This window comes from Colossoma macropomum, unplaced genomic scaffold (genome assembly GCF_904425465.1).
Source record: "Colossoma macropomum unplaced genomic scaffold, Colossoma_macropomum, whole genome shotgun sequence".
Taxonomy (NCBI): domain Eukaryota; kingdom Metazoa; phylum Chordata; class Actinopteri; order Characiformes; family Serrasalmidae; genus Colossoma; species Colossoma macropomum.
In genome coordinates this window covers 10,104,758-10,213,136 of record NW_023494799.1, presented here as the reverse complement: position 1 = coordinate 10,213,136, position 108,379 = coordinate 10,104,758, and the positions used below count along the sequence as shown (strand labels likewise).

Below are 108,379 nucleotides of genomic sequence, written 5' to 3'. Positions count from 1 at the left end.
TGACTTTTGAGTCAAAAGGTTCTGTTCTTATCTAAGTAAAGGGAAATGGGCTGAAATTATCACCCTTATGCAGCTGATGGTACAATACAGCTGCATCGGATAGAGATTAGGCTGAAACAGGCTGGAGTGTTACTTTAAGGAAAGGAAAGACAAACAAGGCTCTAGCAGTTACCGGTGCCTAACCTACAACTATTCAACCAAGCACATCTCTCTCTCTCTCACTTTCTCATTCTCTCTTCCTCTCTCAATTTGTCCTGGGTCTCTCTGCCCTCACTCCCCGCCCCCTGGTGCTGGTGCCATCTCTGCACTGTGTTTGAACCTGCCCTGAATGGCAACTGTAGATCAGGCGAAACGCTCAGGCACAGAGCTGCAGGCTGAACTGTTGACCTTCTTCACACACCCTGCGTCTGTTGTGGGCCCTGGGAGGTGCTGGATGGGTCACAGCAAGCTGTGATGGGGGAGGGAGGGCCGGGTGACACAGAGGGAGAGAGAGGACCATGAGGGGGCTATGAGATGGGATTCAGGGTGGGGTGTAAGGGGGGCAGTGTCCACTGTGCTGCCATCAGACAACACAGCTATGTCCTGTCCAGTCAGGCCAAATTACGGGAAATGACCTGTGATATGCCAAGCCTTCGCCATCCACTCTGTTTTTGCTGCAGGGTTTGGGTAGGTTTGCTGCAGGCAGATTTTTGGCTAAAAGCTGTGCATTACAGTGATTTTACTACAGTTAAAGGAATGGCTTACAGATAAAAATGAACTATGTCCCCTTAATCCAAAAGTGGTTGAGAGTGGGCGAAGTTTTGCTCTGGAGCTTCGCGTTTAATGTAACTCAGAAGCAATAAACGTCACGCAAAAAGTTACAACACTTATAATATTAGCTTCATTGCCCCCACAGCTGTTTGCAAAATTCTAAGTCCTACCTTCTATAGTTATTGTTGCTATGTCCAGTTCAGGCCACCTGATAGGTGGAAAAATCAGTCCATCCATGGCTCCCAAAAAATCAACGACCAGTTTATTTCCACTGGCCTCAGTCAAAGGCAGAAGTTGAGAAAACTTAATATTTGATGGAATATTCCTCGGACCACAGTGGCACGCTGCCTTAGCTGCTGGAAGTGGCAGATTTTTCTGTTGCTGCTCCTTCGAAAACAATGTAATATCCGGTTTGCTGGCAAATGCCTATTGCCAACATGTAAACGCAGCATAACATGTGCTGACAGACAAAAAAAGTTCAGTAGTACAAAGCAAACTTCAGATGGAGTACATTACAATTTTTTTTAATTCAAAAATAAACTGGCTTTACAAGATGTTGAGTGCAGACATACCTTTTTGAGAATTGACAAAATATGAATATTGGCCAATTTATGGTGTTTGTCAGACTAGAGTTTTCTCTAGTTTTCCTCTGCAAGATTGTGTATTTGGTCAAGTGTGAAAGCTGTTTTTGAGCCCAGGAATTGTCCAGAGAACCTCCTGAAATTGGCGGTCTGGGGTTCGCACTATCTTCTCCTGGCGCTGTGTGTGGGATTTTGTGATTGGCTCATTTTGTAACTTTACTGCTCCGACTTGTTGCATCACTTCCCTTTTCAAGTTTCGATTGTAGTGGGCACCAAAGGAGATGGAATACCTCACAGATGAATGGAGAGAAAAAGGCATTCAAGCACAAAAGGCTAAAACTCTCAATTGTTTTGGTGTTTAAACGATTAGCTTCAACTGAAAGGCTTCACTCAACACAAACAGTGGATCAGCTGTTTCAGTGTCAAGCTAAAGTAAAAAAAATCCATCAGCAGTATTTGAAAGTATGCGATTCATTGAGGAAGGCAGGACGTTTGTTAGTAGGACTAATTACCATACACTACATTCTCGACCTACAAGTGACTCAAAATGTCATCAAATCTCACAACCTGCTAGCTGCAATGACCCCAACTCGGGCAGCTTTACCCAACAAACCAGATGCACCCTCTGCACCTGTATTTTGCAGCTGAAGTGTTTGAATCCAAGAAAAATAACAAAAAGCAGCAAATGGATAAAGCTAGTGCCTACTATTGTGTACTGCGCACAGAAACATGATGTACAGAATTGCGCAATCAATCCATAATTCAGATGGATAATTCAGAAAGCAAACCAGCGATATGAGCCCCTCCCCCAACTCTAGCCCAGAATCGGTCCTGGGTGCGGATTCAAGTATTCAGGACAAGTGTGAAAACATCCTTAAAATGAATAAAAGAAAATGGAGCTGGAGCCTATCCCAGCGGTCATTGGTCAGAAGGCAGGATACACCCTGGACAGGTCGCCAGGTATTTTTTCTCCCTTATTTGAAAGATAACACAAAGAAAAAACTTTGGAAAACTTCAGAAGAAGGAAACGTGTCTCCAAAGGTTTGTGGTGAGCTTGAAAGGTCATTCTTTGCAGTGGAGGGCTATCACAATGATTCCTCACAAGATTTTACTAATGGTGAACCGGACAGGCCTGCTTTAGGTCATAGAACAATCTAAAGGTCAACTAAGGTCAACTATACAGCAGTCAATACCTTTTAAAAATGAAGATTCATCAATGGTTCTCGGATCAGATATACACTTGTAGGAAAGGCCTTTTATTAGCAAAGAACCTTAATTGTGGAGGTTCTTAATGCTTTAAAAATGTTTTTCACACTCATTGATATAAATGGCTCTTTAAAGCTTTCTTAGGGAGCCAAACGTGGTTCTTCTATGGCAGTGGTAACCACCCCTGGTCCTGGAGATCTATTTTCCAGTTGAATGTAGTTCCAATTACAATCTGCCACGCCTGCTTCAGCTAATTTTTTCAGAAGTCCTTGATTGGCTAGATCAGATGCATTAGTGTTAAGTAAGGAAGGGGCAGAATGTAAGGCCTAAATTTTTGGCATATCCAGGTTTCTTTGAATTGAATTGAATTTCACATCACCAGCGTAGCTACGTAGTTACTGATGCCGACATTGTTAACACAGCAACCTATGCAGATAGGTTGGTGATGTCTGAACACACAAATCTGATCTGATCACTTGCAAATAACAGTGTGAACAGTTGCCTCAAAAGATCTGATTTGAGAAACTAATCCGACTTGCTTTCAGTCTGAACACAGCCAACTCCAGACGAAGGAGGGCTGGTGACTACTGTTCTAAGCCTTCACTACAAAGAACCCATTTTTGTAAAGAATATATGTCATAATAAATAGTACCAGATACAAAATAAGGTCCCATATAGGACTCTTTGAAGAAATCCCATTGAAGAGCCACTTCGGGGTCAACTTTCAAGCGACAGTTCTTTTTAAAGAACAGCATTTTGTAAATGAGATGTGAGAGCGTGAAGAACCTTATTAAAGTTTAATTAACCGCTGCATCATGTAAACACTCTAAACCCATTAAAAGTTTTTCCTAGAACTGTATCTCGAAGCCAAGAAGCATTTGATTTTAAGAGTGTAGTGCACTCGAATCGTAATTGAGACACTCGCTGAATAAAACTCTACATCAAGCATGCACTAAGTGCAGTTATGTGTTTGTGGGAGACAGTGTAACAATATGAGAAACAGCTTTGTGTGCGAGTCAGAGAGGATGCATGAATAAATGCATGAACGCAGCGGGTCAAGGGCCACAAAAACAAGATGTGCATAGGATACCAGATTGGCGAATCCCGTGCAATTACTTTTCGCTCTGTCATCTTCATCTGCTTTGAAACTCTTCTTTTAAGGCAATCGCTCCCATATGGAGAATCTTAGATATAATCGCTTCCACTGAAGCTGCATCTGTGTGCGTGTGTGTGTGCTTTGCCATCTTCACTCCAGAACAAAAACAGAGCAATTTTGCTGCCATCAGTTGGACAGGAATGTTGGGCAGTTGTGAAAGGCAATTCTGTACGATAAGTGAGGTTGAATCAGACTGTAGAGGCGTCTTCTTGTGTATTATTGCTCAGTGTGTAGGCTATTAGTGGGCAGTAGCTGGACAGGAGGGGAATGGTGATGCATACTGATGTGCTCTAAGCTGAAGTTGATTTCCCCTTTTGAGTTTGCATTCACATTTACATTCACACAGCTAACACAGCTAGCAGCAACTTTGCAACATGCAGATTTAAAATAGCATAATAACTTTAACCCTTAGACGTTTTGCTATAGTATTCACAATTAATTATGCAGACACATATGCAGATAATCCCCTGGCATAATGATGGGGAAGTCAAAAGAAAATAAGTGGGGAAAAAACAAGAGTTTCCAAAACTGGAGTTCACCAATTATTAAAATATATAGGCACCATCAGACAAATAAATAGTATTTAACCCTTGTGTCGTGTTCAGGTCTGTGGGACCCATTTTCAATGTTTACCAAAAGAAAAAAATGATGTGATTTATTATTATTTCAACCTCAGATTCCTTGGCTTCTGTTCATTTTCAGTGAAGAACACATAAAATAACACATTTTCAGTGACTCCATGCTGTTCACCCCCCACACATTTATATTACACGTGGTGTTGGGTGAACCCACAGGGAATAAAAGTGTGGAATTGCTGTGTTCTTCACTCTGTTCTCCTCCTACATGGCCTGCTGTTAGTGTGTGTGTGTGTGTCTGTGTGTGTGTGTTTGTATATGTGTGTGCCTGTTTGAGGGTGGACAACATGGACAGGCTGCTGACTGGCTACAGCTGCTAAAGGAAAGTAAATTTCACTTTACAGCTTTCTAGTGTCCTCCTAAATATCTGAAACCTGTGACGTTGCACAGGACCAACATATTAGGATCATTTTATACACTTCTCTGCATCTAAATTCAATATTACTGAAGAAACTGATTTCAAAACATTCCGCAAAACAAGTACAACAACAACATTTCATCAAATTCAAATCATAATGAAATATATTCCGTTTACAAATGCAAACGAGGCTGACAGTTAAAGTTAAGGGTGAATTCTTGCTACTTTAAGGATTTCCAACCTGTTGGTTTCTCCATATTATAAGAAAATGTAGAAGATACAGAGGAGGAGGAGGTGATGAAGAGAGCAAGAGAGAGAAGGAAAGAATGACTCCGAGCTGAAACAGAGGAATCAAGGTCATTCAAGCTCTGTCCACTCTCCACACTGCCCACACCCTCATTTCTCATACTCTTTCTTTTTGTCCTCTGGCTGACCTGCGTTCGGCCCCTGAACCTCTATACTGCCCAAATTACTGTAGAGTCAGTGTTGCTCTGATCAACCTCTCTCACTCTCTCCCCCCCTCTCTCTTTCCCCCTCTCCCTCTCTCTCTCTCCTTTTCTTTCTTTCTTTGTCTTCCTGTATCACTTTCTCTCATTGTCTTTCTCTGTCTTTCATTTTCTCTTTCTTTCTTTGTTTCTTAAACATTTTTCCTAATAACTCTGTTATTAGATTAAGTAGGACACTGAGTGAGTTTACATGCACTCAATAATCTGATAACTGCAGAAAATCAGATTTTGTCAGTAATTAGTTCAATGCATTTACATGCACTTGGGTAATCAGATAATGGGGAAACTTAGTAATTGTAAAGAAGTAATTGTATTTCTGCTTTGCAACCAGCCAATAAACTCACAGAAGAAGACGTAACCGTAACATGAAACTCAAATGTCATGCCTCAGCTTTTTTTTAACATCAAGTCACTTTAGCGGAAAACATGAATATACATCATCTAAAAGATGAGGAATATTCAAGTTCTTAATTTCGTCAAGTATATGTTTGTTTCAGCATCACTTCAAAAGTGTTTTAATGCCATCTCATGGGTGCTGTGTTAAATACTGCTTTTCTGTTTTCACACATATGCAGACTGAAAAAACTGAAAGAAATCAGAGTAAGGGTTTACACGTGCTGATAAACCCAAATACTGAGGTAAAATCTACCTCTTTTATCAGATTTCTAGGCCTAAATCCAGTCTAAGAAATCAGAGTATTCTCATTATATGACCACTTGAATAATCAGATAACTGCAGAAATCTGATTATGATCGGATTAAGTGCATGTAAACACACTCGTTGTTCTGTGTGTGTGAAATGTGGTCACTCTGTGTCAAGCTGCTAGTGAGCAATGAGGACCAAAAAGGGAGGATGAGAACAGTTCACTGCTGTGAAAACTATTCACACCTCTCCACAAAGACATCAAATGAACAGCACAACTGTAGCTTCCTCCTTATCTTAAGATTGTTTACAACTGCCACAAGCAGAAATTGCATCTTATGGCTACTGCGAATAGGGGCTCATAATAATACAAATAATATGTGCATGTATATTGAGTATTTTAAAGCGGCTTTAAACCTGCCTCGAACAATCAGATTTCAGAGGCATAACTATTCATTTCATATTAGATGTTTTAAGTGAAAAAAGCTTTCCAGTTATTTTCCCTACTTATTTGAAACCTCAATTAAAACAGTAAAATTAAACATAACAAATATGACTTGTCCCCACACTTTCAATGGGTAATATACGAATTGCACTCTAATTTCACTCCAGTACATAAACAACACTACAACTTGTTGCTTTAGTGAAAGTACCACACATCTCATGGTATCCGAGCTCCTGTCAGACCAAACTAAGGCAAGGCTTTGTATGTTCAACTTGATTGAATGGGAATTGCATGGGTTCCCATGTTACGCTTCAGTTTAATGGCCAGTAAAGCTTCAGCACTTTCCAAATCCATCATTACAATCAGGGTCATCCAGTTGTCTCGGCCAAGCCGAGGCCGTGGTAATAATGTGCCATTGGATCTGCGGCTATCGCGGAAGTGTCGTTTTGTGATCTTTATCACCAGACACTGGACAGCATGACTGATCCTGAAGCAGCTTTCAGGGTCAGGAGGATTCCTCAGACAGAAAAGGAGGGTGCGCCTCTCTCTGAGGGTTTAACCCCTCTCACCCTTTGCCTTCTCTGCTCCTTTATTCAGCACCCTGATTTATGGGCACTCGCAGGGAGGAAAAACAACCGTGTCACTGCCGGCCCTTTGATAAACGACTCGAACCAGCAGCGTCTCACACTCGCCTCAGCTTCTCCAGACAGAATGCACTTGAGTTTGTGGGCTTTCAAGCTCAGTCTTGTATACATTTGCGCCTATTTGCATACGGTGTCGCATTTTGGAAAAAGAAGAAGGGAAGCAACAAGTTAATAATTCAGTACTTGTTCATTGGAGTGTGACTTTTTTTAAGACAGGGAGTTACATGATGCAGCCCAACCCAACCCAAATTTAAACTGTATTTCCCCTGCTAGACACACACTCAGCATTGCCTTTGCAAAAAAAACAGTTTAATAAAAACTGTGCAATTTCAGTATCTTCATTCTTTACCTTTATTTATTATTTAATTATTTACTTTTATTATTTATTTCAAGGTGGCTCATTAGTGATAAAATAAATACAGGCAAAAGCTTTTATCTTAAATGTAACACAATCATGACAATCAATATGCTACAAACTAATGCTAGCTAAGTAAGTTAACCCCTTCATATCTCAGAAATTTCAACAATATTCTTAGGTTATAGAAGTAAGTAATAACACTGTGGGCCTGCCAGTGAGCCCTGGCCCTGTAAGGGATTAAGGTCAGCATTTCTCAATGCCCACCTGCTCGGATATGTCCTCATCCTCCTTAAGTAGCTTTTCATTCTTGTTGTCTGAATGCCATCTTGTTTTTTTTTGCTGTTCTTACCGCTGTTGTCCACCTTCGTACGATTCATGTATGAAAACTGCTACAAAGGAAATGCAAAACAGGGCAATGAAGTCTTGTGTTAGCCAGCACCAAATTCACACCACTGCTCTTCATTTGATATGCTAATCTCTTGAGGCTGATGTTAGCTTCTCATTTGAATTTCCATTCCACCTTGAATAGTCAACAGTTACACGCTAGCACCTGCACAGGCGTCTGAATGTAACTGCTACTTAATTTAAGATTAAGGAACAGGAAATGAGAATAAGTAGCTAACTTCAGCTTCATCTAATCTCTATCCGATATATGAGACTCAGTTACAATCAGCAAACCAGGGCTGAACCACTTGAGGGGGGCTGCTGGTTTAACCCCTAAATTAGTACAGATATACATCTGGATGTAACATTTAGAGTTTGTCTGAACGTTCTTGTGCCTATATGCTTAGATTCTGTTGGTTTCTGGTGGTGCTGAATAGTCACTAATGGTGTTTTCAGATGGGTTGATTTCACAGTGTAAAGGATTCGTATGGCTTAACAGGTGTTCTTGGACTGATTCCAGATGCATTTGATGGTTTCTTAATGGGATCTAAAGGTATCACACAGGAAAATAGTGGTCTCTGATGGTAAACATTCAGCCAATTCCCATTAGAAAGCAAAATGATCAGGTTTTAATCAAATGGTTCTAATGGTCTTTTTTTAAGCAGGGCAGTAAGAGGCCCAAAATGCTACCAGCCCAACTAGAATTCATCTGACATTTGTCTGATTTCTCACTTCAGCATTGATTCCATGCAGTAAGTTAGAAGATAGCTAAAAAAAAGTCTAACTAAAACAGTTTTCCCCCTTACCCCAAATGTAGTCAAACGGCCAAGATGTTTGATGTCTGAAATTTGCTTTTTAGCTTAGCATCTACAGCTGTGAGGCTAATGTAGCTAACCGATATTGCAAATATAAAACCTGGTAAATACAAATGCCTCAAATTATGTACAACTAAGTTAACATCCATAAGACTTATGCTAACAGACTAAAAACCTCAGAAAAGGAGCACATAGCTGGCTTTACAAGATGTTTGGTGCAGACGTTCATATTGGAGATCAAACGTGTGAATGTAGGGCAATTTAAAAGGAACCAAAATGGATTCTGGAAGGCATGTTTCCATCAATCAAACCAGGGAAAACGTTTAGCCACTGGATGTTAAAACAGTAGGTTTTCATGTTAAATAAGATGGAGGTTTTTGTAATGGAAGCTCCCCCTTCAGATGAGCTAATGCTAAAGCTAACGCTGCCACTAGTCAGCACTTGCCACTTGTTTGTTAATAGCATTGCCACTAAGCTGTGAGCATACCTGTTTGCTTTAAGGTAAGCTAAACTCCATCTAGGTTGCTATATTTGCTAACAATTATTTTAATACCATATTTCTTGTGAAGAGGAATGAAAAATTCAGAGAGTAGAGGCTGAAGACCTCGGACCTACGTGTCTACAGTTGGTCCTAGGAATTTGTTGGAGCTAATTATTATGTTTTTTTTTTCACTGCATCATAATTCATTTGCGATCAGGTGAGAAAACTTCAACTCAATATCTTGTTCGTTGCCCTGCCACCATGTCATGCGTTGCTGGTCACTATTTGCTAAATCGCTGCTGCAAATTACCTACTTCCACCAGTGTTGCCAGGGCTAGGATGGACATAGTGGCGTGAACTTAGGGAGACGGGACTAGCTGGTCAGTTGGTACCTGTAAGCTTCCATTACATGTTAGCTACATTAGCCTTATAGCTCCAGTTCAAAACTTTCAAAACAAACTTCAGGCGCCAAACTTGTCTTGGTTCATTGATTGTATTTGGGGTAAGGAAGAAATTCAGTAAGTTTGACTTCTTGCCCAAATGTTCCTTTAATATTTCAGTAGCAACATGCCGAAACATGGGATGGTATTAGCTTCACACAGATGGCTAAAAATAAGTGAGATCAAAACACGTATGAACACAATGCGCCCAAAACCAAAATGGTGGTGCTCAACTAAGGGAAGCCTCACTTGTCTGTCTGCCCTGAGCTTTCTCCCTGGTGTTGTTGCCCCACCCCTGGCTCTACCCTAACCCGGGGCAAGCCTCTTCTCTCCCCTCTCCGAACGAACATTCTTTGGAAAGTCATTTTATATCACTCTTTGAACGTGCACTGAACTGTAAAACCACCCCATTGGAAACAAAATAAAGGGATTGTGGAGGAGAAGGGAGAAGAGCAAGGGGGGGGGTGTGAGTGTGTGTTGTTGGGGGTGGGGGGAGCTGAAGGAGGAGATTTATAATTCTTTGCGGGCCTTTGGTATTAACCCAAACACCATCGCTGTCAGCGGCTCGGCGAGGGAGGTGCGAGGGGCAAACATTCAGTGTTAATTGGCACTTTGTAAGCGCTGAGCCTTCTTTTTGTGAGAGGTGGAGGGGAGGAGAGACGCAGAGTGAGAGTGTGTGTGAGAGAGAGAGAAAGAAACAGAGAGAAAGAATGAGAGAGAGAGAGAGAGAGAGAGAGAGAGAGAGAGAGAGCTCTTGTTCTTGTTGGGCCTTGTTGAGGGTATTTACGGTTCACTTCTTATCCTTTGTTAATTGGTCTTTCACTCTTCTATGGAGGAGAGAGAGAGAGAAAAAAGAGAGAAAGAAGAATTCATTCAACCCCCACCCTGCCACCCATGCTCTCTGATCCTGAGAGACAGAGAGAAAGGGGTGCACCATAGACTCTTAAAAATAAAGCTGCCATTAGAGCGATGCCATAGACGAACCCTTAATAACCTTTCAATTGAGCCATTTCAAAAGAATCACCCATTGAAAGGTTCTTCAGGGAACCAACAGTGATTCTTCTATGGGCTTGCTCCAAAAAACCTTGTCTGGCAACTTGATTTTTAAAAATGGATGTGACTGTGCTTAAAAGGTCGCAAATACGTCTTAAATAAAATTCCCAAACACACTCAGGTCCATAATTTATACCTCATTATATCCTCAATATAGCAACATATTAACCAGACCAAGGCCAGAATAGGCCACAATACGACTGTCTGTCTTCCTGGTAACATTCTTTGTTTCCTACACAAACCTGGACTAAAAAGTATATAAATTCATAAATTAAAATATAAATTAAACAGACTATATTACATCAACACAATATGTCTTGTTTGTCAGTTTACTTACTTGGTTTACTGACCTTTAGATTTAGTTTATTTATTTTCACTCTTCTAACTAATGAATGTAGTTTGCTAGCTTAGTAGTTAGCTTGGCAACAAGGCAGCTAGCTAAGTTAGCTTCCCAGCTAAAAAAAAATAGCTTAGACCAATATGAGTTCCGTAATGCTCTAAGCTGGTTTATACTAGTTTACACTGGTTTAGTTGGTCACCCAGCATTGTCATGTTGGTTGACCACAATACTAGAATCTAGAACACAACATATCGCTGTTTGTTGGAAGAAAACCTCATATCTCCAAAATGGTAACTTTACAGGAGAAGGAAAAAAACAACTTTACTTTTAATGTAAGTCAATGGAACCAGACTTTTTTCCAAGTCATTTTGGGCCGTTTCTTTTCCATTCATCATGAAATTTACACACAATGTAAAGAGCAACAGGTGTTTTCACATTATGTCAATAACTGAAAAACGACAAAAAAGGAGATACAAGGTTTTCTTCCGACAGCAGAGATATGCTGATTTTGGTGGTGATCAGAATAACAGCTTCCCTTGCTGTCGACCAGCATCCAAAGCACAGCACTGGTCGTGCTGGTGACCAGATATGCTAGTTGATGCAAATTTTTAGCAGCGTTTTTTTTTACCTAGCAAATCTTTCTACGATGCCATTAATAACTTTGTTAAAGCATTTAGTGTCATGTTTTATCTAGCTAATGTTACTTATCATAAGTATGTGAACAGGTGACCCTAATTTGAAATGTTGCCAGCATTGCTGTCTATCAGCCATTGTGCTATGTGCCAAACTACACTCGCTAGCTTAGCTAATGGCTTCTTTAGACAATTTCTTTTAATGGTTGAGTCACCCATGACTACGCCGAGCTGTTAATGCGTGTTTTAAATACATTTTATCCACGTAAAAGTCAAGTTGAATTAAGTAAATTCAATGTGTTGCCATTTTCAGTGCAGTCATTTGAGGAAAGAAGCCTGAACTGAACCTAACGGTCATTCTCACCAACAGGGAAGCAGAGGGACAGCATCACACACACCCTTGGTATGAGTTTGGACACGGGCGAGGAGACTTAATTAGAGAGGGAGAGAGAGAGAAAAAGAGAGTGGGAGAGAGGGGGGGCATGGCTTTGGCCCGCTTCACAGCACCTCTGGCCTCTTCCTCCCCTGCACCGAGTGCATAAACAATAACAGTGGCTGCTCTGAAAGGACACAGGTGTCAACCATTGTGCGCTTTTGAATAGCGTCGAGGGGGGAGAAAGAGAGAGAGAGAGAAGGGGCGGGCGAGGCCACATGCACCCTACCTCACACCACCTCCATCTCATCACCCTTTCTGTCACTGCTGACACTAGCACTCTGTGAATGGTGTCAACGCTGGCCCAGATACAGGATTCAGGGGAGTGGTAGGACCAAATGTGGGCCACTGTTAAAGACCCTTTATGAAACATTGACCTTTAGGCATACCTCCATTTTCTTCTCTCCTTCATAGTTTTAAGTAAATGGCTGCTGGTCATCATGATGCAGTCATGGGTGGGTCAACTAGTTGTCTAAATAAGCATTACATTTGCTAGGCTAGTGTTGCTTGGCAGCTACTACAATGGCAAACAGTGATAGTAATGCTAGCAACATTGCCAATCTGGACTCACCTGTTAACACAGCAATGACAGATAATGTTAGCTAGCTGAAAATGTTTCATGACACACTAGGTGCATTCCAATCACCCTAGCAGTTCCCTGCAAAGTGGACTGCACAGGGTTTTTAGACATTTTAAAGGTTATTCCAAACTATAGGGAGTAGGGAGCTGACCCGTCAGTTACTGCAGGTCTCTTGAGGATGCATGTTGCTTCATGTTTGATTTTACCATAACATGGTAAAATCAACATAAAACTCTTTGAATCAAAACATACTGTTGGTATGGCTAAGAACATTTTAGTTTCTCTGTGTCTCCTTGGTTTCCGACTTAAAGTCAAATATATGTAAAAGTTTCTCGGCAGCTTGAGATGCGTTTGAGTTTTAACCTAAAACTGTACTCCTGCACTCCTGAAAGCAGTTTTAAACCTGAGCGCCTCCGCTCAGCTGACCATTAGATCTGCATAAATGTGCATGGTCACTAGTAAATGATTTAATATAAAGTTTATGTAGACATTATTTAAGCATATTTGTAGTTTGAATGAGGACACATGGAAGCCTAGCCATTAGCTATTGTTAGCAGAGTAGGCTAACTGAAGTAGAACTTGAGCAGCTCCATCTTTTTATATGCACTTTGAGGAAAAAAAATTACTGGACATAGTGTCCAGTGATTTACCAGTTTTGCAGAGTTATTACTGATTAAATGCTGCCCTGATGAAAAAGCAGCACAGACAAGCATGCCTTTCATGCCAGTCTATGTTGGTTTATGCTGATCTAGTGCTGGTTTAGCTGGTCACCCCAGCACAGTCATGCTGGTTGACCGGAATACCAGCATCCAAAACACAACATATGCTGGTTTTGCTGGTGACTAGCAATGCTAGTTTTTCTAGCAGGATGGTATTTATAAGCTAATGGAAACCCTGTCATGCAGCTAAGCTAAGGTTGCTAGTTACAATGATTATACTATATTACATTACAGTCATCTTGAAGAACAAAATGATTAGCATCATCTAATGAAAACAACCATATATATAGATATCCCCCCTCTGAGCACTGAGCAGGGTAAAAGGGGGCCAACAAAGTATGCAGAGAAGCACATGGCCTACAGTCTGTAATTGTAGCGCTACAAAGTGCACCGATGTGGTAAGTGGGGCAGGTAAAATGGACAATGAGTGTAGATACAAGGTAAGTATACCTAATAAAGTGCTCAGTGAATGTATGACATATAAGTGGTCTTGCATTATATTTCACATATATGCATTTATATATCACATATAAATTATCTTGCATTATGATTTCAGGCATACTCACAGCAGTTTTACACCTGTTTTATGCTGACGTCACTGGCATTTAACACTAGCCCAAAGACTGTGCTTATTTTTCTGTAATTTCAGTGATGTTGCTCCTTAAAGATGGTCAAGTTGAGATAACTGACTGACTCAGATTCGTCTAGATGTTGAAAAGTTCAGGGCAATCGTTTAGAGTTATTCTAGACAGACCGTCCCAGAAATATTCACTGCCTTCTATGCATATAAATCAGAATTCTCTGAAGCTGAATCTCACGGCTCAGAAAGCTGGCTGATGGCTTTGCTGCTGTCAGATTACAGTCTGCTCTGTCACATGGGAAAGAGCGCTAAAGCAGGCCTCACGGTGACGGCCGTTTACAGCACAGACAGTGATGTATGAGCCATAGCATTGCCCTGCCAGCAGCTCCTGTCTTCTTCTCTCTTGCAGGGGAGATTCATGGCGTTCAAGTCCACAAGTGTTTTACCAGCTTTTCCTTCAGACCGAGGAAGCCTGAGCTGGCTGACCTGAGGAGCAGCTCCAGAACAACTTCAGAAAAATAGAGCTAAATGGAGATACTTATAGTTAGAGAGAGCTGGATGAGTAGGAGTGTTGCCACTTTTAGTCTTCCGACCTTCCAATCAACCAACTAGTTATAGCGGTGTCCACCCAGCGAAAGGTTTCCAGAAGTTTCATTGATGTATTTCCCTTCAGAGAGGCACTGACATTGACACAAGCAGCTACCCAGACTCAGCTGCATTAAAGCTGCGCTGTGTAAGATTTTGTAGACTATGTAGCATTACTGAGCCAGGAGAAAAAAAAGCATGCTTAAATATGGTGTCCATGCGCTGCTGTGAGTCACCCTGTTGAGCCTGCAATAGCAATTTAAAAGCCCTGTAGAGGTGTCGGATTTCACAAATATTTTTCGGATTTTAAATATGGCTCGAGGTTTAGGTCTGAAATGCAAAAATCAGTATCACAATGATGACAGTAGTAAATAATTTATTAATTATATTAATTAACCATATTGAATTAATTTCCATTCATTTTTATTAATTATATTAATCTTTTAATTTATTACTAATTGATTATAAACATGCTCACAACCATCAGATTCATCTGCTCAGGGAAGGGTCTGAAGAACAACTAATGTTATAAAACAGTCTTTTGCCCGTTGTGTGCAATTACACATTTCCGCCAGAGAGGTCTCCAAATCACAAACACTTAGGCTACGTTTACACAGCAGGTAAAAGTGGCCCAAATCCGATCTTTCTCTTCAAATGTGACACAGATGTGTCATCTGTGTGGCAGTGTGAACAGCAAAAAACGCACTGAATCTGACATTTTCAATTCCGATTTGAGACGCTTTCATATGTGGTACTGAAATCCGATACGTATCCGATCTGCGGCAATGCGACTCAGTCTGAACAGCCAGATCGGAATTCATGCGACTTTTACGTCAGTCCAATTCAACATTCGTCATAGTTTCGCGCTGCTGAGACTCATAAACATTTAGTCTGATGTTTCTGTACCAAAACATTAGAAGAGACTCATCAAACCGCTCCGTGTTCGAAGAGGTTTCGGACGAAAAGGCCGAGCGCGGCCGGAGGAGCCCGAGGCTGAAGCGTCAGAGAGCAGTTTAAAGAATCCGAGGACTCGAACCAAAGAAGCGGCCGAATAACGTGCCCTTTTTACGGCGAACTCGAACACATTGTGGGTGATGAGCTCAGCTGTCAACCACTGGAACTTTATTCTCGCTCCTGTGATGCTGGGAAGACGAAACTAAAAGCTGCGGGAGCGACAGGCGTTCACTGGCCGTCATGACTGTTTACCTCTGGACGAGCTGCCATGTGAAGCACTGTTCTTTTGCGCATGCGGATCGGTTTAGGAGCTGATCTGTTTAGACTGATGTCGCGTACAGGTCACATTTAAAATATAATGTGAACAGCCAAACTCGGATTTGGTGAAAAAATCAGATTTGGGCCACTTTTACCTGCTGTGTAAACGTAGCCTTAGATAGTGTAGCTTTAAGGCTAAATGAGATATTTTTGACAAGACTAGATACAAGATAATCCACCTCCATCAGGGGGAAAGTCAAGGAATATAAATGAAAAAAAACAGCAGTTTTGACAACCAGAGTTCAAAAAATTATTAAAGAGACACAGAGAAATGGGACTCCTAACAACCGAGCAAGACCACCAAAACTGTCTCCCATCAGACAAATGCTTTTTAAAGCTTTTTATCTTTGGGAAAGGGGAGAAATCAAGCTCCACTGTGGCTTCAGATCTGAAAAAATCCACAGGTGTTTCTGTCCATCCTTCCACTGTGAGAAGACGACTCAGTGCTGTGGGTCTGAAAGGATGTGTAGCTGTTAAGAAGCTCTTACTGAGAAAAGGAAGTGAAGGTTTGGTATAAATCTGTAATGCTGTAATTTGTAACTGAACTTTGGAGGTGTGGACAAATATCCCTAAAGATTTCTTTGACAAACCGAAAGCGAGTCTCCTGAAAAGAAAAGGAGCTGTTATGAAAGTGAGGACACAGAAATAATTCCATCATATTTAGTTGTTATGGCTTCTATTGAACTTTCTGTTACATTATGTTTTTTCTGATGCTGAAAATGATTAATCTGTGCTTCATAGTTGATTTAACTGGAAATAAATGAAGGGTGAAGATAGATAGATAGATAGATAGATAGATAGATAGATAGATAGATAGATAGTTGTGCACACACACGTGTGTGATGGAGTATCATACTCACGGGGTGTGAGTGCCATACCCGTATTGATGCTGTTAGAGGGGGAGGGGATTTATTGCCCAGCATTAGAAGCACTAATCTGTTGCAGGTGTTACTGGCTGCTATCCGACACAGCCAAGCCCGCTCCCTTACCCCACGAGGCCCCACTCTGTGTGAGTGTGTGTCTGAGAGAGCAATTGAAAGTATGTGAAAGAAAGTGAGTTGAAAAAAAAAATAGTGTACATATGTGCCCATAAGTTTCACATGGGTCAGTTTTACCTTTTTTGGCAACATTAGCACCTCCTCACTTTCCCTTCTCAGCTAGCATCGCATCTATGAGTAACACATTATGATCTATGGCAAAGAACTGATCCAGATCACTTCGAATCCCACAGTTAGCCTCTGCGTCAGCTCTTACCATCATCGTTAGCCAGCTAAAGCTAGCTCCACTGATGGTAGGAGCTGAAGAAGTGGTTGTGTGGGTGATTCAGTTGGTGTAGTGGGATTCTGGGTGATGTAGGCTCGTAAGCTGGCTAATAACACAAAAAAGTCAGCAATAGCATAAAATAGCTAGAATCCTTTTGATCAAGAATGATTTTCTGTGCATAAATTGTTCTATATTCCCGTATTATTCAATCCACAGCTACCTCTATACTCTTGAAAATTATGGTTCTTCAAGGGTTCTTCACTAAAGAAAATAGTTCTGTATGGAACCACAAACACACAAAGAATCCTTTGCATGATTAAAGGGCTCTTTGCATCGAGAAATGGCTCTTCGGACTGATGCAGAATATGCTGTAAATGGTTGTATATAGAACCTTTTTGAAAAGGGTTCTATATAGCACCAAAAAGGGTTTCTCTATTATTACGATGTCAAGCCTGTAACAATAAAAGAACCCTTTTTGGTGCTATATAGAGCCATTTTCACAATGGTTCTATATAGAACCATTTAAAACACACTCTCCATCAATCTGAAGAACTCTTTCGCAATGCAAAGAACCCTTTAATCATGCAAAGGGTTCTTTGTGTGTTCATAGTTCTATACAGAACCATTTTCGTTACTAAAGAACCCTTGAAGAACCATCTTTTTAATTGTGTACTATGAACTAGATTATTAAACATGCTGCCAGTTTGGTGCTTAACAGTAGTACAATGAAGGACCACCAATACACAAATCCTTGACAGTGGAAAACAAAGAGGGAGTAAACCACATTCTGTGTTTTGGTCAAACTGTGGGCAGACATTCTTGACCAGAGTTCAATGCTACTAAATGTGCAGCAAGCATTATATTAAATCGACCACTGTCTCCTAGTGGACATATTGAGGTATTACAGCCAAAACAGTGTGATGGACACTGACCGTGTTTCACATTTAACTGTAGCTTATTTTGCTTTAGAAAATACTAAAATTACACTCATGATTGCAAGAATACAGCTATATATCCCACCTCTCAGCAACAGCCCACCCAGAGTATATTGAATATCAGGCAAATGTGAATTTAATCACCTAACTGACCTTTCAGTCATACTCATGTTTTTTTGGAGCATTGGGCATTTTCATATTAGACACTATAAGATTTGTGTTTTTGTGGGTAATACAGTCCCACTGTACACACTAAAATGAAATCTAATTTAGGTATGATTTTCTCACTAAAGCTTATAATATCCAAATAAATCATTCAAAGCAATGCTGAGCATCTAACATCAAGAATCAAGAAGCAATGTCGTCACCTGCTTTTCAGAGACTGCTGGTAGAGGCAGTACAGTTTATCCAGAAATCTTGTGAAATGGTTCACCTGTCTGCAACACTTTACAGCCCAGTGCCCTCCAGTCAGATTAGGAAACCTGCTCAAATTACTGCCTTCCTACATGACATCACAAACCAGTATAGCCAGTTTAACTGATGGAGCTGATTAGGATTAAAGTATTAAGTAAAGAGTAAGTAAAGTATTCATTTACACACACTATTATATAACGAACTTAAACATGTGCCTCAGAGTACATTTAGCAACAAAAGGCAAAAAAAAAAAACAACATGGAACAGGCCTACAGGCCTACTGTATGAACAAATGTCTGATTTAGTTTCTTCAGTCGTGAACTGTATCAGGCTCTGCAAACTGACTGACCAGTTTAAATAGAGGCAAATTATTAAATTGCATAATAAACAAACTTATTTAGGAAGTTGAAATATCATGGAACAGTAGGAATTTTTGAAAACGTACTTGTATGATTGTGAAAATTGACAGATTGAGTTTAACTCCTTGGTGTGTCTTCTAATATCTACTTTGGCTCAGATACCAATTTGAGCATCCCACGTTTCCAAGAGGGAATATATATATACGTTGTGGTATGAAGTTAAATATATACAAAATTATCATTTATAGGGTACTTTCTACTTTCTAGGGGGTTGTCCATGCCGAACCCTAACCCCTAAATTTACACTTCAGAAAATATTTTTTTTACTTCCTTCAAAGTTGAAAGATTTTGTTTTATCATGAGTTTAATTGTTAAATAAAAAGAAAAATATTCAAAACTTGCTGTCCCACGTTTTTATGTCACTACAGAAACAGAGTTTTAGTCCATAGGTGGAGCCTTATTTTAACCACGCCCCTGCATTTTAGAGCAGGAAGTGAGACTGCATCCCTGTCCCTCATGGCCACATGCTGAGCAGTTAGATCCCACTGTTTTGAAGTAAATGCAAGTAAGTAAAAATGTAAGTAAAAGTTGTAAACTTTTTGTGTTTTAATGAAAGATGTTATGATTTTATGTGTGTACAACAGTTCATGTTGTGGTAGTGTTATAATTGCTTTAGTAGTGACAAAATGGAACATTCTAGTTTGGTATAGACTCATTCAAAGCAAGATTTTATTCTGAAGTCCAAGTCAGTTTAAAACCCCAAATGTGTTTTGAACTGACTTTATTGTATTCAGTAGAATGGTACCACTGTTGTGCTTTTTGGACAGAGCGCTCAGCCTTTTGGGTCCAAGCCGGTGGCAGCACACCTGAAACCGTTTGTGACTTGCATTAGTCATTTGTCTCGAATATGGCAAAATTACTGCATTCAAATCGTAAATTCTCTACATAGATTATCAGTGCCTGACCTTATATGTAATTTGTGCATGTGTGATCATCAGTGTGAGTATGAGCAGTATAGCACAAGTCCAGGAAGCATCAAAAATACTGAAGCATTGAATCATATTAATATGGAACTGATAAAAATCCCTGTGCTAAAGAAGAGAGCACAAACCACCTAAACAGATCACACCTGAATTTCATTCAGAAACAGCCCTGTAAGCTTTATTCATTATTCTTTTATTGGAGGCGATGGTTTCTTAAAGTACAGAATCTGTCCAAAGAATAAAAACTGTTGAACAAATCCAGTCATGTGTGTTTTCCACTGCCTGCCTTATCTAATCACACAGGAGATACAGATAATTGTGAGGATAATCATGTGGTAAGTCATTTCAGCCCTTCTCAGTGACCTCAGACAAAGATGTTTTTGAAACGTGCTAACAATTAAGACATTTTAAACAACTCGGAATGAGACGAATGGCACAGTGATGTTATTACTGTGACAACTGAATTACTTTATTTTTGTTTTGTAGGAGGTTCACAAATTTTACAACAGGTCATTTGGAATCTGTTTTAGAAACAGCTTCAATGATAACCGACTCACATGTGTAACTTATTAACAAGTTTATGATGCCCTCCATGCCCTTCTTATGTGCATTAAGAGCTTTTCGGCCTGTGCAGTAGTGCTTGTGTCAAGGACAGTCCATTTCATTTTATTGCAAATATACCCAAAATCAATTCATCAGCATAACCATTTAAAAATAAGACAGTTATACTCACATATTTCCTATAACACCATTTTATATATAAAAGAAAACAATACCAAAGAATCAAATCTTTGAATATTCAGGATTTACCTAATGCTGTAATCTTAACACGCCCGGTGATATTTAAAATGCTATTAAGTGCAGTATTTCATGTTATATTTCAAAACAGAGCACCAAAATCAAAACCATAGCCCCCAAATCCCCTACATATAATTAAACGTGTGATCAAAGAGCTCTTCAAGTGCTTCGTTAAGGTCCCATATCATGGAAAAAACAAATTTTTAAAATGTACCTTTCAATTTCCAGTCCATACAGTCCATTTATGGAAACTAAGGTACAAAACAACCTTTATACATTATAGGAAAAAACTAAATACGATAAAAAGAATATGGATCCTTCACAGCTATCCTGGTGCCCTCTGACTATGTTTACTTTGAGTAAACACCAGAGGTAACAACCCATTTGCCCACAATATTCATTCTAAGAAGTCCTATTGTAGGAACCTCAATTCCAAAAAACTTGGGACAGTGTGTGATATGCTGTTTAAAACAGAAAGCAGTGATTAGTAAATTCAATTTAATCTGTATTAAATTAAAATTTTATTGTGAGCTAGTTCCAAATTGCTTGCTATATGTTTAAAAAAGGTTGGCTGAGGAGCATGTTTACCACTGTGTTACATCACTTTACCAACAATACCAAAAGACACCAACTGGTCCAGTTTTAAAGGTGAAATTTCTTGCCATTCTTTTATTATACAAGAACTTCACAACCATAATACACCAGACATTTTCAATGGGAGACCTGGGGTCTGGACTACACACATATCATGACAGACCCTGGCTTTTGAACTTTACGCTGGTAACAATGCTGGTACGCTGGATTGTCCTTTTTTTGCCCAGAGAACACAACGTCCATTATTTCCATAAACATTCTGAAAGGTGGACCACAATACAGGTTTCCACTGTGCATCAGTCCATCTCGAATAAGCTTGAGCCCTGAGAAGTCGGCGGCGTTTCTGGACATTGCTTACATATGGCTTCTACTCTGCATAGTACAGATTTAGCTTTCAGATGCTGCAATAACCACTGGATTGTAAAAGTATTTGTGAGCCTGTGTGGCAGAGGTGTCCAGTCTTATCCGCCAAGGACCAGTGTGGTTGCAGGTTCTCACCTGATCAGTTGTTTGAAGCCTGACCAACTGCTTGTTTTAAATAAAAACCCACAGCCATATCAGAATAGACCTTTCCAGGATGCCTCTTTATATCCCAGCCTGACTAATTTACTTGTTTAAGATGTTTTTTGAACAAAGTTTTTTTCACTTTGTTCATAGTCTTAAATTGTCCCTACATGTGCCCAATGTGCTACAGGCATCTTTTATTAGTTTAAATATAGGTCAAAGTGGATCAACTGCTTCCTGTTGTTATTTGCATTTTATGTACTGTCCCAACTTTTTTGGACTTGAGTTTTGTAGTATAGCTCCTTTGGTCACATTTCTGTTGTAATGTGTAAACTCTTATTTTCCCTGAGCACCAGTTGTATCTCACTCAAAAATAAAGTTCTGTAAATGGTTCTTTGCTAGGATGTTTGGTTCTAGGAAAAAAACGCTTTTCATATAGAAGCTTTACATTATGTGGAGACATCCATAACCAAAAGTGTTTTTTCTACAACGTCATTCCAAAGAACCCTTTTTAGCACCTTTATTTCTGAGTGTTTTCCAGTGTCTATAAGTGAAAAGTAATATACAGCTCTCTCTATAGCTTATGGCTGGTAGTTGTAGCAGCTACGTATCACCAGATCTCTGGCATGAGGGAACCAGTCTCTGAAGAGAACGCCATAGTAGGTGTACCAGGGGTAGAAGATTTCGCTTTGGCGCAGCGCTCCAGCTTTGATGATTTGCCACGCGGCCTCATGTGCAGGATAAGGAGTCATATCTATGTAGCCTCTGTGTTCACAAGCAGAAAACACAACCATTTATCATCAACCACAAGCCTCTACTTAGAAACCACAGAGATACTATTTCTTAGGTTGGGCAACTTTGTAGAAGTTCCAAGAGATAATCAGTTTGACAGGGAACAGCATGAGACTTTGCCCCATTACTTGTGAAACGATATGCTCTGCAGTACAGTGCTGCATGTGGACTTGCATACTTGAATTGGGAAAGGCCCCTTCAGATAGTTTACAATATTTTTCTCTTTATGCATTAGTAATGCTTCTTTTGAGATCAGATTTGGGCAAATTCTGCTCCAACTTAACTGCCTCATGACCACACTGTGAAATATCTACATCTGTCAGCATCCCTGCTAGGCTCACATCATTTAGAGCCAGTCATTGTTAAATAAGCAGAAGGATTATTATAGTTGCTGTGTAATTGACAATGTTCATAATTCACTCAAAAATAGAAGTTGTAGTTGAGGTTGAAAAAAGCTGTCGACAATGGCTACAGTTTGTGCCACAAAATCCAATGTCCTCAACAGCAGAAACGGGTTCATTATTAAAGGCAATAAAATCCATTATTTTTAGTTATACTTTGTATTTTGGCTGTCGTTTGTTTGGGTTCTCGATTTGGGTTATTTGTTTATTTTTTGCATGGCACTACTGCTACTGCTAAAACGTTTCTGTGCTTATGTCTTTATTTTTATATGAGGCAATCTGACTTCTACTGATGCTTCATAAGAGATTTGTAGAACACAGTAACTAGGTCTCTCTCTCTCTCTCTCTCTCTCTCGTTCTCTCTCTCTCTCTTGACATGAAGTGAGCCTTCAATTTGCACATATATTCATATATACACGTGCAAATATGTATGATAAATACTAGGCATATATGTCCAATATTTGATACTTACATATATGCACACAACATATATGTACATGTAATTAAAAAAAAAAAGCAGAACATTTATTGAGTAAAACATCTGAAGTCTAACATGGCTTACTTGATTTTCTCCATGGCAGAGTCTGTGTCAATGAGGCCCAAGATGCAGATACTGATGGACACGTTACTCTGCTTCATCACCAGTTCATGCTGTAGACTCCCAAAGAAACCATTCAGGGCAAACTTGGTAGCAATGTATGGCAGAGCAAATGGTGAACACATTTTTCCTGTGGAGCACAATTTACCAACATTCACATAACTTTATAAGTGAGAACCACATCAGTACATTTAGGTGGATAGAGTTCTTAAAGTTTTTACTCACCAAGCAGGGAGGAGACCACCACTATCGACCCTTTACTCTTCTCAAGGGCCGGTAAAGCCTTCACAGCCATTTGCACGTAACTATGGAAATTCACCTTTACACAATACAAGGGAAGGACAAGAGAAATTTCAGAACAATACAGTGCACTATAATGAATTTTAGGATTCAATACCCCTCAGTAGGGATGGCACAGTATGAAAATTTCCCATAATTTCCTCTAATTGACCAAACGTTTCACAGTTTTCTTTATGATCAAGATACATCAAGATAAATCATTTTACCACAAGTATTACATTATTATATTACATTATAATAGACTTTATATTTATCTTGTATTTCTTTGTAATAGTAAAAAATCTACTACAATTGAAAAAAAATAAAATGATCACCCGCACTACTACAGTTTACTGTTCAGAATATAACTACCTAAAAATGATTCAAGCACTTGCTTTGCAGAAGGTCTGGAGCGTTTTTTTTAGTAAATTAATTTAGTTAAAAAATTATTTAAAAACATTAAATAAATTAATTTAATTTAAAAAATTAAATTAATTTAATAAAAAAAAAAGCAAACTGTATATGGTTATTAGATATATTTAGGATTGGGGCCACTTACTGATTTATAGGTAAATCATTAACCTTCTGGGGTCTGAGGGCAATTTAGATTTTTGCATATCTTCTTAAATTCGCCTTTAAATGCACTTGCATATAACATGATACCCATATGTTTCATATCACAATGCTCCGTTATGTTCACTACTACTTTCCAAAACCTCTGCAGCAACTTCAGCGGCTATAAACTTTTTACCTGCCATTTCACATGTGTCTCCCATGTTGAATAAATGAAGAATGAAGGGTTTCTGACATGATGGTAAGTCCTTTATGATTTCCTGAGTGGCCATTGGTCAGGTTCACGCAAAATGAAGATGGACACTACCAATTACACATGGTGAGAGGCAGATGACGTGCTTCTCAGCCCCTTTTTTACAGCCTCATGACTCCGGATGTGAGTCACATACGATCTCGCAATAAGATGGAATGGAAAGGGCGATTCTACAGATTCAGGGAATGTTTGAACTGTATTTCTACACTGTACTGTTGCAAAGATAGAGAAACATATATAGAAACATTGAATTTGATGTATGGGCACATCCATGAAGGGTTAAACAAAACTCCAGTCCTAGTTTTATGTCATCTACACATACAGTACCATAGTGTGAGTGAATGTCTGGCACACAAACAAAACCCCACCAGAAACATTATTTTTCAAGCTTAATTATAGTTTGTGAGTCAATATTTTATGAATTGAATTATATACCACCTAGTCCAGTCCTGTAGTGTAGCATGGAAGCTCAGTGTTATGTAGTGACTCCAACACAATTTCACATTAGGTTAAATTGTTTTTTTATTCATGTTCTGAACAACTAGCCCAACGTACAAACAGTTTCTATGAACAAGGACACCCAGTGTCACTGATGTGAAGCACCACTCTTATAAAGCACCAAAAACTACCTGAGTGGTAATGGCGCCCCCTTGTGATGAGTCTTCAGCCTGCTAAACATGAGTGAGTAAGCGAGAGAGTTCATTTCACTCTCACTCTGTGTTGCTGTACCTGCATTAGCCATCGCACGTGATCCACATCGCTGTCCCACATCTGATATGGACTGGGCCCGATGTGGTTTAGCACTATGTAGTCCAGTCCCTTGAGCTGCTGTTCTGCAAACTCCACCACCCGGTCAGCATCAGCGGGAATGCCCATATCTGCTGAGATATAGAGGGCTTTCTGGGCGCCCAGATCCTGACACTTCTTCACCACCTGTAATCACACCACAGCGTAATTTTAAACACTTACAGTGAAGAGCACAGTTTCACAGCAAACTCCACCCAAATCAAGCTGGCAGTAAACACTGTTAGTCAAGTTAATCTTTCAGCCAAATCTAATTCTGATATCATCGTGCATTTCTAAATGAAGTATGATGAAAAGATATTGTTGTACATATAGTAGTCTATTATATTACAAAACAAAAAACATTCAGTTTTTGTATTTTTTAAATATTTTTTTAAATATAGTGCAACCTAGAGTACAGTATGGAAATAAAGTATTTATATTACTTATACATTTACTGCAATTGTTTATATAACCATGCAATTAAGCATGTAATTATATAATTACACGCAAATATACATATAAATCGTATGTAGAGTAAAATGACAATAACCCTAGATGTCTAAGGGTTCAGTGATGTATTGTTACACCAATAGTAGATATGTCATTAGAATGGCACAGTCAACCCGCTAACCTCTTTTAAGGCATTTTCTCTTCTTGCTGTGATGACGATTTGAGCACCCAAACGGGCATAATGGTAGGCCACCTGCTCCCCGATGCCAGTGCTTGCACCAGTCACCAACACCTTCACCCCTTTTAGAGACTCTGGATAAAACAGGCACAGAGATGTTCACATTAAACAACACTAACACTCACAGCAAAGTCTTTCACACCCTGTGCTATGTCTGAGAATTGATGAGGTGTTGTCACAAGGAGAGTAAAGTAAATGAGTGGACTGGTCCAGTGGCGAACGGTGCTTATTAGAGCTATGTCTTCAGTTCAGGACATAAATTTCAAAACTTGACGATAACGCTAATTTTTGTTAGCACCACTATGGAATTTCTAATAGTATAAAAACAGGTGCGCAACATTTTTATACACTCGAGTTTAAACACGTACATAGCTTGGTTAAACTACCACTCATATTCACAGTCAGTGACATACCTAGAACTTCCAGAAGGCCTCAACAGCTGATATTTTTCCTTATTAAATTGGTCCCACCTAGGGGTGGGCAGCAATATGGCAAATATATCTATCACAATCATTTCATGACAAGGCTGAACCTGTGGGGGACGTCACCATTACCAACTTCTACACTGCGGTGACTAACTCTCCAACACAAAACACCCACAGCTCAACACAAAATAACACAATAAACACATACCACACGCCTTTAACTGACGAACAACGACATAACGACACAAATAGTCCCTCTTCTGGAGGGAAGCACCTCCCATGATCCTCCTGATCCCATGACCATCAACACGACCATGTCTCACAAGCATCTAGAGGCCAGCGCCAGCCAGTTGCTACAGTATTGTGGCATAATGTATCACAATATTGAGAAAATATTTTCATACTGCCCAGCCCAAGCTCCACTTCTAGCCCCACCCCTATTAAAAAATCACAATGGGATTGGTTGATTCCGCTGTCACTTCTTGATTAGGCTCGCATCGAATGTGTAAGACTTTCAGTTCAACCCCTGAAGTCCTAACCAACGGGAAAGCTCGCCTGGCTGTATCTACCTAGATTGAAAACAACAACAACAACAAAAAAAACCTTGGGCCTTCACATCTAGATCTGTCCAAAAATGATATAGTAATATATATCAGCCACATTAAAATAATAACTTATGACTAATGCAATAATGAAGTATTTGTGGACAAAATGGCACAACCCTGCTTTAGGAAGTTGAGCTGAGGTTTCTGAGGGCAAACTAATTGACTGTAGGAGTAAAGAAGACAAACAGGGTCTTCTATAACTTCTGCTGCAGCCTTAAGCTATGAGTAAAAAAGGCATAACCACAAGAAGAAAACGTCCCTGCCTTTTAATACGTTTATTCACAACGAATGAAACGTTTCAAAAGCTAACATGTGACACTGCCAGGGGAACGGTATGTTATAATCCCTCAGATTACAGCCAAACAGGCCTCGGTTGATCATCGTGAAATCCAACTGGCGACTAACCACATTATTTTCCACACCATACAAATCACCCGTGGTATTAAATTAGAAATAACTAGAAGCTAATAGTTCAAACCTCAGTAGTGAAAGCCAGACAGTCACAGGTTGTGAACTGGTGAATTTACGACGACTTGAAAAAGAGGTAAAGTTACGATATATATATATATATATATATATATATATATATATATATATATATATATATAGTGCAACTGAAACGTTTATCTCGTGGCTGCGTTGAAGAGCCTCCATTGATTTAAACCCAGCTTTCAGGCTGCACGAAAAAACGTTAAAACCGTCTACAAGTGACTCCAAGAACAATACAGAGGAAGAGAACCTAATCCCACCTTCATTGAGAGACGGTCCACTCCACAGATACGCAATGAAAGCGGCGCTAAGTGTCCCAAAGAGAACGATCTTGACGGGAAGCTTCATTGAGGAAAGCTGAGGAAGGTTTCTGTAGAAGCTCTGACGGGCAGGCTGACTGATCTCAGATCAAGAGATCAAGTTCACGGTTCCTACAAGCGCTACAGGCTCCACACTCGGCACAGTCCGGTCAGTCGTACAGTCTGAGGTCTTAAAGTGAAACCAACAGACCAATGTGTGGCTTTCTGAAACAGGCGGAGTCTCTGAATGGAGCACTGAGGATTTGGACAGAGCACAAAAACAGGTTTAACTTGACGTTGCTTGAGTTCAGTTCTACAGGAACATCTGTGGGCAGTGGACTAGTTCGACTGTGCATGTATTTATTAACAAGACATTTATTTGAGCTCCTCAGTGCAGTGATGGAGTGAAGAAGTGGAGCTGACAGTTACCAAAGCTGCATATTGTCCTTCAAAACCTGTGTTAATGGCAGATTATCAGAGCTCAGCTGTAAACTGTAGTAATTAGTAACGTTAGTGGCAGATTCTTTACTGATGTTGTTCTGCTTAAAGGTGCTCAAAATCCTGTGTATGTGCACCATTATAGAAAAAATATATGTGGCAAGCTTTACATGTATATATATATATATATATACAAACACATTGCTGTCCATGCTGAAATACTAAAATGTATTTCAGAATATATCGCCACATTAACCAAATATATTTTAAAATACATACACGTAGCAATGTACCACAAAAATAAATGTATGTAAATGTATTTATCAAATACATTTGAAAATGTATGAAAACAGCCAAATACTGTCTAATTCACTTTACTGTTTGGAAGGCCTTCTAAAATGATTTTGTTTTCCAGTATGTTAATTTTAAGTATTAGCAAGTGAACCTTTAACATGGCGAAATCGAGTGTTGTAGGTAGTGATACTCTGTGAAAATGCAGTTATGATTTTGATCTTGTTTATTTGAAATACATTTTGTGTGAGATTCATGCAAAGTACAATGCAAAAAAAGTCAAAAGTATATTTTTGGCCTTTGTCAAACTTTGCAAAAATCTATTTGATAAATACATTTGGAATATATATATATATATATATATATATATATATATATATATATATATATATTCCATATGGGCAGGTATAAAATATTTCTACAATACCCTGCCAGAAAAACCAGCATAGACTAGCACACCTGGTCACCGAAAAAAACTGCTGGTCAACGGCAGGACCATTCTGGGTCGACCAGCTAAACCAGCACCAGACTAGCACTAGACCAGTATGCTGTTTTTTCAGCAGGGCATAGACGTCTGAAGCACTTAATGAAAGTTACTATATGAAAACATGAAATGGTTACAAATACGCTGCCTTATTATTCTATTATTATTATTATTATTATTATTATTATTATTATTATTATTATTATGTTACATATTTCTCTGCAATGCAATCGAACCACTCTGAATGATTTTGTTTACATCATAATGACTGAATTATACAGTAATGTTGAAAAATCAGTGAAATTCCCTTTTAATAAACAAAGAGTATACAGAGATATACACTACTGTTCAAAAATTTAAAATCACATGTCATATGAATCACTGATTCAGTAAAACACAGTTAGTAACTAGACTACAAATCCTTATTCACAATTAAAAGCATTGCAAATGTTATTACATTATTAACTGTAATTATTAATTTATAGCAATTTCTTGTTACTTGTGAGATGGTCACCACTTTTTAAATATTCTTAATATTAAATGTATTATAAATAATTTCATGATGCCACAGCTTTCCTACTGAGGAATCTGAGGAATCATCTACAGCTCTCTTCGTCATTGAACGCTGCTTTATTTTTACAGCTTCTTACAAAGTGTTTCTCAATCCTGCTCCGATCCACAGAACTGCACGTTTTCAGGCGCGATGTATCTTTAGTCTGACACCCACTTCAGCTAATTAAGCACTCTGATAACAAGCTGATGAGCTGAATCAGGTTTTTTAAATAAAGAAGAGAAGTAAATCCACTGCTATGGATTGTTGACGTCATATTAGAGTCATTTACGCATGTATTTGCACCAAAAACTTGTTTACATTATTTAAAACAGTGAATCCAAACTCTTAACGCTAATACCAAACTTTTCAACTGCAGTGTGTATCTACATAACCTATAATATTCCCAGGTTTGTGGGTGAATCAATGTTTCGTTCACAATATTTCGTCACGTTCGGCTCCGAATGAACGCGGCACCGTGATTCAAAATTCCGCACCAAACTTTATTCACACAGCCCGCAGGAAGCAGCCGCTGCCCTTGTGGATGCTGTTAGCTGTCAAACTAGCTAACAGCTAATGTGTGGAGAATAACAGCAGGATTGGGACTTTTTCCTCTATAATTGTTTTAACGCAAACCTCCGCGCGTTTGTATTCGAGCGAGCTAGTAATACTGCGTGTGTCTCAATGGCAGCGAAGATTTTGCCCGTAGTCAAGTAAGTCCGGTCTCTTCGCTGACGGTAGCTAATGATAACACACAGGAGCGAACAAGAACAGCGAGACTAAACTGTTATACACAGCTTTTAAAACAAGCAGGTGTAGTTTGGCAAAAGTAGTTTGTCAACGTTTGTTTGCTGCGGTGAAGTTGGATAAAACACCACAGTTTCGTATAGAACAGCAGCTCTGCGTTAGCTAAGCTAATGGCTAAGCTAAAGGCAGGGCTCAGTGTGTCTGATATGAAGTTATGAAGGACTTATTTAGCTGATTAGCCAGAGTTGAAGGACAGCATTGCACAGAAGTGACATCCCTTCGGCCAACTCTACAATCGTAATTTGACTTTTCCTACACTGTTGCCTTTAACACATGCACAGAGTATGTTTGGGTGTGTTTTGTGGGGGCCAGGTGTCCTCTGGGTGGTGTATTGGGTCATTAGGCTGGTCCCTACTAGTAAAAATGCCTTTCTAGGCCCAAACGCTTGAGCTTGTACACTCTTTAAAAAGAGGGGTTTCAAGGGTTCTTTAGTAAAGAAAAAAGTTTTATTTAAAACCATGAACACGTAAATAGCCCATTGCATGATTAAAGGGTTCTTTGCATCATGAAAGCGTTCTCCAGATTGATGGATAATGTGTTATAGCTGGTTCTATATAGAACCTTTTTGAGAAGGCTTCCATATAGCACCAGAAAGGATTCCACTATTGTTGCAAGCCAAAGAACCCTTTTTAGTACTATGCAGAACCCTTTTTTGCTGAGAGTGTATCAATCAAAACATGTTGGCTTCTTTAGTTTTGTGCTGGAGGTACAACAAGGTGCAAGCACACACTTAAAAAAGATGCGTCTTCAGGGGTTCTTTAGCAAAGGCAATGGTTCTGTTTACAACTATGAGTTCTATATAGAACTGTTTCAGACTTAAAAGGTTCTTTGTTCTAAAAAGTCAGTAAACTGGTTGCCCTGAAAAAATATTGAAGCTCCAGTAGTATGCTAACAATACTTAATGTTATCTGAATTATACATGTGACTTATTATACACTTGCCAAAAGTTATAACAACAACAAGTTATAATAACAAAATTATGCCTAATTTAGTTATTGAGAAACAAGTTCATTCAGGTTGTTTTGATGCAAAATGTTTAATTGTATAGAAACTTACTTAGATTTCTTTACGGTGGTGGTGATAGGAACCAGGGGTTGCAATATCTACAATGCAAATATAGTCTTAGGTCGCATATTTCATGTGAGGGAGCTTTTAGAGGCATTAAGCTCTTTGGACATTTGGTTCCCATCACCACTGCTGTGAACATTTCTAATTTGGTAAATAAACAGAGCATTTCATATCAAGCCTCTCTGAATGACTTTGTTTACCTCTTAATGTTTTAATTATGCAGAAATTTTGAAAAAACAGTGCCATACCCCTTTAAGCAGAACAAAAACACGTAAAAAATAACAGGTATTAATTGCTCTCTCTTACTTTTGTCTGGCAGGCTTGCCACCAAAGTGGGCATCGCTGGAGGAGCTGTCTATGTGGCCTATGACTCTGGACTTCTTGGGGGCAGTGACGAGGGCTCTGTAGCCCTGAGCAAGGCTAAAGCGGCTATTCCACCTGCTGTTGAAGAATGGACGAAGTACTTCGGCTTTGAAGTAAAACATCTTTAAATAATTGTCATTAACCTGTAGTGTCAGTCAGGCATTTGGAAGCCAGCCTATTCATTTCTGTCTTGAAACTGTCAGAGGGCTTTTGTCATGAAAGATATTTGCTCTTTTTCTGCTATGGCATGCAGAGCTGAGAGGGCATTGCATGAAAAGAATGTATGTTAGTTGAAATAAAAATGTTTGTAATTTAGAGTTTTAAAAGATTTTACTCTCTTTCATCTCTTTCAGCTTCCTGCGGCTCCTAAAATTGAGTTCTCCCCAGTGGATGCGTGGAACTCAGGTAATCCCCTGTCAGGGTTTGTTGTCAGTGAAACTTGATGTACACTCCTTCCATAAAGGTTACTAAGTGGTTCTTGGCTTGGATGTAGGATTCTAGGAGAAGCATGTTATTTGTACGAAATCCTAACATTATGGAGGTTTTTCACTTTAGGCTCTAAAAGGGATCTTCTAAGCAAATCAAATTTACACAATTTTCCACAGATGCACTTGTCACAATAGCTTTGTTGTCTGGCTGTCTGCAGAATGTTTTATCAAATTTTGTTTATTTATATAGCTCACAATAAGTTATACGGTGTACTAACCCACATCAGCAAGTCTGTGTAACCTTAATGAAGACCTAGATGATGTTTGAACAGGTTTTGGGCCTGTATTTACTAGACATGAGTCAGAACTTTTGAGCATTTCAATAGTCATGAAAGTTTAAATAGTACATTAGGACTATTTGTACATTGGAGCATTGTAGATTCTCATAAGAACCATGAGAACTCTATGCTCCACTAGAGGGCAGTGTAGACCCAGTGACTACATTTTGGTTAGAGTTTCTTGTCTGATTGTTCCAAAGAACGAAGTCTAGAAAGAAAAATACAGAGAGAAAAATACAGCTATTGCACACCGGACAAGAGGCTCTGCGCTGCCCCCGCAGAGGGTCTCAGGCAAGGGGTAGCAGATAGTACGAAGTACAGCTATAGCACATAGGAAGCATTGCAGAAAAGTACTGATAAACATCAAGCTCAAGCTCATTTTACACTCTACTCATATGTATTTAATGGAATAAACTTTTTACAGTGTAATTTGGTAACAACTAACTTACTCTTCACAAAATTGCTGTTGAGCTAAAAGGTATGAGTTGTCTAGGCTAATAACATCAGCAGAGATGAAACCGATTCACATTTGTCTTCTTATCTCAAGGACTTTAGATCTCTGTATTTTAAGCAACATGTCCTGCCTGCTAGGGATTTGGTGTCTGGGTTTAAAAGGGAACTCCACCAATTTTTCAAAATTTCTGCATAATTAAATGGTTAAGATGTAACCAAAGACATTCAGAGCAGTTTGATGTGAAACGCTCTGTTCTAGAGAAACTTACTAAGTCAGAATTGTTCACGGTGGTGATAGGAACCAGACGTCTGAAAAAAAGCTTAATGCTTCTAAAAGCTCCCTCACAGAAAGCTGTTACACATAATGGTTATGAATACGCTGCCTGATGCCCAAGACATTGTGTGACCATAGTTTTGTTTTACGAAAGTTTTGTTTTACTTTTGTTAACCCATGAATTTTAATCCATTCATGGATCCATTCATCCCCCCAAAAATGTATTTCGTTCAGATGTTCAACTATTTTACCATTATAAACATTACATATAAAAAACTTAGAAGACACATGTAGGTTCACTGGTGGTTCTGGATAGTAAATTAAACTGCTATAGTTGTGTTGTAGACGTTGTGACCCCTGGTTCCTATCACCACCACTGTAAAGAAATATGAGTCTAAAAGTTTCTTTACAGCAAGCTGTTTTACATAAAACAAATCTGAATGACTTTGTTTACATTCGCAATGCCGGAAAGTTCATCTTAAAAATTCCAATATCAGATTTGACTGAAATGCTTGTTCCCAGTATTTACAAAAAAGATTTGGGTGACTATTGGCCTTTAGTGTTTTTAGCAGTGTTAGCATCGTAGCTCCACATTTAAACTAAAGAAGCAAAATTTGTACACTAACTATGTCTTGGTTGATCAACTACATCTAGGATAAGTGGAAAACTGTGTAAAGCAGATTTTTCACTGAACCATTACTCTCAGGAATCAACAATGAAAGGTTCTTAAGGGAACCAGAAGTGGTTCTTTAGTAGCATTTCTCCTAAGAACTCTTTTGGCACTTTTATTTTTAAGGGTGCATGTTAAATTACTAGGTATTGATAATGAAATATGCTTGATGTATCTTAAAGTATGTATTTTGAACATTTTTTTCGACAGGAGTGCGGAAATCTATCCATGCTCTTTCAGTTGCTCCAACTGCAGTGTGTGACTACACAAGCCAAGGCTTTGAGTACCTGAGAGGCCTGGCCAAATGAACTTAATTCATCCTGCTCTGCTGTTTGCTTCAAATGGATATACTTCCCAGCATGTACAGGCTCACCGACGGGAAAGGTACACTCAAAGGACACCGAAGAACTGTCTAAATCTGTAGGAAGCTCATGTGGTTCTGCGCTTGTGTTAAAAGTGTAAAAAAAGATGCTTGTTCTAAAGGTATTTGGTGTCAAGTAAAATAAATACATGTACAAAGATGAAGGGAAGAACCTTGCTTTTTTGATCCCCTATTCTTTTTTTTTGAGAACCTTTTTTTGATCCCCTATTCTTCATCAGCATATCATCATCCACAAATATTTGACTCTGTTTTGCAACTGTAACTTATACTAACACTAAAAGAGCTCTTTAGATTTGCCCCACAGCATGATATGTGAAACATACCATGAAGTGTTATTATACAGAGAAGAAAACATGAGTGGGATCTACTTCAGAGGGGTTCTGAACAGACTTCTATACTATGTACAACCTGCTATTTGAGAGTTGTATGCAGCTATTTTGGGGCTACAGTTGCACTCTGAAATGAACAGTTAACTGAAAGTGTTTTGTCATGCATTGCATGTCATCAGTCTGCACTGATGTTCCCCCTGAACAGCCTAATTTTGATCCAGCAGGCCTTAGGAAGATATTTTGAAAAAATGTACCTGAATGTATATAAACATGCTTCATGTGCAAAGTGAGGAATCAGATGTGCAGAAGTTAAAATACTGGCCTTATCAAATAATACAGCACTGTGAAAAGTCAGAGACCACCAGTCAAAACAGCCATAAAGTACAAGTTTTTATTTTCATTGTCGGGATGAAAAGCATAATGGAAGATTTCATAGAAAAGTGCATCCTTTGCCTTTATCACACCTTTTTGTGAGACTTTCTGTAGTTGTTTAAAGAAATCTGCAGGGATATTTTTCCACACCTCCAAAGTTCAGTCTTAGAAATTGGTTGTATTTTCTGCTTCTCACAATCGAATTATTCCCAAACGTATTTAGTGGTCAGTCCATTCTTTTGAGAACACCAGCAGCTTCATTTGATTTGCAGATATTCTTTTTTTTTGTCTGTTTCATTTACTCTGTGAGGGCTTATTGACAGCTACACATCCTTTCAGACTCTTAGTATTGAGTTGTCTTCTCACAGTGGAAGGATGGACAGAAACAACTGGGGATTTTTCAGGTCTGAATCAAGAGTGGAGCTTTTTTATTCTCCCTCTCAAAGATAAAAGCTTTAAGTGACCATTTTGGTGGTCTCACAAGTTGTGCCCAGTAGTTAGGAGTCCCATTTTCTCTGTAGCTTTTAAACATTTTTGAACTCCTCTTTTTTCACTTATTTTCCTGCATGATAACAGTAAATACTTCCAAGAGAATGATTTATATTGGTCCATTCATCAGAGTTTCCCACAATGTCAAGGGCAGCTGGCACTTTTACATTCTGTACCAAAAAAAGGTTTTGTCCTGTCAGTGAGAATATATGCGACTGGCCTGTGGATGTTACACTATAGCAGTGCTACAGTAGCCAGTACTGAATCATTTCAGCAGTACTGCTTCAGATTAGGGTTGCATCATTAATTTATCTGCCTTTAATTGTTAACTGACAAGTTTAAAATCAAGGACGCAATTGTAAAATCCTTGATATGTGGACATTTGAGAGCAAATTTTGTATTAATGCACTGAGATATTAAGAAGTGTTCCTGGTATGGACCGTGGAACATAGTACTGATCGGTGGAGCCAGACATAAGCATGTGTATTGAATAAACAACCCAAAACTGCATCACTTTACATAATAACCTGGCTTTATTTAGAGGAAGAGGCTGGTAACTGTATTATATTCATGATTATTTGACCAAGAATGTAGTCTGCTGAAGGGCTACTGAAACGTCTATATTTTAAAGTTCTACAATAGTGGTCACCAACCCTCCTCCTGGCCATCTGCCTTCCGGCAAGTTTCACCTCCAACCCAAATCTACCACACCTAATTCAGCTAATCAAGGAAGGCAATAATTAGATGGATCAGGTGGGATCGATTAGAGTTGGAGATAAAGTGTATAGGAAGGTAGATCTTCAGGAGCAGGGTTGCTGACCACTGTTCTACAGTTATATTTACCTCTCATTACCAGTCCAAGTAAAAAGGAACATAAATGACCGGGTCTAGCTTTGGCTCAGTGTACCTCAGTAGCTCTTGAAAGCTGTTGCCATCCACCACATACTTCTCTATAATTGTGCACTCGTGTGATTTCCTCACACCGCTGTGCCTCGCACCTTTTCTCGGAGGACATGGGTGAAGTAGTTGTCTGTCTTATCACTGGGTACATTGTTGTATTTGTGCTATCGTCCTCTTGAACAGTGGTCCAGAAAACCACTATTTTTATCTGCATGCTTTATTTTTCAGTAGGCCTATATAGTGGAAACAATAGCCAGTTACTCCTTCATGCGTATATTTCATATCTTGAATCATAAATCCACCAGTTCACTTCGGAACTGTTGTTTATTGGAAATTAAATAATTGTTTGTTGGTCAAACAATCGTTTATTTGTCAGTTAACAGTTAATCGGTTAGTCATTTACATCCCTACTTCAAGTAGTTAATACAAATAAAGCCTTATGTGGTTGTATAAAGGATCTTCTGCTGCTGCTCTGAAACTTGCATAAGTGTTGCATGTGGTGATGCTGAGCTTTTAGTGTGGTTTCTGTCAAATATCACTCAGGCCTGGGCTGTGAGTTTTGGTTTCTGTTAAACTGCAGTATGCTTCAATGGACATTTTCGCTATTGTGGGAATTGGAGTCAGAGATGAGCCGATTGTATAATGCAAATCATATCAGTGTGGAATAAGATTCTTAAACATATACAAGCGTATTCTTTTAATAATCAATTAAGCTTTATTTAAACAGTAACAAAGTGTGAACAGCAGTTACATGCCATCTAGTTAAGAGACACAAAGAACAAAAAACTAAGCACCTTTCTTGATTATTTTCTTAATCCAGGGTATGTACTTTGAAATCTGAGTGTAGACATCGGGTACATTTGAATGTTTGCAATCTCTGTTGGAAGTAAAGGAGGCAATGCCCACTGCTACATCACCGCACACCAAAGGCCCACCGAAATCACCCTGCAACAATCAGAGCAAAAATCACACGTTCAGTGTTGCTTGACAGTTTCAGTGTAGGGCTGGGCGATAGTGCCAAAAATCAGAATCTCGATTATTTTCAAATTTATTAACGATTCTCGATTCCAATTGCGATTTTTTAATTTTTTTTTTTGATTCTTGCATAATGCCATTGGAAAAAGGCACTTTAACTTAAAAGACTCCAGAAGTGCAAAAATAGTAACAGTATCACCTATAATTATTAAATTAAATATCCTTTCAAGGGACTCAAACTGTGCAAGCAAAACAAAATTTGTACCAAAATAAATTGCAATAATTAAAACATAAAAGAACCATTTTAATTAATGATATCCTTTTAAGAATACCAAGCAGCTCCTTAAAGCTCACAAGCAACTTTCACTTTAGATAATGCACAAGTATGACCTCCTTACATTAAGAAAATTGCAAACCACAAAGTTCTTACAGGTTTCTTGAAAGGAACACAAGCCTATCTACAGATTCAGGCTTGAGAGACGCCATCTGACAGGTAAAGGCCTCAGCAGACTTCTTGCGGAGACGATGTGCCTTAATTGCGGAGAAAACAAACAACCGCAGACGTCGCGCCGAGGCTTCGTTCGCCGTGCCGCGCACATGGCAGCTGGGCGAACTCCACGGATGAAGACACTACGCGAGCCTCTGATTGGTCAATAAAAAAACTGATTGGTCGGTAAAAAAGAGGCGTGCCATTACGCAAAGGTGGACAACTTTGAGGAGCTTCGGCAGACACAGTAATATTTCACTGTGAAACGCGCATTTGTTAAATAAACAATGAATACCTCCTAAATGTAAGATGCTAAGTCTGTTATTCGGCAATACTAACTAGTAATACATACAGGTCATCTTAGGTTCACAAGAGGATGAGGCTGAAGTTGGCTTTCTGTTCACCAGCTTCTTATTCGAATTTTCCCATTCCACCTTAAATGGTGGCAGTATTCTGGACTGAGACGTCGCCATAGTTAGAACAGTGAAAGAATCGTTTTCCGAGTAGGGTCTGACTGCAGAACAGGAGGCAGCAGTTCCAGGACCGCAATTCCAGGACCATATGTTTTTGTGACACTGTTCCCTAGCGAAGTGGATATAAGGACCGCATTTAACACGTGGAAAAGAGAAACCATCCCAGTTTTAAATGTCCCTTTTTAACCCATTTGCTTTTTTTTTGTGTGTGTGATTGAGGGAGATTATATCTTACTTGTTGAATCTTGTTGGTTGTTATTGTTGATACACTAAATAAATATTATGGCACCAAAGCCTTTCTTGTGTCTCAAATATCTGGTTGAGATTTAGTGACTGTAAAAGCAATATGTGCAGTTGATTGTATCTTTATTTTTACACAATTACACAAAATGCAACTCTTAGTAAACAAGTTTAATTCTGAGAAAGTAGTATTTGGATGGAATAAGCCTCTAAAACTGTAAGTTAGATAAAGTAGTAGTATTTGGGTGGAATAAGCCTCTAAAACTGTAAGTTAGATAAAATAGTAGTATTTGGGTGGAATAAGCCTCTAAAACTGTAAGTTAGATAAAGTAGTAGTATTTGGGTGGAATAAGCCTCTAAAACTCTAAGTAGTTAGGTAGACAGGAAGGAGCATTGGTCATCCACTTTGCTAGGGGGCAGTGTCGCAAAAACATATGGTCCTGGAATTTTCGGTCCTGGGGGGGTGCTTTCCAGCAGTCATGAAACTTATCATAAAACGTCATAGTGTCACGTGGAGTGTCCGCGACAGGCAACACGAAACCACAGAAAGTTTCCGAGCTTGAAATTCTGCGAAGGCGAATCTACCACAATTTATGAAATATGAATATCTCCATCTTACCTGGCATACACCACTTTTTGTCCCTGCACACAGCACATTATGTGGGAGTGTATTATTCCACTTCTTCTTGCAGTCTTTGTCACTTATGGTTGACACATAGGTCACCATGAGGTCATTTACTGCGTTTTGTTTCTCTGTCTTTCCCCATCCTGCCACCAGGCACTTCGTGTTTGGCTTGAATGGTTTGTCCTTGCTCGGGATTTTGACAGTCTTCACAGATTTACCCTGTTGAACTTTCTTGGAAAGCTTCAATTTTGGTAATAGAAACACTTATTAGTTATTAGTGTCATCTTCTATACCAATGGTCACCAACCCTGCTCCTGGAGATCTTCCTGTAGACCTCATGTGTCAAACAAAAGGCCTGTGGGCCAGATTAGGCCCTGTGGTCAGTTTGGTTTATAGCAAAATTTTAATTAAAAATGAATGGCCCATGGATTTGTCGAGATTTTTGATCCATCTAATTATTGCCTTCAGAAGTCCTTGATTAGCTGAATGAGTTGTGTTAGATTTGGGTTGGAGGAAGGTAGATCCCCAGGAGGAGGGTTGTAGTAACGATATTCTTCTTTTAATGACTGTATAAAGAGCCAAACTATACCTCCAGAAGCATAATGTCATCCCCAGTGCTGACTTTTTTGTATGATAGGCATTTGTGCCTGTCTTTCACTTTATATCTGATCAGATTGTTTGCAGAGATGTCGTGAGCCCCGAGGACTACGCTCATGCTCCCCCTTTGTGTTTCAGAAGATGAGAGGTATTTCAATACTAGTAAAAAAGAACAATTCTGCTTCTTGAATTATGGCGGCCTACCTGTAATCACATTGGGCAGCAGTGAGTACGTAGCTGGCGTGTATGAGGAATCCTCCACATTTGTGCTTCCCGTTGACCTGCACTGATGCCATGTACTTCTGGGAGTTCTTCTTGGCTTTCTTACCATGAATGATTTCCTCTCCATACGTGGCTAGAAGAAGGAATGACCAATCAAACCAGTATCTCCTAGAAACTGTCCAGCATCTTTCATTCTTCGATTCACAACCAAGCACTTACCATCATATGTCAGTGTGCTGAAAACTGCAGCAAGCATCACTCGCTGAAGTGCATTCATCCTGTCAGTAAGTCGCTATGAGTCGAACACCTCTCTAGGTATTTATACTCATCACAGGACTGCCTCACTGTGGCTTTCTCTTGTAGACGATGTACTGACCTCTTCCTTACTTAGAGTGCAGTACTGTTGAACCTTGAAAATGCCAGTTGTCTCTTATGTTAAAAACTCTCAAAAGCATTAGAAAATGTTTTGTAGCCTATGTAAACAACATGTGCATTCTAAAAGTATGGTACCAGTTGGCCTTTTTTTGCCCTCTGTGGGAGTATGAGTCATTTTTCATGGAGTAGTGCATTGTGTGGAAGGCCATTGCATGAAATCTAATAAAAAATGTTCCCATTTTTGGAGATTTTGCAGATAATTATGTGCCAAAACATGTTTTTTTTTCCTTTGAGGATTAACAGCAAAAGGCTGATTGGTCCTAGTGTGTTGCACTATAACAAGTGTTGAATCATTTCAGTTATACAGCTTTTTAAAAGTGTGTTCCTATATTATCTTTTTTTCAGGTCAGTTTGTTCTATAATAAGAGTCTAGTTGTGATTGTATAATAGCCCTGCTGTTACTTGTGAAAGTGTTGCATGTGGTGGTGATGAGCTTTTAGTGTGGTTTCTGTCTAATGTTGCTCAAGCCTGGGCTGCAAGTTTGGCTGCACGATGCTAAAAATGGTATTTTGGCGATTGTGAGAATTTAAATCAATTCAGCATCTATAATAAAAATAACATTTTCTAACATAATATTGCTTTACAGTTATAAGAATCTGAAACATCTTTTACCTTTAAGAAAATTCAGTTAAGCTTGTATTGATTTGATACCTTTATTTAAGCATTAAAAAAGTGTGAACAGCATTTACATGCAATCAGGTTAAGCAACGCATAAACAACCACAACAACAACAACAACAACAGCAACAAGCCCTTAAGCACCTTTCTTGATTATTTTCTTAATCCAGGTTGTGAACTTTGAAATCTTAGTGTAGACATTGGGCACATTTGGATAGTCACAATTTCCATTCAAATTGAAGGAGACGATGCCCACTGCTGTCCCACCGCACACCAAAGGCCCCCCAGAATCACCCTGCAAGAATCAGAGCAGTTAAGCATTGGGAACAGTTTCAGTGTTTGAAGTTCTACACTCCTAAAAATGGTTCTACTAGGCAATGGTTATAGAACCATTAACACTCATAGAACTATTTGAATGCATTAATGGTGCTTTGCTTGCTTAAATGGTTCTTCTCTATGATGTTGAATGTGGTTCTTGAAATGGTTCTATAAAGCACCAAAAAGACGTCTGCTATTGTTAGAGGTCAAAGAACATTTTTTCATTATACATAATACAATTTTGCTAAGAATGTAATGAGAAGTAGCTCCACTGTCCTACCTGGCATGCACCACTTTTGGTCCCATAGCCACCTGCACACAGCACGTTGGGTGGGAGTTTAGTCTGGTCTGCTTTAGCCCACTCCTTCCTGCAGTGTTTTAAACTTACAGTTGACACATCGGTCACCAGCAGGTCGTTCACTGAGTTTTGTTTTTCAGTTTTTCCCCACCCTGCGACCTGGCACTTGGTGTTTGGCTTCAGTGGTTTGTCCTTGTTTGGGATCTTCACAGTCTTCACAGATTTACTCTGTTTAACTGCTCTGGAAAGCTTGAATTGTAGGAGAGAAAATATACATTCTCTTATTAGTGATGTCTTCGATACTAATTCTGCACTAATTTAATTAACTATAAATATCTGAACTGTACCTTCAGAAGCATGATGTCATTTCCAGTCTTGAGATCTTTGAATGATGGATGTTTGTGCATTTTCTTTACTTCATATCGAATCAGATTTTTTCTGGAGATGTTGTGAGCCCCGAGGACCACGCTCATGCTCCCCCTTTGCGTTTCAGAAGATGAGAGCTGTTTCAGTACTAGTAAGAAAGAAAGAACAATACTGCTTGAATTATGGTGGCCTACCCGTGATCACAGTGGGCAGCAGTGAGTACGTAGCAGGCGTGTATGAGGAATCCTCCACATTTGTGCTTCCTGTTGACCTGCACTGATGCCATGTACTGCAGGGAGTTCTTCTTGGCTTTCCTACCATGAATGATTTCCTCTCCATATGTGGCTAAAGGAAGGAATGACCAGTTAAACCAGTATCTTCTAGAAACTGTGCAAGATCTTTCATTCTTTGATCCACAACCAAGCACTTACCACCAAATGCCAGCACGCTGAAAACTGCAGCAAGCAGTACCTGGTGAAGTGCGTTCATCCTGTCAGTAAGTGAGAGTGAGACCACTCCAGGCATTTATACTCATTGCAGGACCACCTCATTGTGGCTGTGTAGCCACCTCTTCCTCACTGCAGTACTGTTAAGTGGGTAAATGACAGTTGTCAGTTATAGTAAGGTCTCACGTTCAAATACACACACACACACACACACACACACATATCGGCTCACTAGCTGCCACATGGGTGCACTTTGTAGTTCTGCAATTGCAGACTGTAGTCCGTCAGTTTTGTAAGCCCCTTTTCACCCTGTTCTTCAGTGGTCAGGACCACCACAGAGCAGGTATTATTTGGGTGGTGGGTCATTCTCAGCACTGCAGTATGTATGTGGGCATATGCTGTTGAAAGAAAGTGCCTTTGGCACGAACTTTAAAGCACACAGTTCTCTAGAACAGGAGTTCTCAACCCTTTCCACCCCAAGGCCTGTATGTTTATACACACAAAGCATATTGGCCCACAGGAACACAAAAATAAGCTTTTTTAAATGTGATTTTCTTTTCCTTTTCTTAAGTGCTGAAACTGAAATCAGGGCCTGAAAAAGATCAGACTGGTTAAGGCACAGTAACCAAATTTACAGTCAAAAAACATAATGTTAAAAAAAAGGGGGGAGGGGGGTAGAAATAGAAACATATGAGGTAGATGTGGACTGTGATATCCATTTACATTTACATTTACATCATTTAGCAGACGCTCTTATCCAGAGCGACTTACAAAAACTGCTTTGTCTATCCAGAGAAAGAATCTTTGCTAGCTACCAATAGGTTAGAGAGAAAGACAGTCCTAAACTTAGATACTGATATCCAATGGCTTTGCCACAACAGTAATAATCTGGTCTCGGGATGTTTCTTTAGTTATGAGGGTTTTGTGATTTGAAATAGCCAAGCCACACTCCTCTTTTGGATTAGTGTTGTCACAATCAACAGTAATAATAAACCTTACTTGATAGGTGCTTCTTTGTCATTGGCTCATCGATTTGAGTTTGATCACTCAGGTCGCTGATGCTCGCGATCAGTGGGCCTCATTAACCAATATGTTCCTAGGTTATGTCTTAAATGTGTTCTTGAGTAGGGTTTTAAGAAAAAGTTTGTTTGGAGCAGGGTTTGTTTGGAAGCTAACCGAGACCCCCAGTTTTTCAGCAGTTTGTTGGAGAAGGGTCTAGCTACAGTTTGTTGCAGACCTGAAAATAGATGGAATTCACACATGTAAAAACTAAGCGAACTTAAAATCAAAAATAATAAAAGCTGTAATGGTCCTCACCATAAAATGTAGGTAAAAGGAAACCTCAGAAGAAAACCTCATCTACATTTTTGTCATTTGACAAAGTTTGAAAATGCCTGTTGTCCTTTACGTTGTGTGTAAATTTCATGAAGAATGGACCAAAAGAAACAGCCCAAAACAACTTGGGAAAATGTCTGGTTCCATTGACTTACATTAAAAGTAAAGCAGGTTTTTTCCATTTCCTGTAAAGTTGCCATTTTGGAGATACAAGGTTTCTTCCGACAACAGCGAGTTGCATGCTGTAGCATAAACATTTCTCTTTACTGGAACTAATAGACCTAGCCCAAACCACTGCAGCTGGTAAGTGCTCAGTTATTTTAGGATTGTGTGTAGCTACAGCTGATTGTATCAAGATTTTGAACGATATGAGTCTTTAGTGGTCTTCAGTGGTATGGTTTTGACCAAAGGGGCAGCTGTTAGCTAGAAGTTTTCATTTTGCATATGGACCTTTCTACCATATTGGTCCAAAGTCAGAGTCAAAAAAAAACAAAACAACAAAAAAAAAACTTTTAACTGACTTGGACTTTAGACTAAAATCCTTTAGCTTTCAATGACCCTATAGCTTAATTTTGTTTATTTTATTAAAATTAATGACTGAACATTCCATTTTGTCACTATCAAAACAGTCATAACACTACCAAACCAATACCAAATGTTTAGGTAGTGACAGTCTTAGCTAATTTTGTTAACACATCTGTTACCTTTAAGAAAACACAGTTAAGCTTGTATTGATTTGATACCTTTATTTAAGCATTAAAAAAGTGTGAACAGCATTTACATGCAATCAGGTTAAGCAATGCATAAACAACAGCAACAAGCCCTTAAGTGCCTTTCGTGATTATTTTCTTAATCCAGGTTGTGAACTTTGAAATCTTAGTGTAGACATTGGGCACATTTGGATAGTCACAATTTCCATTCAAATTGAAGGAGACGATGCCCACTGCTGTCCCACCGCACACCAAAGGCCCACCAGAATCACCCTGCAAGAATCAGAGCAGTTAAGCATTGGGGACAGTTTCAGTGTTTGACGTTATACACTCCTAAAAATGGTTCTACTAGGCAATGGTTATAGAACCATTAACACTCATAGAACCATTTAAATGCATTAATGGTGCTTTGCATGCTTAAATGGTTCTTCTCTATGATGTTGAATGTGGTTCTTGAAATGGTTCTATAAAGCACCAAAAAGACGTCTGCTATTGTTAGAGGTCAAAAAACCTTTTTATTATACATTATAACAAACTTTTTTCATTATACATTATATGAATTTGCTTGGAATGTAATGAGAAGTAGCTCCACTGTCCTACCTGGCATGCACCACTTTTGGTTCCATAGCCACCTGCACACAGCACATTGGGTGGGAGTTTGATCTTCACAATAGCCCACTCCTTCTGGCAGTCATCAAAACTTACAGTTGACACATCGGTCACCAGCAGGTCGTTCACTGAGTTTTGTTTTTCAGTTTTTCCCCACCCTGCGACCTGGCACTTGGTTTTTGGCTTCAGTGGTTTGTCCTTGTTTGGGATCTTCACAATCTTCACAGATTTACTCTGTTTAACTGAGCTGGAAAGCTTGAATTGTAGGATAGAAAATATACATTCTCTTATTAGTGATGTCTTCGATACTAATTCTGCACTAATTTAATTAACTATAAATATCTGAACTGTACCTTCAGAAGCATGATGTCATTTCCCGTCTTGGGATCTTTGTATGATGGATGCTTGTGCTTACTCTTCACTTCATATCGAATCAGATTGTTTCTGGAGATGTCTTGAGCCCCGAGGACCACGCTCATGTTGTCCCTTTGTGTTTCAGAAAAGAAGCGGTCTATCAGTAAGTGTAGAAAACAAAGAATAATGCTGTTTTTTTGACAAACGTAGAGTGCCAGTGGCCTACCGGTCATCGCAATGGGCAGCAGTGAGTACGTAGCTGGCGTCTATGAGGAATCCTCCACATTTGTGCTTCCCGTTGACCTGCACTGATGCCATGTGCTGCAGGGAGTTCTTTTTGGCTTTCCTGCCATTAATGATTTCCTCTTCATAGGTGGCTAAAAGAAGGAATGACCAGTCAAACCAGTATCTTCTAGAAACTGTGTGGCGTCTTTCATTGTTTAGTTCACAACCAAGCACTTACCATCAAATGCTAACGCGCAGAAAAGTGCAGCAAGCAGCACCTGGTGAAGTGTGTTCATCTTGTCAGTAAGTCTCTGTGAGTCAAAGACCACTCCTGGTATTTATACTCATCGCAGGACCACCTCATTGTGGCTTTGTCTTGGTGTTGCCACCTCTTCCTCACTGCAGTACGGTTGTAAGTATGAAATGGTAAATGACAGTTCTTAGTTATATTATAATAAAGTCTCACACACACGTGTGTATGTTTAGTGTGTGTGTGTGTGTGTGTATGCATATATATATGTGATCATATCGATTTTTGGTTGCATTGTACTTGAATGGTAGGATCTAGAAACAAAGTTCAAGTGTTAGTTTGTAGCAGAGATGTATATGTCGCTTGCATAAAAACATGATTATTTCAACTCAAATATTTTCTAAATTATTAAACAAAAACCAAAATGTGTGAGGTTGTGCCCCACTCTCCCCTACTCAGTAATGAGTGTTGCAGCTGAGAACAGAATGTTGATTAGGCATGCGATCATATAGAAGCACACAGTTCTCTAGAATGATGTAACTGCATGCTGTAGCATAAATATTTCCCTTCACTGGAACTAACAGACATAACCCAAACCACTGCAGCTGTGCATAAGTGCACCATTATCTTAGGGTTGTGTGTAACTACACAGCCATATAAACTCAATCCATGAAGCTCCTGTTGAACAGCTTTCATGCTGACATTGCTTTCTGAGACAGTTCTGTAGGGGAGCATGAGGAACAGTCTAACGCAAGGCACAATTTAACACAGACATTTTATGCTGTTAAAGGTCAAGGAGCATGAGCTTCTGGCCACATTACCACATTTCCTGGCCATGTTCTCTCACCAAAATTCAGAGCGTTTGTCAGCGTTTTAAAGAGATCTGTGTATTTTTTTCAACACAGTTTTTTTCAGTTACTGAGCTGTTTGTGTAACTCACACGATCCAACCTTATATTATTTTAATTGCCATCTTACTGCCTAAAACATAGCACTGTTTTGAAGCATGTGATGAGCTGCTTAGGTTCACAGCAAGTGCTAGTTAGGCTTAAGTACAGACTCCATACTGTGGGATTAGTTGTTACATAATGTTACCACTAAGCCACCTTTAGTAAACATAGACAAATAGCGTAAATTTTGTCTTTTTGGTCCTTTGACACAGATTTTAAGATGAAAAAGAGAAAACATCTGAAAACAGGGATTCTTCTACTTTATTAGTATCTTTTTGGTTTTAAATAAGTATATTAATGAAATTGATGTTAACAGTTGGTAAAGCTGTAGTTATTCAGAAACAACATTCCATATTTTACTTATGTGGGATGTTTTTATTTGCTGTCCTTCACCAGACAAAACTGTATATTTGTCATTGTTTGATCATGTCATGTCAGTTTTCATATGTAGTTTGACGTGTGTGTATCTATCAGTTGAGCTGTCTGTCTGTCTTATAGATAGATAATATATAATGCAGTACTGTTTGAAATATATTTGTTTCTTACATCATAGAATTATATTGAATTAACTTTGTTTGCACTAATTCATCAGACTTTTCTATCAAGTGTTAAACTGACCCTCTGTTACAATCAACCCCACCCATGGGGTAAATTTTAACATTGCATTTCCCATCATTTTTGGTTGCATTGTACATGAACGGTAGGATCTAGAAACAAAGTTCAAGTGTTAGTTTGTAGCAGAGATGTATATGTCGCTTGTATAAAAACATGATTATTTCAACTCAAATATTTTTTAAATTATTAAACAAAAACCAAAATGTGTGAGGTTGTGCCCCACTCTCCCCTACTCAGTAGTGAGTGTTGCAGCTGAGAACAGAATGTTGATTAGGCATGCATGATCGGTATTGGAATCATTATCATCAGTATAGGCAGATAATTTGTTAAAATAAAATGATTAGCTTTGGACAAATTGAAAAGTGAAAATTGTGGACGTTGCCATTCCCCCATGATTCCCTAATTTTCATGTGCTACTTGCTTTAGTACTAAGCGGTGAGCTTGTTTCCATTTCCACTTTACAACCAGCTGTTGTGCTTGGACTTGTCCATGTCCCAAAACCAGCACTTATAGTTGTCCGGGGCAGCTTTAGCAGACCAGAAAGTGACAAAAGTCAGACAAAGTCAGTAAGTTCTTCAATAGAACAGATTCTGCTGCCAGCGGTCGTCTATGGAGATTGCATGGTTGTATCCTTGATTTAATGCAACAGTTAACAGGGAGTGTTACTGAAATATTAAAACCCACTAATTATTATTAGGGGCTGTCCATATAACATTCATCCCATACAGTTCTAAAGTTCTGAGAGTCAATCATCTTCCTCCTAAAGTTGACTTCCATGGCAACAACTTGCAAAGCTAACAGAGTTGTCAGTAATGTTGTGTGCGTCACTGTTGAAACGTCTCCCTGTTGGTAATTAGAGATCCTCAGTTCTGATGGTGTGAAGGTGCTCAGTAAAATGATCAGAAAGTCTTCTCTCGATTTCCCAAATGTACAATTTATTGCCTCTCTTTTAGGAGATATAAGAAACCAGTGGATCTCAAACTGGTTCTCAAGGCCCCTCGGAAAGTCTATGTTATTGCTCTATCCTTCAGTCTTGACAAGGATGTTTGTCTGTGAGGAACAGGAGGAGGGTGTAAAAATTGTGGTGAGAGTGGAAAAATACTCTTGTGAAACAGGATGTCCTTTATCAACTGCGCAAACAATGTCCCTTTTAACTGAACATCACCTGATTCACCTCCTACAGCAACACCTCCTCCAGTAATACATAATGGAGTGGCGTAAATAGTTGGCTGTATTAAACAACCTAAAGTACTTTAATGGCCAGTTGGGTACAGTCCGCACATTTTGGTACTACTGTTGTACGAGTGCTTTTCTATTGAACCCTAAAAGAATGACTTGGTAAATTTCAGCTTACTTAATTCACTTAAATTACCTCAGAAATCCTCTTGAGCATTTATAAAATCCGACATTGTAATGTTGGATTTATTATTTATTTTTAGAGCAACCTTTCTCTAAATATGGGGAACAAGTTAAGTGACATTTTTTGGGAAATAATGAAAATATTCACATATTTTCTTGCTTTTTTAAAGGTGTGTTTAACAGCTATGAAGAAGGGATAAAGTTTTGCGTGCACGTTCACATGCTCTCTGGTGAGAGTCAAAGCATGTTCCATTTCTCAAACATGCAAAGCGCAGTGCACAAGACCACACCAAACGCAACCTTGACTAAACACTAAATATCCAAAAATAGTTGATTCTCTGATTCCAGGCATCTGAGAATCAGGCATCTGTCTGGAAATTGTGTCCTTCCACAACACACATCAATAGATGGCCTGGCTAAGATTGAATGCGTATAATCAGTATATCCCACAGTTCAGTGCACTGGTGATGTTCTAAAGCCCAGTTCCGAATGGCACACTAAGCCCTGCGGTCCTCCTCAAACTCCACGCTTTGGTGTTGTCAACAATATGCAGACATATAGGGCAAGAAACCTCACCAGTGCTTGGTGTATTTGGGGAAGACGACATGCAGGCTCTGCTTATCTACACTGGCTCAGTTCAAATCACAAACATAATGCATCATAATAAAAATGCTTTGCATCCACATCTGAATATCTTCTCTGCCATGTTGGTCAGAAAGCTGTAAACAAACCATCCACTATGATTGGTCCTTACTTCTATCTCAAGGAATTTTAGGTATTAGGCTGAAAGCATGCATAGTGAGCACCCCAGTTCAGATCAGTTGACTTTGGGAAAGAGCTTTGACATTGTGAGACTGCTTGTCTCTCAAACATATAGCACATATCTGCACACTTATCATCTTATCAAGTGCTTGCACTCAAGCAAAAACATTAACCGCAAGCGTGGACTTCGGGACAGGCCGATCAGCCTGGATGTTCCTGGATCGTTCTGGATTTTGGTTGTCTGTCCTGGAAAATATAACCCCATTCCTGGACACAAAACATCCTGGAATCCAAGCACTTATGAATTTTAAACTGCTTCTTTTTATCCACTCAAACCATTTGTATACAAAAAATGGGTTTGATTGGTTCAGGTTACCTTCAACGCAGGTACACTTTGGTGATTGGTTTAGGCACAAGACAGTAGTGCAATGAGATAACTGAGTAGATTAGGTTCTGTAGCTAAACTGCTATCGATTTACCATAGACTGCGTTGTGGGCACAGCTACACGTGCACTGAATTTGGTAAAAAATCAAGCTACTGATTAAGCGTCCAGGAATTTTACAGGGCAGGAGTAGCAACCCTATGTGTGGATTATCTGTCTACTAAACTGTTTAAACACTCTTGCAGAGGAAATTTCCATAGCGTCTACACCGACGCATTGACACTCTTGTGTGTGACTAATAGTGAGTACAATATGAAAACAAAGTCTAATAGTTTCCAGAAAGCCTTGGTGTGGGATTTCTTTGTTTTCATTATGGTCACTCAATTTTTCCGACCTTCCCATTTACTAGTCATAACTGTGCAGATGCAGACATGGTTGCATACAACCGTTTCAGCAGTTAGTGTATAAACATACACCGATCAGGCATAACATTCTGACCACTTCCTTGTTTCTACGCTCATTGGCCATTTTATCAGCTCCACTTACTATATAGGTGCACTTTGTAGTTCTACAATTACAGACTGTAATTTCTCTGCATACTTTGTTAGCTCCCTTTTACCCTGTTCTTCAATGGTCAGGACCCCCATGGACCCTCACAGAGCAGGTACTATTTGGGTGGTGGATCATTCTCAGCACTGCAGTAACACTGACATGGTGGTGGTGTGTTAGTGTGTGTTGCACTGGTCTGAGTGGATCAGACACAGAAGTGCTGCTGGAGTTTTTAAACACTTACTGTCCACTCTATTAGACACTCCTACCTTGTCAGTCCACCTTGCAGATGTAAAGTCAGAGACGATAGCTCATCTGCTGCTGCACAGTTTGTGTTGGTCATCCTCTAGTCCTTCATCAGTGGTCACAGGACGCTGCCCACAGGACGCTGTTGGCTGGATATTTTTGGTTGTTGGATTATTCTCTGTCCAGCAATGACACTGAGGTATTTAAAATCTCCAGCAGCACTGCTGTGTCTGATGAATTCCTGCCCTGATGCCTCTCATCTATGTGTATCTAAATTCAGATGCACAAAAACACGTTTGACATTTGTTGCCTATATGCATATATACATTCATAGACAGTCAAAAAGAAGTGCTCACATGCATGTTTGTCATACACTCATGCTTAGCAACTGTTTGATGTGTTCATCCTGTGTGTTGTGTTACCTTAAAGGAGGAAAACCACAACAAACAACGGATATCCCAACAAGACGCCACGCGGTTCAAAAGAAATTCACACACGATTTTAAAATCCATTGAGACTGAGAAACCTAACCTTTGTGGAACCTCTATAGTCAATAGTGAATAATGCATGCAAAAGAGTTTCTTAGAATGTTTAAGATCCTGGTTAAACACCTTGCTGTAACATTATAATTTTAGTCCCAAGACTAAGACATGCATTATCTCTACAATTATCTTTACAGCTAAAAAATGAGTTCATGCTTCATAACTGTGAGACTAGACTACTGTTACATGTTTCTTGCTGTCTCTAAACTGGCTCAGAATGCAGCAGCCCTTGTGCAAAAGAAAGTTGCTCTGGTCTTGTTCAGTTTGCACTGGCTTCCTGTCAAGTTCTTTGTTGACTACAAGGTCTTGCTTATGACATTTAAAGCTTCAGCTTGTAGCCCATCCGGAACACTTAGCTCAGCTGAGGCAGGCTTACTGCAAGATCACTTACAGCACAGTTGGTGGAAACTCATTTTTTCACGTAGTATCTAAACTCTGGAATAGCATTCCAGATAATATTAGGACTGAAAGTTTGATTAGAGTTTTTAAATCCTGAATAAAACATATTTGGCTAGCATTTTTGTGTTTTGTGCCTCATTTTCTCCTGTTTGTAATTTTGATGTGATTGTTTTATTCTATATAGCAACAAAAAGGGTTCTTCTGCTGTTACAATGTCAAGCTTGTAACAAAAGAAGAACCTTTTTTGTTGCTATATAGAACCAAATACAGTATATATACACCATCAATCTGAAGAACAATTTCACCATGCAAAGGAGCATTTGAGCATGCAAATTGTTCTTTGAGTGTTCATGGTTCTATATGGAACCATTGTCTTTCCTAAGAACCATCTTTTTAAGAATGCAGGACTCTGCTGCACTTACATTTGAGATTAAAAGGTGTCTAAAGACAAATATGAATACATAGTACACATACCATTCTTTGTATTGTTTTGTTAAAGTTGGCTGAAAGACCTTGTATAAAAGTCCTCCAAAGCATCCAAGATAGTTTTGGTATTAGCTTTAGCTTTAGCTCATCTAAAGGTGTAGCATCTGCCACTTCAGCCTCCTCCTTATTAGATATGAAAATGCAACAGTGAAGAACCTTGCAACAATAACTTTGGGAAGCAGGACTTTCTCAAATTTTTTTGCAAAAGGTCAGTTGACTGTAAAATAAGGCAGCCTGCTTGGTGCCACTACAGAGTAGATGTGCCAAGGAAAGTGGCCATCACAACTGGCACCAACCAAAATGTATTTAAATGAACAATTTCTTTACATCATTTCAGTGTAACTTTATTGCACTGACAATGAAAGCATTATTACAAACATGTCAGTGTCTTAATGAGCTTAATTTCAGTTTTTCTGAACCTGGTCCTGGAGGCCCCTTTGCTCTGCACATTTTAGTGCTTTCCTTGCTTTACCACACCCACTTTAATTCAGTAATGGGCTGTTAATGCCCCGATTAGTTGGATGAGGTGTGTTGGGAGCTGGGAAAATATCACAATGTACAGGGCAGTGGGCCTGCAGAACCAGGGTTAGGTTATTAATTTATTAATTTAACTCTTAATCCTTAATTATTGTTCCTAATTATTGTTAAGACTGTAAAGAAAGCCGTATAATTCTTCACGCTGACTCATAGGATTGAGTTTTCTCTGAGATGCGCTCTTATGTAGTGCTGAGTAAAATGTTCTCACCACACTCTTTTTCTGCCGGCAGTGACACAGACTGACGGTAAAGGCCCCTCGTTTGTGGTATCGTACTCAAACGCTAGACCACCGACCTACAAAGAGAAAAAATGCGACCCTGCAGCGCAAAGAAAACCACATGTTTCCACTGAGATGTTTCTGATGCAAAAATAAGATCAGGGCTTGGTCTTCTTTGTGGTGTCACATTTGATACATTTGACACATTTGAGGATTGTTTTTTACAGACTCACACAGACACACGCACTGTGACAAAACAAGACTCAGAGAAATGCAAGTACATGCAATGCAATATGTTCAGAGTCGCCCTGTAACATCACGAGTGCGTTGTGTCTGTGGTACATTTCTCTCATAGCTTATGCAATGTACTGTGGACTCTAGGTGTCCAGTAATTACAGTGTAAGTGTATAGAAGTACTTGAATATTATGCATTGCACACTGTTTTATACCTTACATAATTCTCCATGACCTCCTGCACACACCATCCTTGTCACTGAGTACTCATTTTACCACTTTTCATGAGATTTAGTTTAGTTTATGATGCTGACATTTAGTGTCATTAGAACTTTACTGGATTTTTCTTTGTTTTTTTTGTGTTTCCCAGTCTGCAACACTGCAGACTGATTTGGCCATGACATCTGATATGTTGTCTTTGTGCTAATTTCAATTAAATATAGGGTTTAAATGATCTGCACATCATTGCATTGTTTATATTTACATTCTGCACAGCGTCCCAACTGTTTTGGAAATGGGATTGTACCTTCATTAGTAGTAATAGTGAAACAGAGTTGGGAGAGCAGGAGACATGGTGGCTCCTTCCAACACAGGTGGAAGAAGAAACACTCATATAGGTAATTATTCTGTACTGAATAAGTCAACATTGACAATAGCAAAAGATGATAACAATCAGTAGTTGGTAGCAGAGGATGAGAACATTGCATGACTGGATGGATGGTAGGATTTGTGTGTGTGTGTGTATATATACTGTATAAATAAATAAATAAATAAACAAACATATATATTTATACAGTATATATATGCACACACTATATAGCCAAAAGTATGTGGTTACCTCTTTTAATTAAAATTCAGGTTGCCAAAAGGTGTATAAATCAAACACATGGACATGCAAACTCCATAGACATACACTGGCAGCAAAATGGGTTATACTGAAGAGCTTGGTGACTTTAAATGTGCCACTATTAGAGGATGTCACCTTTGCCACAAGTCAATTCGTGTAATTTCTGCCCTGCGAGGGCTACCCTGGTCAACTGTAAGTGCTATCATTGTGAAGAGAAAGCAACAACAGGTTAGCCACAAAGCGGTAGACCACACAAACTCAAAAAGTGAGGCCGCCAACTGCTGAACCGCATAGCTCCTGAAAATCACTTAGCATCTCCAGCACAAGAACTGTCTGTCAGGAGCTTCATGAAATGGGCTTCCATAGCTGAGGTTTCGATAGTTGGATGGAGTGGTGTAAAGCACGCTGCCCCTGGACTCTAGAGCAGTGAATCATGCTTCACTGTCTGTCAATCTGATGGATCAATCATGGTTTGGCAAGTGCCAAGAAAATGCTACCTTTTTGATTGCAAGCAGGAGGGATAATGGTCTGGGCTGTTTTTCAGGGTTTGGGCTCAGGCCATTTAGCTCCAGTGAAGGGTGATGTTAATGCTACAGCATACAAGGATATTTTAGACAATTACATGCTTCCAGCTTTGTGACAGCAGTTTGGGGAAGGCTCTCTCGAGCATGACTGCACCACTGAGCACAAAGTGAGGTCCGTAAAGACATGTTTGATGACTTTGTTGTGGAGAAACTGCAGTGGCCTGCACAGAGCCCTGACCTCAACCTCATCAAACAACTTTGAGATGAATTGGAACGTAGATCGCAAGCCAGACATCAGTGCCTGACCTCACAAATGCTTATTTGACTGAATTTACAAAAATTCTCACCAAAATCTTGTGGAAAGTCTTCACAAAATAGTGGAGGCTGTTATAAACAAAAAGGAGGGCCACCTCTATATTAATTTCTATGGTTTTGGAATGGGATATCCAACTTGCATGGGTGTGACGGTCAAGTGTCCACATACTTTTGCCAATATATATATATATATATATATATATATATATATATATACACACACACACACACACACACTGTATGGCCACAAGTATGTGATGATGAAATGAACAGTAATATGTATTGAAAGAATATTGATATTCATGGGATCAATATTTGTATATTTGTATACAATGAAAAGAGACATTTCTAAAAACATTGCAGAGGTTTTCACATGTTATTGTTACTACTAGGTTGGGAATGGTGCACCACCCAAAAAGAGTAATTGTGTCATTATGTGGGGGCCCTTTTCTTTCTTCAGAAATCCCAGGCCACATCATTCTGAATGTAAAGGTGACCCTGACCTGTTAAACTGAAGCATGACTAAGCAAAGAGCTTACTGATTCCTGCCGTCACGACGAAGTGTTCAGACATGAGAAAGCGGCCGCAGAGGTGCTTCTTTTTTCTTTGAACAGAAACCATGTGGGGCCTGGAGTGTGGTTAAACCTCTGTGTCATCCACTAAGCCCATGTCCACAGAAGCTGTTTCGAGGATAAAGAGGTGAAAGAAAGGCTGCGCTTCATTCTTCTCTTTGTAGAGGTGAAGCAGTTTTACTTGAGTGCTTTGAATAGAATAATATTGTTCATCCAACACATTTCTAATGTTAACGTCATCGGCAGCAGCCGGTGATGTTCTGTCACAGCGAAAGCGAAAACAGAGATGGAGTGAAGACTGGAGTGAGTTAAAGTGGGTGTCGTAAAGCAGGGAAAGCACTAAGGCAGAGTAAGCGGCCTCCGGGGCCAGGATTGAGAAAGACTGAAATTTAGCCTATTAGATGGAGTGAACAAGTCAACTGTACCTATTCATGTCCAAAAATGAATGTGATTGGGAAAATTCCTCGCAACTTGTGCTGATTGGTTGAACTCCTTAAATGGCCAGGGCCCACTGGCAGGCCCAAAGTTTTATTACACACTTCTATAACTTAAGAATAGCTCACTGAAGCTTGCATTGAAGTCCCTGTAGTTACTGGATAATAAGCCTTAGTATATAACAAGCCTGGGACTTTAAGGGGTTAATTGTGGTGAAATATAATATAAAGTAAAACTATATTATATGTAGTCTAAAGCCCAATCCCATTTCTTCTTTTTACCCCTACCCCTTGTTTTCAAGTGTCACCCTAACCCTTCGGAGAGTTACAAAGGGTAGTGGATGAAATCTTGCCCTACGAAATGGGACCCTCAAAAAAACAACAACAAAAAAAAAAAACACTGCTTCATTAACAGGCTACTAGCGCTGCTCTATAGACAACCTGGCCCATCTGCAGTGATAGCAGAGGAGGGTAAAGTTCAGCAACCTCACTGCTGGGCTTTAGCTACATTTAGGGCATCATATGATTCACCAGCTTCTTGTTTAAATTTTCCCGTTCCACCTTAAATGATGCAGCAGTTACCTTTTGGCGCTTCAGGCATCAGAACTGCTGGAAGAATGGGAAAAATAGCCAGCTAGCTACCAAGACATTAACATACTTTAGATTAAACTAAGCTAATACAATGGTTATCGTAATTTTTAACAGAGCAAATTCTCACATTTGTGGGTTTCTTTGGTTGCTTGTTCAGCCATCTTGCTGGTTTTTCTGTTTTTTCTCATAACACTCTGTTTGGAGTGTCTCTGAAAAACCTCCACTTGGAAGGGTGTTATGACCCTATGGGTCATAGTTTTTGTAGTGTGTTTTTTGTATTTATTGCAGAGCTGAGGGAAGATGCACTGAGCCACCACCAGGGGGAGCCGCCAATAAAAGAGAGACGCCCAGGCGGAAGTGGGGGGTGCTTTTGCTTCTGGCGTGGCTTCTGTTGCGTTCCCGGTTCCCTGCAGTCACTTGAGCGACACTACTGTAGAGCTGTGTTGGTGTGAGAGCTTCGCTACCGGTGTAAGGTTTATTGGTGTTTTGCTGTTTGTCATTGAGATTTTTGTAAAAGCTGACTCATGCCGTTACTCTTTCACTGAAATATACTGTAAACACTCAGCTACCGTGGCTGCCCAGACAATAGCTCTTGTACATAAACTCTCATTGGGGAAGAGGGGGTTATTTTTTTTGTTGTGTTTTTCTCTTGGTTTGCTTTAGTTAGGAAGTTAGGTTAGAAATTGTATTTGATTTTCTTTTGTTTGTTAGGTAAGTTATATTTTTCTAAACTTAAGTTAGCTGTGTTTTTGTTTGTTATTTTACTCTTCCCTCCCCTACCATTTCATAAATGTCTAAAGCCTTGAACTCTTGAAAATAAAGCCAAATTGTTATTGTTGCAAACATTGGTTGTCTGTGTAACTTGGGGAACCGGGAGGGCATGGAGGTCTCTTTATTTTTATGTTGCGGCCCGACCTAGACCGGGTCGTAACATAAATTGGGGGCTCGTCCTGCTCGTCCTTTCGTTTTGGCTGCTCCTGTTGTGGCTCCTGTTGGCGGTTTTCTTTTGTGTGTGGGGGTATGTTGTGGTGATGGCTTTTGAACTTGAAAAGTTTGTTTTGGCTCCTTCTGTGCGCGCTTTTGACCTGTGCCGTAAGGATGACTTACTGCAATTGGCTGGATTTTATAATGTTACTGTACCACGTTCGGCCCGTAAAGGTGTGATAAGGGAAGCGGTGTATCAGAAGCTGGTTGATGAGGGGGTTCTGCCTGCGTTACCGGAGTCAGTTGAACCAGGTGTTGCCTCTGGAGAGGAGGATGTGTTGGTGGAAGTGAGAACGACTTCTCCAACATCTCCATCTGCTTCTGGCATAGATCCTGGCGGTATGGCTCGTACTGCTTTACGGTCTACTTCTACTGCTTTTACTCCCGCTCGCGACGTTGATCCTAACTCAGATCCTGTCGAGAAGCTTTGGCTGACTATACGTCTGGAGGAGTTGAAGTTAGCTGTTAAGCGTCAAGAGCATGAGACGGAATTGCTCTGTTTGCGCGCTGCCGAACGGCGGGTTGCTGCACCCCCGTTGCCTTCTACCACGCCTGCTTCTGCCCCTAGTATTGCTCCCGGTGTGGAGGACACCTCTGTTCCCGCCCCCGCTGTCACCCCTGGGTTCGACGCGAGTAAGTACATCAGTCTTGTTCCTCCATTTAGAGAAACTGAAGTTGACTCGTACTTCGCAGCCTTTGAACGCATAGCAACGGCTCTTCAGTGGCCGAAAGAGGTCTGGGCTTTACTTTTACAGTGTAAGCTGGTAGGTAAAGCCCAGGAGGTTTGCGCTGCTTTATCAATTGACCACAGTTTAGACTATGCTAAGATTAAAGCCACGGTGTTGCGCGCATATGAACTTGTGCTTGAAGCATACCGACAAAAATTTAGAAACCACGTGAATACCGCCAATCAGACCTTTGTGGAGTTTGCCCGAGAAAAAAAACGTTCTGTTTGATAAATGGTGTGTCACCAGTAAAGTGGATAGTTTTGCACAGTTGAAGGAACTGATTCTTTTAGAAGAGTTTAAAAGTGGTTTGCCTGAACGTCTGGTGGTGTATTTAAATGAGCAAAAGGTGTTATCTCTTTCACAAGCAGCAGTACTTGCTGATGAATTTGTGCTGACACACAAGCATGTTTTTTCTTCGTCCCCTCGCCAAAATTCTAGCCCACCGAGGCGACTTCGATCTAGAAATTATCAGCATTCTAGCAAAAATTCCAATTCGGCTCGTACTGTGTCTAGTAGCCCGCGGGCTTGTTTTTACTGTCGGGAAACGGATCATTTAATTGCTACATGCCCCGCGTTAGAAGCAAAGCCTCCCCACTCTCAGTCGAAGTCCTCTGTAAAAGCGCCTAAAACTGTTGGTTTTATTGGTGCTTCAAAGTCAAATGTCCTGTCGACCGACGAGAGTGCACCAGATTCAGTTTATGAACCTTTTATACTAGATGGTTTGGTCTCGCTTACGGGTGAGGAAAAAGATCAGATTCCAGTTAAAATACTAAGGGATACGGGTGTAAATGACCCTAAAAAGAGGCATTTTCTTTGTGTTTATTTCTCAACTTTGCTTTGAGTGTACACGTAAGAATACGCTGGCTTTTAATTTGGCGAGTGCTGTTGTGTACTGGCTCATGTTACTGCGCATGTGCAAGAAATGGAGGGAAAACGCAGTTCATGAAGATAAACACGCTGAAAGGTTCTCACTGAAAACTGCAAATTTAGCACCTAGCTGAAGGTGAACAAGGTAATTTGCTAAACTAAAATGTATTTTTTATTTTGATGATTCTACTTTTTTAAAGAGCTTGTAGAGTACTCGTAAGGTGTTTCTCTGATAATGTATACTGTGCTTATGTGACCCATACAATGTAAGCCGCTCCCGCGAATTTTCAGTCTCATTGTTCTATACTCTTAAATTTTAAATATTCAAGGGTCAAGCTTGTGTTGTCAATGGTTTCAAGAAGTAAGATATGTTTGTCAAAATATCAACTTTAGATTGAGCGAACTAATGGTTTCAACCATCCTTTGTGTTGTTTTAATTCAGCTCTTACGGTGAATTCATGAAACGTAAGGAAATAAACCTTCATGAATCATCAGTTCTTGAGTTGACCGTCATTCGGCTGGGGTTGCTACAGTAAGAGCTTGACTCTCATCAATCCTGACGACTGCTGCACGTAAGGCTGATGTTAACGACGAAAGGTTTCCACGGCGGCACTTCATCTCGCGTTGCTGACTTCCAGTCATCCCACGGCTCAACGCAAGGTCTTCAACGGTAGCTTTGCGCCCCATACAGGCAGCAGTGAAATGGATCTGGTGCGATGGTCTAAATATGTCATGGTTATGAACAGTTGCAATAAGCAAATCAGTGAGTATTATCTGCAAGGTGAGAACTGATCAGTAAAGGCTGCTGCAGAAGAAATATTTTCTCAATTCTCAAGTGACTGTTTTTAAGTCTGCTTTCACGGCTCAAGAAAACAGAAACTGTAAACATGTGTTTTGCTTAACGGACATGCATTAGGAATCAAAACACGATTCATGAATGGGCATTTCAAGGACATTGCATAATTTTCTAATCCAGTATAGTGTAAGCATCTGTATTGCTATGTAGCAGTGCTAATTTCCTTAGAGTTTTAGGGCTGCTTTGGTGTGTTACCGTTACTGATTGGTAGATGCACTGTCATGTTTTTTGTTTTACTAACTTTTATTGCAAACAAAGGGTAAAATGACAGAACCAGTTACTTTCTCTTTAAATTCTGAACAGTCTGAAACGCAAATCAACAGTCTCCAGCAGGACATTCAGAAACTTGAGCATATGTTTCAAAATGAATCTAAAACTTCAGAGAAACAACGACTAGAAGAATTGATTAAAGCCAAGCAGCAAATGTTGAGTAATTTACAAGGTCAGTTTCAAGAGTTTCAAAAAGAATTCAGCATACCTCGTCGCTCTGAACGAACACCGAATCCCACAGAGAAAATGCTCACCTTTCAAAAAGAGGAGGCTGAGAAAAAGGAAAGGAAGCTTGCTTCCATGTACAACCAGTGGAAATTCCAGGCCCGTAATGCACGCCAGCAGCTTAAAAATGACATTTCAGAGAGTCAGTTAGCCATTCTTGTTGACACTTTAGAAAAGGCAAGGAATGATGTTGTGGACATTTATGATGAAATCAAGCATCACATGGCACCTTCACCTGAAATACGACGGCAAGTGGATGCATGTGGCTCAGTAACAGCAGACATTATCAAAATTGCTTATGAAAGGATAGCAGGCGTTGATGGAGAGTTCAATGCTGAAAGGGAAAGAAGTCGACTCCGCACGCTGCTTGATTGTGACCACGCTCATTCCATTTATGGATCTACCGTCTCACGAGTGAGTTGTGAGTCCAGCACCCATTCAAGTCATCACTCCATGACTTCATGCTTGGCAGCCAAATGTGCAGATGCTGCAGCAGATGTGGCAGCTAAGGAAGCTATATATGAAGTGTTACTGGAAGAAAATAAACAAAAAGAAAAGATCCAGCATTTAGAAGAACAACATAAACGAGCCCTTGAAGCTCAAAAGCGTGAACTAGAACAGCTACAAGCAGAGAAGGATTTAAAGGCAGCACAAGCTAGGCTAGGGATCTACAGTCAAGAAGTGGTATGCAAAACTAGTGACCTGTCCATCACTTGTGACCTCAAAGGAGAACAGTGCATGATTCAACCCTCCTTACAACAGTCTTCCAATGTCGTAGCTACAACACCACAGGCAGACATGTCTTCCCTTACCCAAGCCTTTCAAGACAGCATAGCTCTAAATAGGCTTCCAGTGCCAGAACCATTTGTGTTTAGTGGTGATCCAATTCAATTCATTGAGTGGAAATCCTCCTTTATGTCGCTTATCGACCGAAAGATTGTTTCATCTGCTGACAAGCTGTATTATCTCAAGAAATATGTAAGTGGTCCAGCTCGTAAGACCTTGGATGGTACCTTTTACAGAAATGATAACGAAGCCTATCAAGATGCTTGGAACAAACTGGATCATTGTTATGGCCAACCATTTATCATACAAAGGGTGTTTAGAGAGAGGCTCACAAAATGGCCAAAAATTCAATCTAAGGATGCCATGGGGCTGCGAGATTTTTCAGATTTTTTGAATGCCTGTTTGGATGCCATGCCTCATGTTAAGGGTCTCCAAATATTAAATGATTGCGAAGAGAACCAGAAGCTTGTGCAGAAATTCTCGTTGGAATAGACAAGCTACACAAACACTGAATCAAAGTCAAGAATTCTCTACTTTTCAGGAATTTGCTTCTTTTGTGTCAATGGAAGCAGAGGTTGCCTGTAATCCAATAACCTCTTTCCATGCTCTCCGTTCTTCAGAACCTGCTCATGAGAGACAAACCCTCAGGGAGGTCAAGAGAAACAAGGCCAGTGTTTTTAGCACTCAAACAAACACAGACTGTGAATTTCAAGGGTTAGCAAAGCCAGCTGTGAAACAGTTATGTATGTTTTGTCAAGACAGCAAACATCAGCTTCACAACTGTTCCAAATTCACAGTCAAGTCCCTAGAGGAACGCCGAAAATTTGTTCAGGAGAAGAAACTCTGTTATGGGTGTCTAAAGCCTGGGCATAGTGCAAGAGACTGCCGTCATCGTCTCATGTGCACCAGATGCAAAGGAAAGCACCCCATGTGTCTTCATGATGATACCTATGTAAAAGGTGAGAAACCTGCATCCACTATGGTTTCAGCACAATCTAATACCAGTGACACAATGACTGCTGTTGCTCTCAACGTGACCGGAGAAGGTCAGTCTACCAGCACATCAATGATTGTGCCTGTATGGGTCTCGTCAAAGAATAATCCAAGTTCTGAAAAACTTGTATATGCTCTGCTTGACACCCAGAGTGATACTACATTCATTGACCAAGGAGTGAGTGATGGTCTACAAGCAGACACATACCCAGTGAGATTGAAATTGACCACCATGATTGGTAAGGACACAGTTCTAAAGAGTGAAAGGGTGTCAGGGCTGTGTGTAAGAGGTTATACTTCTACTGTTCACATTGACCTGCCTCCTGTGTACACCAAGGACTGCATACCAGTAATTCATACCCATATTCCTACTTGTGACACAGCTAAGTATTGGAAGCATCTTGAAACCATTGTAGATGAAATTCCCCCACTAAAGGATTGTGAGGTTGGCCTCTTAATAGGCTACAACTGTTCAAGGGCCTTGGCAACAAGGCAAGTAATTGTAGGTGGACCTGATGAACCATATGCTGTGCAAACTGATTTGGGATGGAGCATTGTGGGATGTTCATTGCCATGCCTTGATGTACCTAAAGCTAGCAGCATGTGTCATCGGGTGGCTGTCAAGGAGCTTCCTCCAGTCACTCCAGCAGACGCTGTTCTCATTTTGGAGTCTGATTTTAAAGACACAAATGACACAAGCAGGAAAGTGTCCCATGATGATATTCTTTTTCTGACCAAGTTGAAGGAGGGTATAAGGAAAAACGCACAAGGCCATTATGAGATGCCCTTGCCTTTTAAGAAAAGACCCATTCTACCTGACAATAGACAGCTTGCCCTGGTTAGGCTCAACCACCTTAAAAGAAAGCTGTTGAAGGATGAGACGTATAAGAAACATTATGTTATGTTCATGAATGAGGTCATCGAAAGAGGAGATGCAGAAAGGATAAAGGATGATGGCATAGAAGGAGAGAAGTGGTACATTCCTCATCATGGGGTTTACCACCCAAAGAAGCCAGACAAATTGCGTGTGGTGTTTGATTGTTTAGCGCAATATGGAGGTACAAGCTTAAATGATCATCATCTTTCCGGGCCAGATTTGATTAACAACTTGATTGGTATTCTCATTCGGTTCCGCCAGCACCCTATCGCACTGATGTGTGATATTGAAAAAATGTTTCATCAGTTTCATGTAGTCCAGTCTGACCGAAACTATCTGCGGTTCATTTGGTGGGAAAATGGAGAGCTCAGCGCACAGCCCCATGAGCTCCGCATGAAAGTCCATCTCTTTGGTGCCAAGTCATCTCCTGGGTGCGCGAACTATGGGATGAAGCATTTGGCCAGTGAGAATAGCAACTTATACCCTTTAGGTGCAAGTTTTGTGATGAAAGATTTTTACGTAGATGATGGCATCACAAGCATAGACGGTACAGAAAATGCCATTAAGCTTGCAAAAGAAGCACAAGAGCTCTGTGCTATGGGTGGCTTACGGCTGCACAAGTTTGTATCTAATAGCAAAGCGGTTCTGGAAAGCATACCATTATCAGAACGAGCAAGCGATGTGAAAAACCTCAATCTGGTCCTTGATGACTCGCCTTTGGAAAGAGCTTTAGGTATTCAATGGCACTTAGAGCCTGACTGCTTCAAGTTCAAAATCAAGCTCAAGAACCAGCCAGCTACTCGTCGTGGCATATTATCTACAGTTGCTTCATTGTATGACCCTTTAGGGTTTGTGGCACCCTTCTTGCTCAACGGAAAACAAATTCTACAAGAAATGTGTAGACATGGCACAGGCTGGGATGATCCTCTGACAGATGAGCTCCGGCCAAGGTGGGAGCGCTGGAAAAGTGATCTGATCAACCTAGAGAAAATTGACATACCCCGTAGCTATGCACCCACTAACTTTGGAAAAATTGTCAGGGCAGAGTTACATAATTTCTGTGATGCAAGCAGCAATGGCTATGGTCAGTGTTCATACCTAAGACTCCTTAACAAAGCTGGAAATGTTCACTGTGCGTTAGTCATGGGAAAGTCAAGGGTCGCCCCCACAAAGCTTACAACAATTCCCAGATTAGAGCTGACAGCAGCAGTTGTCTCTGTAAAGGTGAGCAGTATGCTCAAGGACGAGCTTGGATATGCTGACATTGAAGAATTTTTCTGGACTGACTCTAAAGTAGTGTTGGGGTATATTAACAATGAAGCACGGCGATTCCATACATTTGTAGTCAACAGGGTGCAAAGAATCCATCTCGGCTCAGACCCTCAGCAATGGAAATATGTCTCCACCACCAAAAACCCAGCAGACCATGCTTCAAGAGGGTTAACAGTCAGTGAACTGCTGTTTTCCAATTGGTTCACAGGACCTAGATTTTTATGGGAGAAGGAGATGTCCCTCCCAACAGATGTGATCCCAGAGTTACCCATTGGAGACCCAGAAATCAAAGTGATTCATGTCATGAAAACAGAAGCTGCAGAGCAACTAAGCCTGATAGATCGTCTGTCCAACTTTTCTTCTTGGTCTAAAGCTACACAAGCAGTTGCACGCATTCTTCGACGAATCAACAAGGACAAATCTAATGGCCTCACTACTGTGACTGAACGTGAAAATGCAGAACGTGTCATAATCAAGACTCTACAAAGACAGATATATCAAGATGAGCTAAAGAGAATCAGCAAAGGGACTTTGCTGCTTTCCCATCATGAACTGCACTCCCTAGATGCCTTCATAGATAGAGATGGGTTGCTCAAGGTGGGAGGAAGACTTCGGGACTCCTCTCTTCCTGATTCCTTCAAACACCCTGTAATTATTCCTAAAAATCACCCAATAACGAAAATGATAGTTTCTCACTACCATGAGAAAGTCAAGCATCAAGGCAAAGGCCTTACCATAAATGAGATTAGATCAAACAGCTTTTTCTTAAGGGCATTCCTTTACGAGGCAATGGCAATTGTAAATAATCGGCCTCTAACTGTCGATAACCTCAGTGATCCAAATAGCTTAGAGCCTTTAACCCCTAATCACTTGCTTACCATGAAGCGCACCACAGCTCTGCCTCAATTTTGGAGTCGCTGGCGAAGGGAATATCTTGCAAATATTGCTACTAGGCAGCGCTGGCATGTACCAAAAAGAAATTTGCAAAGTTGGCGACATAGTGATGGTAAAAGATGACAACTTGCCTAGAAATGAGTGGCGACTGGCTAGAGTCTTGGAAACCACTGTTGATAAAGATGGACTAGTAAGGAGAGTCAAAATACAACTTGGTGATCAGAATCTAAGCAAGACGGGTGAGCGTCTCAACAAGCCATCAGTAGTTGAACGTCCCATCCAGAAGCTTGTACTGTTGCTGGAGACTGATTAAGTTTGCTTCCCATCACTCTCACTCTCATCATATAGCTAAGCCTAAGGTCTAGTTCTAACAGTACTATGTGGTTTATATTACATATCGTATGGAAACTGCATTACAATTTTCTTATCATTGTTCATACTTAATCTAGGGTTCAAAGAGAAATCACTCGTGATTTATATGTGTTCATAGTTTGTAATGCACTCGTGATTTGGGGAGTGTAAATGACCCTAAAAAGAGGCATTTTCTTTGTTTAATCGTTTATTTCTCAACTTTGCTTTGAGTGTACATGTAAGAATACGCTGACACTTAATTTGGCGAGTGCTGTTGTGTACTGGCTCATGTTACTGCGCATGTGCAAGAAATGGAGGGAAAACGCAGTTCATGAAGATAAACACGCTGAAATGTTCTCACTGAAAACTGCACATTTAGCACCTAGCTGAAGGTGAACAAGGTAATTTGCTAAACTAAAATGTATTTTTTATTTTGATGATTCTACTTTTTTAAAGAGCTTGTAGAGTACTCGTAAGGTGTTTCTCTGATAATGTATACTGTGCTTATGTGACCCATACAATGTAAGCCGCTCCCTGCGAATTTTCAGCCTCATTGTTCTATACTCTTAAATTTTAAATATTCAAGGGGTCAAGCTTGTGTTGTCAATGGTTTCAAGAAGTAAGATATGTTTGTCAAAATATCAACTTTAGATTGTGCGAACTAATGGTTTCAGCCATCCTTTATGTGTTGTTTTAATTCAGCTCTTACGGTGAATTCATGAAATGTAAGGAAATAAACCTTCATGAATCATCAGTTCTTGAGTTGACCGCCATTCGGCTGGGGTTGCTACAACGGGAGCTGCCCAGTCTTTTATTTTAGAATCTGTTTTACCATTTTCTGTCGCAACTGCATGTGGATCTGATGTGCTAATTCAAGGGATTGAGTTAGGCGTGTGTAGAGTTCCGCTGCACTCAGTTCATCTTCAGTCTAGTTTAGTGTCAGGTATTGTGAGAGTTGGAATTTGATCCCAGTTTCCAATGACAGGGATTCACTTCATCTTAGGGAATGATTTAGCCGGTGGAAATGTTGTTCCTTTACCTGAGGTTGTAGATGAACCTGAAGTTTCTCCTTTAACTGATGAGGTTAAAATCTTTCCCGCGTGTGCCATGACTCGAGCACAGTCACAGAAATTTGCAGATCAGATCGACCTTTCTGAGTCATTTTTGGGTTCTTTTAAAGCTGAATCAGGGGTGCCAACTGCATGTGAGATTTTACCGTCTCAGGTTTTGTCTGAAGGTGATAGTGAGTCAGTGTCCACATTAAAATTTGGAAAGGACATTTTAATAGAGACGCAGAGTAACGATTCTTCTCTCTCTAACTGTAGAGCTACAGCAGTGACTGAACAGGAAATGTCTGAGCATGAAGTAACATACTTTTACCGGAATGGTGTACTGATGCGAAAATGGACTCCTAAGCATTTAAAACAACTTGAGTGGAGTGCGACCTATCAACTCGTTGTTCCTACCCCCTTATAGAAAACAAATCCTTAGTCTTGCCCATGATCACGTATCTTCTGGCCATTTGGGTGTGCGGAAAACGTATAATCGGATTGTGCGTCATTTCTTTTGGCCAGGTCTAAAAGCTGATGTGGTTAAGTACTGTCGTTCTTGTCATGTGTGTCAGGTAACTGGTAAACCTAACCAGGTTATTCCATCTGCCCCACTCCACCCAATTCCAGTATTAGGAGCTCCCTTTGAACATCTCATCATTGACTGCGTAGGACCATTGCCCAAGACTAAGTCAGGAAACATGTATCTGCTCACATTAATGTGTACCGCTACTCGCTATCCTGAAGCCATTCCACTGTGCAATTTAAAGGCTAAAGGCATAGTGAAAGCACTGATTAAATTCTTCTCTACTTTTGGGTTACCCAAACACATTCAGACAGATCAGGGATCAAATTTTACATCACGTTTGTTTACTCAAGTCATGAAATTGCTAGCAGTAAAACACCATATGTCCAGTGCTTATCACCCCGAATCTCAGGGTGCACTAGAAAGGTTCCATCAAACACTTAAATCTATGCTTTGTACCTACTGTCTGGATTCAGGAAAAGAATGGGATGAGGGAATTCCTTTCTTGTTATTTGCGATTAGAGAAACAGTGCAAGAATCTCTTGGTTTCAGTCCTTCACAGTTAATATTTGGTCATACCGTGCGTGGCCCATTAAAGTTGCTTCACGAGAAATTGATTTCAGATGACAGTGGGAGTACCAACGTGTTAGAGTATGTTAGTAATTTCCGTGAACGCATGTTGCAAGCATGTGAAGTGGCAAAAGCCACACTAGCCTCTGCTAAGTCCCAAATGAAAAAACGCTATGACAAAAAGTCAGTGCAGCGCGAATTCAAAAGCGGTGATCAGGTATTGGTGCTGTTGCCTATTCCTGGTTCAGCTCTGTGTGCTAAATTCTCAGGTCCATATTTCGTGGAACACAAGTTGAGTGAAACTGATTATGTAATTCGTACTCCAGATCGCCAGAGAAAAAGTCGTGTTTGTCACATTGACATGTTAAAACCTTATGTACAGAGAGAGAATCAAAAGGTTTCTGTCGTCCCTGAAGCTAAACCCGTGACTGTGACTACTGTGATAGAAGAGCCAGAGTATCGTTCTGTTGATGACAACCTCACCTTTCGTGATGGTCTTCTTTTGAGTCCACGACTGCTCAACTCTGAAATTTTAAGTAATTTAGACACCAATTTGACACATCTTCCTGAGAGTGAACGAAAAGACGTAGCTCAATTAATTAGCGATTACCCCTCTTTGTTTTCTGATGTCCCTACTCAGACTGATGTACTTAGTGATGACATTGACGTTCAGGGGCATTCCCCTATTAAACAACATGCATATCGGGTTAACCCTGTGAAACGTCAACTCATGAAAAAGGAAGTTGCTTATCTTTTAGAGAATGGTTTGGCGACACCGAGTGGCAGCCCTTGGAGCTCTCCTTGCTTACTGGTACCCAAACCTGATGGTACCAGTAGGTTTTGTACAGACTATAGGAAAGTTAATTCCATTACTAAACCTGACTCGTTTCCCTTGCCTAGAATGGAGGACTGTATTGATAGAGTTGGTGCTGCCAAGTTTGTAACAAAATTAGATTTACTAAAGGGATATTGGCAAGTTCCTTTAACCCCTTCTGCTGCTGAAATCTCTGCTTTTGTTACCCCAGATCACTTTCTACAATACTCAGTAATGCCATTCGGGTTACGAAACGCACCGGCCACCTTCCAGAGACTTATGTGGAAAGTCTTAGCTAACGTGAACAATTGTGAAGCCTATCTGGATGATGTAGTAGTCTATTCACAGACCTGGGATGAGCACATGACTATACTCAGAAACGTCTTTGATTGTTTTAAGAATGCCTCACTTACCCTCAACCTTGCTAAGTGTGAGTTTGGAAAAGCTCAAGTGTCTTATTTAGGGAAACACGTTGGCCAAGGGGAAGTGCGCCCTCTAGAGGCTAAGATTCAAACCATAATGGATTTTCCTGTGCCTGCCACCAAACGTGAGCTCAGACGTTTTTTAGGAATGGCTGGTTATTATCGTTTAATTTGCTTAAAAAGGACAGGATGATGAGGTGGACTGAGGAATGTGACCATGCTTTTAACTCTGTAAAAGCTCTTTTGTGTAGCACTCCTGTTTTAGTGGTTCCTGACTTCTCCAAGCCTTTCAAGCTGGAAGTTGATGCCAGTTCTTCTGGAGCTGGGGCTGTACTCCTACAAGAAGACTCTGCAGGGGTGGAGCATCCTGTTATTTTTCCAAGAAGTTCAACAAACATCAAGTTGCATACAGTACCATAGAGAAAGAAGCATTAGCTCTCCTGTTGGCCTTGCAGCATTTTGAAGTGTATTTGGGGTCTAGCAATTTGCCTGTGGTGGTCTATACTGACCATAACCCTTTGGTTTTTTTATATCGAATGCGTAATGCCAACCAGAGGTTAATGAGATGGTTTTTAATGATTCAAGATTTTAATCTTGAGATCCAGCCTAAGAAAGCCAGTGAAAATGTTGTAGCAGATGCTCTATCAAGACTATAGAACAACATTGTTTTTTTTTAGGTGTGGAGGTGTTATGACCCTATGGGTCATAGTTTTTGTAGTGTGTTTTTTGTATTTATTGCAGAGCTGAGGGAAGATGCACTGAGCCACCACCAGGGGGAGCCGCCAATAAAAGAGAGACGCCCAGGCCGAAGTGGGGGGTGCTTTTGCTTCTGGCGTGGCTTCTGTTGCGTTCCCGGTTCCCTGCAGTCACTTGAGCGACACTACTGTAGAGCTGTGTTGGTGTGAGAGCTTCGCTACCGGTGTAAGGTTTATTGGTGTTTTGCTGTTTGTCATTGAGATTTTTGTAAAAGCTGGCTCATGCCGTTACTCTTTCACTGAAATATACTGTAAACACTCAGCTACCGTGGCTGCCCAGACAATAGCTCTTGTACATAAACTCTCATTGGGGAAGAGGCGGTTATTTTTTTTTGTTGTGTTTTTCTCTTGGTTTGCTTTAGTTAGGAAGTTAGGTTAGAAATTGTATTTGATTTTCTTTTGTTTGTTAGGTAAGTTATATTTTTCTAAACTTAAGTTAGCTGTGTTTTTGTTTGTTATTTTACTCTTCTCTCCCCTACCATTTCATAAATGTCTAAAGCCTTGAACTCTTGAAAATAAAGCCAAATTGTTATTGTCGCAAACATTGGTTGTCTGTGTGACTTGGGCAACCGGGAGGGCACGGAGGTCTCTTTATTTTTATGTTGCGGCCCGACCTAGACCGGGTCGTAACAAAGGGCCATGAAGCCCCAACACTTCGCCCTACCCCTCTATCCCAACAAAAATAGGGACACCCTAACCCTAGACGTGAACCCACAAAACAGAGGGCTAAGGGCTAAGTGGTAGGGGCAAGGGGTGAAATGGGATTAAGCCTTAATGTACCCGTTTGTTTTTTATTTTTATATGTACTGTTCATATTTTTACTTACAATCAAGATTTTGTTTAAATTTCTTTATTTCTTTATTCTAATTTATTTGTATTTTATTTTATCTTGGTAAAAATTGGTAGTTACATCAAGGTCTATATGGTAGTCTTTGGTGCACCTGATATCAAATAATGGATAATATCACTCATTTTAGAAAGAAAATAAAAAAACTTCCATTGCTCCTGCATGAAGAGCTATTTTGGAGCCAAAGGAGTCAATTCTTACTGGTGAGCTGAGCCAACTGATCTGACTCACTGTTGCTGTGATATTTAACCCTACAAACACTACAAAACACATATTTGCTAGAGCGTGAGCCGTCAACAGCGAGGAAGAGGATTATATGTAGCAGAGTGGGCAGGTTAAGTTCATCACAAACACCCTTCATTCCCACACACCTTCTCAGGGCTAGGAGTGACCTAAGACCTCCAAAACCAACAACTTGGTGTGACTTGGTGAACACCAGCAGGAAAGGGGCCTGATCTTTATCTCGAAAAGTAGGCCACTGTCTGACTAGCTATAACTTACTTTCAGCACTATGTGGAGCTGTATGCAAAAGTTTGGGCACCCTGGTCTGCACATTTATATGCACAGTTAATATTTTTTTGCTGAATTTAACACACTCCTCTTAGATGTTTTTTTCCTTAATGTAAAATGTTGTTGATGAAATGTGCTAAATAAACTGAACTTGACATATTTATATTTATGATACCATATTTATCTGTGTTTGTCACACTTCCGGGTTCTCATCCCTTGCCTAACACGCTCCAGGACTCCATTTCCCAGAATCCCAATCATCATGACATCACCCCTTCCACCAATCACAGTGCCTCTTTCTCAATCACCTGAGTACTGATTCAACACACCTGTATCTGTTTGCCTTAGACTTTAAAAGGATCCTGGTTTGTTCTCCTCTTTGCAAGGTTTTGCCACAGTACTGGTTACTGAGTGTTTATCTTCTATTTTCATGTCCTGTGTACTGAACCCATTGCCTGTTTTCTCGATTGTTTCTCTTTTGGATTTGCCTGTATTGCTCTGGTTGCCTGTGTCTTTGTATTTTCTAGTTTTTGACTTTTGCCTGTTTTTGGACATTGTTTTTGGATTTGCCCTGACTTGTTTCTCTCATTAAACCAACTGTTGTTTTTAAGATCTGCGAGCGTCTTTCTGTGCTTGTTCAGCGTTACAGTGTTCCCTGTAGAGGAACTTGTTTTCACTTCAACAATAAATACAATATAATGGGGGTATTCAATATAATAACATATGACCCCATCATAATCAATAAACCTGTTTATGAACAATATTTTTGTTGTTTGATTTAATCATGTGGGCTTCACTGGGCTCCAGTCAGATCTCTGTTGGCTAACATTTCTGAAAACATCAATCAAGGTAGCAGTAAGAAATATCGCAACTAATCTGTAAGGAACTTTAACATAATGTGGTAAGATAAGCCGTGACTCAGTGCTTAATTGTGAGCTCTTAGAGTGGAGATTTTATTTTTTTATTTATTTTTAAAGAAGTAGCTTAAACTCCATCAAAAATGGAAGGGCATCGCCCCAGGAGTCTGAAACGTGCTGGTTAAATGCCAGCTTTTTCCTGTTGTCCCGATGGCACCAGGTGGTTTGGTTCTGCTTCCATATTGCCGAAACAAGTGGTTTGCCTGTTTCTTTTTGTTTCATAACCCACGCTGATTAATTGTTATGAAGCATTTTTCTGTACAAAGTTCACTTCACGCTCCTCTCTGCAGAAATATGCAGCTAACCGCAATACAACGTGTCTTATTTTAAGGATATGACTTTTTGATATGTCTGATTTGTAGCCAGTAAAGACTCGACCTCTTTAACATCAGCTCTGCTGTTTCATTCAGAAAGAGTAAAATAGAAAGCATTTAACTGATTAGTCATATCCTGCCCCACCAACTTTTAGCAGTCATGTAAATACCACTCAGAAGAAGCCTTGCCCCTTATAGTCTTATTTTCACATATAATTCATTGTCCAGTAGCAGACCCCTAATACTCACAAGTATCCCACTGTCTCCCACTAGACAGCAGCTCACCAGAAGGGCTACTAGTGGATGTATTTGTCCAGTGGTATTCAACTAAAACTTGCAAAGATCCAGTTATGTCCAATTTCTGAATAGACAAATAGTTACCTTTAAATGTTTAACATTAATGATCAGTCCAGCAAACTCCTTTATTGTGCGTAGCTTACTTTTGTAATCTAATGAGCATTTTAAAATTGTATGGCCATCGGCTATTGTTTGTAAAGAACACTCTGTGGCCATTGGCTATTGTTTGTAAAAAACACTCTATGGCTATTGGCTATTGTTTGTAAAAATACTCTATGGCCATTGGCTATTGTTTGTAAAAAACTTTTTGAAAGAAAATTAAAAAGATTTTTCCACAGAAGAATAAAAAAACTGTAGTTTCATAAATTTTGATAAATTCAGTAAAAGAAAATGCAAAAGCCTTCTCTTTTTGTTCTTGCAGTGTCGAGGAATGGACGAGAGTACTGGTGGACCTTTCATGTTGGTTGTTTGTTCTAAGAACTGGATAATAATTTAATTTGAAGTGATTGTTCTGTAGTGCCGCATATTGGGCCTCATTCACCTATTGTTCTTAAGAAGAAATTTCTTCTTAAAACCCGCTCACGCAGTTTTTCACGAAGATTCATCTTCACCCCATGTTTTCTTATTTGGAATTTGTTCTTAGATAAAGCAGAATCTACGTACACTCGAAAGCACAAAGGTGTGAACAATATGCGGTTTAAAACACGTTATGAATCTGACGTAGACTTTTTTTTAGGACCTTCCTCAAGAACACGTTTAAGAAAAAACTTAGGAAGATATTGATGAACGAGGCCCAATGTTTCCTTTTGACCAGCGCCATGGAACAAAGGAGTCACATCAGTTTTGAATGTGAAATGGGGAGATGAACAGACTTCTTCATTTATTTTTAAACCCTTGGCTTTTGTCATCCACATTCTTTTTTTTTTAATAAGCAATTTTCCCACTTCACTCTTCAGACTAGAAATAGTACAGAACATTACAAATCTACAAAAATATGTGAAATTATTCCCTTTCCTGACCTGATATTTAACCCTGTTGTGTCTGTTCTGATGAGCTGTCCTGGGATGAGCCTATACATAAATGCATGTGATGGGACCTGCACTGCTTCAGCCATTTTTACGTTATGTTAGTCAGCATTGCTAGAGATTTTTTTTTTCAAGTGCTCAGTTTAGTCCACTGAAACACTCACTCACTCATCATCTAAGCCACTTATCTTCCTGGGGAGCTGGAGCATATTCGAGTGCTCATTGGCTGGAAGGCAGGAAACAGTCTGGACAAGTCACTGTCCATCACAGGGCAGACACACAGACATACACATTTACACATACACTCACACCTAGGGGCAATTTAGCATCTCCAACTGGCCTGGCTGCACGTCTTTGGACTAATAAAACCAAAGCACCCAGAGGAAACTCATGCAGACATGGGGAGAACATGCAAACTCCACCCAGAAAGGACCCCGGTTGCCAGGCCGGGGAATCGAACCCAGAACCTTCAGGCCTTCTTTGCAGTCTCTAGTTTGTTGTATTTAAAATTCAGGCTTCTTTTAGCTCACACAAAAAAATGAAAACTCTCAAACATATAGAGGAACAGCCACAATGTTTATTAGTCTGGTGCTCATTCCATACTTCCCATAATACCCTTAATCCAGGGCAGAAATTTGGAGATCTTGGTGTAGACGTTGGGCCTCTTAGGATAGCTGCAGTCTCCATCGTCTGTGAATGAAACGATGCCGACTGCAGTTCCCTTACACACCAAAGGCCCTCCAGAGTCGCCCTGCAAACAGATGCATACGTTTTGTGTCAGAGCTTCATTTCTCTCCATTGTAATCTGTGCAGTAAGTGCACTGTCCTGTACATGAATACATAGAAAATACTTGGATACACTGGACAAAGTAGTTTCATACCTGACAGAATCCTCCATGACCTCCTGCACACACCATCCTCGACACTGAGTAGGCCCTGTCCCAGTATTTCTGACATGCTTTTTTGTCTATGATGCTGACGTCAACCTCCATAAGACGTGCACTGCGGGTTCCACTGGATTTTTGTTTCCCCCAGCCTGCAACACTGCAGACCGATTTGGCCTTGATGTCCTTGTCTTTGTTTGGTATGGAAATCCAGTTGATCTGTTTGCTCTTTTTGGCTGTTCCGTTCAGCTGAAGTCAAATTGTCTTCATTAGTAATTGTAATTATAATCTTTGTCTATATAGAATTTTTTATTTTAGTGACAAAATCTCAATCTCAGAGTACTCATGGCAATTGTGAATGTTTGTGGTTCAATTTATGAAGCAAGAGTGGAGCTTGATTTTCTCCTCTCTCTCAAAGATGAAAGCTTTAAGTGCTGTTTATCTGATGGGGCATGTTTTGATGGTCTACCACACATGTGTCAGGCTCCAGTGTTTGCGGGCCAAAACACTGCAGGCTTCAGCACATTGCATCATTAGTAAGGCCTTCGTGAACTGAAATCAAAGCATTAGATGAGGATAAACACTGATCTCTGCAGCCATCATTTGGCCTGGAAGGTCCCCAGTTTGACATGCCTGGCCCAGCAGGTCTTGCATGGTTGGTAAGAGTCCCTCTCTATATCTTTTAATCATTTTTTAAACTCCAGTTTTGGAAAATCCCATTTTTCTCCACTTATTTTTTCTTTGTTGTTTTTCTTCCTTACGTAAGCAGATGATTTTACACCTAATCTCCTCAAAAATACCTCCTGAAAAGTGAATATCTTGTTCTTAACAACTGTTTTGAGTGAACTTAAATAAATAAAAGCTGATCTCTGACTTTTGCACAGTACTGTAGAACTCACACTCTTTTGTGATATGGAATGTGTGCATTCTGGTGATGTGTCAAAAATGGGCTATTGGGCTATAAGACCAGCCAATGACAAACACATCTACTGTGAAACTGGCTGACTTTGTGGTAAACTGGCCCTCACCTTAAACGTTCACACTTGCCATAAGTGACACACCTACGCTTGACGTATTTCACAGCTGCTGAGGCACTAGCGTCTTACATGTCACTCATGTGACTAAGTGTCTGGTAGTTTACCTGTAGCAGCATGATGTCATTGAACAGAGTATTGGAGTCATACATCGGATGGATGTGATAGAACTTCACTTCCATTCGACCCTTAGTGGAGGTGCTCTTTGGCAGCTCATGCATGCCCAACACAACCGTCAGCTTTTCCCCCCTATTAGAAACAAGTGAATAAGAGAGAAGTCTTAATTTTCATATTTCATCATATCTAAACCACTTGAACCTCATTTATTTAATGTTTTTACATCATTTGGAAAAGCCAACTGCCCTTTAGATTGTGTGAATATTTCATGACAAACTGACTACAAGAAAAGGCCTAAAACTACATAACAACATATATCGAAGTTAAGAATAACAAGATTTGGTCTGTCTATATATTTATAATATTTTTGATTTGGCATAGTAATTACCCCTATGAAAATGAAATATATGGTTATATATTGTCAGAATAGTGGAACGTATATTCCAAACTGTGTGTAATATATCTATACTAAATACTATAAAATATACTGTATTACATTTTTTTTAATGAATGGATCATTTCAAAAGAGGTCAGACCACTCAGAGACCCCTTGTTTCTCAGAAATTGCATCATTCTGAAAGCAAAGGTGACACTGACCTGTCAAAGCACTCAGTCAGTGTGAAACTTTTACTAAGCAAGGAGCTTACTGATTCCAGCAGTGCGCAGCCGTCATCACAAAGTGTTCAGACACGAGGAAGCCGCCGCAGATGTGCCTTCCGCTTCTTTGAACGGAAACCATGTAGGGTCTGGAGTGTGGTTTAGTCTCTGTGCCATTCACTATGCCCATGTCGACATAAGCTGTTTCAAGGAGAGGGAGATGAAAGAAACGCTGTGATTCATTTTTTCTCTCAGTAGAAACCAACATAATGATGGCCTGTCATAGCAAATATAAACACAAACATATATATATATATATATATATATATATATATATATATATATATATATATATATATAATATAAAACGCTTAGGGGCAGGTTTACTAGAAGAGCCAGTAATTACTGACAGTCCACTGGCACTGGTGGGGGTGGCCAGTTTAGTGGGTTGCCTACTAAGAAATTCCACGCAACTGAGCATAGCAACTTCATGATAAACATATGACCATCATAATATAACCACACATTTGACTCAGGTGCTCTTTGTATGAAAGCCAATTAGTCCTTCTTTGTTTCAAGTTTAAACTCAACTCAAAAAAAAAGAATTATTACTCGCTGAGAAAGCATGTGATTATTTCAACATCATGGCCATTAATTTGAGAAAATAAGATTAATTTGTCAGATATTCGGGAAATTAAGCAATTTTGTTTTACTTTCTGTTTTAAAACAAGTTCATTTTCGGCTGGAGGGATGAACTCAGTTTGGGCTCTAGGCCGACTGCGTTTGGAAAACGTGTGATATTGTAAAATCCCTGTTTATATTCATTGAGCGTTATTTTGAGAATTGTATGATTTTCAATGTAACCTCTTAAACAACTTGCAATACATCGAACAATGACTGTAAGGAGGAGATGTAGTAAACCAGCAATTGCAGAGCCAAAGATTTCCAATATGTCTAGAAAATAAAACTCTTTATTATTATTTAGGAAAAACCTGCTCCTTAATTGTTTTTAAACCCTTAAATGGTCAGGGCCCACCGGCAGGCCCAAAGTTTATTACACACTTCTATAACCTCAGAATAACTCAGCCTGTTTACAATGAAGTCCCTGTGGTTACTGAATAATCAGCTTTAGTATGTAAGAAGCCTGGGATTTTTAGGGGTTAATATACTCAAAATATTGTAAAAAACAGTTTAAAACACTATTTTTCTAAAACTATTTGGTTTGGTTTTGTGGTAAGTTTGGTAATGTGGCATGCATGGCAGGAGTTTAAACAAAGATAGATTAATAACTGGGCCAGTGCCCAGGGCCTTTGACTGCCAAGGGCCCCTTTGGGGCCAAATACCTAGAACAATCCACTACAAAAGCAAATATGAGATGAACAAATAGCCCTTGTACACATCACTAAATAAATTAAGTAAAGTCATTTGTTCTCAGGCCCCTTAAGTTTTATATTATTTTTGACTGACATCTTGTTGCTGCCATTAAAATGGGATGTTTTAGATGGGCTTAGATAGTGGTGGAAGAGGAAAGAGAAAAAAAGTATGATTCAATCTTAGACAAAATCTTCAAATCATATGCAAAAAACTATGATGTAGACACAATCAATATCACATCAAATATCACACAAAGCAAAAAATAAATACAGTGTTGGAAAGTGTTTCTTATTTCACTCTTTATGTAAATGTTTAATACTTTACTGTTGGAGTGTGGGAGGTCCAAAGACTCCTGTGGCCAGGGGCCTCGCAAGACTATCATCTGTACCAGCATTTGCAAGTGTTTTTTCCATTAAAAATAAATAAATGTGTTTGTAAAACTCTCTCTTTTCTCTCTAAACACAACCATTAATTGCGTAAATTGCAACAGCCATTTTTATGGCCAAAACGCTAGTAAATCTGCCCCTTAGACATCTAAAGAAGCAAACACTGCTCAAAGAGGAATTCCACCATTTCAGCAAATTTTTTGTGTACTTCAATGGTTGAAATGTAAACAAAGTCATTCAGAGGTGCTTTACGTAAAATATTATAGAGAAACGCACTGCCTAGGATTTCTTTACAATGGTACTAATAGGAACCAGCGCTCACGATAAATGACCTACACATGTCTTCTCAGTTTTAAATGTAATGTTGATGATGGTAAAATAGTGATAAAACTGAAAACATGAGTTTTCTTTGGGGACTATTTAGCCCTGCAACTCCCTTTGTGTACCTCTCCACCATGAATGGATCTTACATTTCAGCCCAAACTATCATAAGACAATGTCTCAGTCATCAGGCAACACATCACAGCTATTTAGCGTAATAACTTTCTTTGAGGTGTCTTTATTAAATGCCTCGGACATCTGGTTCTTATCACCACCTCTAGGGACAGTTCTGACTCAGTAAGTTTCTCTAGAATTGACAGAAGTCATTACTTATGAGTTTGTGATATGACGGCGGTGATATACTGCCTGCAATTATCAATTGGTACTGAAATCTTATAGAGAACAGGAAGTTTATGAGATCAAATAAAGCTCACCAGATCTGCCCAGGTACGGCAGGAGGGCAGTCAGCAGAAGAAGCGAGACGACAGCCATGGTTCAGCAAAGAAAGAGTGAGTTCTCTATAGACAGAAAAAGAATTATATACGTGGCAGGGTAGGCAAGATATGCTTACCACAAACACCTCTCATTCTCACATCCTTTAATGTGCTGCTCTCACAGCAGTATCAGTATTACACTTGATTTTTTCAGTGGTTCAGTTCTGATGGTCACTGAAAAAGACCATGTGAGAGATATAAAGTATTGTGTAACTTTTTTTTTGTTGTTTTTTTCAGGTTATTCATATTCAGTGGTCTTCTGGGGCTTTTGGTGTTTCTGAGCTCATCAGTGCATTCTCTCTTTTTTTAATGTAGTTGGTTTTGCCGCACCTAATGTCTCTGGTGGGTTTGTTTAGAGTTTTCAGCCTAATGGTGTCTCATTTCACTTTCGCTGAAGCTCTTTGGACTTCAAGTTGAGAGATTAACAGCAACAAATTATACTTATAATACAAATTACTAAATAGATTAAAGTCCAATTTAGTCTAATTGCTGCTGAATCACCTTGGAAGGAGGGGAGGAGGGGGGCAATTTATGAAAATGGTTGTTGTGGGCAGGAGTTCAGCTTCTTCCAACCCAAAAATTCACTTCGCTAATCAGAATTGAGTTCCATATTGTCCTCTTGTTCGGACACCTCCTCCTCTACTCCACTGTGTGAGCCAGAGTCTTGCCATTTTACAGGGCCTTCTGAGCACAGGATCTCTTCCTTGACATCATGTGAATTATTTTTTTGACCTCAACTCATCAAATTACAATGCACTCACAAGCACTTACAGGAGCTGAAGGTGTAAATGGTATGGGTGTGGCAGGATGATCCTCATCCTGAAGTATTCTCACCATGGCAGCATGCAGGGGGTTCTTGGAATAAAGTTCTTCTGTTGAATTTGGGGTTCTACCACCAGTTTTTCCAGCTCTCTGAGAAAGATGTGGTGCTTCAAGCTGTTCCATCTGAGGTTTAGCTCCATCCAGAAACAAAAGCAGTGTATGTCGATATGTTTGTTGTGAAATAAAACACACTGAAGCTGAGGTAATTATTTATTTGGCCCATAATATCACGTGTAATCTGGCATAAACATTTGAAAAATATTGCAGTTTCTCACATCAATTGTTTGCACTATAGAGGCTGAGAATCATACATTATGATACAAAATACTATTTTATATCCCATAGTGTACAAAGGTAAGTTGTACATTGTGGGGAAAATAGAGGATTGTGGGATGGCAAAGATGTTTACCATGATATAAAAAGTGAAAAATAAAAAGTGGGGTGGGTAAGATGATATGCAGTAGTGACAGGCGTTCCAGCTCTTTTTAGTGAGTAAGATCAAGTGGTCAGCTCCTCAATAAGAGTCGACTCTTTCAGCTCCTGAAATGACTTTTATTTTGTAGTATTGTCTGTAGTGTTTATGTCAGATGGTGAGTTTTACTGGATGAATTTTGAGAAGCAGAAATCACAAGATATAGAGATGGACAAAATGCAGGAAAATCCATCAATCAGTCCTCAACAGCAGCCAGCCCAGGCAGCCACATAGCTCTGATGTAGTAGAATGCAAGCAGCCGGCCCAGGTAGCCATGTAGCTATGATATAGAGGCACTCAAGCAGCCGGCCCAGGTAGCCACGTAGGTATGATACGGTGGCAATTCAAGCAGCCAGCCTAGGCAGCGACATGGCTATGAAATATCGGCATTCAAGAAGGTGGCCCGGGCAGCCACATAGCGATGATACTGTGGCACTCAAGCAGCTGGACCAGGTAGCCATGTAGCTATGATACAGTGACACTCAAGTGGTCACCCCAAGCAGCCATGAAGCTGCGATATAGCGTTACTCAGGCAGCCACCCTAGGCAGACATATAGCTATGATACAGTGGCACACAAACAGCCTGACCAGCCAGCCATCTAGCTAAGACATAGTGACATTCAAGCAGCCAACCAAGGAAGCCATGTAACTATGACATAGCAGTGCTCAAGCAGCTGGCCCAAACAGCTATGTGGCTACAATACAACGGCACTCAAGTAGCCAGCCCAAGCAGCTACGTAGCTAAGATATAGTGACACTCAAGTGACTGGTCCAAGCAGTCATATAGCTGCAGTGTAGTGCAAACTACATGAAGCTGGACAACATCACTTCAGGCAGCCTCATAGCTGCAGTGTAGCATCATTCAAGCAGCTGGCCTAGGCAGCTATGTAGCTATATAGCAGCACTCAGGCAGCCAGCCCAGGCAGCCACGTAGCTACGATGTAGCATTACTCAAGTGGCCAGCCCAAGAAGGCTTTGAACCATGGGGGAAAGTCATTCTGTGCCACTATCTCAGACAATACAATAGAAAACCCTCAGCCAGCAGGGAAACATCAAAACATGCACACAAACGATATGAAATAAAGAAAACCAATGTAATCCAGCAGCCGTATTGCGCCTGTGTACTTACACAGCAGCCTCCTCCACCTCCAAAACCCAAATTTAACCCATGTCTTCAGTGCCAAATAGGCCATAGATCAGGGGTTCCATACTTTTTTCATGTGAGATGTACTATTTGTCCTGACACCCACCAAATAATTTGTGTAGGGTTATAATACAGTAGGTGTGTCAAAAAAGTATTTCAGACACATACATGTCATTGATATTTTGTCTCATACAGTTGTTCCAGTGTTGTCAGCTAGCTTAGTAGGCTAGTTAGCTCTGTACTCTGATCACTGCTGTTTTTGCCATAATGATAACAGGTGCTTCACCGGGAACTGATGAATATGCAAGTTATGTCACACAGAACTGTTGCAGAGGCAATTTTTCAACCTTGCAAGAGTGTCTCAAACATTGAAGCTGCTGGTGTTCTCTAAGAATAATGGACTGACCGACCATCCCAGAGTCCAGACCTCAACATCATTGAATGTGTTTGGGATACTTTGGGTTATGAAAGGAAACTTGTAAGCTTCTAAGACTGACTGGAGATGAAATATCCCTACAAATTTCTTTGAAAACCTAAAACTCTCCCGAAAAGAATGGAAGCTGTAATAAAGCTAAAGAGTGGACACACTAAGTACTGAAAAAAAAAAAATTGTACTGGGTTCTGTGTATCGTTTGTTCTCTATATAATTTTTTAAATAAACTGAATAAATATGTTGAATAAATTGTACATAATGGCCATTTTCACTGGACATTCATTAAATGAAAGGTGGTCTCTGACTGCTGTAATGTTTTTTGTTTTGGAATTTTGTATATGCTTCTTGCATGTCCTGTGTTGGTTTGTGTGATACTCGGGGTGGAAATCTTTATTGCAGTTTCTGATTTGTGGCGGCTCTAACATGTTTGCTGTGTGCGCTGATACCACTGATAACACAGGACAGCTTTGCAAGCTGCTGCGGCGTCCTGCAGACGCGGAGCGATTCCCATTTCTGATATACACTGCGCTTCATTTAGCTTTGCTTTTGTAGAAGAAAGGACATTAAGCAACATCCTTGCAAACAATTCGTCCCCCCCAGTGGGTTGCGACACACAGTTTGAAAACCACTGGCCTAGATTACTCAGTATCTCTGTTCAGATAAGGTCTGAACCTTAGAACTGCGCAGTTATAAGAAGTATGAGCTTCCTGCTCTTATATGTAGTGTAAAAAGTTAAAGTTAGGGTACAGTATCAAAATCTTAGGCCTGCTTAATAAAAAGTGGAACTTCGGAACAAAAATATCCTATAAAGGATCTACAGTTAAACATACATAAGTATAATGAAAACTGTCCTGGGAGCTTCCAGCCTTCTGCCCAAGGAACGCTGGGACAGACTCCAGCATCCCCTGCGACCCAGGATGATGAGTGGCTTAGATGATGAGTGAATGAGTGAATGTTAGTAAATGCTTTAACTAGTAAATGAAAAGTTTTCTTTTTTGGTGATGTATGATGCTGTGTTGTGTGCATATATGTGTGTGTGTGTGTTTATGTAAATATTTTATACTACATTATACTTAAGACTTACACAGATTTTAATTACACACACACTCCACACACAGATACAAACACATTATGCACTCAACAAACATCAAATCTCTTTACACACTCCTCGCAAGTGCCTGGGTTACCATAGAAATGGCCTAAAAATACTTTAGTAGCCTCCAGGGATACCATAGCAATGGTCTAGCAACACCTTAGCAACCACCTAGGATACCATACCAATGGGCTAGCAACACTTTAGCAATCATCTGGAATACAGTAGCAACTTCCTAATAAAACCTTAGCAACCACGTGGGATAGCATAGCACTGGCCTAGCAACACTTGAGTAACCACCTGGGAAAGCATAACAATGGCCAAGCAACATCTTAGCAACCACCTTGACCACTGTAGCAAAGGCCTAGCAACACCTTAGCAACCAACTGGGACATCATTGAAATGGCCTAGCAGCACCTTAACAGCCACCTGGGATAGCATAGCAATATCCTAGCAACACCTTAGCAACTAACTGGGACACCATTGCAATGGCCCAGCAGCACCTTAGCAACCACCTGGGATAGCATAGCAACAACCTAGCAACACCTTAGCAACCAACTGGGACACTATTGCAATGGCCTAGCAGCACCTTAGCAATGACCTGGAATAGCCTAGCAATCACCTACAACTTCTTTGACTTCTGAAACTTCATTAGCTGGCGTTTTCAAGCCAACTTAAAGTTTTTTCACTAAATTGTTAGTGTACTGGCTAAATCTGTGTACTCAGTAGCAGGCAGCAGCTTAGCATGCTGATATAACAGCCTCACACACCACAGCACAGGTTTGATTCCAGCAAAATGCTCCACTCACACAAGTTTAGAGGGCAAATACTCAAATATGAAGAAGTGAACTGATGCTGATGCATGAGAAGCTATTAGCTTAGATACTTTTTTCTACTTTTTGCATTAGAGGCCAACATTACTACTACACAGGTCCAGTTCTGTTTTACTGGTCTAACTTTAAAGGATGAAGCGTTAAATCTGAGTAAATGAAATTAGTGTTGGTGGTTTAATCTGTTTGTTAGGCTGCACTTACACTTACTGAAAAAGGCTGATTAACTGAACATCTCGCTAGTTTCAGGTTAATAATGTTACAGTGGGAGCTGAATGGTTTGAGTTATGACTTTAGGGCTACTTTAAATATTTTCGAACCTGCTTTTTTTCTGTACCATAAAAAAAATGCAGGGATATTTTTCCACAGATCAGTGCAGTCTTAGATGTTGGTTGCACCTTCGGCTTCTCACGATCCAAATAATTACATACAGATTCAATGATGTTGAGGTCTGGACTCAAACATTTTGTCTAATTACTTTAGTTTCTGTAACCTTGACATACAACATCCATGACTTTGAAACTGATGCTGATTGTTCTGGCGCAGTGTTTGGAATGACCTGCGCTTTTATAATAGTTAACATTTAAACAGCTAAATATATCTCAATCTAACTAAATTTCAATTTAAATTTAAGTTTATATTCTAAAGTAAATATCACACTGTGGTTGCCTTAAAGCTTCAGAAGCTGTGATGTTTGCTTTTGTCTTGCTTCTATCATGGTAATGTTGTAGTATGATTGATGGGCTGTCATCATCTGCTGCCACCCTGTGGATAATACCATACATAACTTTCAATTCACAATTAAAATGCTTGCTGAACCTGAGAAATTTCTCTCTCATTCACATACAGCTGGTTTTCTTTCCTTCTTACTCATCCAGTGATGAAGCAGAAGGTGTCAGCAGTCTACTTTTAATGGCATTCCAGCACACAGTGATGAACTGTCTACCAAAATAATTTATCTTGAGTATCTGCCCAGATGAGTCACATGTATAATCAGGGCACTTGGGGCAGGTTCTCAAGTTCTAATCTGCAGCCATACTGAGCCACAATCCGCTCTGAGTTGGTTTATCATCCCTGGATCCTCTTCTAGACTCCCATTCATTTTTTTAAACAACACTTAATAACCACTTGGCAACCCCCTAACCCCCACCTAGCAACACCCTAGCAACCAACTAGGACATCAGGCATGACCTCAGGGGATACCATAGCAACTGCCTAGCAACACCTTAGCAACCTACTGGGATACCATAGCAACCACCTTGCAACACCTAAGCAACCACTTGGGATGCCATAGCAATAGCCTAGCAACATCATAGCAACCACTTGGGATACTATAGCAGCTGCCTAGCAACATCCTAGCAACCACCTAGGACACCAGAGCAATTGCCTAGCAACACCTTAGCAACCTCCTGGAATACCATAGTAACTGCCTAGCAATACCCTAGCAACCTCCTGGGATACCATAGCAACCACCTTGCACCACCTTAGCAACTCCCTGAGATACCATTAAACCCTCTTAGCTACATGCTAGCAACCATCAGGAACACCATAGCGACTGCCCAGCAACACCCTAGCAGGATACCATAGCAACCACCTATCAACACAAAAGCATATTAACTAATATATTTGAGTGTATTAACTTGACTACATTTGATTTGTTGCTGCCGTGATAAGGTGATGCCATGATAATCTTCAGAATAGATATTAGGCATGTGGGCCAGAATTGGACAGCTGTGTATGGTTTTAACTCTTTATCTACATTGAAGGGCCAATTATGGCATGAATATTGTGGCCCAACAGTGTAGATGAAGGAAGAGGGCCACACGTTTATGCTGGGGCAGATCAGCGCTTGGTTTATTTACACCTGAGTACTTTTCGCTCAAATCATAAGTGGGCCATTACTGAAGTTACAGAAAACAGCCAGAAACAGCCGATGCTCACCATTTAAGGTTTTAAACCCTCATTTGAAGTTTCCCACCCAAGTTAATCATTTTCAAATGGACAAGCCAAGATAGGTTTTGTGACTAACGTCAACTTATTCCTTTTAAATGTTCTGAGTAGTTTGCTAATGTTTGCCCATGGTTAGCGCGTTCCCTTACTGAAATCCGAGTGTAGACAGGGGTTACATTCAGATACAAACTCCATTATAACTGAAGGAGACGATGCTCACTGATACACCACTGCGGCAAAGGCCCACCAGAATCACCTATAACTTTTGCCCTATTTTCCTTCTGGCCTGCAGATTTCTCAGTGACGTTCTGGATAAAGTCAGCCATCTTGGTCACCAGCCTATTTTCCAATGACCGCTTTTCCTGGGTCATGGTGTCTCTCAGAAAAGTCTTAATACTTTTTAAGGTTGAGAAGCATCTTTCAGCCTCTGCTGTGGTCATGGGGGTGGTGATGAGGATCGTTAGGAGAGTCTCTAAATAGCCTTCTTGAAGATTATTCTCCATAGACAGCCGCAGTAGGCCCACAGCACCAAAACAGGCTCTGAACTCTTCTTTGCTGTAGATGAGACTAAGCTTTGTCTTCAGCTTTCATCCATTGAGCACTGTATAGGCCTTCAAGGTGCATCTTCAGAAAACGCCATCTTGTACTATTCAAACCTGTCCTCCTGCAGCAGCGTGGCACTGAGAAGTTGGTCTGAGAAGGAGAAGCGTTGCATGGTGTGTCTCAATATGGTATCACAGACCTACAGAGAGCAGGATAAAACGTTAAAATTATGTAGTGATGACAAAACGTTATTTTCACCTACAACCTTTAAAATGACCAACCAACAAGTATTCATTTTAAATATGGAACAACTAAAGTTATTTTGCTGCCACTGTTACAGATTATGGAATCACAAAGAAAGAAGGAACATATTTCAGTTATTAACTCTGATTTACAGAACCTTTGCTGCCATCTTCAAGACAAAATGTGTTACAGTATTATTTTTACTCCCCATCACCTATAAAGTGCTGTGCAACCAGGACATTTAAAATTCCTTCCTGAAGAACAGAGGAAGCTAACAATGCTACATCAAAAAGGCAATAAATTGTGGTGAAGAAAAACAAATGAGGTTGTTGTTTCTGATGTAAATGCCTTTCATGGGCATTGCTAGGCCAAATTCATGTGTTTTTGCAATCCCCCCACACCCCCCTCCCCTTTTTTCTAAGTAAATGTACATGACCAGTCTAAATCGTCTATTGTTTATTCTGATTCACAATATGCTGTAATAGCAGGGCGTGACCTGGGGGAGGCGCTGCTGCTGCTCTAACTGCCTCTGCTGGACAACCAGAGACTGACTAACGTAACGTTCAGCCAATCATATCAGACCTCATATGTTGTAAACCAATCATATCAGACCTGGGGGAGGGGCTCTGTTTATGCGCTGCAAAGTAACCAGTAACCGAGCTGAAGACAGGATTTTGGCTAAAAGCTCACTAAAATGAACATTAAACCTTATTCAACATCTATAATATACCGAGTGAAACTGTACCGTCTAACCTCATTGGAACCTTTTAAAAATGTTGCTGAATGTTGTGGTGATGTTCTCTGTTAGTTGGGGATAGACCATGTGTTACTGGGATTGTATCACAGGGAAGGGTGTTCTTAGGCACAACGCAAAGTGGACTAAAACCATAGACTGTATGTAAGAGTGGACAGTATGGCTGTGTCCGAAATGGCAGACTTCCAAACTACATAGTACGCCAAAGCAGTATGTGAGAACAGTTATCAAAAGTAACCCTCAAAACCCTTTCATTGGACAGTTGTGTTCTTTAGTTAAGGTTCAAGTTAAAAATGATGAAATAAACTGAGGAGAAAGGTCAAATAAACAGACTGACAACAAAAGATGTCTGTTTGGTGGAGCTGGGAGATGGTTGGTGGTCTTCCTCCTGCCAGCGCTCATTCCCTAAATGAATAAACAAATGTTCATAAGATATCATTTAAAACAACACATATAAAACTAGAGTCAAGCTAAAGAAAAAATATTTTCTGTTGCATTTCTTTGTGTTCTAGAATGGCTAAGTTGTACATACCTGTGTTGTAGAACTCTTTTCCTGCATGTTCTTAAAGAAGATTCAGTTCAGAAAGGATGTAATACAGAAGATAAACATAAACTGCGGAAAAGAATAAAACAGGACTGAACAACAGAAGAGGCTTGTTTGGTGGAGTTTCGAGGTGGGCGGTGGTCTTCACTCAGCGGCCGGTTGTAATGAGATAAAGCTGTAACTGATCCAGCAAAGGCAGATAAAACACATTATTTTGGACCACTTTTTAAAATCTAATTTTTTATTAACTGACATATTTGAGTGTATTGACTTGACTTCATGTGATTTGTTGCTGCTGTGATAATAAATGAAAGCTGAAATCTAAATGGCAAGTTGACTTCAGAATAGATAGGCATGTGGGCCAGAACTGGGCCAGATGCTGGACAGCTGTTTACGGTTTTAACTCATGTCTACATTTAAGGGCCAATTATGGGCGTGAATATTGTGGCCCAACAGTGTAGATGAAAGAAAGAGGGCCACACATTTATGCTGGGGCAGATCAGTGATCGTTTTTTTAGGCCTCAGTACTTTTGGCTCAAGTCTGGCATGTTAGAAGTGGCCCATTACTGAAGCTACAAAAAACAACTGATGTTCACCATTTAAGGGTAAAAACCCTCATTTAACGAACTTCCCCACCCAAGTTCATCATTTTCAATTGGACAAGCCAGCAGGTAACCTAGGTTTGAAGAGAAGACAACTGGAAGAGGGCATTAAGAAGGTAATTCACTTTAAAAAGCACTTTTACATACAGTAACATTATTTGTGATATGTGAGTTCAGTTCAATGAGATTAGCTATTAAAAATGATAAAGGTTCCAGTAGGGAAAATGAAAAGGTGTAACTGTAGCTAGCTAACAATATCATTATGGCATAGCACTTGAAAAGCACAGGCTAGCTAGGTTAATGAAATGAGTCAGTTCAGGGTTTAGTTACGTTACCCTTCATTGCTAATTCGTCGTGACTAAGGTCAACTTATTCCTTTTTAATGTTCAGAGTAGTTAGCTAACGTTAGCTCGCGGCTAGCGCGTTCCCTCAGAGCTAACGCGCTAACCCGAGATGATGCGCTAGCTCAGAGCTGAAGTGCTAACCGCGAGCTAACGTTAGCTAACTAGTCTGAGCATTTAAAATAAATAGGCTGTGCTTTTCAAGTGTTTAGCCATAACGGTAAAAAGGCGTCTACCATCTATGGTACAGTTCGCGGTTAGCACGTTAGCTCAGAGCTAGCACGTTAGCTCGGGTCTAGGGCGTTTGCTCTGGGTCTTGTGAGAGCAGTAACATCTCCTCTCATCTGCACAGACATCATCCTTCTGTGTAACTCAGCAGAACTAAAACAGTTTACAAACTGCTGTGGTTGTTAAACTGAGGCGATATTTCTTGGTTCATTTGAGGGTTCAGTGTCAGGAGTGTTTAACATTAGTTCAACCTGTAAAAAGCTTAATTTATGGGTTTCTTCATGTTTGTTAGAGCAAAACTTTCTTGTTGTTTACAGAGTTTGCAGTTGTGGAGTTTTTTCCTCATTGTTCAGTTTCTAAAGTTAAACCCATCTATTACAGACAAGCTGTTATTGGAGTTCTGTGACTGCTTACAGTGGAAAAACCTCCGAAGTGACAGAACGCATTCAGTCTGCAGAGGGATCTGCTGGAAACGCTGATTGTGGTGTTGTTCCAGATTGTCAGATAAATGGATTTTTGTACAGTTTGACACAAAAACTGTTTTACCTGGAAATGAGTTAAAGATGTAGTTAAATGATAGCTGAATGCTTTTCCTCTTTCCTCAGGCATCAGGAAGTGGACAGGTTTTGAAAGATGTAGAATTTTAGTATTGTTTATTGGTAAATTTTTAACTTTAGAACAAGTATTTTGAAGACATTATTATTATCATTTTACTATTCTTATTAAGGTTGCTAAATAACTCATCTTTTATTTTAATTAGATATTTGAAAAACAAATTTCAAACTTATGTTACTATTATATATTACTATAGGTTATGCAATTGACAAAAACTATGATTATTATATTATTAATATCATAATATATAATGAAGAAAATAATAATAATTAATCCTTTGCTTCTAATTTTTTGGTACAAAAAAAGGTTCATCTACACTAGACCAAAACATTTCTTTTTTATGTATTTGCTTTTGTGCATTAATATTTTTTTTTCCTTGGAAAATATTTAAAATTGTGATGCAAAATAAACAATCTGACTACATTATAAATGTTTTTGCTTTTTTTGTTTAAGGGATTCTGCACTGGTGAAAATGAATGCATGCAAAACAAAGCATTATAATCATAATATACCCACATAAGCTCATGATAGAAACAGTTAAAAGTCTCTCGTATAACTTCTTAGGTTACTACCACACATTCCAGAAAGGGCCCATGGTTAACATATTACAGGATAAAATCATGTATTTAAAATCATTAGCAAAATGGCAGTTTAATCCAGTTTTGTATTGTTTTCTGTGGAAAACATCGTACTTTTTAACCCAAGGCATTTGTTCTGCAGAATGGCCAGCTCAGAGTTTTCATTCTGAAACGTATTGATTATTAAGAAGAAATATTATTAATATCTTGCATGTTCTGCAGAAAATGAGTGTTTGCATATATCAGAGTGGACCAGATCATTTTTGCTAACTGGACAGTCAGATGAGGAGATTTTTACCAGTTAAAAAAATTAAACTTATTGATCTCTATTCCCTTGAGCTCTTGTACATCCAAATGTAATTAAATTAATGTATTATTAAACACATGAAGAGAGGGAGAGAAAGAAGCTGAAGGAGACTGACAGGACTGAAGGAGCAGGTCTGATGGAGGTTAGTGATCAGTAAGAAAGTGAGGGAGAGTTAGTTGTATAAGCATTGGGATAAAATTAATACTGAATTTAATTTAACTGAGGAAATATAATATTTCTCACCACAACCATGAAATTGTCACCTAGCTTATTAAACATGCGTACAGAGCAAAATCATGCTATTTCTTTTTTTTTTTTAATTTTTACCCGATTATCTCCCCAATTTAGTCGCCTCCAATTCCACCCGCTAGTTAAGACTCCCCCAATCACTCGATGCTATCAACGCTAGGAGGGTGAAGGCTAACACAGGCATCCTCCGAGATAGTCATACATACAGAGACACAAAGAGACAGATTTACTGGGAGCCAATTTGACCAAGTACCCATTTTCTGATATACTTAACGCGGCTGATGTACTTGACATTTTCTGACTGTTGCTACTCTAAAAGTGCATTATAAACATTTTGGAGCCATTAAAAAATTCTCTTTGGGGACCCCCAGACCCACCTAGTACCTCCCTTCTAGTGACGCCCCTGATGCCTCTAGTTAAATTTCCTATCTCCTATTTTACCTTCTCTTATTTCCTCTCGCATGTTTGTCTTTGATTTTTAAAATGTATTGGTTTGTACTATGGTTTAATTTTCAGTGAATGCACCAAATTTGCACCAAAAATATGTGGTACAGACCTGTTGTTGAATGTTGACAGTCATCTTTAAACATTTTAAGATTTTACCCAAACCTAAAAGAAAAGGGACTGTGTTCTTTTTGGGCACTCAGTGAGGGCATTTTTTTTTCTACAAATGCAAAAGCTGTGTCATCCTAGTTTTATGTATTTTCTCACACATGAAACAGCAACTATTTGTTTTTAATTTACTTTGTATTCTATATGCAAATTACATATTACATATTAAGCATGAGATACAAACAAACAGTTGTATATCTGTTCATTTTTGAAGTGAAATAATAATTCAGCAAATAAATTGTGTAAAGGTTCCTCATTAGAGCAATGATATGTTCTGGTTAACCATTTTCCCTGAGAACATTCCAACATTTGCCATGTTCAGTGCAGTCAAAGGCTTGATTTAACTGTACATGGAATGGAAGATGAAATGAAGATGAACGAGGATTTGAATAAAATACTGTAAGTTGTAAGTTGTAATCAACTGTATATATATATAAAACAACGTACAATTTATCATCAGTGGGAAGTGACCACTGTAGTGCCAATGCTGACCTGTTGTTATTTGGATGGTGGACTATTCTCAGCACAGTGACATTGACAATATAGTGGTATGGTAGAGTATGTCGTGCTGAGGCATCAGATGCGGTGATGCGGGGATCCTCAACTCAGATAACAAATTCTGATGAAGTATTTTATGATGCAAGTGAAGTGCAAACCTCAAACAAGATGCTTGATGCTGATATTGATTTCAACATAGATGCTAAAATGTTTGTGATCATGGCTTTACACATCAGAAATATGCTCTTTCAGCAGATTTTCCCTACAAGACCAACACTCCAGATCTAAATCCAGATATGGGACCTGCAGCAAAAAGCAAGTAACAATTCAATAAAGGTAGAAATGCATAAAAAAAACAACCAAAGGAGAAATATTCATATAGGTAACCAGTAAAAACAAACAAGCAAGTTATGTTATGTATTTAGGTCCTTTTACTCTAATCTCTATACTTCTGATAAGAAAGCCTCAACGGAAGAAATTGAAGCATTCCTGAGCAGCGTCTCCCTACCTACATTACCTACATCTGTGTCAGAATCAATAGACAGACCTCTTTCCTCTGAAGAAATCACCAAAGCCCTCTTTCTAATGCCTAATCATAAACCAGGACCTGATGGCTACCCAGCAGAATTTTACAAACAATTCTGGCCTCTTATTTCACTGCTCTTTTTAAAAGTAATCTCAGAAATGTTTGAAAATATATCCATACCCTATCATATGAATACTGCTCTTATCACACTTATCTTAAAACCAAATAAAAAATCTACAGCTACCGTCCCATTTCACTGATTAATTCAGACATAAAAATCATAAGTAAAGCTTTATCAATCAGATTGGAATTGGTCATACCCACTCTCATAAACACAGACCAAACTGGGTTCATCAAAGGGAGACAGTCTTCAGAGAACACACGTAGGTTATTCAATCTAATTCATATGTATAACAGCGAAAAATCTCCGTATATATCACCATGTATAATAGCATCTCTGGATGCTGAAAAGGCGTTTGACTGGGTGGAGTGGTCCTTTTGCTTCTCTTAAACACTTTGGATTTGGCCCATACTTTATCAACTGGATAAAAACATTATACAACTCACCTTCTGCCTCAGTCTCAACAAATAGACATATATCCAAACCCTTTCAGCTACAAAGAGGAAGTCGACAAGGATGTGCTTGATCACCTTTATTGCTTTGTCTTTTTATTGAACCCTCGGCTGCTTCTATCAGACAGTGCAATAAAATCTCAGGTATACAGTCAAAGTCATACCACCATAAAATCAGTCTATATGCAGAAGATGTTTTACTGTATATTACTAACCCTTCACTATCCCTTCCATCAGTTCATGATCTGATGAATAAGTATAGCAGGGTGTCTGGCTATTCCATTAATTCGTCCAAATCTGAGTTTCTGCCTCTAAGTAAATTCAACTGGGATGACGAGGTCTATGATATACCATCTAACATAAATGATTTGTATAAACTTAATTACATACCTTTAATGCAAGAAATAAAGGATAATCTATAAAGGGGGAATAAATTACCATTAACTCTAATTGGCCGAATATCAGCAGTTAAAATGAATATCCTCCCTAAAATCAATTATCTGTTTTCTATGACCCCTGTTACCCCACCGTCAGGCTGGTTCTCCTCTCTTGACAATGCAGTGACTAAGTTCTATTGGAAGCACCAAAAGCCTCGAATCAAGTTAGCTACCCTCCAGAAACCGAAACATCTTGGAGGACTTGGAGCCCCAAATTTCTACTACTACTTTCTATCACATCAATTGCTTTACATTAGACATTGGACAACTAGCTCAAACCAACCTTGGCAAGACATTGAGGAAAGTTTAATTCAAGAACTGGACATTAATAGTATTCCATTCATAGACAAAGCTATAAAAAAAACACAATTTTATAAATACAGTACAATAAGTACCACCCTAAATGCATGGTGGAATTCAAACAAAATTCTTAACAACAGCCACTCTCCCTCCAGTCAAACTCCTCTGTGGAACAACCCCATGTTTTTAATAAATAACAAACCTTTTATATTCTCAGCCTGGAAACAGAGAGGAATATCCAGCCTGGCTTTGGAGGGGTGTTGGGTGGTTGTGGTGCCACATCACCTTATATCTATATGATCATTAATAAACGATGAGTTGTGACATTAACAGCGAAGTGAAAAGAACAAAAAAAAGATGTCCCTTGGAAAAGGGGGGGGTCGTGGTGTGGCCAAGGAATGTTGGCCCGGGAATATATTTAAAAAAAAAAACAAACAAAAAAAAACATTTTCTTTAGAAGGAAACGTGCTTGAGGTTTAGAAGGAAATTTGCTTGACGTTGTGTGAGGAAGGAAGCACAAAAATGCTGAGGGAGTACAACATGTTCTTTAGAAGGAAATGTGTTTGATTACTTGTGAAAGCAGTGTCTTGCAGCGTGTCACTGTGGTCTTAAATTTGAGATTCAGGTTTGTACATTACTTTTTTAGTGTTTATTAGTCAAGTACTCACTCCATAATGTCTCCTACGACAACCTTAATCCAGGGCAGAAATGTGTGTGATTTTGGAAACTGGGTAGTTGAGCACTGATGTTGAAGCAATAAGGTCTAGACCAAGTTAAATAAAACACTGTAAGTTGATTATTTATTTATATACATGTTTATATATATAAAACAATGTACAATTTATCATCAGTGGGAAGTGACCACTGTAGTGCCAATGCTGACCTGTTGTTATTTGGGTGGTGGACCATTCTCAGCACAGTGACATTGACAGTATAGTGGTATGGTAGAGTATGTCGTGCTGAGGCATCAGATGCGGTGATGCGGGGATCCTCAACTCAGATAACAAATTCTGATGAAGTATTTTATGATCCAAGTGAAGTGCAAACCTCAAACAAGATGCTTGATGCTGATATACACATCAGAAAGATGCTCTTTCAGCAGATTTTCCCTACAAGACCAACACTCCAGATCTAAATCCAGATATGGGACCTGCAGCAAAAAGCAAGTAACAATTCAATAAAGGTAGAAATGCATAAGTAACAACCAAAGGAGAAATATTCATATACGTAACCAGTAAAAACAAACGAGCATGTTATTTTTAATTTTATTACATTTTTTATTACATGATAATGCCTTACACCTGGAGTAGACAAATATTAAAATTTGCCAAGCCACTGAATCTTGAGGCCAGAATTCAAGCTGGCAATGTACTTCAAATAATGTAAGAATGAAATCAAATTTCATTACTGTTTAATAGGTGAAGCTCACACCATACAAACTCAAACCACAACATTATTTCAGCCAAAAAGATGTTGTTTTGCTTTGAAACATTGTTTTCTTCAGTTTTCTGCTGGCTTAAGAGTCTGTCGCCAGAATTACATAAGCATGTTTATCATATATAAATTGTATTTACAATTAACAACCAAGCTTCAGTACAAAGAGGAGGTGTTTGAAAAGCATTACATTCACTACATAGCGTGTAGTGTCAATAGATGTTTACACAACAAACTACAGGCACTTTTCAAATAACTTTTATTTAATAGATGAAAAGTACATTGACTAATTCTTGCCAGAAATAAAATATTTATTTAAAATAATTACAAACAACTCATATTTGTGCGCAAACTGGTTTCTGTGCCAGCGCTTCTGGCTTCTGCCATTTTTTTATCTGAACTGCAACAGTGCTGACAGGATTGTGGGAAGTGTAAGGCAGTCCATACATCTACCTTTAAAATATAGTCAAATGGAGGAAACTATGCAGTGTTGATTTTTTATTTATGGCGTTAAAAAGGCAGGAGGACGTTCTATACTCTTTTATTTTTTGTTGTATAATACTGCATGTGCCTACACTTTCAGCACTTAGTTGTTTGGCATTCATGGTCCCCAAATAATCAACATCTGGTTTATTTTATTGCCCTGGCTGACAGCAAAAGAAAGGAAAATTTAGCTGTTGATGGAATCCTCTACTGAACGCTGCGGTATGCTGCCCTTGCTGCCAGGGGTGGCAGAATTTTCGACCACTACTTCACTGAAAACACTAGAATGTCCAGTTCGCCATCAGCCTTCTACCATCACAATATAAATGGAGCATTAGTTTGGATTTATGGTTTATGGTTATGGTTTAAAAAAAGTCTCTCCAAACTCTCACATCTTATTCATTGAAAACCTCTTTAGGGAACCAAAGTGGTTCATTTCAGGCATCACCCCAAAAAACCCTTCTCGAGAGTGTACTGACTTGCATGTAGGCCTTCTCTTTGATAAAAGCCTTAGTTTTGCCCAGAAAGCATTCCAGTTATTCACAAAGTCTAAGACTGGCTTTACACATCGAAATGCCCATGCAAGTTTAGTTGCTTGAAACTTACATGAAACTGAATTGCACACAAGTTGCATAATGTAAAGTGTCTGGAAACTCCCTTGAAATTCAGACAAAACAGTTCTAAGCACCTGAACTCTGTGAAAAAAATTGGCATGAAACAGCCAATCAAAGCAGCAACAGGACTTGATGCAATCACGTTGAACAGCATGATATTAAAGCAGTAAGCCATGAGAGGCTGTGGGTTACTGTGATTTTATCATGGGGAAGGGTGTTCTTTGGCACAATGTGAAGCGGAGTGCCTAAAGCCCCTTTCTCCGTGATAAAATCGCAGTAACTCACTGCCTCGAGTGGCTTATTGCTTTTATAAATCGGCGGCCAATATAAAATATATTAAAATACACAATGTTTTAGATAATTATGTAAGTTATTATTAATAATAATCGACATAAACAAGTATTCCGCCAAAGAAATGTAGTTCCTTTAGAATATGGTATCGTTGCTAAGCAGCCACTGACCGCTGAATGAAGAGAAGAGCGTTTGGTTGCCAGTCACTGTAAACTGCAAACATTTAATGATTTTTAAAGCATTTTTCTATAACAGTGAACATATGATAACACAGCACTGTTCAGTGCAGTTACTTTCAGTTTATAAGTACTTTTCGGTCACCACATTACAACCGTGAGTCGTCTTCTGCCAGTCTGACGATGTCACTTTTCTCACGCTGGGGCTGAATCTCAAACAGCTTCCTGCTCCCTACATAGTGCTCTAGCTACGTAGGAATTTAAATACTCCTGCAGCCCAACAATGCAAAATATCGCTAAAAATTTATGGATTTAGGATTCATCCACATTCATACTTGACAAGCAGTGCACTATTTGACTGCAGAAGCGAGCTAATTTCTAATCTTAATGTTACACAGCACACTATTTAGGGAGTATGGAGCCGTTTGGGATTCAGCCTGGGTTTGATGCTACTTCTGACTGAAACACGGACATTTGAAGAGTGTAAGCCATTCAGGTGACATTCTTTAGACTTTTATATTGCCGTTTTCAGTAAATCATATTGTGAGTACTTTAATTCAAGCCTGTGATATTAATGATGGAGTTGTTTAGCATGTTTGCTATCTTTTAGCCTGTTGGTTAGCTGACCAGCCTAGTTCTAGTTACGTGAATAAGTTTTCAGCCCCTCAGAACAAAACAGAACTGGGTTCTTACCTTATCAGTACACTCTGTGCTCCGTGCGAGCAGCATTAGAGTCAAAGATTGTTTCATTAACAGCAGAAAGGTTTTTCGTGCCGTGGCGCAGTGATAGAGTTCAGTTGTTGTGAGGCGGTCACAGCCGTGGTATATTGTGGATTTTACAACGGCTTCGAACGCGGCTCAGCCATTTAGATTTTAGGACTGGAACTGTCTGTTTTAGAATAAACAATTGATTTCACCAGATTAATGGCTTTGGCTAAAACACAAGTGCCATGAAAATATGAAGTAAAAATATCACCTCTAGCAGGACCAACATCATAGATTTATGATGGCAAATCATATGATGAAGACAAATCTTGATCACATAATTCAATATGGTGTTGAACAGTTTTCAATTTTAGAGCATATATAGTTCAATTGGAAACAACTAGGCTTCATTTAATGTTGCTACAAATTCAAAATGGTCATATTTCAATGAAATGTCTTATGTGACTTGTGTGTCATGACTCTTGTGTAGGTACCTCCAGTATGAACCCAACCTCCTCCCAAACCTCCAAAGAAGATAATAGGAAACATGTCATAAATTGGTTTAATCTGGCATCAGACCAAGGGACATGTGGTCAAGTTACTGTTCAGATCGAAACCGCTGCAGTGATGAGCTGCACAGATAGAGTTCTAGCAGTTTGTATTCTCAGTGATTCATTTTATTTAATGGCATAGACCAAGTACCATGTTTACTTGCAACTAGCTCAAAATAGAGACTGAGACGAGGTTTAGTATATTTATGTTAAGTCCATTAAAATATTTATTTAAATATACAGTTTTCTTTTATAGACTTTGGTAAAACATGATATCATAAATCATCTTTTAAATGTGTGTGTTTCACCAGCTGTTCATATCCAGTATACCTGTTATATCTAACAGACTATCACAGTGCCCTGATATCTGGATCACTCTACTGAATTAGTTCAAATTGCAGAAAAAAAGAATATTTGAAAAACAAATGTTCAGACCATAGATATTTACAAGGATTATGTCATGATCTGTTTGAACAGTTCTTTCTATTGGGAGGTGTCTGTCACAAACCCAAACCCCTACATTTCAGCTTGTGAAAAAAAACTTTAATTTTTGCATTTTGTTTAATGTTGTTTTTTTAAAAAAAATATCTTTTAGATTTATTTTAAAGTGAAGTTGAAGGATTTAGATTTATCATGAGTTGAATTTTTAAATGAAACAGCTTAGTCTGTAGGCAGAGCCTTATTTTAGCAACACTCCTGCATTTTAGAGCTGGAAGTGAGACTGTATCCCTGTCCCTCATGGCCACATGGTGAGCAGTGAGATCCCATTGTTTTGAAATGTGTCTTGAAGTCTGAAAAAATCAGTGTGGAACATTTAAGCATTGTCACTACTGAAACACATACTGTCTGCCTAGTAAACTTTTTTGTGTTTTATGAAAAATATTGTGACTGTATGTGTGTACAGCTGTTGAAAGCTGTGTTTGCTAGTCATGTGCTGGCTAGCATGTTTGAGTTCTACTCAAAATGATTTTAAATTGTACCGAAACAGAAAGTTTTGGTTCTGTTATGATTGTTTTGGTAGTGATAAATTGGAATGTTCAGTTAGTAATTTTAATGAAATAAACATAATAAAACAAATGAAACTGTTTCTGAATGATACTGTATTTATGTCAGAAATGTCTTTCGTATAAATATATCATTTTGAAATGTCCCTCTTGTGAAAGACAAAAAAGAAAATAGTACATATTTATTTGTACATAAACAAAGTTTGAGATAAATTATAATGTCCAGTGATCTGGACATTTGAACACAGTGTAGTAAATCTTGATTACTATAATAGAACACAGTCACACATAGGAGGGACAGTAGATGATGTTCTATATTCAATATTATCCCTTATCATTTTGATTTTAGTTCTAATCATGGCTGAGATGCATTATGAATAAGAGGATAATAAGTTGACATCAGGGCTGTCTGTGCAGTGATGGTGGGAGCTAACTGGTGAGATGTTGTTGAGAAATTGTGAGTCAAGGGTGGACATGTGTGTCAGTATCTGTATGAAGGAACCAATAAAGATTTTAGGGGCCCAGTTCGATTGTACCCCCACCAGGCAGGTAGTTATGTGTCGCTGGCTGTAGCATGACATGTATAATGCATAAGCAGGTATGCAGCATTTCTGTCTTACAGCATGTCAGAGAGCCAATAACATTAACAGTATTACTAGTTCATACATAAAATAAGCAACCACAGATCTGCATTCACAACTGATTTTAATGCAAATCAGGTGCTTTATTTTTAATGAAAGAACAAATTTACTAATGTAATGTACTCATTTTATTAAAACACATAAGATGTAACAGAGGTAGGTGGTGGATGATGCTGTGTTACTTATCAGTAAAGATCAAGAGTTTTCTTTCCATACTTAGTTTTCAACCTTTTATTTACTCTCAAGAAAATAACATAAGAAGGTGATATAAAACCTGTATAGACAGTCAGAAGCTTCTTTACTGTCAAATTATTTGTTATGAATCATGAACCACAATTTTATGGTCAAGCCAGCCCCAGTGAACCATTCAGAATGCTAATTATTTAATACTACTAATTATTCCTCTGATCCAGGTCAGGAATCCAGAAATCTTGATGTAGCCCTGTGGTGCTTTGGAAGTTACACAGTTCTTTTCATAGTAGGACATGATTCCGACTGCAGTATTATTACACACCAAAGGACCTCCACCGTCTCCCTGCAACAAACACGTACAATCTTAGCACACTGCTGAGCTGACCTTTATAAAGCTACCGCTAAAAACTACAAACACTAAATGTAAAACACTGAACACTGAATGTAAAAATACATTTGACACATTTCACAAGCAAAATCTTCTGTGCAAAAAGCTTTGCCTTATTTATCAAAAAACAGGTTAAGAATCTTAAGAAAAACTTTACCACGCAAAATCCATGATGGCGAGCATCTGTACACAGTATATTGTTGAATTTCCACCAACGTTTGCATTCCTTGCTGCTTAACATGGTGACTTTTGCCTCGAAAAAAACATCACTTACAGGTCTCCAACCAGCTATACTGCAAGTGGTGTTTTGCTCCAAGTCTTCGTCTTTTTCTGGGATGGAAATCCAGGAAGCATTTACAACTGGCTTGGCTAACTGTAACAAAATCATCAATATTATTAGCAAATGCAGTAAACAGAACTGAATATGATCAATAAAGAGCAGCACATGGTTTGATCAGGTTGTTACGCTACAGGGCTCCAGATCTTTTTTCAGAACTGTCCCAGAATCGTCCTGAAAAATATCGCCAGCCACACCAAAGTAAAACTTAACCATCGAAAATATTAAAAAAATAAAAGCTTTAAGCAGTTGTTTTGCAATCCCCCCCCCAGAATTTCTGATTAATTTGTAAAATATGTAGTTACTACTTTTTTAGTTAAAATAAGGATTTACACAGCAATGAAGTGTGCAGCGATTCAGCAATGGTTATTGGGTCTTCTTAAAAAAAGAAAAGAAACCACTGGGGCAGAAAGTGTTAAAACAATACTGTAACAACTTTAACGATGGATGGAGGAAAGACGCCGGGGGCAGGTGTGAAGACAGATTCATTTCTTTCTTTTGTTATTAATTATACACAACACAAAAACACTCGGCTTTTCAGCCCACAAAGTAACACAAGACGCTCGCTGGGACTTTTCAGTCCTTTCTTTTCTTTCTTTCTAGCTCAGCTCAGCTCAGCTCTCCTCTCACACCTTCAGAGGTCTCCTTCTCTCTCTGGGCTCTGCCACCTACTGAAGGAAGAGATGACTATAGGCTAGTAGGCTGGCAGAAACAAGGCACAGGTGTACATCATCAGCTACTTAGCCCGCTGGTTCAGACCAGCTTCTCCGCCCTGCATTCGACACTCGGCAACGCCCCCTTCTCCACAAATACCAAAAAACAGAGATCTTCCACAGAAACATTTTAACTACAGTTTTTAGATATTTTAGAAGCTGAATAGTAATTCAGTAAAACGCTTCTTGCCTAAAGGCCAACAAGAAACAAAGATCATACAAACAAAGCATTCCATCAGTGTGGTGTTCTGATAAACGCTGTTAGAGGTCTGCTTGAAATATCAGGTAAACATTTTTTCACCTACAACATCAGGCTTGGGTTCAAATGAGTGATTTCTTGTGAGTGAGCTGATGTACTTACTTTTATGAGTCAAAATGATTGTTTCATAGTCGACTAAATTTGCCTTGTTACAGAGATTTCAGGCACTCAGGTATTTTCTCCATTGCACTCTGATGTATCGTTGAGCCGGGCTTAAATGCGAATGTAAATTCATGCTGTGGATTTTTTGCAGTAACTACTAAAATTACTATAAATATTAATACTGGAATATTGCTGATTCTAATATTAAAATTTTGTGCCCTGGAGCTTAATTTGGTTTTGAAAGGGTTCAATGCTTGAGCGCTGAGACATTAGGCCATTTTCATAAAACTTGCCGTTAACCACACTATGCCATGGAAAAAATTTGCAAGATTTTTCTTGGTCTCAGGAATTCTATTTAAATTAAATTTTGATAGTATTACAACCCCATTTCCAAAAAAGTTGGGCGCTGTGCAAAATGAAAAAAAAATGCAATGATGTGCAAATCATTTAAACCCTGTATTTCATTGAAAATCATACAAATACAACATATCAAATGTTGAAACTGAGAAATGATATTGTTTATTGAAAAATATTTTGATTTTGATGCCAACAACACATTCCAAAAAAGTTGGGACGGGGGTAACAAAAGGCTGGTAAAGTTGTGTAATGCTAAAAAAAAAAACATGTTGGTTGATTGGACACAGGCCAGTAACATGATTGTGTATAAAAAAGAGCATCCCAGAGAGGCTGAGTCTTTCAGAAGTAAAGATGAGGAGGAGTTCCCACTCTGTGAAAGACTGCACAACAATGCAAACAATACAACGTTTTTCAATATAAAACAGCAAAGAACTTTTGCTTTTCATCATCTACGGTACATAGTATCATTAAAAGATTCAGAGAATCTGGAGAAATCTCTGTATGCAAGGGAGAGGGCCAAAAACCAGTATTTGCTGGCCATGATCTTTGGGCCCTCAGGTGGCACTGCATTAAAACCCAGCCCGATTATGTAGTGGAAATCACTTCATGGGCTCAGAAACACTTCTGAAAACCACTGTTTGTGAAAACAGTTTGTCACTGCATCCAGAAATGCAAGTTAAAACTCTAAAATGCCAAGAAGAAATCATATATAAACTGCATCCAGAAACGCTGCCACCTTCTCTGGGCCCAAGCTCATTTAGAATGGACTGAGGAGAAGTGGAATAGGTGGTATAGGGGAGCTTTAGTGCACATGGCATGGGTGACTGGCACATCTGTGAAGGCATCTTTAATGCTGAATGATATATACATGTTTTGGCAACATATGCTGCCATCCAGACTGCATCTTTTTCAGGGAAGACCTTGATTATTTCAGCAAGACAATGGCAAACTACATTCTAAATGTATAACAACATCATTGCTCCGTATTAAAAGAGTCCAGGAGCTAAAATGACCTGCCTGCAGTCCAGACCTGTCACCACTGATAACATTTGGCGCATTAAGAAATGAGAAATATGACAAATGAGCCCCCGAACTGTTGAGCAGCTGAAATCCTGTATCAAACAAGAACAGGAAAACATTTCACTTTCCAAACCACAGCATTTGATATGTTGTCTTGGTAGTATTTTCCTGTAAAAATATGGTTTACTTGATTTGCAAATCATTGCATTCTATTTTTATTTACGTTCTGCACAGCGTCCCAACTTTTTTGGAAATGGGATTACTTTAATTGTATATGTATTTAAATGTTTAAATGTTTTTTTTTTACCTTTTTGCTAGCAATACTGTCAGTTTCACATATGTAAAGCATTGTATTGTTATATTGTTTTATAAAATCAATTGTTGTAGCATCCCACTACTGCCTGTGTGGCGGTACAAGGTTTGGGAGGTGTGGCCATGTGAAAAGCCACATGAGGAGGCTCATGGAAGGCACGTGCTTTCCGAAAAAAGGACTTCTTAATGTTATGTTGTTCGTCCGTTAAAGTTGTGATTTTTGTGCTGGGCGGTGGGGTTAGTTAGAGTGGGTTTGCATGCTTGCCTGCTCTCCCTGTCTGTATTGTGTGCCTTTCTGCTTGCGTTTCAATTAAAAAGCACTATTCAAAGCAGAGTCATGGGCTCCCCAGTGTCTCACTTTATGCAGACGCTACAATATTATTGAAAGCTAAAATGGCTTGTAATATTATTAATTTAAACACGTAATTATAATCTCAAAATGTGAAATTAGTCTTCACTTATTTGGATTCCAACTTCCAAACCCACTTTCCACACACAGGAGGGGGATTCCCTAAATATGGAATTAGATGCAGGAAGAAAGGGCTGTTCTAAATACAGTGTCAGTTAAATCCGCCAATCTGAAATTCTGCTCAAGGAAGTCTTGTTTCTCCTCTGTTCAGCAGTTAGAAGGTTTGTCGTGCTGCTTCATCCAAACTGATCAAAATGTGTCTTTTAAACATATTGGTAAATCAGCTGAGTGTGAGTATGCGCCATTTGTTACCAATTTCAATTTTTGAAAACATTGTAGAAAATATCATTTAATACATGTGGGCTTCTTACCGGGGAAAATTACAGTTGAAGTGGCTCAGGGGCTATTTTTTTGTGGGATTGTGTTCTGCAAAAATATATTTGATAAATACATTTGGTATATTTTTTTCCATATGGGTAAAGTGTATGGATAGTGCTACCACACATAACCAGATCACAAAGAGACCAGGAATGTGGGACATGGGGGTACTGAGGGTGCTGCAACAATCTGATTTCAGGATAATAATAGTAAAATGTTCTGAACTTCATAATTATTTGAGTTTAGTAGCCAATCAAATTGAAGCACTCTTATTTTGAACATATTCTGTTTAGGATTGCTGTGTTGTTGAGAGAGACTGTAAAAATCCAACAAACAAAATAAGAAACTGCTACCTAAATGCCTGTTACAAGCTTTAATTGGAAATATACAGCCCTAATTTAAGTACCTATCTCAAAACACCTAATCCAACTTATGAAAGGTATTTCATAGCTATTTAAGGGTTAAATTAGAAGGTTCGGGTTCTGCTTTAGGCCATTTAAATAACACAGCAAAAGCTTTGTTTGAGTAATTACTGCATTTACCTTAAACCATGTTTTACCAATTTTTCCTTGCACAGATGAATAAATCCAACAAAAATAGCTTGGAGTGATCGTTTACCTTCAGCAGCATGATGTTATTTTCTGGGTGTTTCTGGTGATTTGTAAAGTTTGGGTGGCTGTAGTACTCCGTCACTTGTATGCGCTCAGGGTCATTGCTCGTCAGATCATGAGCTCCTATTACTGCTGTTATATTTTCCTCTCTATTTTCCCTGATAAGAGGAATCAACAGGTAACACCTTATTGTTGTGTATTAAATGTGCCTATTGAAATAATTAAATATTTAAACTGTGTTGAGTTGAGATATTTAAATACAAAAATGTATTATTAATAACAATGTGTGATAATCATTGTATTACATTTTTAAAAATCACATGATATTGTAGCGAACACTGGCTGAAACTTCACTTCAAGTGTTTACCCAAAAGTTAGGGGCCTTTTGGTTCCAGCGAGTCTCGAGTTGAAGGTGTAAATCTTTCGACTTAACACCCCCAACCCCAGACTCAGTCAAATTTACAGCTGAATCAAGAACCAGCACCCCTCTCCCTTGACCCAGGGGGCAACAGGACACCCCCCTCTGGAATGTGGTATATGGCTCTCCAAAGTCCTGTGGACAACTTTATCTTTAAGTAACAGAAAGTAAATTTCTAAGGTATATATCTGCTCCAAACTGCAACCATTCGTTAGGACTCATTTTAACTAAACTAGACATACCAAAAACGGACCTGCTACGACAATCGGAACTGAAAATTTTAAACTTTCTAAATCCCCTGAGGACCTCAAACATGGACCCACAGCACCCCAAGGTGTGAAAACAAGAATTATCACATCACCACTGTAAGGACTGTTGCTCACAAAGGACCCCAGAAACATTCATCGATATGCACGTTTGACTATCAATCCTATCTAATTTGCAAGAGATGATGCTTGTATTTGTGCACCCAGTTACTTAAAGTGTGTATTCTCCTTTCTTTTACCAGACGTTAGGAATATGTAGGATAACTGTCTGAAAGTTACTGAAATAACCATTTAAAGTAGTGGTTTTAGAACACTAAGCATGCACCTAGGTTTTCTTTTCACTTATTATATCTAGCCTTTTATTTTACTATTCTTGTTTACTTGCTTTTATTCTTTGAAGTGATGATTTTACTGTGTTAAATCTCCTGCCCCGAAAAGACATCCAAAGGGTTACCTGTAAGACTATTCCTGCCTTCACAATAGTTGTTTTCAGGTAATGTGGATAAAACTGTAGGTTGATGCACAAATGTTAATTGTCTGTGTGGATTTTGGAACTTAATTCAATGATCCGAAACTGTTTTGATTTATTCTAACTTTAGATTATTCTAGATTCAAATCTAGAGGGAACAAAGAAGGGAGTTCCCTGGGAAGGCGCTCACAGAGAAACCACCCCCAATCAGAATCGAGAACTAGGAATAGCTAATTACCCGCTAGGTAAGAGAACCTAGCACCACCTTTGCTCCACCCCGAAGGGAGGGGCCAACAGCCGGGTAAAACAGGCGCGCACGCCAGTTCCAGTCAGTTCGAGCTCGCGTTCCAGAGAACAAGGAGAAACTTCCACAAGTCTGTGCCAACCGCGGTTACAAAGAAAGTTTGGAAGTTTAGAACGCTTAGATCAGATCTGGATTTGTCTTTTGTGTATACCTTTAAGTTTAACCCAACCCTAGAGAATAAAGTGAAGATTTCTTTACATGGCCAAGTAAGGAATTTCTTCAAGTTTTAGCTCTGACGAAGATAGGTAGTGATTCAGGTTATCAGCCTCGAAATTTGACTGCACTCCCCAGCCCTAAGAAGAAGCCCAGAGATTCTGAAGCCTAGCCAGAGCCGCGCCTCGACTGGCAAATCGAATCCTTGCCAGAAGACTGCCCTGGTCCCAAGCTCCATCCTCAAACAGCCCTAAGAAGAAGCCTAGAGATTCTGAAGCCCAGCCAGAGCCGCGCCTCGACCGGCGAACTGAATCTTCGCCAGAAGACTGCCCTGGTTCCAAGCTTCATCCTCGGGCAGGCGAGACGCCGGAGTTGGTCATCAACTGCAGCGCGTCGCCTGTGCGAAGTCCCACCAAGGCTCCAGGGCCAGCGAAGAAACGTGCGAGCTCCGGCCGATCCTCACGCGACCCGTCTCAGAGGACCTGCAGTCCTGTCTCCCGACTTCAAAGTAAGGCTGGCTATCTTTCATTTGTGCAGTCAAGGTTCGACGCTATTTTATTCGATAAGAATTCTCTTTTAGATATATGCTAGTTTAGGTTAAGTTGCCCTATAGATCCTTTGTCCTTAAGGCCCGATTTGCTTTCCCAAGGAGCGCCCTCAGCCACCTTTGCATGCCATTTTACACTGTGAAATAAGTTACATTACCTGAGCCATTCCCTTGTTTTTTTATTTCTTTTCTTTGTTTATTAACCAAGTTATCCAACTGTAGTGTCATATTTAGCCAATAAAGTTACTTTTGATTGAAGCATCCTTGGCACGAGTGTCTGTCTCTTCCCTGCATTGGTCTGTAGACTTTAAGCAAAATCCAGGTTACCCTGACCTCCTCTTTAGTTTAAGCAATAATAATCATATTTATAATCAGATTAAATTGCAATAACCGTTACAATATCAAACATAAGCCTGTCTGTACAGAACCCCTTAAACCCTTACTAATTAAATTACTGAATAATTTACTGAGTTATGGAGATTATTGCCTGAAAATTAAGTTAAATAAAAGTTAAAATGCACTACTACTTGAAGGGGAATTCCACCGTCTTCAGACATTTTTTACAGTTTGATGATTGAGATGCGAACAGTCATTCAGAGTGGTTTGATATAAAATGATGTTTTATAGAGAAATTTACCAACTCAAATTTCTTTACAGTGGTGGTGATAGGAACCAGGGGTCATATTGTCTACAACGCAACTAGAACCATTTTATTTACTATCCAGAATCTCCAGGGAGTGGGTCTTCTGAGTTTTTATATGTAATGTTGATATTGATGAAATACCGCTAAAACTGAAAAGGCAAGTTTTATTTCGGGATAATTTTGCCCTGCCTGTGCTCGTCCACAGGCAGCAATTACAGGCCTGGGAACAACAGAGAGCTGCCCCCTCAATATATCATTGTAAACATAACTATATAATTCTAAAGAACTTGTGCTGATTATAGACGCCAAAATATTAGTTTTTAAGTTTTGAAAGATTGCATTACCCCACTCCATATGGCTCACATTGGTCCACGGCCTCTCATCCCCGAACAATAGATATACACACATAGATGCTGCTATGGGTCCAGCCAGGCACGTTAACGGTCCTACCGTTTTGGGGGGGTCAACATCACTGCCCAACTGCGTTCAGTGCCATTACAGAGCGGCGGTTTAAGAAAGGTACTGTCCAAAATGATAGTATTTCAAGACTATTGCACCCAGAAAGTGGAATAGGGTTACATAACGGAGAAAACACAGCGATCAGCACTCATGTTTGTGTGATGTTCATGTGTAGATATGGCCGTGTGGTTGGTTGGTGAAGCGAGGATAACTTGGTGTAATTGTTTTTGCTCTGGATTTATATTCAGCTTTTTTCATTTAATAATCTATACAGGGGACTTGAGGTGAAGTAGTTATATTCATTTATGTAAAATCCTTTTTATATACAAATGATGTGTATATAGTGTGTGTGTGTATACATATATATATATATATATGTGTGTGTGTGTGTGTGTGTGTGTGTGTGTGTTATATTTAATTCTGCACAAAATGGGAAAGATCTGTGGAATTTCTCTTAAATGACTGTCGGCCTAAAGCATAGCATGCATTTCTTTTATTCTCTCGATAGACATTAGACACTGTGACAGTAATGGTAAAAATGTAGAAGTTATTTCTACGCAGTATTATTTCTAGTGCTGGATGACCTGTAGCCCTGCTTCATTACTCACTAATCAAAGACAAATCATTTCTCATTTCAGAATGTTTCGTGTAGCCATTCACAATGCAACAAAGAACCAACTAA

At 39.4% G+C, this 108,379-nt stretch overlaps 6 protein-coding genes across 8 annotated transcripts in view; 1 reads left to right on the top strand and 5 right to left on the bottom strand.

Moving 5' to 3' along the window:
• Nucleotides 1-19,982: 19,982 nt before the first annotated feature.
• Nucleotides 19,983-27,838, bottom strand: hsd11b1la (hydroxysteroid (11-beta) dehydrogenase 1-like a). Of its 2 annotated transcripts, none has more exons than XM_036586714.1 (6): nt 27,594-27,838; nt 25,758-25,888; nt 25,070-25,273; nt 23,461-23,554; nt 23,200-23,365; nt 19,983-22,209 (listed from the first exon to the last, which is right to left on the bottom strand). In XM_036586714.1, the coding sequence occupies exons 1-6, from the start codon at nt 27,679-27,681 to the stop codon at nt 22,026-22,028; spliced, it is 867 nt and encodes a 288-aa protein (XP_036442607.1). In that variant the 5' UTR covers nt 27,682-27,838; the 3' UTR covers nt 19,983-22,025. The 2 variants fall into 2 exon arrangements, with proteins under 2 accessions (XP_036442607.1, XP_036442606.1); XM_036586713.1 differs by lacking the exon at nt 27,594-27,838 and adding an exon at nt 26,448-26,548.
• Nucleotides 27,839-29,884: 2,046 nt separating this feature from the next.
• On the top strand, nt 29,885-34,324 carry micos13 (mitochondrial contact site and cristae organizing system subunit 13). Its single transcript, XM_036587274.1, has 4 exons — nt 29,885-30,108; nt 31,590-31,746; nt 31,987-32,038; nt 34,007-34,324. The coding sequence occupies exons 1-4, from the start codon at nt 30,080-30,082 to the stop codon at nt 34,102-34,104; spliced, it is 336 nt and encodes a 111-aa protein (XP_036443167.1). The 5' UTR covers nt 29,885-30,079; the 3' UTR covers nt 34,105-34,324.
• Nucleotides 34,325-36,246: 1,922 nt separating this feature from the next.
• On the bottom strand, nt 36,247-40,289 carry LOC118819523 (mast cell protease 2-like). Its single transcript, XM_036587354.1, has 6 exons — nt 40,107-40,289; nt 39,870-40,020; nt 39,658-39,790; nt 39,063-39,308; nt 37,063-37,213; nt 36,247-36,501 (listed from the first exon to the last, which is right to left on the bottom strand). The coding sequence occupies exons 1-6, from the start codon at nt 40,162-40,164 to the stop codon at nt 36,473-36,475; spliced, it is 768 nt and encodes a 255-aa protein (XP_036443247.1). The 5' UTR covers nt 40,165-40,289; the 3' UTR covers nt 36,247-36,472.
• A 786-nt stretch (nt 40,290-41,075) lies between these two features.
• Nucleotides 41,076-42,653, bottom strand: LOC118819086 (granzyme B-like). The gene is made up of 5 exons (XM_036586720.1): nt 42,353-42,653; nt 42,116-42,266; nt 41,903-42,035; nt 41,538-41,804; nt 41,076-41,234 (listed from the first exon to the last, which is right to left on the bottom strand). Exons 1-5 carry the CDS (start codon nt 42,444-42,446, stop codon nt 41,076-41,078), a joined length of 804 nt encoding a protein of 267 aa, XP_036442613.1. The 5' UTR covers nt 42,447-42,653.
• A 1,659-nt stretch (nt 42,654-44,312) lies between these two features.
• LOC118819287 (transmembrane protease serine 9-like) lies at nt 44,313-78,845 on the bottom strand. The gene is made up of 11 exons (XM_036587007.1): nt 78,708-78,845; nt 76,243-76,393; nt 75,586-75,727; nt 74,442-74,693; nt 74,164-74,311; nt 57,655-57,857; nt 45,839-45,911; nt 45,602-45,752; nt 45,375-45,507; nt 45,013-45,276; nt 44,313-44,685 (listed from the first exon to the last, which is right to left on the bottom strand). Exons 1-11 carry the CDS (start codon nt 78,763-78,765, stop codon nt 44,527-44,529), a joined length of 1,734 nt encoding a protein of 577 aa, XP_036442900.1. The 5' UTR covers nt 78,766-78,845; the 3' UTR covers nt 44,313-44,526.
• A 20,836-nt stretch (nt 78,846-99,681) lies between these two features.
• The window catches only part of LOC118819551 (mast cell protease 4-like), an 11,686-nt gene continuing 2,988 nt past the window's right edge, over nt 99,682-108,379 (bottom strand). The window contains exons 4-6 of one of the 2 annotated variants that reach the window (XM_036587399.1): nt 104,446-104,596; nt 100,098-100,313; nt 99,682-99,895 (exon numbers count right to left, since the gene is read on the bottom strand). In XM_036587399.1, coding sequence (XP_036443292.1) covers nt 99,740-99,895; nt 100,098-100,313; nt 104,446-104,596 — 523 coding nt within the window. In that variant the 3' untranslated portion in view covers nt 99,682-99,739. The remainder of the gene's footprint in view (nt 99,896-100,097; nt 100,314-104,445; nt 104,597-108,379) is intronic. The other variant, XR_005008166.1, reaches the window with a different exon arrangement.

What these genes read in the sequence shown, in the direction of transcription:
- hsd11b1la (XM_036586714.1), bottom strand. Translation starts at nt 27,681, where the DNA reads ATGAAGCTTCCCGTCAAGATCGTTCTCTTTGGGACACTTAGCGCCGCT. An exon ending in TGGACCGTCTCTCAATGAAG is followed by an intron (nt 25,889 to 27,593) that starts GTGGGATTAGGT and finishes TGTTTTATCCAG; the next exon opens with AGTCTCTAAAAGGGGTGAAG. An exon ending in GAGAAAATGCCTTAAAAGAG is followed by an intron (nt 25,274 to 25,757) that starts GTTAGCGGGTTG and finishes GTGTGATTACAG; the next exon opens with GTGGTGAAGAAGTGTCAGGA.
- micos13 (XM_036587274.1), top strand. Translation starts at nt 30,080, where the DNA reads ATGGCAGCGAAGATTTTGCCCGTAGTCAA. An exon ending in AAGATTTTGCCCGTAGTCAA is followed by an intron (nt 30,109 to 31,589) that starts GTAAGTCCGGTC and finishes TTTGTCTGGCAG; the next exon opens with GCTTGCCACCAAAGTGGGCA. An exon ending in AGTGGATGCGTGGAACTCAG is followed by an intron (nt 32,039 to 34,006) that starts GTAATCCCCTGT and finishes TTTTTTCGACAG; the next exon opens with GAGTGCGGAAATCTATCCAT.
- LOC118819523 (XM_036587354.1), bottom strand. Translation starts at nt 40,164, where the DNA reads ATGAATGCACTTCAGCGAGTGATGCTTGCTGCAGTTTTCAGCACACTG. An exon ending in CAGCACACTGACATATGATG is followed by an intron (nt 40,021 to 40,106) that starts GTAAGTGCTTGG and finishes TCCTTCTTCTAG; the next exon opens with CCACGTATGGAGAGGAAATC. An exon ending in ATGACATTATGCTTCTGGAG is followed by an intron (nt 39,309 to 39,657) that starts GTATAGTTTGGC and finishes CCAAAATTGAAG; the next exon opens with CTTTCCAAGAAAGTTCAACA.
- LOC118819086 (XM_036586720.1), bottom strand. Translation starts at nt 42,446, where the DNA reads ATGCCTGGAGTGGTCTCACTCTCACTTACTGACAGGATGAACGCACTT. An exon ending in GCTGCCCACTGTGATCACGG is followed by an intron (nt 42,036 to 42,115) that starts GTAGGCCACCAT and finishes TGAAACGCAAAG; the next exon opens with GGGGAGCATGAGCGTGGTCC. An exon ending in ATGACATCATGCTTCTGAAG is followed by an intron (nt 41,805 to 41,902) that starts GTACAGTTCAGA and finishes CTACAATTCAAG; the next exon opens with CTTTCCAGAGCAGTTAAACA.
- LOC118819287 (XM_036587007.1), bottom strand. Translation starts at nt 78,765, where the DNA reads ATGGCTGTCGTCTCGCTTCTTCTGCTGACTGCCCTCCTGCCGTACCTG. An exon ending in GCTGCGCACTGCTGGAATCA is followed by an intron (nt 75,728 to 76,242) that starts GTAAGCTCCTTG and finishes TGTTTCTAATAG; the next exon opens with GGGGGAAAAGCTGACGGTTG. An exon ending in ACACATCCTCCTCTCCAGAG is followed by an intron (nt 45,912 to 57,654) that starts GCAACACCTGGT and finishes TTTGACTCACAG; the next exon opens with AGACTTACTGACAAGATGAA.